The sequence below is a fragment of the Molothrus ater genome, chromosome 6, assembly GCF_012460135.2.
Source record: "Molothrus ater isolate BHLD 08-10-18 breed brown headed cowbird chromosome 6, BPBGC_Mater_1.1, whole genome shotgun sequence".
Lineage (NCBI taxonomy): Eukaryota > Metazoa > Chordata > Aves > Passeriformes > Icteridae > Molothrus > Molothrus ater.
In genome coordinates this window covers 23,069,076-23,213,254 of record NC_050483.2, presented here as the reverse complement: position 1 = coordinate 23,213,254, position 144,179 = coordinate 23,069,076, and the positions used below count along the sequence as shown (strand labels likewise).

The 144,179-nt window shown below is 36.6% G+C and overlaps 1 protein-coding gene across 8 annotated transcripts; it reads left to right on the top strand.

Annotated features, from left to right (window-relative positions):
• The first annotated feature begins 41,739 nt into the window (after positions 1-41,739).
• Positions 41,740-140,348, top strand: FUT8 (fucosyltransferase 8). 8 transcript variants are annotated; one of them, XM_036383846.2, is made up of 14 exons: positions 41,740-41,917; positions 63,025-63,101; positions 73,716-73,778; positions 84,179-84,273; positions 91,855-91,986; positions 93,315-93,735; positions 102,044-102,159; positions 102,297-102,465; positions 109,055-109,169; positions 115,210-115,447; positions 130,017-130,263; positions 131,406-131,582; positions 135,472-135,622; positions 139,376-140,348. In XM_036383846.2, the coding sequence occupies exons 6-14, from the start codon at positions 93,533-93,535 to the stop codon at positions 139,691-139,693; spliced, it is 1,734 nt and encodes a 577-aa protein (XP_036239739.1). In that variant the 5' UTR covers positions 41,740-41,917; positions 63,025-63,101; positions 73,716-73,778; positions 84,179-84,273; positions 91,855-91,986; positions 93,315-93,532; the 3' UTR covers positions 139,694-140,348. The 8 variants fall into 8 exon arrangements, with proteins under 8 accessions (XP_036239739.1, XP_036239744.1, XP_036239736.1 ...); XM_036383851.2 differs by having other exon boundaries at positions 73,712-73,778; positions 102,300-102,465; XM_036383843.2 differs by having other exon boundaries at positions 73,712-73,778.
• Positions 140,349-144,179: the final 3,831 nt, after the last annotated feature.

Here is a 144,179-nt window from a genome sequence, read left to right as displayed (position 1 = left end):
ATTTCAAATTATAACAGAAAGAATGTAGGTGGAAAACCAAATGGGCTTGGTAGGAATGGCTGAGAATACAGGCTGCATGTTCATTGCTTGTGGATTACCAAGCATCCTGAAGTCTTGTTCAGTCAGGTGTTTGTAATCTGGGAATGCTACCAACCTCCTGTGTCCTGGGCAGGTGATGACACCAGGCACAGTGCACAGAAATGCTGCATACACCATAAGCAGGGGAACTTTTGGTGCTGGCTGTGAGCAAAAGCAAAAGAAACATTTCTGCTCACAGAAGGTGCTGTATGGATGGAGATGTTTTAGACTGTAGTTTCTGGTTTAGGTGTTTTAGCTTGTTTTAGATTGCAGTTTCTAAGCCTCTATCCATAAGACCTCTTCCTGTTCCCAGTGTAATTGTGATAAAAACTCCACTGATTTCATTGCTATAGGAGCAAGGAATAATGCTTTCTGAGAACAAAAAGCATTAATTGTGAATTTCCACTCAAACCAATACAAGCAGATATTGTGTTTCATTCTGTTTACACAGCAGTCCAAACAATTTTGAGATGTGAATAAGCAACAACAAGCCTTGTAATTATTTTTTTCTGTCATTAATTTGGAATCTTGTTGGAGCACGGTAATCTAGTTGTGGAAGACCTGGGAGATACTGCAAAATTATTTACAGCCACAACAGACTACACTGGTTCTAGTTGGTGCCAGAGTCTGACATTGCCTGAATGTCCCTTGCTAAGGCCTCCTCAAGCCCCTTAATTCCTTACCTTTAGTAACAGCTCCAGATCCTATATCTGCATTCTGTCCTTGCATATCTGCTGCCCAAGAAATGTGTTTTAATCAAAGGCTCTTCTCAAAAAGAAAAAAAACCAAAAAAACAGTAATTTTTTCTTTCAAAGATAATTGCCTACATGTAGGCCATGAAATGTCACATTACCATACAAAAACCCTTTAAGAAAACACTGAGCCCTGTTGAAAGCACATTCTGTTAAGGAACTCAACTGTCTTCTGTGTTTAATAACATTTAAACCTTGTACCATGAATCTGAAAATATTTTAGCAGTGCCCAACTTGCAAGCCCTGTTTTGAGATGGAAACTGAGCACCTTTGGTCAAAGTGCTGTGACAGTGCTGGGTAAACAGATTTGGGGTACTGCCTGCAAATTCTGTGGTTTTATTGGAAAGACATCCCTTCCTACTGATTTCTCAGCATTCCTCTGTCTTTCTCAAAGGACTCTTCATGGAAATAAGCTAATCTTTTCAAATTCATTCATTCCTGCCACTGGGTGCTACCCGCTGCCAGGACCTTCCTGGTCACATAATTATTTCTGCAACTGCCAGCCGTGTGCTGCAGAGGATTATGCAGCAGGAGCAGATGAACTGCTAAATAAATCCTGTTTTCTTATAGATAGTATCAGAAAGGAAGGACAAACAGTAAAATAGGGAAATATCACAGAAAGAGACTTAGCTGCTCTTGAGCTCAGATACCTTTTGATGGTTTTGGGTTTGTGGCTGCAATGCTGTATATGCAGCTCAGAATTGGAATTAACTCCCCGAGCAGTAAATGAACATTCATTAGGGTTCCTTTGCAATAAAATGGAATCTCCTCATCCATTTTAAAACTGGATGAGTCAAAGAAAATAATCCCTTCTTTGGCAGAGAGATGGGCAGGTTGTTAATTAATAGGGCTTGTAATTTTTATGATTCTTTGACATTGTCCTTCAAACCCCTGCAAGTTTAATGGGCCTGTAGTCTTATTGCTTGGGAGTGTTAGAGAACACTTTTTCTGTGTATGTAGGAGGGAATACCCAGATATGAAAGCTTCATCAGCAAGTCTGTGAGTCTGTGAATGCTGCATTCTTGCTTTTGCTTCTGCCTCTGAGTTTTCAATCTGAGGTCAATATTTTTCAAGCCAGAAACTAATGTTGAGCACCTTATATTCAAATTTTGAGGATTCTACTTCATGGAAATGTGGCTATTTTTATGTAGAAGCCTTTCAGATAGATTTGATGTCCAACACTATGTACCTAGGTGTTGGCACAAGAAATTTTTTTCCACAGTCCACTCAGATTAATGATGGCATTACTTGAATGTTTGCCATTGTACATATTTAGGGTTGGAAAAATAACCTGCTACCGTGACTTGGGAACTGAAGGGCATTGGGAGCTTCCAGGCTTTAAAGGTTTCTTCTCTTGATGATGATTCTCCTTGAACAAATAAGCTCTCCAATAATAATACTACCCTGTGTGTTATGTGAGATCCCCTTTCATAAGCTTTTAAGGGTATGTACATACCCCTCCCCAGACTGTGAGGCAGAGATCCCCAGCTGATAACAATAACTCTACTAGCCCTAAAACTGGAAGAGATACAGGTTTGTTCTCTACCTAATCAAATGTGCTAAGATTTAAAAAAAAAGCAACGTACAAGGCTCCACAGTTCCAGAGAAACCTCTCTGGAAAGAAAAAAATTTTTTAGTCATACTTCTGCCAGAACTCTACCTTGTGGTGTGGATTGCCCCAGGAGTAGCTGTGGAAAGAAGATGGAAATTTGTCCAATCACATGTGCATCTGTGAATGAGAGGGGGTGGAGGTGAAGTCTCTTTGTCCATTGGGTGTACCTCAGCCAGGTATGTCTACACTGCCCTCAATCTAGTGGCATGTTCAGAGGTGCATCCTAGTTAGATTTGAACTGCCTCATTCTGCCATTGGTTTAGTGCAGCACAGAGCCCAGCATGAGCTCATTTTCTTCAGCTCCTTAGCTGGATTTCGCTCCCATTTCAACCTTCACTCTGTGAGATCAATATTGCACACTGTACCCAGTGTAGCTAATTTTAAACATGGACACATCTCTGTGCTGTACAGTAGTCAGTGGGATGGCTGTATACCCAGCATGGCAAGAACACCTTCCCCTTGTCACTCGTCATGCTCAAATCCCTCCACAAGAACAGGATCTTCCACAAACAGGAGGCAAACCTGAGCTCTGTTGTGGTTCATTAGGAACAACAAGCCCTGCTGTGCCCACATCCCATCTGATGTGTTGCTCTTGGATTCCTGTTGTTTCCTGTTTTATTTCCCCCCACTGCTTCCTGCCTCTTTGCTGTACCTGATGTGGTGAGCAGCTGAAGCCTCTGGGGCACAGGGTCAGTGCTGTGAGGTGTCCAGCGCGGTTTGGGGCACGATCAGATACTGTGCTTGAGCTAAGCCCTTCTTATGGTAAGAAGCTCTGCTGATTCCTGCTTGTTTGCTGTCAGGAGTGTGAAGGTTGATCTAGGTAAGAAATCTTTCCACTGGGAAATACTTTATTTCAAAAGTGAGTTACACCTGAAAATAAAGGCCAGATTTTCAGTCCCCAAGAAGACCCCTTTGAAGGTGAGGAGTGCCATGGATGTTTGCCCTCCACACCAGCCTCACAGCCAGTTCTTGTGCTGTCATTGCTTGAGTGAACACAATCGACTTATTTTCTGATTGCTGCCTTTGGCTTGAGGGATATGTTGAAGATAGTAGTGGGGGCAGCTAGGACCCAATGCAGTCCATCAGTCCCAGGTTAGAAGAAAGGTTTGAAAGGAATCTGTGGGCAGAATGCCCTGAAGCTTTTTGAACAGGAGCTGACCCCTGCTCTCTCCAGAGTTAAAAGCTAGAAAAGGCATTATCTCCCTTTGATTCCCTTGCCAAAGTAAAAGCTCATGCACCAGACAGAGTCTTTAATTTTAGATCCAGGTCCTATTTTGTGCAGAGCAGCACCTGCAGAGTCAATGTTTTGACTAAAATGGCAAAGACTCTCATTGTCTGTACTTGGCTATAAATGTATCCTCAGCTAGTGCTGTGTTACTTCCTAAATTACATTTTCCCATGATGGAATTTAAAGGACCCAGTGGGTTGATGTAATTGTTTAAAAATTATTCTGATGGGGGATAGCTTGTTGTTTTATATGTTTTAAAACATCAGGTTGAATGAAAACTGGCATCTGCTACCAATGAAACAAACCCACAATCCTCTTTTTCAGATCTCTTTCTTCCTAATAGAAGTCAGTGTATTCTTTGGTGTACAGCATTGAGTGAGGTACAGTGAGGTAGTTCCTAGTTGTTTTTCTTTCTTTGAACATAGACTGAGAGCTGAGATAAAGTATCTGACTAAGTTATACTGAAAGAGAAGGAAAATCCCTCTAAGTTGGTGGTAAAAGATGAAGATTGACTAAGACATTTTCCATAAAGGACTGGATTTGCTTTCAAAATGTTGTGCTAGTATCTCCTACAAACCAGATTCAGCAATGAATGGGAATATCAGCCTGAAGATAACAGTTCTTTCAGAAGTAGCATGTCTGTTACAGTGTTATCGGGAAGCTGCAAAAAGCTTGGATTTTTTTGTTACAGTAAACACTGGAGCTGGTTTTGCCAACATTTTAAATAATGGAAGTCTTTGTCTCAGTTTATCGGTGAAGATCATTCAGATGTATCTGAAGATGAATATAGATATCATCTCTCTTTGCATGATAGCACCAGCCATTTAAAGACTCAAAAAGATGATGGTGTGGAAAGCTATTATCAAAGAACTTCCCTCTTCTCTGCCTTTTTCCAGACTGGTGGACAGCAGGTGCACTAATACTTTACTTTGCAAGAATTAATGCTTTTAAATAATAAAGCAGATGGCAAAATTGACTGTGTTTATGAAGGGCAGTTTGCAAAGACTGCAGTTCCAAGTCTGTGATATCACACATATGTTTGAGAGGAGGATCTTTGGAGTATAGAGGAGGAGGAGTAGCCACATGTACCAGACATTAAGCATGGAAGCATTTTTTCCACAGCCCCAGTGGAAGCTGACAAGTTGGTTTCCAAGCTAGGAAGGGAGATCTAAATATTCTGTGTGAAAATAGTTTAATGCATTGGTAAAGCAGAATTCCCTTTCTCTCCTGTCTTGTCCTGTCTTGTCCTGTTCCCCAGCTGTTATGACAACTTAGTAGTAAAGGCCCATATCTAAATAGGGTAGGAAAAAAAATGACTAGAAACAAAAAAATAAATCTAGGGCTCACATACAAAATCTAAAGGAAACACCTGATGGAGAAAAAGGTTTCAGCTGAACAGATTTGCTAAGAATTGCTTTTTGCAGACAGCTTTCATTGAGGGGGAAAAAAAATCAAAGGGTTGAACATTTTTTCAAGCCATAAAATGGATTTAGAGAGCTATTTTCAGTCCCTGGATTTGTCTGTCAAACTTGATGATACCTGCACTACGGAAAAGAGCAAGAAGAGAGGTCACTGTGCCTCACAGAAGGTGTAAGCTGAAGGAGAGCTCAGGCTCCAGGGGAGAGTGTGGGCATGAAGCATATGCCAGTCTAGGGAGTTGTGGTTTGACATTGTGCTGAGACAGAGCAAAATACTCTGCTTCAGCTTCATGTACTGGGACCTAAGATTTCTCTCTTGGAACACTGAAACATTTAATATTTTCATATTTAAGGGAAAAAAAAGCAGAAATATCATTAGTTTGACAATTCTGAAAGTCCCAGTTACCCAAGAAAATGCCCCAAACCCCAGTATATTTGTAGAAAATGACCCAAAGAGAAAAGAATGCTTTGTCCAGCCTTTATTCCAGTAGGAGACTGTTATGTTACCTTGTGGATAAGAGAGGAACTGAAGGTCTTTCAGCTTCAGAAAGTGTTTCTACAACTTGGGAAAATACCTAGACTAATAGACAGATCTTAGAAAAGAATCTGGCAACTTTGCACCCTCTCTCCCACCCAAAAAAAGGAAAAAGGTAAAGAGGTAAAAAAAAAAGAATGCTGGTAATCAGATTTTGCCTGCATGGGATGAAATCTTCTAGACACTGACGAGCACCAGCATCCCAACCAAAACCCAGTGAGGTTGTTTTTCTGAGAACAAAGCTGCTTTCAGAGGGCTGTTGTTTCCATTAGAGAATATTGTGCTCTGGCAAAGAAATCTTCATGTGTTTAATGCATTCTGCTGTTTGTCAGTGAAAGTGCTTTATCACATGTTTGTCACCCGGCAGGATTCAGGCCCAGATCTCCTCTAAGTGACTAATGCTATCACCTTTCAGCCTGCCACTGACAAGCTCACAATCCCCTATTACTGTCAGCATTGTGGGCATGCTGAAGTATTAAAAGCTCTTTCTTGTTCCATCAAAGGAAGAATTAACCTTTTGATCTACTTTGCAGCATTCTGAACCTTGGGTTGTTTGTTTCATGTTAATGAAATTCAATCTTTGTGCAACAGCAGAGGCTTCTTAAGTCTTACAATTCTTCAACAGAGGCTGGGAATGGAAAACCTGATCTCACAAGTATGGTCTGAAATCTTGCTGTCAAGGTCATTCAGCCTTTTCTCAACAGAAAGGAATTGCAGGAAAAAAAAAGAATTTAAAATGTTTTCTGCTTTCTTTTTGACCATTTATTGGACAAAAGATATTTTTCGCCTTCATCTCTAATATTAGGTCTAATAACAGTCCTATAAACAGCCTCCTGTCAAAAAATTGTCTCAAAGCAGTGCTTTGAGAATGTCTTCTATTCTTAATTCTGCATCAGAGAAGAGCTGTGAAGACAGTGCTGAATTAATTATATTAGAAATTATTCTAGATATTTCTAAGACTTTGGTTCGTCTCTCTATATCCAGAACATGTGTAGAACAGCATTACTGGTAGCTTTTTTGAAGGATACTGATGGATGGTCCTTAGTCCAAGAGCTGAGGATGACACAGTGGAAGAGTGGTAATGACACTAGATTCTGTCATTGATCATTAAAATAGTAGAGCTGGGCAGGAAAGATGCTGGCACTGTCTGGCTACAGGGCACATTTGTTCAAAGCACAGTTTGCAGTGTTATGCCACGTCATACAACATATGAGGGAAGGAGGCTGCCTTGCTGTTTGCAGCAATTTTCCACAGCCATTTTTCTTGTTTGGATCCCTTGCATGGAAGACATGCAATTTCCATGACTCTGGAGCATGTTTTTCATTGCTTGTGCTCAGATGGGGAATGCACTACAACTGCAGAACAGTGATAACATAAACCTGTCTAATTCCTTTTATTTTGTTTTTGAGAGGGTGTAGGGTAGGCAACTTGCAGTTCATGCACTCGTAACTCCTTGTGCTTGTAATAAAACTATTTAAATGAATCTTTCACAAGATATGGCTCTGATAATGCCACAAGAATTTCTCAGCAGCTTTTTTGGAACTTCCTTTGACTGCCAGACCTGTGCAGAGAGGTGGTTTAGCGTGCATGTGTGTCAGAGGGGCAGAGCTTTTTCATGTGACTGTGGCTATCACCTGGTTCTATGCAGGCTGTGAGATCACCTTGCATCCTGATGTATCAGCACTTGCAGTGCAAGTTTAAGCACAAATACAGAGGCACAGCCCACAACAAAACCCTTTGAATAGATGCAAGACAAAAATAGGATTGGTTCTGTGTCTACATGAACAAGCAGCAAGATCCACTGTCTGCTTTACAATTAAAATGTAATGAATTGTACAAATACTACCCCTGTCATACTACCCCTTGTGTACCGACAGAAACTGAGGCCACAAAGAGAGAAAAAGCCTCGCTTGAGATAATACAGCAGTTCTTCAGCAGAGGCTGGGAATGGAAACTTGATCTCACAAATATAGTTTGGAGTCTTAATGTCAAGGTTATTTAGCCTTGTCTGTACAGAATGAAACTGCAAAACAGAGAACATAATCTATTTACCATTTTATTTTGAACTGTTTTTGGACGGAACTACAAATTTCTGTCTTATCATTAATACTGCTCCTTCATACTTGCTTTGAAACAAAAAATACTTCAAGACATGGAAGCTGTCTGAAATTGGTAAATGTTTTGTTATCTAGTCCCACACTGTATCATTATTCTTTTTTCCTTCTTGGTTTCTTTAGGAGTGAAAAGAGACATCTAAAAGCTGGCATAGATGCTTAATTTGTAGACTGTAAAAACAGGAGATGTTTGGAAAGGTACATCAATATTGATTGAAATTGTGTCATTCCCAGTGCAGGTACATTCTTGTGTAGAAGACTAAACTCTAAATTCCCTGTTTCACTGATGACAAGGTTTTGCAGTAATCCTAATAGCATGGCATTTAACCTGCAAGGACCAGAGCTGCAGTGCAAGGGTGCCTCCCTCACCTCTTTTAATTCCTCTTCAACCCTCTGCAAAGCAAATTTACAGGTATAAAGTCTGGATGTGGTAAAAACACCTTCTGCTCATGTCTACTCTTATTCCAATGACAGAAATTGGAGTCCTCTTTTTCCTGACATGAGTCTAGCTTTCTGACCAGGCTGTATTTGCTTCCTTATTTTCATCTATCATCTCCATTTCTTAAATAATTAAAGAGCTTTCACTGACTTGATCTGTACTTTAATGCTTTGAATGCATTTATGCAGCTGCAATTTTCGCCCTCAAGCATCAGGATAAATAAGGATGTTGTGCCTCTGAACTGTTCCACCCTTGTGGTAACAGTCCTAAAGTAATCTGAGTAGCCAAGATGCTGAAGGAAAGAAGTTGGTTTTGATCTGCCCCACTAAACTCATTTTCCTTTGCATCTCTTTGCAGATTAGTTGTTTGTCCTCTGTAAATTAAAGCACTTCTTTGAGTAGGGAAAAGTAACAGAGAAACCAAGAAAAGACTGTTTTTGTAAAAAATTTAAAACACTGTCTTCAAAATTAAGAATATTTATTTTATCCACTTGCAATAAAGCCATTTCCATTACAGTTACTGTGGTAGCCATTAGGACAGCTTTCTATGTGACTAAGAATACATAACTGCATATTGAGTGTAGCTGTCTTCTGTTTTTAAATTTTATGGATAGTTAACCTTTTCCAGTAGCTTTTACTACGGACCTGAATATTTGCTAGATGGAGGAGGTGAAAATGCTTTGGAAGGAAGGCGTATAGGCGATTAGAGAAGGAGAAATACCCAATTAAATGATTTTTTCTCCTTGGGATATTCTTTGCTTCTTTTCTTTTTACAAGATTGCACTATCTGTATCAAAGCTTCTCCATAAGCTTAGTTCTTCTGCTGTGTCATCTTTTCTCTAAAAGGTACATCACCCCTTTTGTCCAATTTTGAGAATTTTTGTGGCACTTCTCTCACAGAATATGTCAAGTCTTCCATTATTAGACACTGCACTGACCATTTTTTTTCCCAGTGATATATAATGGGAGCTGTTCCTTCGGTCTATGATTTTTAGATTGCTTTTTTTTTTTTTGCCTACAAAGAGCAGCAGCAAGAGTAGCTTCCTCATGCCCATCTTAAATCTTCTGAATGGACCGAATCCCAATGCACATGTCTATAAGTCCTGTTCAAGTTCTGTCTCTAACAATTTTTTATTGCTTTCAAGATGAATTTTCAAAATATTTTTACCATCTAGTATTCCCATATTGTATGTATGATGGAAAACCAGACTGTTTTGCATTTCATACAGACATCTGGGGCAATATTACGTATTTTGTGAGATAACAATAGGGAAATACACATTCTGTAAACTAGATTGTACTGATTCCTGCCTGACAGTAAGTTTTGGAGCAAGTATTTATCATGTGCATGATCTCATCTCAGTCTTCTGCTGTTATTTCATATTTACAGTCCAGACTAAATAACTTAATAGTTTTTATGCAGTTTGTCTTTTAAAACCAGCTATGAATCATATATTCTAGACATAATCTTGATCATGGAAACTTCAGCCTTTGCATTATACTTTCTAATGAAGCTAGCCTAGTTTGTCTCTTGTCCAGAAATATTACAAATAACATAAGCAAGCAGTGTGCATTTATATTGAATGGCCCTTTTTTTTCCCTAGCTTTTCCCCTTCCTTCTGGTAAGAAATCATCTATTTGCTACAGTTTATTTTAATGAAGATATGAAAGAATCTTTATTTTCCTTCTGATTAAGAGAAATTTCTAAGTTCTTTTTTTTCCTTTTTATTTTTTTCTTCTTTTTTTTTTTTTGACCTTTGCCTCTTATGTGACCAATTAGTAAATATAGTTTTAATTACCAGGTGATATTTCATGGGTCCCAGAGTTTCTGGGGGAAAATCTTGTAACTGCTATAATGAGAGTTAGTTTGCCATTTTATGATTGAGTCATAATTGCTTTCTAATGCCCCATCCTCCACAGGTTCTCATACACATGACCCTAACATGTTTTAAAAATGTTCTCAGTTATTGTGTTTTAATCTTGGGCATTGGAATCTCTTCTGAAATGTTTCTTTGTGCTTTTGGCTTTGTTTGCCTGTTTTGGTGAAAGAGGGGTAAGAAGTTCCTGAATTTTACCAGATAATTTCACCTGCTTGAACTACCACATAGGGCTCTAATTAATGTCTTAATTTATACACAATGATTTTTGTTTAGTTTTTCAACATTTTTCCCCTCCAGGATAAGGTAGATGATTTTTGTAGATAATTTTGATCCATTTGAAAATGAATCACAAAATAATTTCTCCAAAATATGACGCACTTACCATTGATAGCTAAAATGTTACAATTTTCTTCTTCATATCCTGGGTGTGCTATTCCATATGGAGAAATCCTCTTTTATATTTTTATATTTATATATACCAAAGAGCTCCTTTATTTATAAAGCCTTTTGGGTCCTGCTTCACCCTTGTAAATATTTCTGTGCACAATCCTCAATAGCAAAATTTTAAACTCTTTCATTTACATTCAAGAAGGAGGTCTATAAGACTCTGGATTAAGAAAAAATTTCCATATTTGGTTTAAGTTTTAAAATTGGCTCTTTGTGACAAGTTGATGATCAGCAAGCCTTCTGTCACCAGAGTGAAGTGTTCTTATAATCAGGGAGATGACTGTATCTCAAACATTATGCAGCATTTATGAGCACATCCATTTGTTCATGTCTCCTTCATTTTTAAGAATTTCATTGTCTTGCTGAGTTCACCAGGCTTTTTCCTTATATTAGAATCAGACATTTTTAAACCTGTTTCATGCTAGCTCTTGCAGCAAAACAAATTGTCTTGATTTTCTTGTTCACTAGAGCTTATTTTCTAAAATGCTCTAAAGTTGTAAACAGCCTTGCTCTTTAACTATACCATTTTTGTCTTTAAAGTGTAGTGTGGCTGGCTGGACACATTCATTGAAATCACTCAAATTTCTAACCTCTGTGACCCCCACTTACAGAGTCTGTCTTTGCCAAATAGATGAGCTGTCTGGGATTTTCATGATATCAGTGGTTTAGATGCCATTTGCATGTTTTTAATCTCTTGGAGAAAGTCTGCATCATTCTGCAGTCATCTTGCATTTTCAGGCAACTCATAGTGAGGTACTGGGAGGTTCTTGGAGAGCACTGCACCCCCAGCTAGAGAAAAAAATGGGACAAGACCAACCAAAGCCTTGAAAAATGCTAGTATATGTGAGGTTTAACTGAAGCCTACTGTTTATCTGTGAAATTACTGAGCTTTCTTGCATGCAGACAGATAATTTTTGAGAATCTTTATGTCTGGTGTAGTGGTGAAGCTTTATTTAAGTAGGATTTGTGAACGCTGACAGGGAAGAAAGGTGTTCATTGGTATCTGGTATTTTGGAGCAAATATCTGATTAATCACAATTGACAAGGACGATAAAAATCATCCAGAAGGCTGAAATTAAAATATTTAGTATTAATCAGTAATCACTGTCGTGATAATTGAGTGATTCTGCCTTCAAGTGACAGTTAAATGGACATGTGGCAAAAGCTACCCATGAGTTTCTTTGTATTGTCTTCTCTCTGCCTCTGTTGGATAGCTCACATGAATGGAGAATTTGCTTTCCTTAACTAAATATGATTGCAAATGAAAAGTGCAAGCTGCTTTGTTATGCAGCTGTGGGCTTGTCAGTCAGTTACTGTCAGATTTCTTTGGGAAGTTCAAACATGAAGCACATTAAGCTTTGAGTAAAGACCAAATTGGGGTAATCAGTTTGGGTAAATCAGAAGAGCTTATTTGACTTCAGCTAAAAATCTTGCTGTCTAGGTCTGATTCTCAGCGATACCCTTGTATTTACATATTTAAAGACCGGGAGTTGCAGAAACCTAACTTGTGATAGCAGCATTTTTTCCCTGTTAAATGCAAAGCAGCAGAGAATTAGGTCCCAGCTTCCAGTCAAATTTGGAAAAAGAGAACAGCAGTGGGAGATAGCTTTTAAATATATTACGAAGTAAAAAAACCCCAAAACTATAATACACTCCATTTATTTTTCATCACCTTCTTTGTATGTGTGAATAGTCACACTGAAGCACAGCTATATTTAATCCTTGTTTAAGTCAGCTCCTGTCAACATAAGCTGTAATTGAAGTCAGTACAACCTCACCCAGGAGCAGAAGCGATTGTAGCATGAATTCCATCAGCTCCCTGCCTCTCAGGGCACAAAAACAAGTGCTGCAGTGCCTGGCACCTGACCAGGGCCAGGGCTAGAGACACCAAGGAGGGCCTTCTTCAGCAGACTTTTGGTTCCTCAGACAATGCTGTCTCCCAGCAGGAAGTCAGGTTACAAAGCCAGCTCTCACTCTTGTGAGGGCAAATCCTGTGGATGACCGATGCACTGTTGACAGCAGGAGGTATGACTCACACTCTGGGTTTGGTTAACTGGAATACCAACAGGGTGATTCTGGAGGTGTGCTACTGTTGTTCCTACCACAGCAAAGACTTAAGTGTCAGGAACTGTCTACGTCTTAGTAATTCTTTCATCTTTTTACACTGGTAAGTGCAATAGAGATGTTATGAACTGAAAGTCAGTAATTCTTGACCCAAATAGTTAAGTGGTAAATTATGTAGGTATATATGCAATATATAGCAATGTAATAGATCCTCAATTCAATGTACAATTATTATGAGATATATAAAGAGTAATTGACTGTCTTAAATTTGTCCCTTTGTTTTTCATGTTCTCCTACGTGAAATAGCATGAAAATATGATTACCCAGTGAATGAGAAATTAACTGAAAGAAAATTTCATAAATCTGAGCAAGGTGTTTGAATTCTGCTGCATTTACACAGAGCCTCTCACATCCTGACTGATGTCATTAAGTGACATCATAGTGGAACATGACACAATGCTCTTTTAAATACCATCAAGTCCAAAACTAGTGGTACACTAGATGAGACTAAAACCTCAGGGCATCCAGTCATATTTTTTTTTCATAGACTTCTTATGGAAAAGATCCTTTCAGCTCTTTTTGTGATTCTCTTCCTAGTTTCCTTTTCTCATAGTGCGGATAATATGCACCATGAATTGGTGAAAATGCTATTTAATGTATTAACATGGTCCTGAGGATTCAGATTGGTGAATACTTTTGTGCTAATATTACTTTGCATCATCTTCCTCTTTTATCTTTCAGATTGGTGAGCTTGTCTCTTGCATGACTGTCCCAAAATGGTTAAGGGTCTGAGTGCCTCTGTGCCCTTGTGAAATCCTGCCATTGTTTCTCTAAAAGTCATTACATTAAATAGAAGCTGCAGTGATCTTTATGAAGGCAAGAAAACCTGCCCAAAAATGATAAAAGAGCAGGCACACACAGAGCCTTTGGGAATTCTGTTATTGAATGAATGAGTTCCTTGACCTCTTGGGATTACTTCAGTATATTTTTGCTTTAAACTGAGTTTTGGTTTAAACCATAAACTAGTTTTGTCAGCACAGTTACTCAAAATGTAGGAAAAAAAAATCAGAGACATAATCCAGTCAAAGAAACAGAGCCACTGAAAACCTTCACAGCAGTACACTTCTCTGTATGGGGAAGGATGCCAGTTTTCTTCAGCTGCTGCTAAGGCTGATGAGACTGGTTGCCTTCCCTGAAAACAGCCCAAGGCATAAAGCCACTGGGCTCCCCTACTCCTTGTTCATATGGATGTGCAGATAGACCAGGAGTCCACAGAATTGGGCATCTCTGGTCTTTCCTGTGAGACTGCTTTCAAGCCATGGACTCTGATCCATGGCTTCAGGCTTCTCAGGCTATCACAGAAAATGGCACAGCTTTCTGCTTCCATGCCTATGAATCTGGGACCACTGAGACCACTTGAAGGCCTCCAGGAGTACAGACATTGATTGCTGTATAGCCTAAAATCTTTATAAGCAACTCTGTGGATCAATAAATGACAATGTTTCAATTTGAATGTTATTTTGTAATGAAAATGCTGCCCTGCTGAAGGGATGGTCAGCTAGACTGGCCATGTGAGTTGTCTCAAGCTGGACACAGTCTCTCAGAGCTCAGACATACTGGAGCTTGTTTGCTTTCCTGGCATTCCATATTGACCAAGTGTTAAGGAGCAGAAGATAGACACAAGTAGGCAAGAGCAGGTCTCCTGAATCCCATCTTGTCTGCCATGTGCCTGACATCCAGACTCCTGTTTACTGTTTGGTCAGCTTGTGTGCACTTTTTAGAGAAGATATGAAGACAGCCTCTCTAGTCCAGCTGCAAGGGATACCAAATTCAGAACTCTCTTCCAAAGAGGATGCTTATATTTCAGACTTCTGTAATTTCAGGGTAATGTTTACCACCTAAGGTTAATTACTTCATGCCTCAGTTTACCTGCAGTAAAAGTCATCCACCTCTTGGATTGGTGCTAATGGATACTTCAAATGGTACAGAGCAGAGCTACTCTAGAAGCAAGGGCTGGGAGCTTCACATCTCCAGAGTAGTGTCTGTAGATAGTAGAGGCTCCCCAGCACCTGGATTTGAACTTGGCATGAGATAAGGGCTGCTACTGATCATTTGCCTTTAGGTGGCAAAAATGCTGTTGAGCTGGTGGCAACATGCCTGACCTAAGATTGGAACAGCTGATTTCACTGCAGCTCTAAAGCTGAATGAGGATTTCTCCTCTTCCATGCAGAATGGGACGCTTCATGTAAGGATATGTAAAGTAAAATTCCATAAGTATAGCACTGGCCAAAAAAATGTAATCAAAACAGCTTGGCAGTTAAATGTCTCAAATTTTTTTTTTTTGTGTGTGAACTTCCAAATTTCAGTAAATATTCCCCAGGAAAATGTAATAAAATGAAAACTGGTTTTGGAAAAATTAATTTCAGAATTTTGGTATTTCAATTTAGCATGGGATTTTTTTACTTTAATGTATTTGTTCCCTAAGTTTTAACTACTAATGAATGTTTAATGTTACTACTGCCATATTTGATGGTAAAAGAGCTGTGTTTACTTCAAAAATAATGAATTGAGTTTGCTATTTTGTAATGGTTGAGAAATGTTATCTGTTTGCTAGATCAGAGTATCTTCTGTTTGTATCATAATGAAACTATTACTATAAATAGACAGCACTTTGATCTAGAAAAAGTACTTGTTTCAACTTACTGTTGAGTAACAACTTATTGTTTGTTCAGATTTTTAAAATGAAGGAGTATCTGTGTTTCTTCAGGGAGCTCTTCCTGACTTCCATTAGAATTCCACTGTAAAATAAATATATTTTTCTAGCACAGCATAATGCCAATGACACAAAGGTCAGGGAGAATTTTACATGGGTACAAATGCATTTGTAGCTCCTTTCAGCACTCCCACAGGAAGCAGACAGGGAGATGGAACTCCAATGTCTTTTCCTGATCAGATGCATGTGACCAAAGCCCAGATGTCTTTAACTTTGACATCCTGCCTGCTGTTGCGGCAGAAGGGATGGGTTGAATGTGTGACTGGCCAGCTTCCCTGGGCCCCAAGGCAGGGTGGGGAGGGATGGGGATTGTTTCTGCTTATGAACGAGCACAACCTGGCTGACCATGGTGTTGGGTACAAACCTGCTTCTGGCCAGGGGTTGCCTACCTTGTTCCACTGGACTCTGAATGCACCCTTCTGTAAGATGGGAAAGGGAGCAAGGGGATTGAACAGGGTAGGAAGGAGAAAGCGAGGATGGATTTCTGAATTGCTTCACATGGAGGAAAAGGCAACTGTTTCTCTTGATTTGGTGAAGGAGAAGGTTCATTTCTGAAGCATGAAATGCAAACTGAGACTCTTGTATCATTCTGGGAAATGGAATAAATTGCTTGGAAGAAACTTAGCTTTAAAGAGGTTCTTGATTTTTGACGATAATGGCTATCAGAGAATGATTACAGGATTTTGTGTGGAGAGGACTATGAGACCCAACTAAGCAGAAAAATCACAGAAAGTGCTGATAGAAAAGATATGTGCAAGATTAAAAATAAACACTGATTTTTTCTGGATGATTTTTGCCAACTGCTGGAAGTAGCTCTTTATTCCTTCTGGAAAATATCTCACTGTGTTCTCAACTACTTCATTTTATTCCAGCAGGTTTGATTACTTAAGGGTATACATTTGTCTTGGTATATGATTATGCAATCCATTTTCTAGCGGCTAGAAACTGGAAGTAGTATCAAGGTCACACTTGGTAACCAAGGAAATAAGATGCCAAGGTGTGGTGGTTTGACAGGAAATATGTATTCTGGGATGCTGTGGTCAGGCCAATGGGTGCTCAGATTTTAATATTGGCACCTAATGTGGCCATTGGGACATTGGATCAGCCTCTGAGCACACGGGGTTAAAGCAGGGCTCTCCCCTGGGAGGCTCTCTTGGGTTCCGGTCAGGGAAAGGCTCAGAGCTCCCCTGCCCGGCTGCGGGCTGGGCGGGGCAGGGGCAGCCATGGGGCCGGGTGAGGGAGGCCCAGGGGCAGCCATGGGGCCGGGTGAGGTAGGCCCAGGGGCAGCCATGGGGCCGGGTGAGGTAGGCCCAGGGGCAGCCATGGGGCCGGGCGAGGTAGGCCGGGGCCCTGGACAGAAGGGAGGGGAAGGCCCCTGCAGGATGGAAGGGTGGAGGAGGAGCACTGAGAGGCATCGGGCAGCCACCGCCCTCCCCCAGGAGAGACAGAGAGAGAGCCTGTGCCTGTGCTTGTGCCACCTTGAAATTTAATAGTGACCGGCCGAGAAGGAGAAGGGGGGGGCGGCGAGAAAGTGCCCGGCAGGGCAGCCATGGGAGTTCTGGACAGACAGAGCCTCAGATTTTTTTTAACCCTTTTCTTGGATGATGGAAACCTTATGAATGCTAATCCTCCTGGAGCTGAATGAGAAGAGAGCTAGAGATGAGATAAGAGGAAATGGGTCACGAGAGAAATAGAGAAGAACTCAGGTGGAAGAGATGATGGAGTAGCTTTTGCTGGACTCTTTGTGTGTAGCCATGGACAGAGCCATGTTCCTTGTGATACAGAGACTGCATTCTAGGGGGAGGCAATGCCTCAGGACCAAGAGGGTTCGATGTGGGTACCCCTCAGCCCCAGGGGGTGAAGAATATGGGGGGGGACAGATGTCTCAAAGTTGAGACTGTGCCTTTTTGGAGTGGGACGAAGCATCCTTAAAAGACAACCCTAGAAGCAGCTCTGGTCCGTGTTCAGTGGTGAGAGCACTGGACATGAAAGGAAGAGGTCACCATTGGCACAAGAAGGACTCCTTCTCCTCTTGATGAACTGAGGATTGAGTATTCTGAAGGGTGGTGCCGGACCGAGAGTCGATGATTTGGGGGATGTATTGTATTGGGAATTTGGTGGGGAGGAGGAGGAGGAGAGGTATTTGTGAAGTTTTCATTTTCCTTGTGTGTTACTATTTTTTCCTTCCCCTTGTAGTTTATTTAATTTTTTTTTTCCTAAGTGGGAGCCTGCTTTGCTTATTCCCTGGTCACATCTCACAGCAGAAATCAGGGAGAGAGTATTCTCATGGAGGCACTGGCATTGTGTCAGTGTCAAACCATGCCACAAGATTTATAGAGATATCTTTCACCTGCAGAGTTATCTCATGCGATCAACATAAAATAACAATAATGACAAAGTCTGGAAGAACTTTGTACCATTGCTGTTGCAGGTTTGTGGCTGCATGGAAGATTTCAGCCTCAGCAGCCACCATCACCAGCATCTTCTCCACCATTACAGCACATCTTTCCTTTTGCTCAGACCAGCCTGAGCAAGGTGCTTTGGGAAGAACTGTGTGTGCTATTTGTAGGTAAAGGACTTGCACAGTCTGGTCTATTTATAGATAATACAGTTAATCTCATCTTGAAAACAAGGAGAAAAGTGATATAGACAGTGGCAGCTGTGACACTAATATATTATATTTAGCCATCACATCCTCTTCTAACCTGCTGTTTATTGAATGTCATGACTGCACACAATTAGTCACTGTTTTGTTGTGGCTGGTTGTCTCCTTCTGGTCTCCTCCATTCAGCTTTGCAGACTTGTTAATAGTTAACTTGTAGTTTTCTTCAGGGAGCTTAACCCAGTTTATTCCAATGCTCAAACCGTATTTAGCTGGGAGTTTTATATTGTTCCAGCTTCATTTCCCACACAGCTGTACGTGCTTCTTGCAGACAAAAGATCTGTACAGTCCTATTTATTTATTGATTACAAGATTCACACTGCTTGGGAGCAGGAAGAAAACAGCAGCCTGTGGCAGGTGGAACACTTTTTTCCAATTATAGTTGAGAAGTCTTTATCATTTGTCCAGTTATACCCATCAGAGCATTCTGGACTGACCTACCAGTATATCTTCCTTGGAAATTACCCCATCCAAGGCTGCGAACAAGATGGTCAAGACTGCATCCAGCATTGTGTGTTTCCTTGAACTAACCACTGGTTAATACCGATTTTTTTTTTGCTATATTAAACACTTCTCTCCTATACATTAGAAATCCAGAGCAACAGATTAAAATTGACCGTTAGACCTGTGAGAGAAAACAAATGTGGCTATATCAGCAAATGATCTCTTCCAGATGGCCATGATTCTACAGTTCCTTGCTCAGAAAGGGCTTGGTCATTATTTTTGTTTTGTCATAGACCAGAAACTTGCTATAAAATCCTTGTCCCAAAGCTCATCTATGTATAACACCAAACACATAAATAACATAGGGAAAATGTTTATATCTAGAAGGATGAGTCTATCTTATAAATACTTGAAATGTGAGACAGTAATGGTACTAGTAAAGATAACCTTACAGTTACATAGTACTCACAGTTGAGGGTTAAATATTTTTTCTATATTTTCCATTTTATACTTAACATCCTAAAGCCAGATAAAGAAGGTTATTTTTTCTTGTAATAGAAATATTTCTTTCTAAACTACAACATGCAACATGATAAGGTGACATTTTAGACTTGGTCTATGTCAGAATGATACTGAAAGAACAGTTAAGACAGCAGCAAGAAGAGATCATGTTAAAGGCAGCTAACTTCTTCCTGATAAGTAACAAGGAGAGTAGCTCCTGCCAGCTTGTCACTGCAAGAAACAAACCCTATGATCTTAACCAGTTTCCAATGTCTGTGTTTCAGCAGTGGCTGACAGAGAAGCAAATCTGCTTTTATCATCCTCGTGCAGGCTGCTGTAACGTCACTGTGGCTAACCTCGACTGTGTGAAGGACAGGACATTGCAGCAACCTCAGAGAACACGATAGAGAAAGTCAAGAAATGGGATGCCATAAATAGTGAGAGGGAGGAAAAATTAGCTGAAGAAACCTTTTGGAAGAAAAGTAACTCTTTAATTTTCTGTCTTCTTTCGTGTGTTTAGAAAGCTTGGGTTTTAGTGAAGCTGTATCCAAACAACAAAAAAATTCTCCTCCACGCTGTCCCCAAGAAAAGATCCACAGGCATCTTCTGGCTTATGTATACACTAAAATTGGGATTGCATCTCAGAGTATAGAAGTCTGTTTCCAATTTTCAGATGGTGAAATACAAGTGCAGTAAATCATAGGTTGAAATTTTTGAAACTTCTCTTGGGTTGAGGAACAAATATTTCCTCAGAAAACACCAATGATGAACATTTACAGTTTATTGACTCAGTTTGTATTTGTCTGTTCTGCACCTTTGCTGATCTGGAACAGCATCAGCTGAGGGTCTTTTCCACTTCACATGCACTGCATTTGAGAAGACTCAAGTCATGCCAGAAAGATTTTATGTCCATTATTAAATCAGTGATGTGTGTTGAAGAATGATGCACAAATTTCCAAGTGCAAAAACTTTTTAATGATTCACGATGACTCAGAAACCTATGATCCTGTAAATAGTAAATATATGTGGCAAACAAAGTAGACAAGTCTTAGAAATACAGATACATTTTATTTAGACTGGGAAAGACACCATTTTCTGATGTTTCCTGTGAGATGGATTTTTTGTTGAAAAGACAGTCTGCAAATACCAACACATGGGATTTCTGAAATGAAGTATGACCCCTGGCAGCTGCTGGCTGAAATTGGTGTGGTGCTCACTGGGCTCAATGCTGCCCACCTCCTGAATAGCAGCTGTGATTTTCATGATTGTGTTAATTTTGCTCAGTGCCTGCTCCCTTCCCAGATCTGGATTGCTGGGATGTGTCTGCCCTCTGGAAGCAGTTTCAGAGTTTCTAGGCCCCCAAGCCAGTTGGCTGCCTTGCTTGTAGGGGCTGGATGCCTGGCAGTCCCTTGGAAGCCCACTCCATGATTCAACAAAGATGCAGATTTCATCCCAGTGCTGATACCAGCCTGCTCTGATGAAGCCATATCTTGTTGGAGAGTTCACAACCATCTTTGACTGGTAAAAATTATTAATTAATACTCTCAGAGACACTGATACACAGTCACATCATTATCATTAGTTCCCTTGCTGTATAATTACCAGATATAATTCAATATTTCTCTCATGAACAAAGCATTTCCCAGTTATGCTCCACCTGCCCCTTTGGCAGTATCCACAGCACAGAGTACCTGAGCAGGCCTGCCAGCCCTTTCCAGCCTCATCCTCACGCCCTGGCACACAGTTGCAAGGCAGAAGTGATCTAATGCCCATTACCCAATTGTCTTCACACAGTTCATCCTTATGTCAGCCTATCATTTCCCCATCTCTGTCCTTAGCTGCTGGGCCTACTGCCTTCTGTCACTTCCGTAAGGTGGCTCTACTGTATTTTCCACTGCTGCATATACTCACTTTTCTTCTCATTATCTCCTCCAGTTTACTGAGCTCTCTTCTCCCTTCAAAGCTCTTATTCCATATTGCCTATCACTGGGGAGCCAGAGCTTCCTCTTCCCTTCCTACTTCAGAAGCAGTCAGACAGAGCCTTTTCACATCCCATCCCTTTCTCCTGCTTTTCAATAAATCAGTCTCTTCTGCCTTCTTCTCAGGTCTCTATTAAACACCGTCTTAATATGTTTTACCTCCTCTTTCACTATTTTTCCTGGAGCCATGACAAAGTCAGTTTTCTCTTTGTCTTGCCTCATTCATCTCCTTTCCACTCCATAACCCCAGCTCTTCTTCCACTGGGATTTGTTCCACCCAATTTGTCTTATTTCTTAAGGCTTATTTGATTCAGCTATGTGTGTGTTTATGTGAGCATCTAAATCTAATGACCCATTCTTTAACCCATTGGTAAGCTGAAACCTCAGCAATAACAGTGAAGATCTTAAAAGCTACCAACTTCCTGCAGTTTTCATGAAGATTGATGACTGGGTGAGGAAAAAAGATTTGCACTTGCCTTTTCTGCTGGAAAGGCTGCAGCATGTGCTCCCTGTTCCAGTGAATGTACAATTATTAATTATTTGTCAACATCAGGAAAAACTTCAGTCAGAGTTTGCATTTTCCTTGACAAAGGAAAGTGTAGTCATAAGCAACACATTTTTAAGAAATCAGACATCAGGAATTCTGTTGCTCATGGAGCTGCTCCTTTTTCACTCTTTAACTCAGTGTTTTATTATTTAACTTTGAAGTTTTACTTTTTTATTTCATATCTACTTTTATCTACTTTTATCTTGGCTTTATCAAAATGTTTCATACAAATTTTAAGTCACTCAGGTTTCTGGTTTGAACTCCGTTTGTGAATCCATTCTTTCTGCATCTTGACTTCTTCAAGGTATCCCTCTTCATGTCTCCTTTCACCTTTATGCATTGTCTTCTCCCTTAATGCTTCTATTTCTCTTGTTTTCTGTCTGAGGACTCTTCTCATGAATGTCAGTTCCTGAAGTTTTGTAGCTGCTGGTGACTGCCACCATCCCTGAGCACTTTCTTTATAGTCTTTGCCTCTGTAAGGAGAAAATTGCCTTTTAAATGCAGAACTAAAAAACAAAAAAAAATCCCAGGCATTGATTTATCTGGAAGAGAAGGGAAGAATATAGAACCTTTCTGAAACCTTGTAAATTAATTCATAGCCACAGTGAAAACTGATCTGCCCTCTTATCAGACTTGAAAAATTTTCATATAAATGTTCACAGTTCTGTCACATACAGAAGAAATCTTTCTCATATTATGCAGATCTGTTTCTGAGACATGTAAAGTTATTCTGCACTATAGTTCGTGCAATGAGAAGGCTGTATGGCTTTCAAGTCCTACAAGTCTTATTTTGCTTATTTTATTCTCAATGACCTCTCAATAGTATTTAAAAAAATAGTGGGAAATTAAGTTGGGACCTTCTGAACAGAAGAATTTCAACACTTGGTATGGAAATCTATTAAAAAACATTGAAACATGAAAACAAAAAGATCAGGATAAATTGTTCCTTCGTCCTGGAATACCATCTGAATTGTTTCATAAATACCAACAATGAGTTAAATTCAGCATTTCAGAGGTAAGATCCTAAATCATATACTTGAAGAGAGACTTTCTTACCGCCTGAAATAAAAATATAACTGATGCAAGAAATCAAGGATAGAAGTCTTTTATAATTGAATGACAGATAGAGAGAAGCGGCAGAGAATAGATGCTCTCTAGTGGGCCTGGTTATGAGGGATGCTCCTCATTTTCAGTCCAGGAGCACAGAGAGCAATCTCTCCAGCAGAGTTTTCAATCACTGTATTTCATAAATCCCAGAGACCACACACAACTGCCTGCATAGGAGTAAAATTAAGATCCTGTACTAAGTGAGAATTTGATTTTGCCCTGAGCAATTTCTGCAGAAAATTTTCTTAGTACTTCAGCCTGTGAAGTATTACAGGTCCAGCGTTACAACAGGTAGCTTCATTTCCACAACCAGTAAGAGCTCCTGAGTGACAGGAGCTTCAGCTCCCACTTTCACACCTAAATTGAGCAAAAGGAAATCAAGTAAATAGGAGCAAGGAAATTGTAGCTTACTTGTGTACGATCAGATCAGGCCAGACCATAGCTCTTACACTAACATGAGATAAATGGGCACATCATACTTGACAGGCAATAACCTCAGTTCTGACCAATAGGTGGAGAGTTTTGAAATATGTTTTTTAACCTGGATTTTAGTCTTTAAATCAGGCTACAAAAAGAAAGCTTCTCAAAATATTATTTAATATATGTGTCAAACCTATTGTGTGGAGAGCAGTTTATGGTTTAGATTTATAATAGCTGGTTGCCTTGTAATGCACTACCATTCGTGTAATTGCCATCAAATTTTAGTGTTTTGGTCAAATAGTTATTTGCTGTTAAGTCACAATCTGCTTCTTATGCACTGCTTGTAGGAACTATGAAATTATCTGTCTATGATAAAATAGCTTATGGAAGTGGGTAGCAGTTGAGGCTAATAGTAATGGTTATGTAATTGCAGTGAAATGTGGAGAGATTCTCCAGGTCACTATTTTTCTAGAGTCTGTGCAGACAAGTAGTTAAAAAGTGCCTACTTTAGTTACAGGAAACATTGACTGTACGAAACACGTAGGAGAAAGGTGAAGCAATTATGGGTACATATAAATATAGTTAAACAAAAATAAAAGTAGGCCCACATATTTCATCAATGAGAATCTTCTTCATATGAGCATTTCAAGTGGAATCTAGCAGACGTTGCAGACACACTGAATCAGGTGCAGGAAAAAAAGGGTAAATTGATTAATATCTCAATGGCACTGATTTTGTACCTCAGATATCCCAATGTTCATTCTTTGCTTTAGACTGTTTTAGTGAAAACAGTAAAGAAGCATACTCTCTTTATTGCCTTACGTTCTTAAGTCTTCTCAAAATCTCCCTTGCCCCTGGATTAAATGCCAAACCTTTCCTCACTTGATTTATTTTGCTTTTCTTCAGTTTTCTGTTTGTTGTTGATTTCAGTTTTCTGGCATTTCCTTTTAAATTTGTGGGATTTTATTCAATAAACTTTATCCAGGAAATTGAGTGAAATGCAGCCACTTTGGTGGAATATTTTCCCCAGATCTTCCGTAGCAGAGAATAAAAACAGTGTAAACCTCTGCCATTATCTCATTTAAATCTGTTTCTGCTTTCAGATTATAGCCTCACTAAATTAGCATTAGAGAAACAGACCTTTATGTTAAATTCATTGCAGGGTTGTGCCAGCAGGACTAGTTGCATTTTAGTGGTCCCTCATTGCCTGTTTGCACAAAATTATAGCAAAGCTTTGAATAGTAAATTAAAATGGAACACAACCTTTTTATGTTATACTTTGAGTAGTTAAAAGCTTAAGCTTCTGTAGAACCCCATTACTATTGCATAAAGCGTGTTTCCCATATTTAAAATTCTGATTAATTAAAAACACTTGCAATAATTAACATGCATGCTAGAGGAATCCAGAAATTATCTACACAAAATTGCTTGTGGTTGATTTTGGTGTACATACAAGAAAAGTTGATATACAAACTCTTTCCCTGGAATTCTGACTCCATGAAGTAACACTGTCTGGGTGTCTGGTTTTATGTTATTCCTTACAGTAGATTTTTCTCTTACAGGCAGCTCTGTATCTTTGAGCAGATTCTGCCTTGTGTGTATTTAATGTCCTCAGTTTGTGTCCCAGCAGTTTGTGAACAGTTCTCCTCTTGCTTACTACCTCTACCTTTTTTTGGCCAATGAGCCCTTCTTTGTCTTCTTCACATGGATTACTGTATTAATACAATATAAGACACTGTAGGAAATGTAATAATTAATAACTGATAACTATTGCAACAAACTGCAGTGCAACCAGGGTTGCTGAAAGATGTTGCCAAATGAGGTGTACTCAATGGCACCTAACAGTATTTAAGGCAGTATTTTGCCTTACCTCCCTGCCATATATTTCTTTCAAAACAAGGCTTCTCTGGGCCATAATCCTACAAAGATCCATAATAAGATGAAGTGTCTATACATAATTTAGGACTAAAAATTGCTAAAAGGATATCGTAAACACCCCAGTTTTATAGCACTGCATCCCAGTAAGCTCCTCTTTTATTTTACAGTCTGAGCAAGAACAAGAGTAAGCCAAGCCCATCTAAACAGTAAAGATATAGTGCTGGTTTTCATGGAGGCTTTTAACAAAATCTACTCTGAAAAAGAGATTTTACCTGATAGCTAACATGCAAATGCATACTGAATGAAATGTGACATTACTGAAATGGCTTTAATTCTTTCATAAATACAAATAAGATCCATATCAGCTTGTACCAGAGGATGGGCAAAATATTTAATCCACAGTTTGTTTTATTCTTGTTTGTGTCTAGGTTGTTTGGGAACATGTGGCCACTACATGTGGACCAGAGAGACCACTGAACCTGCTTCAGTATCATCACAACATCTTTTTGATTAATCTCCATTTTGAGATTTTGAGTTGATTTTGATGATACTTGTAAAAGATACTGGAGAGTCTGTGGGTGATCTGTTTATTCAGAGTGCATATGTGTCCAAGCACACACACTGAATGGAAATTATTCATGTCATAAAGCTGGCAGAAGACAGATACTGAGTCTGCAGCTCCCCTGAAAACTCTCCCAGAGTTGTAAAGGTGAGTTCACCTACCAAGACTGACTTTGTGGATCTGGTTTTTCTACCTATTCCTATGGCTGTGAATGCAGTGTGGTGCTGTTGGTAGATGTTCTTCTTCTCCCCTGGTTTACTAACCAACAAACCACTGTGCTTCTTCATGGATATGCACTTGTGTATGAACAATCTATGGAAAAGCTCAATGACTTTCAAAGACCTGTACTTTCTTCCAGTCAAACCCAGCATAGCCTCCCCCAGCTTTACAATTAATACCTGCAAGTGTATTTCAAAGAAAAATGTTTTTTCTGTATATGCAAAATTTCCTTAATAAAACAACCTCTGTGCAGTGCCTCATGTGGGCAACTACAATGTTTTCTGTAGGTGAAGGTGGAAAAACTTCAGGTGACTAAAGATGATTTTTAGACAATAGAGAGAAGGTTTTCAGCAGTTAGAGACCATGATACTTCTCACAGTGTCTGTCGCTTATTTATAACTTTGTGTAAGTCTAAGTTGTCAGATATAAAATACTGTGACATTAATTTTTTCCTGCATGTGGAAATAGACTATAATAATTATTGCAAGCTGGCTGAGATGCTGTGGATTTATCTCCTGCTTTATTGTGCACTGATTACTTCTTGTGGACAAGCCCATTAGTCTCTGTTAGAGCGTTAATGGTTTCCCCAGACCACTCTGCAGCAGGACTTGTGATGATGGAGTCACCTCACTTTACAAGTAAAGCAATTTGAACAAAAATCAAATTTGAATCAAAGCTTTCATAATTGTTTAGGAAGCTGTTTCCTAATTATTTATCCCTCTTTGCTCCTTCTCCTGTTAGTACATGAAGACGATTTTATACCACACCACCATGTAAGTTTTTTGTCATTGTTTGAATAATTGCATGACTCAGTCAAGAAAAAACATAACCAATATAAATTCTATGTAGTGACACCTTTGAATACCAACAGTTATGTATTCTGTATATCATATAATGTATTATTAATTCTTTGAGGTTACACAGGAATCAATTAGCCAGAGTGTGAGGATGTCAGACTACTAGGCTACGTATTTGCTGGTATTTCAAATTTGCACTTGTTGGTAATTTATTTGATTAAAAATTAGCATATCCAGATTTTGCCATGCTGTGATTATGAGGGCTGATTTAGGAGCAAATTGTAGAACAGGCTTATTTGGTAGTGTGCTGCTCTAGAACAGGAAGAGATGGTTAAGCTTACTATTAGATGGGGTCAAGGAGATAAGGCTTCATTTACTCTGAAACGCATCACTGATGTTTTCACCCAAGAACCTGACTCATCTAAGAACCTGTACTGGGTGTTCTGGGTCAGATAAGAGGCCCAGCTAGCCCAGTGACCCATGCCCAGCACTGGCCATACAGAGAGGCCCAGGAAAGAAGCACAAGGCAGGCAGGAATGACCTTTCTCCTAACACATTCCTGCACTCCAGCTGTTTCCAGCCATCTTTCCTTGGGCTGAATTTTTGGCAGTCTTAAGTAACCCTTAGAAGACCTCTCTTTGTGCCCCTGTGAGCTTTACTATCTGCAATTGTGACAAGATGTTGCACAGGTCCACCACCTGTCACATGAAAAATTACCTTTCTTGTTTGCTTTGAACCTGGCTGCTGCTAGCCTCTTCTCTAGATGATCAGTAAGGTCCCCTCCAATCCAATCCAGTCCAATCCAATCCAATCCAATCCAATCCAATCCAATCCAGTCCAATCCATTCTTTTCCAGACCTGGGAGCCCTAACTAATTTAAATCATGCTCTAAATGAAAATATTTCCTTTTACCTTTCAGCATTACTGCTAGATTAGACCTTTCTGCCCTTTCATAGTAGAAATTGTTTGGTAGCTTTTAGAACAGCTGACTCCACAGCTTCTATTGCATGGAAATATTTAACTTCTGTATAATTCTGTGTACATGTATGTCTGATCCTGGAATGGTGCAAATCTGTAAATTTGCTGTTTTCAAAGCAGCTCTGTTTAGACCAAATGAAGCTGTTACTGGGGATTTGCCTTTCTGTTTATTGATGATGATATAAATTTAATAAACGTTTGAAGATTTTTATAACTTTTGTAGCCAACCTTAAAGAAAATCAATAACCTGAATATTCAATATAATCTCTGTACAGAATCAAAGGATAAAGACAAGTGTGTAAAACAAAGTAGAGCTGTGTTTTGTCCTTTTTGGACTTGGGCCTACCTGCCAATTGATTTTGGTCTGATATTACTGATCTGGTAATTCTGGTGAGAATTTGGATTATGGAAACAGGAGTGCCTTATGTAATTTATTCCATGGGTAGTATGAGAACACAGCATATTTCAGTCAGTGAATATTTCAGTGCACATCTGATAACAGTGATTGGCATGGATGAGTAGCCTCTATAAATTAAAAGTCCTTTACATTGTGTATATTTGGAAGAAATGTTCAGTAGCATTCAAATTAAATGTGAACTGTAATGAAACAAAGGAAGATCATAAAATAAAGCAAAGTGAAACTGACTAAATGCTTTATTCAAGAAATCTGTGGAAGAAACAGGAAATGGTGTAGGCACAGCCCGCCTTTTTAATTACCATGTTAAAAATCAACATGCAAATTGTTTATGCAGAAGCCAAAACCAAACCAAGCAAACTACCTCAGAGCTGGGCAACATTCCACCCGCAGAAGATTTGTTACATCATGCCTTAAAACTGCCAGCAAGTGCTTTGGGGAATATTAGCACTGCAATGTTGCAACAGTCCAAGCACCACCCAAGGAACTGGCACACAGAGTGCACAGCTGGGCTATGCTTTGTAGGTCTGGTCACAGTTCTATTGCTGGAATTCAGTGCATAAATATTAACTTTGAGCCACACATGTGCCCCTTTTCAATAGTTTGAACAGTCATCTGAGACAATAATGCAATAAAGATCTTGTTTGCAATTTCTGAACGAGATAACATTTAACAGGAAGCAAGTCAGATAACTGACTTCTGCATTCAAACTTGGCACGTGACAAACTGTATTTCACATTTAAGATATAAAACAACTCTGTCATTCCTTGTTGCCTTTTGAGCCAAATTTTGTGCCTTTATGAGAATGGATTTTAGCTTCTTTTTGGCTTAGAAAACTTTGGGTAGAGGGTGACAGCCTGAAGAGTTTATTGTCATATCATAGTTTCCATTCCTTCAGAGAAAGAGATGTCCAGTTTTAACCAGCTGATTTTGCTAAGGCAATGAAACTAAAGGTTGACCAGAGATATAGACTCTCACACTTAACTAATTAAATGCCTTTTATTACTGAACAGATGATAGAGACATATGCTGTGGCAGACAGGTTATTTGGTTATTTAGCTAGCTGCAGATCTTTCTTTGGCACTGCTCTATTAGTCTCAGCTTACAGGGAACCTTAAGCAGTGTCTTCAGAAGACACAGGGACTGCTGAGAGGCTACGGCAAGTCACAGCAGAGGCAGGGCCCTGAATGCTAAATGACGTTTTAGCAACCAAATCCTCTGAAACTGTCAGGATAAATAAGACTCTAACACTGTCTTTTTAGTGTCAGTGAGTAAGGCATTACTTTATTCCTAGCCTGGAGGCGTGTGTGTGGCCAACAAAATTCAGGCCTCTACACAAATGCAGATACAAAACTCATTCACACATTTTTAGCAAACAAAGAAATTAATGTTCATTGTTTCTAAATTACTTTTAATAATTGTCTTTAATTAATCAGTATCATGTTTTCTATCAGTTATTGTTTTCTCACTTCTCATGCTAATGAGTTTATATTTTTCAGTCTTTTTAGTATTTTTTTCCAGGTAGAGACTTTTCAACACTCATATACTGAGTCTTTATTAGCTTCTTCTCTATCTTCTGGTTTCTGCAAAAGTCTTTGTAGTCCATAAATTCTGTGCTTCTTGTATCCAATTTCAACAATACATCACTCTCTACCAGGCCTTGTTCATTGAAGCATATCAAGGTTAGCTTAGCAAAACTTAGTTTCATTAATTTTCCCAAGCTCTATTCCCACACTAGCTGCTTATGACAACTTTGCTAAATGCTGGCTAAGAGTAATTTAAGAATAGCATACTATTTGTAATATATATATAGGTAACAATTAAACAATTAATTTAGAAGTTAATTAAAACCACTAACTAAAATTATTAAGAAGTTCTATTGTTTCCAACACTTTCAGAATAATTTCACTACTTCTATTTCATAGTGCCAGCTTGGGACATTAGTGCCTATGCTGCTGTCTCAGTTACTTACACGATCAGCTGATTTATCAAACAATAAGAGTTTCTACCAGTTTCCCTAAATTATGCATGGCACAGGATGTAAACCTTTTCCAAACTGCTTGTCACTCACACCCCTCAGTGTGGATTCCAGGCCATATCTTCCTCTTGATGTTAAGGAAAAGGACCAATTCCTTATGAAATTACTGCCAAAACCATACCATTAGCAGGAATTAAGCTGGTTAGCCTCCTGCAATGAACTGCCTTCTGTGCTACATGATCGTCTAATTTCTGAAGCCTTATTTAAAAATGCACACAGTGTGCCAGGTGGAAAAGCTGCACGGAGCTTGACACTATTCACACTTACATGAACACAGGAATTATATTGTTCTGTGTACACATTTCTGACATTTTTCTTTAGAAAACTGGTAGCCATGGAGCGTTCCCTAGGTATGCATATAGCACCATTTTGGGAAGTGTGGCCTTATATTCTCTTTTGGCTTCTAAACTGACTCTGTGGTACCTGAGGTCCATTACGCAAAGGCATCTATGTAACAAGGAGTATTTTCAATTCCTCACCCTGCAAGATCTCAGAGCATTTTCCAAAACAATATACATGTGTCATTTACTGAGCACTGTATGGGGCTTATTACGGCTCAGTTAATATTTCACCTGTTCAATAAAACCTACATTCAGAGCCTACACAGGGTGTGTGTCTGTTAGAGTTCAAGAGTTGAAGAAAGGTGGCAATACCAAAGAATATAAAATTTGAACCAATAGGACTGTTAACAACCAAATAATCCCCCAGGAACAGGGTGTGTGATGAAATCTTATGATAAAAAAGCAGCTTGCCTGCATTCACTCAAGGTTTGAACTTTAAAACAAAACACTCCAATGCAATTAACCTCCCCAAGATACCAATAAAAGAACATCTTTGTCATGCCAACAGAGAAATAAAACTTTCCAATAAATTCTGATGAAAATCCAGTGTCCAGTACTATTTAAAAAGTAACTGTAGCATCGATATTTGATACATCCCATTGCTGTCCTGTGAGAGCCACCTTCTATCTGGTGATTTCAGATCTCTTTGGCACATGTTGGCTCGCTGCCTTTGAGAGAGTTGTTATCTCACCATTCTTCAGATAAGAGCAGGAAAAGTAATGACGAATAGAGCTATAAAATGATCAAAGTTCACACAAAAAATCAACAGCAGAGCTGACAGGAGAAACATCTTCATTCCAGTTCATCTACTGTAACCACATTTGTCTACATTTGCAAGGTATATCTAACAGTGGGTTTATCCTGGCAGGTTTTTGTATACAAAATGTGTCAGGTTTTGTGTGGCTGCCCTGCCAAAGGCATGGGTTAACAGTTATAGTGGGTACATGGGTTAGAGTGGTATATGGCTTATAGTGTACCTGTGCTACACAACATGCTACACGCACTCCAGCGCACCAGTTCCACACCTGTCCATCAGAGTGATGGAGTAGAGTTTTACCATTTACTTGGCACAAAATTTCAAAAGTAGACAAAAACCAAATTTAAAATCTGGACAGAATAAGTTGGAGACTGGACAAAATTGGAAAGTTGAGATTGGAAAAAATAAGATTTCGACAGGAAATCCAGATCAGTTTTACAGTGCTGGTGAAGCTCATAGGTACTTCAGCCCAAGGAAGCAGTTGGTCTTGGTGAAAGGCAGATTGCACGAATTGCATGATTATCCAGCAAAACTAGCAAAAGCCACTTCACATATTTCTCTTTCTTCAGAAGGAGACTACCCACACTCAGAGGAACACAATAGCATGAAAGTTTCTCTTCAATAGGGACCAATAATAATTTCTGGCAATAGCAGCTAGTTTGTTCATGCCAGTGGATATTTTGAAACATTTCAAACTATTGCAGCAGAGATTTAAAATGTTCTTTTACATGTGCATATTCTGATTCAGAATATTTAGAAACTTGTTAACAAGAACAGCTGTACTGTTTTGCTATGTGAAATGGTCAAAGGTTTTGTACATATTTTTACAGCTATATTGATGATGAGAGCGAGGTATGGCTGACTGCCACACAGAACTCAAAGAAGTCATTGGCAGATGAAACATGACCTGCATCATTTGTTTAGGTGGGAACAGAAGCTGCTTTGCTTACCCTGGATATGTAAAATATAATGTCAGTCAGATGGGCACACACATTTCTTTCCATGAGCTGCTGCTGGTTACCCTCTGGGACTCTGCCTTTAGAAAGTACTCCTAAGTTGCTTATGCATCCAAATCCTTTTTGGGTTTTGACTGACTAACATATTTGCAGTGGCTGGGAATACATGTACAGGTACTTCACAACAATACAATTTATTATTTAATTCTCTAATTGCATTATTTTAGCTATGTAAAGTTTTGTCTTACTCAAGTGTGAAATAGAAAATAAAAAACAATCTTATAATTATTACTACAGGTTTGAAGACTTTCTGGATTGTGGCTATCCTTTCTGGCATTGCTGTAGAGGAACCCTGGAATGATTGAACCCTGCTATATAAATTTTTCTGCTCCAAGATCTGTGCTGCCATTAAAGTGTTTTTGTCTTCAGTGTTTAAGCTGTATTTAGATATATCAGTTTTTACCAGTTCTCTCTCATGGCACTCCTATTTCTCTTATCAAATATGAACTTGGCTGTAGGATCAAGAGGAAATAGAAACCTTAAAAGGAAATAATAATTTGTATTAAATCATGTTTGTAAAAGATTATGTAAACTTTCCACCCTTGATGTCTCCAATGACAGAGGAGCTAAGCTTTCTTCAACTCTTCCCTGGAGGCAACTCTTTGAGTTCAGACCAATAGCAAGCCTTATTTGAACACAATATAAATGTAGACCATGTTGGCTTTATAAGATTGCTTTGCTGCACTACCCATCAAAGAGGGTGGAGTAAAATGCTGCAACTTATCAGTTGTTTTGTGGCCACCCTGCAAAGATACATTCAGTTAGGCGGAATTAGGAAAGAATTTTGGTTACCTCTGTTAAGATAAGACTAGATAGATTAAATATGTGTTCCTAGCTCAGTCTATCTACCATCTACAGCATACTGGGAAAGGGAAGAGCACAAAAACAGGCTCACCCATTTTGAGTCCTTATGAGGTAGGAATCTGTACTTATGTACTGCAGACTTTTGAGCATAATTCCCAAATTAGTTGGGACATAATTCCCAAACCACTTCTGTCTTGATTCCCTGTGCAAATTAAAGTTTTGTGCTACCAGTTTAGATAAAATACATTTTAAACTCACACATGCACCATATTCGTATCCAAATCTTACCTCAGAATTGGAAAAAGCTTGCAAACAGTAGATTGCTCATGATTAGTGCCAATAAACACTGCTACAGTAGCCAAACACATATTTGCTTAGAGAGAAAGAGTGAGTCTTTTAATCCTCTTTCAGCATTGGCCAGATCAGTAACTGCCTTTGGTAGTAACCAGGTCCTAACCTGGCCTTGCTCTGCTGCATTCTGTTTTGCTAAAAGGCGTTGCAACAGCTCAGCGCTCAGCTTAATCTGGCACAACTGAGGAGAGAAGGCTGCCTTAGGCAATGCTTACATACTTAATCTAAGAACTATCAGACTTTACAAGAAGTGTACCTGTATATTACTGGAATTGAACTCCCCCCCCCCCCGCTGCTGGTTGTTAGAGATGCTCTGAAGTAACTGCTTGAATGTTAATTCAAGAAGGTGAAAGGTTAGCAAGGAAAACAATTCTTCATATCATGCAATATGTTTTTCAAAATTACTTGAGAAACCTTAATCATTTGGCTTTTCTAACTATATTGAATAATTTTCCTTCCTTAAGGTTAGAAGTAAATTGATTATCAAAAGAATCCGGATAAAATTACAAAATGAGATAGCCAGTTCTAAAGCCTGGTAACAGTGCAGTGCCTCTGAGCATTACTGACAAAAACTTTGTTTCTCTCCAATAGCTGACAGATTTGTGATTTCAATGGGACAGTAAGGGAGCTGCCACCAAGTGGGAATGCTGGATGTTAGAAGCAGAACCTTAAACAACCTTGGCATTTGGTGGAGAAACAACACAGATGGGCATACCAGAGTAGCTTGCTCACAACAGCCCTTCATTCCCTACAGCCTTTCATTCCCAGCAAAGAGCCTGGTATGTTTTTAACCATCTGGAGGCTGGGGTTTTTTTTGATTGTTTTTGTGGTGTTTTTTTTTTTTTTTTTTTTTTCTCCCAGGGTTAATACAGTTTAATAAATTAGAAATAAAGTCTTGAGTACATCCATCACTGCAGCAAGACCCACTTCCAGAGCCGCAAGTAGATGTTTTGCTTCAACTGTAAAAGAGCTGGTGGAAGTGAAGGCTTTATTTCTTTTCTGTTTTTGTTTTTCTTTTTTTTTTTAATGAGATACAAAGCCATAATTAATTGTTAGTCACAATCTTTACTTTGTGTCAATGCTGCTACAAACAGGAATGCAACTCTAGTGAAGGCCCTGCATATAACTGTTAAATTTCCAGGTGGGGTACAGTATCTGGCTTATCTGGCGCTTGCTAGGAGGTAGATCCTTTTTGTTAATCTACTTGCTAATGGAAGGAAAAACTGGTCGTTCAAGTTACATGTGGGACATGTGACATGAGAATGGGCTGATAAGTAAATTGCACCCAGAAATTGATTTGGTTGCTTATTAGCTGTTTTTCCATTTGTGCCAAATACTGATAGACGCAATAACAATGAAATGCCCTTGGGAAATTTAAGAACTATTTCAATTGCAGCTACTAATGTAATAATAAATTTACATATATTAGTCAAAAAGAAAACAAAATAATTGAGTCTAATGAAAGCTTAATTGAATAAAATATGTTGGTCTTGCCTGGTTTTAGTTTACAGAAGTATTTCTGTCCAGAATGCAGCAGCATTCCATGTGACATGCCAGGCCAGTGCAGCAGACTGTCCTTCTCCAGCAGATCTGATCTTTTATTGGCTGCTCATTCTTTGAAAGTGTGTGCATAAACCTCTTGCAAAGGCCTTGCTGAGAAATAGGACAGCTGGGGTTATTATTTGAAAAGCCGATAGTACTCTCTTTGTAAGCCACAGATAAAATGTTTCACATTTCTATTTCAGGCTGTAAACCAGACCGGGCTGTTCTTGAGCGTAAGTTTACCTTCACAGGAAATCCATTGTTTGGAAAGCTAATGGAATCACCACACCCTGTGAGCACACAGATAAGGCTCTCAGATAAGTTCTTGTTCTCCATGAATACCTAGAAATTATCTGATAATGCTATTGTTAAATTGCAATATTGAAAATCTTACAAGAAATGATACATTTATTTACACAAATCTGTTGGGGTTGGGAACTTGATCTGAGAAAGGAAGCAAATAAGCAAGTGGGAATTTTCATGTCCAATGCAAAGATAAATCATCAATCTGGAATAAATCACTAAGCGAGTTAGCAAAAACCTAAATCCAAGGGCTAAGATCTTAAAGCAAGAGAGCTGGACCTGTTGTCATAAAAACATTGGCAACCCAGTAGCTTTATTTATTCCCCTCTGGATGTATACAAACCAAAAATTACTCTGAAGAAACATTCTTGCAGAGTCAAGCATTCAAAAAAATGTAGCACTTTCCCCTTCCCTCTTGTGGCAGAAATAGGAGCTGAGTAAAGATAGGAAATTTTAATGTGAAAATGTATGGGTGATAAACAAGTGCATTTTCTCCCTTGATGGAAAGAAGTCCAGAAGAGAGAATTAATACAGCTGTAAAGTACTATGAAAATAGTGTAGACACCAGCACTCTTTTGAATGTCTTGCATTCAATTATTATAAAATAAATCTGAGCAAGGAAACCTTGAAATGTTGAGGCAATTAGCATCTTAGCAACACCACAATGACATATTTAGAAGTTTGTAATTACTACTCAGCTCTAGAAATGCTGCTTCTTCTAGTATTTTACAGTAGAAAAAGTGATGAGTTTGTCTGTCTGTAAGGATACCCTAGCTACTCCAGGCGTAAGAAATGCATGGAGATGATGTGAAACATGAGAGAGAGGACTTCCTTCTTTTTGCCTCCATATACAGTGAGACCAGAAACTCTGTTTCAGATTAGGTCCCATTAAAAGAGCAGGACATATCCATTAGCATATTTGGAAAATTTGATATGAAAATCTAGTTGCAAAACTCAATTTGTTTATATGGCAGTTATGAGGGTGTGAAACATCTGATTTTTAAAGTCATATCCTCCTCCTTGCTCCTTATAGGAGTAGTCTGGCTAAATACACATAGATTCTTAAAGGAAAAACTAAAGGCACATTTTTTTTACCTGCATAATCCTGACAAATTTGAAACAGTCACTCTGAAACTTAAGGCACTTGAGAAAAAAGGGACAGAGCTTTAAAAATGCTGGTCTAAGCAGCTGAGAGTTTATGAAAACAAGTATTTCTGCTGTCAGCAACTGAAATGAGATCTTAAAGTGGGAAGTGCTGGGCCAACTTCAGGTGTTAGTGTCTACATTGCAGCTCATCCAGTTTGTAATGCAAGTTACATTGTTGGATTTTAATCCTGAAGTAGCTTTTACTGTGCATAGTTTTGGATAATCCAAATCACAAGTTTTGGATAATCTGTATTTTACTTACTCATCTGCAGGGACAAATGACTGTGTTTACACAGCTGTACTACTTGAGGCTCAGTTTAAAGAAAGAATGTACACATGGAGAAGATCCTTTTGCCTTTGCATTTACATTTCTGTCTTTCCAATATAACACAAGAATGGTCTCTATTCTGCTGAGGTGTAGAGACTACTGCTGTTAGTGAAGCTGTCCCTGCTTCATTTCCTCAGAAGAGATACCACTGTGCAGCTGTATTTTCCACATAATCATAGGCATCTCTGATATTTAATGAACATTCACAAGATGATTTTTTGATTACACAACTTATCCAGCATATTTTAATTGTCTTTGCCCTTTGTTCCTTTTGACCTTTAAGCCTTTGCTTGAAATAAAACCAGTAAATAGACAGAAACAAACTGCTGATTTGTAGTCAAATCAGACTACAATTCAGGAGAAGAACTGTAAATGTGGAAGTGTCAAGAAAAAGTAAGTTTGTCCTGATTCATATAAACACTTTTTTCAAATGCTTTGGGCACAGATAAACAGTCCTTGTGCAATGTTTGTTATGGTTTCACCTGCTTCAAGCTGGAAACTGAAAGTGTTTTGGTTAATGGGACAGAAAGTTTCTTGAGTTGCTCTGCAGCTGCAAGTACTTCTGTATGTTATGATGAAGCACTATCTCACATCTTTTAACAGCAAAGCATCTCAGTAATTCAGATTTTTTTTTGTTTGTTTGTTTTGTTGTTTTTTTTTCTTCCACAGAGGAGGAACCATTGCTTTGTAGTACACTTACAGTGACTGGCTGTACCTGCTGGCATTTCCTGGAAAAGCAGAAATAAATTTTCATTATATCCTTTAATAGACACAGATATAAGTCTTAGTAAAAATGTTTTAAAATTTTCTTACAACACTACTAACTTGGGAGGGGTGTTTCAAGTATTTGAAATTCTTTTCTATGTGAAGCTGAGACAAGTACAAGATCTGATTTCAAGTGGAAAAAGCAGGAAAAATTCTGAGGGCTACAACAGAAATATTTGATGGATCCTTTAAAATGTTCTTTAGAATTTAAGAAATTTGGATTTATATTAAATGATTAGTAATAGTCTTAGAATTTTTTTAAAGTTTTATGTAACATTGGCAGTTTATGTAATCTCATTCCTATTGTGTCTTGAACTACCTTTAACCCTTGTGACATATTTTCTGTAATTCTTATGTTACAGTTGCATTTCTGCAGTTTCCTGAGTGGTGCAGTGTATGGGTACTCATAGCATGTTGACTTCTACATGGAGGAAAAATTAACTGATTTAGATTTTTGGGGTTTTTTTCCCAACTCATCCTCCTCAGTATATAAAATCTTTATTTAAGAGGGACAAAGGCATAACACCATTCCACTCCAATTGCATTTTTTTTTCAAACATAATTTCTACATTTCTTTCTTGAATATACTGGTTCTTGAGCTGATCCTACCCATGTCTTCTTCCTACTTCAAATGACAAAACAAAGCTTGGATAAATGATGCTAGAAGCTGTATTATTCTTTATAGCAAGCAAAGAGAAAAATATCTGTAACACTCTCCTGTTCTGATCTTAATTTTAGTGATCCTTGAGTATTACCATTTTACAGTGGTCTGCAACAGGTAATATAGAATAGTTGGTATGAAATGAAGCCAATCTGCAGCACCAGGCTGCATATGGGAGGATTCCGATAAGTGTGTGGTTTAACTCTGGTGTCACCTGAAGAATTGGATGTCTTTATAATGAAGTATTTCCAAGGTACAGTTATACTGCAATAAATAAAAAGTGTCCACAAAACCTAAAGTAATCAAAGCCCCTAACTGATGCTTAATAAAAAAAAAAAATTAATCTGAGAAGTACTTTTTTTAACATCCCTTCCAGCTCTGGTGATTCTTTCTTTTAAGTTTACTTTTACTACTGCGATAGCTAAAAACTGAATGTGCTTCTAGTCATTTAATATAAAGGGATAAGGATTTAAGGTACTTTTTGGAGGAGTTGTTGTTATCCATTAAGAGTGCTTTATGGCTCTGGGGTTCAGAGATAATGAAGAATAAGAGACAACTTGTTAACACTGCACAGAGAAATAGAAAGTTCACAAAAGTAGAATTTTGCTTCTAGGGAGGTTTAAATGTGGACTACAGTATGTGTTCATGTGTTTGGGGGAAAAAGCCAAAATACCTTTACATTCCATTTTAACTCACATTGCTAATCAGAGGAACTTCTGAGACAGGTGGCAGGATGTCTCATCAAAGTGAAACTAGAGTTGCCCTGCTGAGATTCCACCTGCTATGTAAAAGTCCTACCACCTTCTTGCCAAGTGGAAAGAATTAGCTGACTCCAGTAGATTTTGGGTCTGTATCAGGTAAAAGTGATTCATTAGGCTGTGAGACTGAGTGCTAGAAACTGTACACTCCACAATCCGAACTAGAATCCACCTTAAAATTGTTTAAGAAAATTAATTTCCTAACCACGGTGGTGAAAAATTGTCCCATATTCTAGTGTAAATTTCCCTTCCCAAGCATTTCAGAGCACTAACAAACTAAGGCTCTGCCCCTTGGTCATGGGATGAAGAAGTTGTTGGAGTCACAAGAGGCATTCTACACCTAAAAATGAGCTTTTTGTGGTGAAAATGAAATTAGCTGCTGGCCTTTCAGTATAATTTGGGAAATGTACTTCAAATTGTATGTACCTGCTGCATTTAGCATTTGTAAAAAGTTAGTGCTCTGTAACAGCACTCCCCTCACTAGCTTTTCATCTCTCCCCCTAGTAATTTAATTTTCTTTCTCCCATTATGTCATGGCTTAGCACAGCTCAGGTCACAAATTGCTCAAAATAAAAATAAGGCTGATAGCAGTAGGTGTTATAACATGGTTAGAATTGCAATATAAATAAAAATAACTCCTAACTGTACAAGTCATGTGCAGATTGATCACATTTTACCCACTGGTATCTCCAGTGGATGCTGGGCATGGTACTGTGTAATTTTCTTCGATTTAAGATCATAAACCTGTAGCAGAGAATATCATGGGCTTGAAAGCAAGTAAACCAGCAGTAGTTTCCTCATTGTATTAAACAATTATTTGAAATGAACTTAATTTCACATCACAGTAAGTACAACTGAAATCAGCACGAGTGTATCAATGAAAGAGCCCATCTATTTTGGCCTGATTTTTGTCCAGTTTGCAAACATTGTATCTAAGAACTGTCTGCATTGAAAGTACCCTAATATTTTGTGGGTTAATAATCAGATTTATGTCCATAAAATAGTATTTTCCTACCAGACAGAAAAGACCCACCACAACATCTCCACTTTTCAGAAGTCTCCTGAACAATTTTACTGTCTTTTAGAATCCTTCTCTAGGTGGCATCCTCCAAGCAAAGGCAACATGCAGTTAAATATATCATTTGGAAAGCCATGCCTTGGTTTCTGGATCATCAGCTTCGAGTCACAGAATGATTTGTGTTGGAAAGGGGCCTTTAAAGGCCATCTAGTCCAAACCCCCTGCAATAAGCAGGGACATCTTCAGCCAGATCAGATTGCTCAAAGACCCGTTCAACCTGACACATTGCATATTTCCAGGCATGGGGGCTTCCTTCCCTTCCCTTCCCTGCACTGCACACACTTTTGGCCCATTTGCATATACCTAGACTTTTAAAATGTTTTTGATTTATGGAACTGGATTTTGGAATATAAATCCTTAACTAAATTTGTAGGCAATATAATTGTTAGTAGATATAACAACTGTTGCAGTCACAGGAGCTAGCAACTGCACTCAGTGCTTGACAACCATCAGCAATCTGCTTATCGTCTCAATTTCTCAACTAATCTCTATTATTGTCAGTTAGGAATCAAAACCTTAGGGAAAAAAGATATATTAATTATTTCTGCATTTCCAGATCGCTCTGGAAGGTTGCTATGGGCACAGAATATTGTAACTCTTCTTGGCATCCCCCTAGACAATGCTGGTGGTGGTTGTGCCCCAAGCGCCATGTTAGCACGCAGCTGATCCAGAACGTATGAAGTCAAGAGAGAAAAAAGCAACAGACACTGGCAGAATGTCTCACACCTTACAAGCTCATTTGTGAATGTTTACGACTTCTGGGGAAAAAAACCCCAACAAAACAAAACCCAACAAAACCAAAAACCAACAAGAGGGCTAGTGAAATAAACCAGGGAAGACAAGTGTGAAGGAATACAGGACAGAACACCAATATGCAGGACAGCTCTTCTAAGCTCTGGGAGGGGCGCAAAAAGGATGTGATAGTTACAAAGTATCCATCCTTACCAGCTCTGGCTTTAACCGAAATCACAGTATCTTCGAACATACTCCTATTACAATTTCTACTTCACATGCTCCCTTCCCATCTCCGCCATTTCGTCTCCCAAGCACACTGAAACATTACCAGTGCACGTTGCAAACTTATAATATGTACATAGCTTCCCTAGATGAATCTTTAGGATACTATAGCTAAAATTCCGCATCCATCCGAGTTCACTCGTTTAAGTGCACTTTTGGGAAAGTTCTGTAAGCCACAAAGGCGGAACAGTCAAGGATGCTTGGACAAGAGTGGGCCTCTCTCTAGTCCTGCTGTCACCCAGCAGACACAGAGCACTCCTTTTTCTCTCATAATAGAAAATTTCGTGAGATTTCTGTCTTTTCTAGGGATCTTTGCATTAAAACCACTAAGTCTGTTCCCGGGCAGGATGCGCTGGCGCTGCGGGCGGGACCAGCCTGTTGCGGACAGCACCTGGGGCTGCGGGCGGCCCTGCCCGCGGGTCGGCATCACTGCCGGGGACAGAGCCGCGCGGGGCAGGGACGCCTTCCCGGAGGGATCAAGCGGCACTTCAGGGGTGCCCTGGAACGCCGCCCCCGCGCCCGGTCTCCGCCGCGCTCCCTCGCGGGAGGCAGGAGCGCCGCGGCGGCGCTCAGCGGGCGCTGCTGCTCCGCGCTCACGCCCATCGCCGGGGTAAACGGGGCCGCTCCCGCGGGCTCTCGCCGCCGGCCGCCCCGCGGTCCCCCGCGCGGCGGGGACAGCCCCGCGCAGCGATGCGGGGACGCTGCCGAGCCCGTCCCGCCCGTCCCGGCCGCTCCCGGGGCGGGGGCGCGCGGGAGGAGGCGGCGGGGCGGGGGCAGCGGCGGCGCTGGAAGGTCCGGGGCGCGCATGCGCGCTCCGTCGCTCCGTGACGGGGGCGCTCCCGCGGCACCGGGGCCCGGCTCGCGCTCCCATAGGCTGCTTCCCCCGGCAGGCGCGCGCCCGCGGCGCGGCTCTTCCTACCGCGCTCGCGGGGGCGCGCGCTGCCCGGGCCGTGCGCCGCTGTCACGGCTCCCGCGCGCCGCTCCCCGCCCTCGGCGCGCGCCCTGCCCGCGCCCCGCGCCCCATCCCCGCCGGCTCCGCTCCGCCGCCGACGGGTTCCTGCTTCCGTCTGCTCCCGCCGCTCCCCGCCCGCCAGCTCCGCCGCCCCCCCGCCCGGCACCCGTGGCAGCGGCAGCGCGGGCTCCGCCGGCGGCGCCGGCACTCTGGTAAGGGGATGCGGGGGCTGAGCGGCAGCCGCGGCGGCAGGGAAGCGGGTACCGAGGCGAGACCGGGCTGCTCCGGCGAGCGCTCCCCATCTCTCCCCCGGGCCTGGCGCCGCCGCTTTTGCGACTCGGGCGCTGCTCAGCAACCACTGTCGCCGCCGCCGGGGTGGTGATGGCGGGGAGGGGGCCGGTCCCTGCCGTGTGCCGGGGTCCCCGTAGGCTCCCTCACCTGAGGGTCGCTGCTGGGGCCTGAGGCCGCCGGAGAGCGCGGCGGAGGAAGGGGAGGCCGGGGCTCGTCGAGCGGCCGGGGCATCACCGTGAGCGGCGGGGCCGGGCCGGGCCCGGGAGGGAGATGCGTGCGAGCCCCGGGCGCGGCGCGGACAGCGGGGTTCCCGCAGCGCGGAGCGCGGCTGCCGCCGTCCCGTGCGCCGCGGCCGCAGGGCGCGGGGGGCGGCCTCCAACTTTCCTTGTCCCGGGAACTGCGGCCGCCCGAGGGGACGCCTGCTTTTGGCAGGGAGGAATAAACGGTGAGCGTGGGCTGTGAGGACGGACCTCACGCTTTGGGGCCGCCTGGTTCCTCGAGGAAGTGCTTGCCTGACACGGGTACAGAGCCTTCGGTTGTTGCCTGGGGCTTTTCCCACGGCGACCTTTCCTGTATTTCGGCACAATTGGTTTTGGTCGTGGATCCTGTTACTGGTAAGGCTCTGGCGATTTAGCCTTAGGCGAGTTAGTGCTTGATTATGCTCAGGTCTTTCACACGTGTGTGCAAGTAGTGCGCGCAGTGTGTTCTTGATGCACTGCAAAGACCAGGCTGTGACCCTCTGCTTTCAGAAGCTCCTGGTTGAGGGTACAAGAGGCAGAAACTATAGTGCTGTGGTGCGGAGTGTACCAAGAAGCCTAAGGGCAAAGGCATGAGCTGTAAAATTGCTTGTTGAAGACTGTAACTTCCTCGGGGCAGTACCTGCTGTCCTTGCGCCCTCAACGCACACATGATGCACATGCTGTGTGTACATGGATGTGGCGAACAACCCTGTGCTCAGAACAGTCGTGTACTTTATCTGCGATCTTCTATTAGCACTTGGCACCTCTTGTTCTGTGTGTGTGTGTTTGTACACTGAAACATACACATCAGCTGAAAATTGTATGTTTCAGTATACATGTCTACATACACACACACATACTCTTTCTGTCCCCAAGTACAGGATCTTAATGTCTAGGCCTGAAAGTTACTGGTGTAAATACTTCAGAAAGAGTGAGTGTGAAAAGGTTTCTTGATTTTGTAGTATTAATCTTATTTATTTTTCCAAGTAATTTTCCCCTGCAAGTCATCAAAAACTTCAGAGAAGTCTGAACTGCAAAAGCAAATAAGTGGCCAACTTGCCTGTGCTGCTGGTGCTTGGGGTGCTTTTACAGATGACTGTTACAATTCCTTTCATTATTAAAGAAAACTGGTTATGGGGAGTTGGTGACTCTGCTTTGATGTATTTCCAGTAGCATCTGTTTCTCCGGTTATTGCAGGTATGCTTACTGCCAGATTTTTAGTGATGCTTGTTAGGGTTTTATATGAATATTTACCTTAAGCAGGCACACTAGCATATTGCAAAGTTTGCATATTTTCCCAACTACATGTAATAAGACAGCCTTTTTCAAAGTTGGAAGTACAATTAATTACCCATATTTTCTGAGCAAAAAGTTCAACAATGAGAGAAGGGCAGGAATCAACTTGGAGTGTTTAATCAGGCAAATTCACTCTTTCAGTGATGTAGCTGCCAGGACATTTGACAACAAGAAGGTCAGTTGGGAGTTGTAGCTTTCTTTTCCTTTTAGCCCATTGTCTTCATTTGTTTAAAATTTTGGTGGTTTAGTTAGCTGAACAACTGAAAGTACAGTAGTTCTAGGAAATACAAGAAAAAATATGCTAGCTATACATGCTGGAGTAGAAATAGAGCTACTTCACCTTAAGTGAATTGGTAAAGGCTGCACCAAACCACATAGGGGCATCCCTTTGGTTTGACATCTGTGGTTTATGATCACTTTATTGCAACTTCAAATAGAGACTTGATTGTATAATTGAATGCTTATATATTACAAATATTGCACACCATTCATATTGTAGAAATTGTTTTTTTGATCCATTTCTGTCTTTGTGTGGCTGTATGGAATAGGTGCTTTATCTGTCAGATCTTTTCTAAACCAAATTATTTTCCCAGGCTTGGAATGTATGCAGTTAAAAATAATAAATGATAATTTTATTTATAGTTTATCAAATCAGTCTGTTCATTGTCATTTCAATGGATAAAGAAGAAGAAGGTTTGGATTTGAGTATTTATATCTTGTTGCAGTCAAAATTAAAGTAAAAAGTCATGACTATAATCTTAGACTGGTCTGGAGGGGGAGCTAGTGTCAAAGCAAAACTGAATTAAATCTTGTTGTCTGGTCTTAGAATATGCTTCTAATACATTAAGGAAAACAAATATAGATGATGCATGCTATGTATGATTGCATTAATATGCATCTCTTGTATGATGAAAATAATCTGAAAGTGAAGTGATGTGTGATTTTTTTCTGGGAAATAGAGTATGTATTTTGCTGTTGTGCAACAAAAACTGTATCCAAAGAACTTTGAAGTTGCAAGATTAAGCTCTTACACATCATGAAATGGCAGAATCAGAGATTCTTGTAAGAAATGTAATGTGGCCTATAAATGTAGGGTTAAATTTTACGTTTTTCCCTACAATGTTGCTTTCAGTTTATAGCGTAGAATGGCATAGATGGTGTTCAGTGTGCCATACTGAATCCTTTTTCTTGGTATCAAATAATGTGTGGCCTGAATATTTTTTTATGTGCTGTTCATATTGTACTTTCTTAATTTCCTCTTTTGCTGTTTCATTACCTTCAGTCTCTAGTGCCTGCATGTTTCACTAGTAATATTTTCACATAAGTCTCCTGAGATATATTATGTATTCCTTTGTGTTGAATATCCAATTTAGGAACTTTATGATATGATTTTTCAAAATAATCTATCAGTGTTTTAATGATTTATGTATTCTAAGATGTTTTCCCATAAAGGTCTAATTTACTAACAATAATCTGGCTTTTTTTTACTTGTTTTTAATAAACCCCTCAACAGGGATCCATGAATGCACATCTAGGAAAGACCTCATTGCTTGATTTGTAGTATGGCGTGTGTTGATTTAGACTGCAGGGATAAATACTTAGCTCTGTTGCAGTGTTAACCCCAAGGTACTAAGTCCATTATTTTGATGAAGAGTGGATTGCTCATTAAAAGTTTGTCGGGGGGTTTTGATATATTTTTTTCTTTTAAAGATGATTTGTGTGCAAGAAAGAAGAAAAAAAAAATCCAGGACAGTATTAATTCCCTCACTTTTTCTACAATACCTGTCTTATTAACAACACACTTGCCAACATTTGCAGTGCATATGGCAAGGTCCTTATATAATATAATCTTGTTGTTTATTGTTTTTCTAACACGTTGTTCAGTAACACAGCAGGAGGACCTTGAGCACAAGGGCACAGAGAACAAGATCAAATAACCTTTAATTTTTGTGATGTGACTATATATATTTTTTTAACCGATGGGTAGGTTTTTGATAGTCAGCTGTTTAAAACTCCATGAAATTCTTTGCACATAACCAAAATGTTCGACATTCTAGATTTAAAAAAAAAGTCAGCAAACCTGATAGACAGGAGGAAACCCTCTGTCCTGTGGGATTGCACATATGACTAATACGCCTGTAAGTCTCTAAAAATGCTGAAATTTGTCTATTTTGCCGTGCAACTTGTGCCACTTGAGCTAGCTGGGAATGTGATACTAGTAATTTGTTATTCAGCTGTACTCCAAATGATGTTGTCTATGTATGGTTTTCTGAGATTTTGAAGTGTTTGAAAGTATAGATGAAATTCTGGAGTCTTGGGCTCTATTCCAGGCTCTGGGAGTGAATATATTCTGTTGGATGCTGATTTTTCTGCTTATTCCTTGTGTGATATCCCTGTCCCAATCTTCTTTGCCCTATCCTGAAATTTTTATCACAATTCTATTTTCCCCATGTAAACAGTTTGTTTCTTGCTAAAGGGCTTCTTATCTGGCATCCAGTACTATCCAGTGTGCATAGAGGTTCTAACTAATAAGTTATTTATCTGAGTTTCTTTCACTGTTTGAATCCTTTCACAGTCCTGTCTGCTGTCTCAGGTTTCTGTCCACTATCCTCAGTTTCACATCCAGTTTTCTGTCATAAAAAGGATCTCTCCTCTCTGTGTTGTGCATTTCCACTGGCTCCTGTAGTTCTGTATTCTGTAGTTTTCCCCCTTCAAATTTTTGCTTCATTCTTCCTGGCTTCCCTCATCTGAATTTGTTTTTTTCTTTTCATGCCTGTCTTCCCAGCCGTCTCAGACTTGGTCTGTATCTCAAACTCAAGATTGTGTTCATTGTGTCAACTGTATCAGCTTTTTTCCACATTGCAGTTCTTTCTTTAGTCAAATTTTATTGGTTCCTCTCTTTTCCTTTTGTTTACATGGATAGTTTATGTTTTCATACTTGTTGGATCCAGCAGGGGTATCACTGAGAATAAATTTAGATGCCAGTGATCCATCCTGATAGTCAGGAAAGCAAGCAGGCCTATCAAGACTTTGTGGGGAACTCATGTCTGAGCTACAGTACAAAAATGGGATATACCAACAGGGGCAGCTGGGACAGGCTACAAAGGAAAAATTTAGAAAAATTGTCCTGGTATGTAGGGATGACATCAAGAGAGCCAATGCTCACCTAGAGATGATGCTTAGGAGGGAGATCAAGGGCAGCAAGAAGAGTTTTGGGGAACGGAACAGTCCAACTTAACAGAACATTCTAGTACTTGAGTAGTGAAAAGCTGGACAAGTAAAATCCAAGCTTCTTTTGGAATGTGATGTGTCACAGTGACAGTGGATCCAGATAAGGCTGGGGTACCCTGATCCTTCTGTTCCTTAGTGAGCATCACCAGCAAGGTCTCCCAGGCCTTGTGCTTATCAGGAGAGCAGCTGCCAGCAGTGGCTGAGGATTCAGCTGGGGATTATTGAGATGACTCAAATCCTACTAGTGCATGGGGCCTAAAGGACTGTGCCAGTGAAGGTTGATAGAGCTGGCCAGTGTCACAGCAAGGTCCTTCCCTAGCATCTCTGAAGCATCTTGGATACCAGGCAACCCTCTCAATGGCTGAACAAATGCATATGTTGCACCCTCCAGAAAAGGCCAAAATACAGCCCAAAGAGCTACAAACTGAGTAGCTTTCTTTTTGTCCCTGGGAAAATAGGGACATGGGTTTTCTTGGAACACATTTCTGGTCACAAGAAGGAAGTGAATGGGAGCAATAAACATGGATTTGTCAAAGGTAAATCATGCATGACAAGGCAGATTGCCTTCTATGGTAAGCTGACTGAATATTTGGAAGAGGTAAGAACAGTGGATTTAATTTTCCTGGACTTCAGCAAGATTTTCAACTCAATCTCCACTGATATTCTTGTATCCAGATTTGGACAGAACAGATTGCTGGAGAACTAGGAGATACAAAAAAGACTGGTTGGATAGATTCAGAAAGAAGTGCTTAGTGTGTCATATAGGGAGGTTGGTAACAAGAGGGGTACTGCAGGGGTTTGTGCTGAATAGTGACAAAGTGTGCTCTTGTGCTTGCAGATGACACCAAACTGGGGGGAGATAGTTGTGCTTGATGATGGGGCTGCTATTCAGGGGGGACTTTGTCGCTGTGAACACAAGGCCCATCTGGAGCTTTATTCAAGAACAGCTGCAGAGTCCTACACTGGTGAAACAGGAGCACCTTGCAGTGATACAGGCTGGGGACTGACAGGCTGGAAAGCAGCTCTGTTGGAGAAACCTGGGGTCTTGGCAGACAGCACTCTGCCCATGGATCAGCAGCAGCATGCCCCTGCAGAATCACGGAGGGGTTCCCAGCTACCAATGTAAAGCACTGAGGGCTACTATGGAAAAGGGAAAAAAAAAATGAACTCTATCTCAGTCACACCCTATACAAAAGGACATAAAAGATCGTCCAATTCCAACCCCCCACCACGGGCAGGGACACCTTCCACTAGACCAGGTTGCTCAGAGCCCCATCCAGCCTGGCTTTGTACACTTCCAGGGATGGGGTATCCACAACCTTGCTGGGCAATCTGGTCCAGAGTTCCACCATTTTCACAGTAAAAAATTTCTTCCTAGTGTCTTATCTAAACTTTCCCTCTTTCAGCTGAAGGCGATTCCGCCTTGCCCTATCACTGCATGCCCTTGTCAGAAGTGTCTCTCCAGCTGTCATGTAGACCCCCTTTAGGTACTGGAAAGTGCTCTAAGGTTTCACAGGAGCCTTCTCTCCTTTTCCTCTCCTTTTTCCTCTCATTCTCCACAAGCCTGGCTCTCTCAGCCTAAAAAAATGAAGGGCAGCAACATCCTGGATTCTATGAGAAGGAATATAGCCAGCAGATGGAGGGAAGTGGTTATTGCTCTCTACTTGGTGCTCATGAGACTGCATCTAGAGTGCTGTGCCCTGTTTTGGGACTCTCAATACAGGAAAGACATTGATAAGTAAAAGTGAAATTGGTGGAGGACTACGAAGATGATTAGGGAACTGGAACACTCATCCTGTGAGGAGAGGCTGAGAGAGATGGGTTTTTTCAGCTGGAGAAACAGATGATCTCAGTGGGATCAAAAAACAACATACTGGGTTTTTTTTGAGGACATCACCAAGAAGATGGAGTCAGGCTCTTTTACTGAGATTTGTGGGGTGAGGACATGAGATGGTGTTCATCAATTGAAACACAGAAGGTTCAGGCTTGATTTAAAGAAAAACTCTTTCCATGGGGAATATTGAAGCTGTGTAGGAGGTTGCCCTGAGAAGCTGTGTAGCTTCTGTCTTAGAGGTTTTCAGGACCCAAATAGGAAAGCTGAGCAACCCATTCTTATATCTGACTTCGAGTAGGAGATTGGACTGAGGGACATGTGAAGGTCCCTTCTAAGCTATGTTATCCTGTGGATCTTTAGTTCCCAGAAGTGTTACAGGAATGGAATAAGTACAGACAGAATATGTAGGTGGCTCAGCTGCAACATATCAAAACAAAATCAGTAACATTACAGTGAGCTTGACAAAAGCATCACTTGTATGTCAGGGAAAGCATTTCACTGACTCTTAGAAAGATGCATGTAGAGCTTAAAGCATATGAGTGATTAAACCTTTTGAAGAAAACCTTTTGTAATGAGGCAAAAGTGTATTTTTATGTAGCTTTCCTTGGAAGGAGGAAAAATATGTTTTGCATACCATGTAAACTTTGAACCAGCTTAGGCATGGACACCTGGAACAGAATGGGTCATCTTGAAAAGCTTTTGGCAACTTAAACTAAAAAATTATTCTTTTATAAGGAAGTATCTGTCAGCCTTAAAAATTGGTGATCTCTCTTGGTGGTTTGTCATGATATGTATGTATATTCATATTATGTAGCTCATAATGCATCATTTCAAGGTGATGATTTTCTGACAGCCTGTTAAATCAGATGCAATCAATTCTGATTTCCACCCCCCTTCCCTTACCCCCCCAAATATTGTATACTAGATCCCTCAGATGATTATTTTTTATTCCTGCTCTTTTCTCCCTCCCTTGCCACATTTTCAGGGTGAGGAATAAATAAAGGAAGAGAAGTAGTCCTAAGATGCAAAGAGCCCAGTAACTGTTTTGGAAGACTTTTGGCTAAAAGTCTTCAAATCAGAAGACTTGCCTGTTGCAGAGAATTACTATGAAATAACAGGCTGGGTGTACATGTATAGTTAAAATTTATTTTTCTTTTTTGTTATCTGAGTATGAGATGTTATATGAGGAATGATCTTTTTCAGAGGTTTTTGCCTCTTCATTGGTATTTGCTAACCTGTCCTCTTTACATATCTTCCCTAAAACAAATGGTGATTTCTGTAGCAAAGCGTAGTTTCCATGAATCAATGATTGTATTTAGTTCCTTCAAATATTAGATATTTATAAGCATAATGTGCATAATTTATTTTCAGAATATATCACTTTGTGAAAATAAATACTTCATCTGTTGGTCATTCTAAAGCTTGATGAAGTTTGTGCTTTTACAATTGCTTTGTGGTAGCAATACTCTGAATGTAAATGCTTTTTAGGAGAGTGCTTTCATTATATGTTTGCTTCATAATCTTACAGTATGATGAATAATTTTCTGTAATGTTAGAGAATTTCTTTTGTGAGGCAGTTAATAGCAATAAATATCACCATGACATTATTAATTCTGTATGCCACAGATTCTTTAGAAGCTTGTGGAACATTGCTGTGAATATCTTATGGACATCAATTTTGACTTGCTGTGAATTAAACTCTTTCTTCAAAGCATTGCTCTTACAAAAGGTTTTGTAAAAGAGCAGTAGGAATTCTCTTCCAATAACCTCCCAATGTTCATCTTTAGTTTGTTATATTACTTTTGTTGTACTTCACCATAGTTTGTTTGCACAGTCACACAGTAACTTTTCAAAGGTTGTAGGGGTACTGATATATTTGTTAAGCTTTTTGGAATTTATTTTTTGAAGGTTTTTTTTAATTGATGTAAAAATATTAAAGTATTTATCCAATATGCTATTTATTGAAGAGTTTCTAAAACATGTCATAAAAATATTTGTTTAAATTATTAATGTATTCAATTACAAAAATTTCTTCTTAAAACCCTTTGCCTCTAAGGAAAAATCCTGTTGACCAAGTTCAGAATGTGAGCTTTCAGACTGCCTGGAACCTTTAGCTCTGTGCCTCTATTTATGATGATAAAATGTGTAGTACACCTGATATGCTGTACTTAGCTGATATTTTTTTCTCCTTTTGGGTGCTTGCTAAACAACTTTGTTTGTTTGACAATCAGTGCTCACACAGCAATAGCAAAAACTGTTCCCCCTCAAGGATACAGTGATCTAATGTGGCTGTAATGTGTTGATGAATACTCTCTTCCCCCACCCCCTTTTTGATTTTCTCCCAGCCCTAGTTGTATAAAATGATTCATGGCAGGGCACCTATGTCTTTGGTTTCTCTCAGCTGTCTAGGCAAGCATTTGTTTCTTATTTAGGGCAAGATTTGAATATACAGGAGAAAAACTTAAACAGAAATGTTTTCCTTACTTTTGAGAGTTTCACTAGGACACCTTTGTGGTATTGTGCCATGTCTCAGTATTTTTTTGAAGGTTAGATAGCCTCTGCCCTTCCCTTTTCTGTAGTCTGGGGTTTAGAATGACTTGTTCACAGTTTACAGTCTTCTCAATGCATGTCTTCACATTTCTCTTCAATAACTAAATCTGTTTCACAGTTATCTTGGGATTTGTTTTTTAACAGTACAGCATCTGACTTTTTGATGTGTCTATTGCTTGGGGTGTTTTTAAGTTATTGCAGCTAGGACAGCATGAATTACACCTTCTTCCTCACGTGGCCCACTGGAGGCATTCAGTGGCATTGAAAGATGTTCTCCTTGAGTTATTCTTCATTGCTGATGCCTACTCAGCAGTCTGGATTTTGGATTGAACTGCTAGACATTCTCTTTGCAATGGTTTTTAGCTTTTAACATCAATGAGGTGGTGTTGGACTAGGTATCAATACTCTGAAGTTTGCTCTGCCAGGCTGTAAAGATGGATGGCAATTTTGGTGATATGGCAGCTTACATTACACCCTATGACAATTTTTTCAAATTCTGCAGATATATGCTTTGTGTACTTCCTAAGGAGCAGGGGATGTCCCCTAGCAGGTTGTTAATGTTTTTTTTCTGATGTAACTATTTTTTCAGTGGCAGCAGGATCCTTGTAATGCATGTGAGAAAGCCCTTTTATCCTTCTTCACTTAATTACAGCAGATAGTGCTCTTACAGATGAGGAATTCAATATAAGTAGAGCACAGAAATGTTTGTCTCTCAAGGAGCCAGGCATACATATGAGATACGGAGAGATCAGCATAATTTAAAATGCTTGTTTGATTTTCCTGTACAACATACTGCAGAATCATGCATAGGTAATGTTAATAATTCTGCAGATTCTGTGTCTACAGAAGAGCTGAGAGAACATGGTCTGTGCTCAGTTGCTTGTTCTTAAGACCCTTCTGTATGTGTGCACAAAGTCACTCAAAGTTTATCCTTAGGCTGAACACATCTAGGTGCTTCAAGCTGTTGGAACAAGAATAGGAAATATCCCAAGGACTGAAATCTGGCACAGGGTCATAAAACCATGTGTTGAGATGTAACAGGGTATGCTGGCATCTCTTCACCAGAGATGTTTTGATGCTACACTTTCTGAAGAATGAGTTTGAAATACTGTTTTACAGAGCATTGATTTTTTCTTCCAAATCCACTGTGTCTTGACGTCCTGCAGCAGATAAGATCCTGCTGTCCTGGCTTTGAAGAGACAGTCACAGTTTTGTGACCAACTTATTTTCAGTTCAGACTTCCAAGACTGTGCCTTTTGTGGCACATGTTCTTATGTAGATTGTGAGTACATTTACTATTTCAACTGTATTGGTCTCAGGCTTGCAGTTTAGGTGCTGTGGCTATTTGGGGTGGGCTTGCTCATTCTTCACAAGAATGGAAGGGGAACTGACATGTTTGTATGCTGGCTGAGTGGATTGGTTAACTGCATGCATGTCTCCAGTGTTGGTTTGTTCACAGTCACAGGTTTCACCTGTGGTTAAAATCCCCTTTTATCCAACTTTAATGTCAAGTGGACATCATTAGAAAAAGATTAAATCTAAGTCCTTTTGAGCTGCAGTTTTTGCTGATGTGACATTGATTCCCCCCCTCCCTCCCCCCCACCTGATCTTTGAGTGGTACTTTTATATTTGTTAACTTTGGGGATGTCTTTTGTAGTACCTTGGCCTGTCTGATTCCAGGTTTTCTCTTGCTTACCTAACATCCTGCTTTCTGCAGTGGAGAGCCCTTTTCTTAGAGGAGAGATTTGGAAGAGGAGCATAAAGTGGACTGTGGTACAGATTTTCAGGTGTTTTCAAGTCATGCCATGCTGATTAAGGCATTGGTATGATATCCTGAATGTCATGGAGTCATAGAAGGGTTTGTGTAGGAACAGACCTTAAAGATCATTCAGCTCCACCCCCCCTGCCATGGGCAGGGATACCTTTCACTAGACTCCCTTCAGGTACTGGAAGGCAGCATTTAGGTTACCCTGAAGCCTTCTCTTTTTCAGGCTGAACAATCACAATTCTGTCAGTCTTTCCTCATAGGAGAGGTGTTTTGCTATAGATTGTTTAGAAAATGAAATGGCTAATCTTGGGCTTTAGATTTTATAGACTTCGAGACTAACTTTTTTATAGACTAACTTTTTATGCTTTCAAAAATCTGAGCTAGTAAATGGAGGTAATATTTTAGTGTCCCATCAGAAATGTTAACCAGGGTATCAATTACATGGTTATATTTAGAAATAAGTGGAAAAATAGTAAGCATATTTCACAGTGCTATTTTGAAGGTGCATGCAGATTCTGAATGGCTTTCACGCTGAGTCAGGCCTTTTGAATTTCTTCATGTTTATATAGCAAGTACAAATACAGAAACTGTTTTTCACAGTTCCTAAATTTTCATTTAAGTATATTTCTTTGTGACACTGATGTGAAATGATACAATATGGTCATACTGTGTTAGACAGCAAAGGTGCAACTTCGGTGTTCCTGAAAATCGTTTCTTGCAGAGAAGTTTGTAAATAGTGGGTAAAACTCACTGGCAACTGTAAGTCAAATATATTTAGCCAGGTTTTTGTTTCTTAAAGGGGTTTACTGTAATCTGACTTCTAAGACAGTAAAAACCTGCTTGTGTACCTAATGTTCTCTGTGCCATTTGTTATGCAAGACCTTGAAGTCATAAGCAAATAGGAAATCTTTAGATTGCTAACCTTTGTTAGTGGCTTTTCTCTTGAAGTCTTCTACAGTAGTACTTAACTTCTTACTGTCCCTGGCAGAAGCAACCACAATGAAACTGATTATTTATCTGGTTTAAGCATACCTTATCAAAAAAGGTTATAGTTTTAACTGTTCTTTTTGAAATCATTAGTACTGGGAAATGGAAGCATTTGGAGTGCTCCTTTGGACAGTTATTTTCTTGGTTTTTGCTTGAAAATATTTTATTAATATGGTGTTTATTAACTGCCATCACCTGGTGTTGAATTGTATCTAGAGCTCAGGGCTCTATTATGGCTTTTTTTTATTCTTATGTTAGGTCAAATGTGATTGTAGGTAAAAAAATGCTGTGAACTGTGGATTTCCATCTGAGAATTCTTCAGCTGTGCTTGGATATGCTGTGTGAAGACTTACTGTTATTTTGAAGGTAGATAGTCCCAGATGTGCAGTTAGTATGTACTAACATAAAAAAATTGAGTGTGACAGTATATAAGAATAAACAATGGTAAACCAAAATGGAATATTGTCATTTGAACTGATTTCTAATGACACTTGTACTATTACAGGTGTCTGTCTCCTCTTAATTGCACTAATTACATATGTGTAATTGGTGACAGCACATATAGTATGTGTTAGTAAAGTTATTTAGAAGGCAGAGTCAGTACTTGAGGGTGCATTTTGAGCTTCAACAATTTTGTCTCTCATCTGTCTTTTATCTTGTACTTTCTCAGCTTTAGACTATTTCCTGATGGAAATGTATGAAATGTAGTGACAAGTTTGTCCTTCTTTATCCAGCAGGCTCTCTAATGAGTTCACTGATGGACAGCACTGATGTCAAACTGTGTCTCTGTAAAACTAAATGTACAGTGAAAGCTGCTACAAATTTTGCTTGGATATCAGGCTTAAGATTACATATAGGTTTTTGTAATGTTGTCTCAATGTATTTTACTTCATGTTCCCCAGAGTTCATCCATATACTCCCTTTTCTTTTCCTACTGTCCTGTTACTGGGATCAGGATTTAGCAGAAACCCCATTTTCATAATTCTGTATCTCTTGGTGTTTGAGTATTGCCTTGTTTTCTTGGCTTGGTGTCTGCCAGCATCCCTTGACTGATGGGAAAGGGTGATCTATGGTTAAATGAAGCAGCTGTTCAAAGGGAAACAGAAGTGATGCTCGGGACAATTTATAAAGTTCTTTGCTGTTTGAAAACTGGGTTATATGTATAGTGTAGATTAAACTTATCCATATTATATGCATATAGATGGAGGTATATACAAAAATATATAATTATACCAGATTATGCTGGTTAGATAGGGTGGCTTTTACCACAGGCATTGGGTATTGTAAGGAAACCTAACTTACTACCAATGTATTCTTGCTTTGGGTATGAATGAAGCACTTTTTTGTGGAGCCTTTAACCCACAGTAAATTTGTTCCTGTGTCTGTCTGCTCTCCTTCATACCTTATAAACTGAAAGAGAAAAAAAGATGAAATTCAACTTGGTTGAAAATCAACATGTAAGTTTTTTGCTTTTTATCCCTAAGTAGGAAGGATGTATGTATAATTTGCTAAATATTTTCTTCATAAATTAAGCATGAGAGGAGTGAGAAAGTTATACAAGATTGGCTAGTTGATAGTAAAAGTGGGAGATAGGGAAATAACAACCACTTCAGGAGGAACATTGAAGTGTACGTTTGAAGGAATAGGCTCTTAATATCACACTGCTTTACTCTGTTTGTGGTGAAGCCTGCTCAAGGAAAAGATGTCAAAAATTTTTCAAATACCAGCAACTTAAAAGACCTGAAATCTCTCTGAAATGAAATGTACTCTAGTATTAGTACGTTTTTTACCCCTAACATTTAAGTTCTGTAAAACTTGGTGTGTAGTATCAAGGAATATATTCAAAGGCATTTTCTGCTGCACTGAATGATATAAATTACATGGGTTTTCTGTATAATATTAATACTGATGGAATTATATTTAATACAGATTTTCAGCTTTCTTCATTATCAGGCACTTTCTTCATTAACAGACATTGCAGAAAGGTCTTTCAGATTTTATTATTGAAAATCCCTGACCACTTCTTTGATCTTAATTCCAAGGATCTTAAATTTGATAGTTTTCTTGACTTTGCTTGAAGATTTGTTTGAAGATCTACCTTTGATTAACCTGTCTGACAAACATGAACATTTACCATGTCTGATAAACATGAAGCTGCACTGCTCTCAAGGGAAGCAGTGTTGTTTGTTCCTTTTTTTCTCAGCTTCCTGGTTGCTGAATGCTGCTTGCATCTGTTCTTAGCCTTCCCACGGAGGAGCAGTGGCAGCAGAACAGAATTGATACTATCTTTGAAATCTGCACAGCTGCTGGTATGGGTCTGAGTCACAGCAGTGAGGTTGACCACAATCTTGTTAATGCACTGCTACTTGACCAGTCAGTTAATAAAAGCAGAATCACTCAAGCTGATTGATGATAGACTTTGAAATAAAGTGCTATGATTTTTATATGGTTCTTGTTTGAAAAGCTTTAAAGGAAAGATGAAATTATGGATGAATTCTTAGTAAAATTTCCATAGCAAAATCAAACCATGTGCTCACTGTGGGTAGGTTTGAAGAACTTACCCTTTTCTTTCTTCATTTTTTTCTACCTTCTGAAAAAGGTGAGGCATCTAAGGCACAATAGAAGATGTGGTTTCTTTCTTTTAATTTACTAAATGAGTTGTTTCAATTCATATGTAGAGGATTTTTAATAATTCTGTTGGTATTTCTCTTGTGTGATCACATCTCTTTCAATATAAATTATCTCTGACATTAAAAGACTTGAGTAATGGTATTTGTAGGGGTAGCTGGTATTTGCAGTGTAAGGTGTACACTTTTTTAATTTTTAAAAAACTTTACCTGCTTTATGTCAGAACTTTGATAGTGTGAATTAAATTCCACAGTTTAAAATGATCCTGCCAAATTAATAGCAAGATTCTCTAGCTTTTTGATGTAAATAGGAACTAGAAACAAATAAGACCTTTTTTTTAATTGGCTTACAGCCATGTTCCTTTGTGTTGTGTTTTCAATATCACAGTTGTTTTTCAGTGAAATATATGGTACTGTCTTTATTCTGTGAAGCTTGCTGATTTTTTTTTTCCTGTGACTGTCAAACATTGTCTTTTAGTAGGATGAACTTTGTCTTTTGAACTAATTACTGCAACTGGTAACAAATAAACATGAGGCTGTACTGAATGAACAAATTTCCTCCCTCAAATTCAAAGCCTTTTTAAAAAAAATATTTGTTTCTTGACCTGATTTTAAATGAATGGGTTTTGCCAACATTTCAGCTTGTAGACTGTTATTTCTTCTATATGTTGACTGTATTCTCACTTAACAGCATTCTTAATTGGGTTTTCCTGACATCTTTTTTTCCAGTATTTTCATTCATTAGCCAGTGTCTACAGAGTGTTCTTTCTATGTGATTTTCTTTCCTTTAAACTTACTCGTTCTTTTGGTTGAATTTCTAAAGATAGTTACTACTTCCTCCTCTTTTTTTTAATGTACTTTTCCAGACTTTATCTGCACTTAATTTTAGTTTCCTTAAGCTGGTTTAATTTCAAATCCCTTTTGACTGCATCATCACTAATAAAGTGGACCATTGTCTGTTACTGAGGACAGCTGGCACAGATTGAGATTTGTCCTTTCTGTTAATCTTTCAGCCTTAAAACAGGTAGCTGTGTGCGCAGTGCTTTGGAAGTTTTCCCAGCCATGTGATAACCCTCAGATTGTTCCCAGAGGTTGGGAGAGTGCAGTTGGCCTTTATCAAAAGTATTTCGGGACTTGTTCTGACCTGATGATTTGCATTTCAGTGTCTGGGAAAATTTTAGTCATTAATATATTGATGTAACCTTTCAGGTTAACTTTTGTAAATGCAATTGTTAAGCCAGTTACTAACTAGGGGTTAACTCAGTTTTATCTGTGATCTGCTTCCTAAGAGGTCTACTCTGTGAATCATTAATATTAAATCTGATGCTTTGAATAATTCTGCTAGCTGTCTAGAAGAAAAACCAAATTATATCCAACAACCAAAAAAAAAGGAAATAAACAATCTCAACAGTCTATCCAACTCCCTCATCCACTTAAATTTTCTGGTTTTGTAATTTGTAGGAGGTCTACATTTTCCTGCTCATTGTAACTTTCCCATTCTGATGTTATGTGGAGTGTTTGGCTTCTTTTGCATTCTGTATTTCAGAGCAGACTAATCTGAAGATATTCAAGAGAAGACTTCCTGCCCCACCCTATATATCTGTCCTCCCTGAGCCAAGTATGCCTTCTGACAGGATGGAGTATCTCACGAGATGTCTTGTGTCAGTTGAGTTATATTTTTGTTTACTTTCCAAGATTTCCAGCTACCCTTTTTTTAATTCCCATAGTTCTTGTGTTAGCTTGCTAGAAGCAGAAGTTTACAAAGAAGCTCTGGAGTTATTCTACTGTTTGCCACCTTCTCCTCCCTGTGACCCTTTAGCTACCCACGCTTGCCACTCATTCCTTTGGAGCTATGATCTAGGTTGCCATTTGTAAGTCTGGTTATTTTATTAAAGAGGACAGTCTTTGCCTTTAATTTGCTCACTGGTGATTTGAATGACAGCAGAGTTTTAGCCTGCCAGGCTGGGAAGCACAGATGGCACTTCACATGGCTGAGAAAAAGTGGAACTCTGGGGAAAAGAAGCATATGTTTTCCTGGATTTGAGAGAACTAAAAGAGGTCCAGTGCTTGAAATGTTTTTCCAAATTTTCCCCAAATTTGCATCATATGTGCAATAGTGTAATGCATTAGCAATGTTACTCTAGCATACAGGAAATTCTGTAAAGTGAAAAATGTAGACCTGCAGACGCTGAGCAATAGTGATGTGTCTTCTAGGTGTAATGGGATGTGTCAGCTAGGGCCATGTAAATAAAAGGGAGAAATGAGTCAAGTGGTTGGGCCATTGTGTCTTGAAGGAGAAGAGCAGGAAAGAACTTGAGAACTGTGCAATAATCGGTTTATTACCTTCTGAGTCACCTGCCTCCTGGCAAGTGGATAGGTTAAAAATGTGTTTATATTTGAGATGTTATTTTGTAATTCACTTCTTCATTTGGCCCTTTAATACGTCCATGAAAGAAGTCGGGGATTGTGCACTGTTTTGTGTACTGCATCAGTTTTGTAGAGTGGTCTGAGTTTGTGCCTTGAGAAGCCATTATGTGTCAAAATTTCAATATCACGAAGAACCTTTGTACCTTAAAGCAGTTATTTTTTTATTTTCTTCTCTAAAGGATAAGCACTTAATGATACTAAGTTTTGTTCCTAATTGTTATTTATGCTGTTAAAAATGGTGTACTCTTAGAACAAGGTCAAAGTGGCAAAGTACTTTGTTACAAAGAAAAACAAGTGTGGGGAGATCTTTGTCTTTTATACTTATTTTGATGAATATTGAGGAATAATGCTCCCAGATCTGGCTTGACTGAAAGTGGAATTTCATTGACCAACTACTATGTCCTTCTCAAACCAGTGGTAATGAAAGCTTGTTTGAAGGGGAACCTCCTATACCAAATTGAACTGCAGAAAGAATCCTGTGCACTTCTCTGCAAAACAGATGATTCCTGGGAGCTGCTTCTCTGGCAGTAGAAGTTTGATGATTTGACTTTGTACCTTGCATATGCCTGCTTTTTTTCACTCTTAGCAGTAAGGAATCTGAAGGAAAAAAAAGCAACAAAACCAAACCCCAAACTATTATGTAATGTATATAGAAAACCCTATATGATTTTTTTAAATATATACATTAAAAGAATAGCTTTCCTTCTGTCTCCATGGGATGTTTTTCTTTCCATATTTGTTTAAGGAAATTTGACTTCTTCATTAGAGACATACATTATCTCTTAAAACTGGAAGAATCATGTTCTGAGCCTCACTTGGGCTTACAGAAGGAATAATTTTCCATTTCTTTTTCTTTACCAGTTTACTGATTTAGTTTGTTTGTTGGAAGTGGTTTTGTGGTGTTTCAATGTTTTAAGTTGTTTAAAATAGATTCTTTGCATGCAATGTTCTCCCTACCATAGGTTCAGTCACTTCTCTTGAAACTTGAAACTCTAGAGCTGGCAGTGGAAAATGCGGGTGACTTTACTAAAAAGCTGGTCTGTGTGCTTCAGAGATTGCTTGTACTAGAGAAGGTAGGATTATCATGCTTAGGAGTAGCTTTGTGTGTTTGGAGTAATAGAAAATGTTGAATAAATAAAATATAGGTTGCAAATTCACGTACTTGAGCACTGGTGAGAACTCTGGATAGACCCAGACTGGTCACCAGAGGCAGATTGCTGTTGTATGACCCAGCTCCTGATCTACCTCCTTCTCAGATGATGTGGCTTGGTGAGAGTAACATGGTTCTAAACCACACCAGCTGCTTTCTAGCTTTGAAAAACAGATTGTTAGGACCAGCCAATAAAGCATTCGTTGATTTACATTTAGATTGGCATTAGCTCTGATCACAGTCACACTCAGAAAAGAGCAAGTCATTTGGATAAGAACTGGTTGGGCTGAACTTGCCTTCTTAAAGAGAAAGAAAGCATTTGGCAAGTAGCACCTGCGAAGAAATAACAATCGTCTTTATTGCGTGTGAGAGCATATATGGGAGAGAAACATCTGAAAATAAATATATCTGAGGCATAAATTTATGAGCAAATCTTGTTTGAAAATCAGAGGATGAGGTTTAGTCCCAGAAATGGGGAGAAAGAAACTCAGTGGCTCAAGATGATCTTTATATATTTATCTAAGGATACTGTGTAAGATGATGAGGTTGATCCTGGACTCAGAGAGTAGAGCAGATAAGGAAGTATATGATTGTTATTTGTCATAAAATTTTCAGTTTTCAGTTCAAATTCTGTTCCTCAGATCTTCCACTGGTATCCTGTCCATATCCGAAGGGAATGTTTATTGTTTTTATTTTTTTTCTATTCTTAGTGCATAGTTTATCTTCTTCTGAAGCAGAGACAATTTGCATTCTCTAAAGGTGGGATTTTGACTGACGTGTCTGGTTCATCCTGTGGCATTGGGAAAGTAGTCCTGGCCTGGCATATGGGTCCAGTGTCTGTGTTCAGAATTAAATCAGTTTGCCCCAGTCAAATGGAGAAAGGATGGGAAAAGTGTTTCCTTTTTTCTTCCTCCTTGCTGCAACCTTCTGTATTCCTAAGTGATATAGGTATTTTCATGTTACGCTTCTGTAGTCACTAAAGCATGGCATCCTTGAACTCTACGACCTTGCTTTTGTTCTTTCAAATCTTGTGTCTTTTTGAAATGCAACTTAAATTACATGAAAAGTGTTGATGAAATGTTTTGGACTTGGTTTTGGTTGCAATGCAGGAGACTGGATTGAACACTGCAGATGTTATTGAATTCTTTATAAGGAAATATATATTTTTTAATAAATACATGAATTAAAAAAAAAAAAAAAGAGAAAAATGGTAATGACTAGTCTTTGTACATCCAGCAATTCAAAGTCAGAACTGGGCATAACTAAAACTTTCTATCTGTAAGTTCACTTCATGACCTTTATATCCAAAAAGATCTGTGTAAGAGAGCAAATTTATCTGGAAGGAACAACTGTCTAATTAGTGATGTTTGTAAATACTCTTGAGGTGGTTGAAACAGAAATGCAAAGATTTTTTAAAATACTTTTCAGTTTTTACATTATGAACAGAATTCAAATCTCAGGGATTTTTACAGCAATACTGGGCTGTAAAATTGTAAACTTTTTGGTAGTTTTGAATGTTTCAGAGTAGACAGGCTGTTTTAAGATAATCACAATTTATGCAAAGTGACTGCATTCTTTTTATGGAACTGTGGGAAAAAACCCAAAGAGCTTTATTTCTGTCCTATTAGTAATGTAGGCCATGGGGATTTGTCCAGCCTGGTAAGACTGGAAGGCCTTTTGGTACTGCTTGCAATTCTGCTGCTTACAAATAAATCAACTTGTAAATTTAATAATGGTTCTTTTCGTTACGTGAAATGTAAATGTTTCCACTTCATGTTTACCATGAGCCAATCTCTCTAAATCTATTTTTCCATATGTATGGCTCACATAATGTACTACCTTCTCCTTGTTAATGAGGCTGGAAATATGAACTTGTAAGAAAATACATCATAATGCTTCATACAAAAGTAAGAATAAGCATCATTCTAGACTATGCTCTACTGTGTTCCATGTAGGGCTACCTCTTGCAGCATGTGGACTGAATTTTCTTCTGCTTGGCTTCTTAAGTCACCTTCAGCTGAAAGTTTCACCTCTCAATTTTTGTGAAGCAGGCAGTGTAGCTGATTTGATGGGTGCTACAATACAAGAATGAATTTTTTTTTCTGATTTTGCTTTTTATACATGGAGCAACTGGGTTGTATTTTTTGGTTTCTGAGATACTTTATCACATCAAAAGCCATAACCTTTTCATTGTGTGCCTTAGCCAAGTATACCCGGACTATCAACCTCAAATAGAAGTGAAAATAGGCTATCTTCCTGTTTCCCTCAGGCTTTCCATTTTTGGAAGTTCATGGGCTCTGACTTTGTAGGTGCTGATTACTTTAAATAATTTATTACATGAATAGGAAAACACAGAATCCAGATTTGTTTTTTATCACTGTTGCTGCTTTTGAGAGCTTTAGAGTTGCCAATTCACCTTTAACAGTACAGCTGCTGAAGCTTCTCTTTGAAATAGAAATCACTTAATTTTCATTCAAAAATAAGAGTAATTTGGCAGAATTGTAATTATCGTAAAAGTCAGTTATCTGAAGCATTTTATTTTTTTTTTGCCTTTGTTCCTGTTCCTGGTACTATTGTTGCTTTAATTGGTTTCCTGTTTCTTTTTTTTTTCCTTTCATTCCTTGCCTTGAAGTCAGGTTCACAAATAAGCTTTTTCAACAACCAATTTCTTGCTGTTTAAAATAGTTTTTTCTTCACTGAAGGAGTTGTCAAGCAGCTGTAACAGGCTGCCCAGGGAAGTTGTTGACCTCCATCCCTGGGTGAGTTTAAAGGATATGTAAATGTGGCTCTTAAGGACATGGTTTAGTGGTAGACTTGGTAGTGGTAGGTTTATGGCTGGACTTGATGATCTTCAAGGTCTTTTCTAAACTAAATGATTCTGTGATAAAAACTGATGAGCTTTTCCTCTTCTACTTTCAGAGACTTGCCTATGCTTCAAAATGAAAGTGAGGAAGAAGAATCCCTGAAAGTATTAATTTGAACAATAATTATTGCTTGTAAGTAAGTACTTCTCATTCTTTGTGATGTTGCCTTCACAATTGAAAACTGCTCTGTTGATAAGTGTTTGTCAGCTGAGAAGAGGAAACTGGAAAAGAGACGTCAGGTCCTTTACTTTTCAGTGATCACTGACAGAATGGGTCAGTCAGATACCTGTTTCACCTTTTGTTTCTCCATACACCTATTTCTCTCCCTTCTCCTCTTTGCCTCTCATCTCTAAAAAGAGAAATTCTTTGGTAGGTTCATTATGTATCCTCTGTCTTATGTACTAAATCCTGTATTTCTCTGGCAGTATTTCTGGGCCCCTTCCATCTGTATTGCAGATATTACAGGTATTTTTCAGAGGTAAGCTGGTCTTCTGCAGAAGCTGTGCACAGGCCCTACTCCATGAAGTTTTTCAAGAGTTATAAGCAACTAAGCTGTTGTGGGTGGAAAGTATTGTGTGCTCTGGGATATCTCAGATCCAGTGCTTCAGATTCTTATGGTTTTGAAGGTGTGGGCAAGTACCATAATAGTCATGTTTGAGGACACATTATTTTTATTGAAATATAAGTTAGCAGAAAGGTAACTCTCTTCATTTTGAGAAGAATGCTTAAAGAATGAAGTGACCTTCACTGAAACATGAATCCAGGTGTGAACTTGGAAACCAAGAATATTATGACATTATTCTTTCTTTGATGTAACTGTAGAAAAGACTGTTATGATCAGTATTCTTAACTATGATAAGAAAGTTGTGAAAATTTCTTAAACTTCCACAATTGAACAAATAAGACTAAGAGTTCAAGCAAATTCGTAGCAGATTTGATGCTTTTACAGTTCACTCAACTTCACTAGTGCTTGTCAAGCTGGCGACATCTAAAGTGCTCTCAATTATTTTGAATTATTTTATGCACTTTTAGCATTAGAAGTATTGTGGTATTGTAGGAGTTTAATGTATAGTTTATTAAAAAAAAAAAAAAAAAAGAAAAAAAGTGGGATTTCAAATAATGTTCTAGGGACCTTCTGACCAGGCCAGAAGAAAGAATATGGTGATAGCTTTCCAAGTGTCCAGGTGGTGTGTCCAGGGTTAGCTGTTGTGACTGTTTCCTGTTGGTGAGAGGACTTGTTTCTATTTCCTGAACCCAGCTTTCTTCTCTGTCTGACTCCTACTGAAACGAGTTACCTGATTTATCTCACAAATCCAGAGGAAAGGTTTTGTTTCTTGTCTTTTAGGATAGATCAGCTCAGATGATTGTTCAAAGAAGTTCCAAAGTGCAGAAGAAGCAGAGAGACTCTGCAGGCAGGAGTAAGTGTGGCCATGTAGCAGTGTAACCTCGCCCTTCAGGCAGCTGCCAGTCCATGGATTTGCCCAGCAGTTTGTGGTAATGCTCTCTTGGAGTTGTTAGGCTGGGAATACATGGTTTGACTTTGGAGAAAACAGGCTTCTGTGGATGTTTCAGACTAGAAGTGGCTGATCTTGCCAGATCCCTCCCAGCCATTGCAGAGTGGTTTATTGATATGGAGTAGAAACAATGATTCAGATGGAAAAAAATCTTAGCAGGGAACTAGGAAATCTGTACAGTCTTTCCCCCACCTCAGCCTCCAACTCTCTAGCCCCATGTGTAGTATCTGTGTGCTCCAGGCTCTGAAAATAAATGAAAGGTAGGAGAACTTTCATGACTTCTGAAAACCTCACTTGTAGTCAGAATTGGCTGGTCCCTTGTACATGATGTTATGTAATAGAACAATGTGTATCTTGATTTGAAGTTTTGTAAATTAAAATCTATTTCCTTGTGAGAGCCTGCTTGCAGGCATGCATGCATGCATATGTAATTACTTTTGTACTTCCTGTTGTTCTGTGTTCACACTAACTTGCTTTGTCCGGAAGCTGTGGTGATGGTTTGGCTGTCTTTAGCAGAGATGCGTTCCTTTCTTTAGCAAGAAAGAGGCACAGTGCTTGAGAACTGCGTGAAACCTCTTCTTGCCTTTTCTGTTTAGTTTGTGTGGGAGGGTAATTAAAAGGATTTGAGCAGTTCTATAAACTGCAGTGCCTGGAGCTATAGTTAAGCCAGTGGTTTGGTATATGCATTGCTCAACTGCTGAGGAAGCTTGAGCAGTGGAGGAAAGCTGATTTGGGCTCAGTGTCTAGGTGAGATCTAGGGAGTGATGGTGGTTGAGACAAGTAATTGAGCACTACAGTGAGGTGATATCTTCCCCTACTTGGATTGCATAGTTGGTTATCCAATCCATGGATCGTGTTGGATTCCTGCTTCCAGTCAGATTTTTTAATAAGCTACATTTGGAATTATGTTCTGCTATCACAGTATGGCTTGAGGAAACTGTATGATCATCCATATACTTATTTGATATTTTTTCCTGATGCTTTTCAGATATAAAAATGTTTCCATGGTAGCCTTTCCTTTTTTTTCCCCAAATCATATTTCACACTTAGTCTAATCCATTCCATCTATGAACTGCTGTTTTGTAGTTGGTTGAGAAATAAAGATAAAATCAACATTTTTTATTGCATTCTAAAACACTTTCTTATCTGTTCTCGGATATTCTGTAAGTTAGATTAATCTGCGATAGGCCTTTCAAGACGAACTAATCTCTGGAAAAGGCCTGTATACCTTGAGCTTTATTTATTGTAAGGGCACCTAAAATCTCAGATACATATTCTCTGTTTCTACATATCTAAATAGATCAGTGTATCATTCCTGATGGAAAATACCTTTTCAGGAGGGTATGTTGCTGATTTAACCCTGCCATTTTATTAGAACTGTCCCTCTGTGGTTCTGAAGTATCTTTGATCTTACTTGCTACTTTCCCTCTTGCCTGAGGATCAGCAAAGTCTGTTTCTTGTTCTAACATTTGCCTTCAGTGTGCTCTTCTATTCTGGTAGTCTTTTAGCTTGGATTCTTCTTTGAAAAATTGCTTCCTGCTCCTCTGTCTCTCTGAACTATATTCTTTATTAAAAGTGTGTTCTAGATAAGTAATTTCTGATATAGAGGCACAAACAACAGTCTTTTACGTTTTTCTTTTCAAGAAAAGAGGATGCTAATGGATCCATTGACACACATGTTTGCTACAGTGAAAAATATGATACCAGGCTGAGACACTGCAGAGAGGTTGGAAGATTGGAGGAGAATTTAACATGAAGCAAGAACTTAGAATGAGCAGAGAAAAATGGGATTCAAGCCATTAAGGGCAAATTTAAAATCCTGATTTTAGATTAAAGAAAAAGAAAACAGGGGTGTGGAGGCCCTGGAGGGGCTTCTTCTAAGTTACACCCCATTAGCTCCTTCCCCTGTTTCTATGCCTGAACATAGGTGCTCCTGAGGCTCTCCCTCCTTTTCCCTGATTGGGCCTTACCTTGATGCTGCCTGGAGACCAAGGTCAGCCGGGAGGCCCCGGGGGGAGAGAGCGGGACCTTGGGGGGGAGTGGGTGTCAGAGAGAACATCTCACAGTGCGGCTGAATTGAACATCTGTGGATATTATGTAAAAGCCTTTTTTGGCTTCTTTACCCTGGACTTTACTAGCAGCAATTCAAGCTGCAACACAGGGGAGTCCACAGGGAGGATAAGGAATGGCTGAGAGTTCTGAAGAAAGAAATTGAGGGTTAAGAGCTACCTTAAATCAAGAGTATTGTGCACAAAAAATAGTTCTAAGAATGTAACATCACACCAGGATAAATAAATGTAAAACAAAAAAATAAAAGCGCTGTCATTCAGCACTGTAAAACTGATGTGGATCTCTCTGCACAACCTAGAGTAGAAATGGAGTCGGCTAGGTCATTGTGTCCAGTTTGGAACCATGCACTTAATGCATGCCAAGAAATCAGAATTATCTTGCTGAATTGGAGAATCCAGAAGAAAATAGTATTGAAAGTATAATGTTTCATCCAAGACCTGTGAGGAGAGGTTGAAATAATAAGAGGCTAATTAAGGAGTAAAATTTTTTTCCCCCTTATTATCGATCTCTTTTTGTGAATGAAGCATAGGGAGAACAACTTTTTGCAAAGGATGCTGAGAAGGAGCATAGGATCTCTTTCTGCATATTGCAGTGTTTCTTATTTTGTTTTTTTTTTTTTTTAGCTTAAATACTTCTTTCAATGGACCAAGTAACATTTTATCTTGAATGCATCTGAGTTTAAACTTAAATAGTCCAAATCTAAAACATTAACTGAATATTTGAAAAAAACTTGACATGATAACCTGGTGGATATTATTTGGCTCTAATTAGTACTATTTTACAGTGCCTGAAAAGCCAAATTTCAAATACCACTGGTAGTCTGTACCTTTTAAAATGTCTAGGATTAGTCTGTTATTTGAAACTAAACTTTTGTAATGACAAATTCATTAAGGGGACAAGATCAGAGGAACTAGCCAGACAAGAAGTTTCCTGCTTCACAAGTTCTTTCAGTTAAATAGGTGAGGATGTACATCACAGGGTTTTTAAAATTAGGTTTATAGTATGAAATACAGAGAGATAGAGTATGTGGGATAAAGGTATCTGTGAGTTATGAATTTTTATTTAGTATTATAATTTTTAGATGAAATGGTAAGAGGGGGTGATAGTCTTGCACACTTTTTGCTGCTGAGTGAAAGAAATTGTACTTGCCACAGGGAGAAAAACAAGATGTGGATAAGTGTCAAGGTCACACCTACAGTATAGAAATATTCTGCTGTTCTTTTGGCTTTGCTCTTTTTTAAAATTATGTAATTATGCTACACTGATAATTCAGCAGTTCTTTATAGTTTGGATTATATTAAATGGTGCCTAATAAACACATCTGAAATTGGCTGATCCTGTTAGCATAAGAAAATCTTCATTTAATTGTTTTTGCACTTCAGTCTTGGTGGGGTTTTTTGTTATTTCTTTTTTTCTTAAACAAATGTTGAAATTAGCCAAGTCTAAGGGGAATGAGAAAAATTAGATGTTTGCCAGTATGTGGAAAAAAATCTAATCAAGACAGAGGTTAATTGTAGGGTGATTCACTTGAAACCGATCCTAATGATACTGCCTTAATCAGATTGATTTTGCCTAAGTATATTTGTCGTAACTCATGTTAACTGTATTAAAATTGGTTAATGAATCCAAAAACCTGTCAGTAAGGAGGGAACTTTCAAACTCTAAGGAAGGCTCCCTCATTGCTACATGGCAGGAGGTTCTTGGTCATTGGCTTTAGCTCTTGGGAAGAATACATTGCTCCTAATAAATGTCTAAATTTGATAGAAAGAGATCACTAACTGTTAAATTGCTTGGCAAGTTGAACTGGAAAGTATTTGGATAGAGCCAAATGTGTGATCTCAGGTCTAGAGACCAATATTGTAGATTGCACTTACGGATTAGAGACAATGGTTTTGAGTAACATAAGCAGTAAAAGGGGTGTAGGGGAGGTGATATTAACTGCTGTATACAATAGAATGGGCTGTGGTGAGTGTATAATGGCTAGTTTGGGGTTCCTAAGATTAGTCAGAAATAGTCTTAAGAGGTTTAGAAGAGAGCTGTAAAAATGCAGGTTCTGGGAAAGTATATCTCATTTTAGAGATTTAAGAAGCTTGTTCTGTTAAAGTGTTACTCAAGCAGTTTTGAAGATTTGAACTTTAAGCCTAAATGAAAAGGCATTGGTGAGAGCTGAAAACAGACATTTTGTAACTAAGTAGTCGAGCAATTTATCTGGGAATCATTTGTTCTCATTTTCACTTTTAATGTGTTTAAACCTCATGGATGGTTTTAGTAGAAACATGTGCCTTTTCTTGGAGAACATGTATGGTCCTGATGCAAGAAATAGGAGAAAGTGTGTGATCATCGGATCACAAAGCAAAGATGGTAGTCATGATGCATTCGAGTGCAGCAAGACAGTACAGCAGAATATCTACATTAGATGGAAAGAAAGCAAGGATTGCCATTGAGCTTGCAGATGGAGCTGAGACCTCATGTTGTGGCTCAGGAAACTAAGGTATTAGAGACTGTCACGGAGCAATCCCAGTCCAATTCCCAGTGCTGTATTCCCCTCTGGGGGCAGGCTATTAATATAACCTCGCCCAGGTCAGCATGTTACTGGTAACACTTTTGTCACAAATACTATGTAAAACACAATGTATCACAGTAACACGAATACAAATCTGTGAAATCCATCCTTGTCTCAAGGCATTACCAGCTCCTTTTCTGCCAGCCAAATGCATTTTCAGGCATTGTATTGCATCTTCTTATGCAGTAGTTGTATTACTCCTTTCTTCTTTCTAAATGGTGTATAGATTTTTCACCTGTTGAGCTAATGGTAGAATCCTTCTGAGTGAATGTTGGCTTTGCAACTCTTCCACTGAACATGCTTTCCACTTTCCAGGAAATATGCTAATGTTTGCACAAAGTTCTTTTTTTAAAGGGCTGCTTTTTGCACCTTCCTTCCCAACCATATTAATATTAGTGGTATTCTTTTTTTTTTTTTAACCATGGAAAAGTACTCCTTTCCCCTCTACACTTAACATGGGCTTAGGAAGGCAGAACTACTGTATATATCTCTTCTCTTGATTCATCACAGTGTAGAAATTCCTTTGTGTTAAAATGTGCTTTTTCCTGCATGTGTACAGTTGCAGTGCTGGGCAAAGGTCATGTTTTTAGTGTCTCTAAATGTATGAGAATAGCTATTTACTTTATATTTCCCTTCAAGCAGATAGTCATCTGGAACTGCAGGCTCATGGAGGGCAATCTTTCCATTTCGCGCTGTTGTCGTATGACTTTGATTATGTCATCAGCATTATGTGCAGTTGTGTTTGGCATGAACCTAGTCTGAAGGGTGCAAGGAGATTGCTGATTGTCCTGTAACGGTAAGAGTGAGTGAACTTACAACTCAGTGCTTTTCTCACAGACCTGAAAGCACCACTCAGCACTGCGCAGGTGGTCAGTGAACACGTGCAGCATTTGATGGTTTTGTGTACCATCTCTGTCATGCATCCTTTCTTCTTGATTATCTTCATTTCAATGTGTTTTGGTAGTTGCTGAAGTCAAAAAAAAGAGGAAAAATTATGTAGGCTATTGTTACATGTTCATAACATTCCTCTGAGAAGAATTCATGTATCTTCTGGAGAGTGGCTGAATGAAAACTGGCGTGATGAGCCACATGTATTTCATAAAGGGGACACTAAAAAGCCACTAATGAAGTTGTGGGAAGTGGACTCTTGAGTCCTCATAATTTTCTGAATGCTGTGATTAGCATCCCACAGAGCATTGTAAAACAGTTCATTAATCATAGTCAGTGACAAAGAAGGCTCTGGAATGTCAGCTGTATTGTGCACCTTTCTGTGGTTACAAGATCTTGTGAACAGGGGCCAGAATATTTACAAAAACAAGTATACGTGTGCTGTGATAGGCCACTCTTAGCAGCAGTATGAAAGTCTATTCCAGTATACTTTCAGGAATAAAGAATAAATGGAGTAAAACTTTTTCTAGTGTAGCAGTACTATTAGAATGGGTTCTTAAGTTATTTTGCTGAAAAAATATTTTATGGTCTTTGTATTTTTCTGCTACTTAACCATTTCTATTTTAAATGAATGTTCAGATTAAAAATGCTTGCACTAATTTTGTCCCAGTGGTTCCATTCAAACAATTTTTCTAGTTGTTTTCAGTTTGCTGATCTACATGTTTTCTTATTATTTTATAACGTTTTATCCTAGTGTACCAGATATTCCAGGAAACTAATTAACATATACCTGGAATCTCTGTTTTTCATTAATAATTGTTGCTGTTAACTAACATGTATTTCTTAAAATGTGTTCTGATGTAAAATGATCTGTATGATGAATCTGAGTTACTAAGCTCCATTGGATGGGAAAAATTAATGCAGATATTTTGGAAGTTATTTTGCAAAACCTGAAAATTGAACATTCATTCTAGATCAGTACTACATTGTTTATTTGAAATGGTATATTTCTGAAAACTGTTCTAAAGCATACACTTGAAGTCAAAAGTCACTACATCAGAAGTGTTTCACTGATCCCTTGATTTTTCAGCTAGCAGTTTGTTAGTTTTGGCTCTTTAGTCCAATAGGAATATTCCAGAGAGTGTTGTTAGGATGTGCCCAGTGAAAAATAATCTCAGAGTTTGGGAGAATTTTACAGCAGCATATATTTGAGTGGGCTTAATGTTTTGGTGTCTCACTAGAACAGGGAGGAGGATAGCTTGAAGCAAGGTCAAGAAAATGGATAACTTGAACTCTGTTCAGAAAATCAGTGGCATGTAGTTCATGCATTCTAAAGGCTTCAGAGGGTATTTTAACATAAGCTTTCCACCTCTTGTTCAGCTTTTTTTCTTCCCCATGCCTTTTTGGAGCTCTGATCTTTCTGTCTTGAACTCTGCAAATCTCTTAAATTTAGCAGAACTTGAGGGTTTTTCCATTTGTCTTCTATTGCTTATTGCCTGCTTTTCATTTATTCCTTTGCATCAACTTTTTCATAATTGAGTAACTGTAACTGTTGTAAACATGTCATCTAGACATGGAGTGGGTTGCAGAGAGAATGGGATCTTTTCCTAGTGCATGCCAAATAGAATGAGTAGGTGTTGTGTGCTTTCCTAAAAATATATGGATTTTCTCAAGACCTCTGTGTACTGAGACTCAAATCTCTTTTGTAAAGAAGCATCAGAAAAATTAATTGATAGCTTGATACAGAAAGTAATCAGAACTTTGATGCAATTCAGTACTCCTGTGCATGTATGTGCTCTTTCCATGTAGTTGCTCACTAAGTCATGGCCAACTACTTCCGTTGCTGTCTTGTATTTCAACAGTATTTTAAACTCTGCCATTTCTTTAGACATGTTAGGAGCATATATCCATATGCACACAGAAAATAATTTTTAAATTTTTTTTATCTTTTTAGCAGTCATAGTATGAAGATTTTTTTTTCTGTTTTCTGTTTTGCTCATATCTAGAGTACTTTTTCTAAAATGTAATTTATTCTGTACTCTGCTTAAGGATGTAACTTTTTTTGGTCTAATTCCTGGCCTGTTACGATGAGTAATCAAGTGTTTCTTTCATCTAGTAAGATTGTTGTGTTTATGAATTGATTATCTTTCTTCAGCTGCTAAATTTCTCAATTCTGTTTCTCAGAGTGTTCAGTGTTCTTCAAGGCAAGAAGGATTTTACCTTTTTTTTCCTCTGTTCCTCTGGCCCAGTCTATGCAGTCAAATTGTGAGGAGGATTCTAGACTTTTTTGCCATGTGAGCAAGTTTTTATCTTTCTCCACCTGTCATTTAATTAGACAAGATTAAGGAATGAAGTATAAAAATGCATTTTTCCTAAGCAAACAAGGAAGACAAATTATTTCATAACAATCTAATAACCAGATAATTAATAAAATGTTGTGAGTTTTTTTTAATCTCAAATATATTGTTTTTGGAATGATTTGGATGAGCTGGTTGAAAAGTGTTTGTGGGGACATAATGTTTTTCTTTGTTTATTGTCAGAATTGATTCCCATTCCCCCATTTTCTTGTTGATAAGTCTCCACAAACATTTTAAAATAATGACTCTCATTTCTAGAAAGCTCAGAACTGTAAGTTAAGAATGTTGTGGTGGTGTGTGATTATAATGATATATCCATTTCCATTCTTTTTATTGGTATCCTAACATTCAATGTGTTTGATCTATAATCTTTTTGGTCGAGCAGAGAAAATCTGAGAGGATGGGGCAGGAGAGAAGAGTCAGCTCAACACTTAAAACATTAAAATGCTCCAAACCAACAAACAATCAAACTAACAAAAAAAAAACCAAAACAAAACAACAACAACAAAAAACACCAAAAAAACCCACCAAAAAAAAAGAGAAAAAAATAAAAAAAAACCCCAAACATCGAAAAGAAACCTTAGCCAAACTGTTCCAAAAGTCTTTATTGCATGTGAGAAATCTTTCTCAACAGCACTGCAAAATGGCCCATATTACTCCCTGTAAATGTGACTCCTTCATAGGTTACACCTTCATCTTAGTTGGCTGTACTCTGTACTGGGATCAGGTCCTTTCAATTGCATCTGTAGAACTGACTTCCTCGTGTAACTGTTGCTTATGTTGGTCTCGATGCCAGGAAACTGGAACGTGCTGTACTTAATGGAACCTCATTATACAAGAATTCCGAAGATGGTCTTTGAGTTAAAAGACCTCTAAGTTTAACTCCTATTAAACACAACCATGAAGAGGGTTATTGGATGTGTGTTCAAGTATGGTATGTTGAAGAAGAGCCAATGCAGAGGTGACCTGATCAATAAACTGTAATTAAATTGCCTGTTTTTGGCAAGGCTCTTCAACAATTGCTTTTAGAAAAATGAAATTTTGGGGAGAAAAGAGAAACAGGTTTTTTTGTGAATTTGTAGCCCCATAATGGAATAGAAGAAAACCCCAGAATATATGGTTATTTTTCATAATGGTAACAGTGTAATGCAAGGTTTCATCTTATCCTGCTCCAGGGCCTGTGCTGGGTCATGTGTACTTCATCATAAGAATAAATTGTCTGAAAAATAGAATCTCTTGAGCTTTTCTGGATAGAACCTACATAGGAAAGTTTAGCATTATATTTATGACCAAATCTTGGCACAAGGTTTTCATTTTAATTATTTTTGTGTGTGTGTTTCTCTAATATAGATAGGGGGTGAAAGAAGCTGGAAGTGAGTACATATTGAGATTTGGGAAGAGCTCTTCCTGTGGTCAGGTAATGAATAAAAAATTCTGAATGTTACTAAATGAACCTGTGCATGTAGCATTCCATGAAGATATATGATATGTGTTACATGGTACAGTATGTCTAGTAATGGATCCATTTAAAGCAAATCAAGGTTGTCTGTTTTTTTTTTAAATACCAGTGTTGAATTCTTGATCACCTTTTGAAAGTCTTAGACTTTCATCTACCATCATTGCTGTAAAAGACAAGGTATACTGCTAGTATATTTAAAATACATATTCCATTGCATGCTGTTTTAAAAAGCTTAACTTCTTTTGTATGGCTGAAATGAATAAAGATCTTTAAGCTCACTCTGGATCCAAATTATTTATTTATCTCTGGAACCAGCTGTGAAAATCACAGTGAGATAAACACAGTGTATGATATTACTCTTCCATCAGTTGTTGCATAGAGAGTTTTTCCTAGGGAAGTCTTATGAAATTAATTAATAAATATTTAGACTATTTATAAGTGATGTTGTATAGAAGTAGGAAGTAGTGCTTCTTTTTATATGTCATTAGGGAGCCTTTCTGTAATGTTACATGTTTCTGGGAAATAATGAGTAAATATTTACAACCATAAATTACATGCTTTCCACTCTGTTGTTTTTCAAAAGAAAACAAGAATATTTTGCTACATATCTTGTATTTGAAAATTAGCTAATTTAGGCTAATAAACACATCCTGGGCTAGTGCAGTAATAGGATGTGAAATTTTTCAATAAATGTCTGGTTACTCTTGACTGTCTTTCCCTCAATATTGTTGTCTTTAATATTGATTTGAAATATATTTAGTAAGTAGATAGCAAAATTCATCTCACTGTCATATTCTGGTAGCTCTTTTTTAAAGTTTCATTTATTTGAGAAAGCTTACATCAGTTTTAACCTCCCGATATAAGGAAACTGATGTCCATCACCACTGTGCTTCAGAAAAGTGATGGTTATGTTGTGAAGCAGAATGTCTTGCAACCAGAGCTGTAAATATTTTAAACTGCTAAAGAATTCTACTGACCATAGCAAAAGACTTATCATTCACTTGTGTTGAACAAACACTTTGGTAGTGAAAGGCAAGATAGCAATGCCAGTAGTAATTAGTGATGCTGCTCTAGGTGAAAATAAAAAGCACAGCATTCTTGTTTAACCTTGGTTTTATAATTTATTGAAGGAATTTATCACCTTGTTTTGTTCTGAAGTTAAAAAGGAGAAATGTTATCCCAAAATTTTTGCACCTCTTCTGAAAGAACTTCAATGTGAACATTCCTTCAGCCATAGAAGCTGTTTAACTTCATCAAGGAAAAGACTAAGGTTTTACTCCAAATAAATGTAGTGGCAGCTACTAACAGTCTTGAAGTCATTTATGGGGAATTAATCAACACCTGAAAAGGTGGCTGAACAGACCATAAAATTTATTTTCAGAGGAACCATATTAGTATTACGTTTCAAGTTGGTGCCTTTATGAAAAATCTGAAAACAGCCACATGTATGTGGTCCAAGATCATTTAGGTTTATATCAAATTTGAATTAACTGTGAGCAGAGGAGACAGAATTAGAATTGCATCTGAGATATTGTAATGATATTTTGATTCTCATGTCTTTGCCAACAAGTCGATGTTTGCAAGTTATAGAGGGTTGAGAAAAAGAAAATTGTATAATAAAGGTTGTATTGCAGATTTTAAATCTGTAAAATACAGATTGAATTTTACAGATTGTAAAGTGCAGTCAGAATTTTGGTGGCCGTTTGATTCCGTCTCTTTGAAAGAACATGTATATGCAGCAGGTAAAAACTGCTGGAGGGCTGGTATATCTGAGAAGGTCAATCGAGCATAAGGAGTCTGTTCTGAAGTAGGAATTCCAGGTGCCAGTTATGTTGGTAGTATTGTGTAGTGATGGATGGAATGCAGGGAGAAAATCAGTTACCACTTTATCAGCGTTATTTGTCCAATTTTCAGTTCATGTTTCCCTATATACTACACTTCTGGGGTATCTAAATAGCAAACATAAAGAATTTTTAGAATTTAAAACCTATAGTTGCCTGAACTTTGAAAACAAATTTTACTATCATCTAAATGTACTTTTTCCCCTGCTCTGACGTGAAATGTAATGCTTTATGATTACGTATATATTAAATGAAGTCTCTGGGTTTTGATGTTTTGGCAATCTAATTCTTTTCCTCTGTTTAATGTGGTTAGAAAATGGGTGAGGCACTATTGTGCTGAGAATGCAGTGTTGGTGTTTGTGGGCTTTCCCCCCTCCGATGAGTGTATTTAGTAAATAGTTAATTTATTTGACATCAGTTACAGAAATGCATGTAAATAGAAAAAGGAAAAATGAATAGCTTTCCTCTGAACTGATGATTGGATCTGAAAAGATTAGCAATAATTCAGACCAGTTTTCAGAAAATGAAAACGTTTGAAATCACATAGGTAGTATGGGTTTGTGTTTTGTTTCTGAGAATTCTCTGCATTGATTGCAGCTGACACTTCGGATGTGTATGGATGCTTCTATGAATGCTGGTTGCAGGATCAGGATCTAAGTTAGGGGTGCAAAGCAGGAACAGTAAGTCCTTTGAATACAGAAGGACTTAATTATACCAGCAGCAGCACGTGACACCCTGTGAGCACTTTTGTTTATTACACGGTTCTGAAAAGTGCAGTCTACCTGTCTTTTAAGTGAGGTGAGGTTCCTAAATTTAAACATGAACACAAAATGTTCATGTGCATGGATTTCATTAGGATATAAAAGTCACATACAATTACAAGATTTCTTCAATCTTCTTTTCCTAATAGACTGCTTTTTGGAGCCTTTAACTGTGTTCGTCCTAATAATGCTTTGTTAGTTTGTAGGAGAACATAGTAATCACTGCATTTACAAAACTTATTATTGGGATTTTTTAATAAATTTGTTATAGGGGATGGAAAGCTCTATGATTAGAACAAAGTTACAGACAGAATGTGATAAGCTTGTTTCTTCTAAGCTGCAATACTGATCGTTTTATAAACTACAGGTAAAATGTTATGTTTCATGTTTTAGTTTACCATCCAAGTATCTTTCATAACTGTTTTCTTTTTGTAGAAATGCTTGTGCTGAATCATCTTTCTTCATTTTCACGACTGGTCACACATTGTGACTTCTTTCTTTCTATGTTTTACTGCTGCTTTTCATAAAAAGAAGAGTATGAGAGAAAGCAATATTAAAAGTAAAATTTATTTTCTCTATAATATATTTAATCTGTATTAACATTGACATTGGTAAGGTTTAGTTTTGAAAAAGTTTTCCCTAAATACTCCAGCAGTATGAGTTTGTTGTATATCTGCAGAATGCAGCTCTTGCTACCTACTTCCAAATGCTTACACATGCCCTGTACCATTCCAGCCAACTCCCAAATAATTGCTTTTGAAATTCTGTCAGTAAAAATATTCTCCCTAACTCTGGTGCTTCAGCAGATCAAGTTTAAGATATTAGATGTCTTGAAGACTCTTAAGAACAGTATCAGAACTCTATCAGAAAGGGCTGAGTTCTGTTTATTTACTGTATTTTGTTGCAGTTTTCTTCACTTTTTTCCTTCACTTACTGAATAGATTTTCAACTGTGACCACGCCTACATAAGATCCAGGCAGAAAAAGTCATATTTAAAATGAATGTGATTTGAGCTTTTGTCTGCGAAGGATCCCTGTCCTACTCAAATGTCAGTAGCAGTTATCTGTAGAAGTGGAGCAAGCAGCCATGACCCTTCTAGCTTGTTTTCTGAGCTTCCAGGACTTGGGTTGTTCTAAGACAGATGCAGTATAGTATCCATGCTTGGATTTTTGTAGAAAGAATATCTAAGTCTTCTTTCTTCAATATATCAAGTTCTTTAAACTCAAAACATTTTAATTATGGTGACTTTCACAATCTAGTAGTGCCTTTTTAAAATCCTAATGTTTTACATCAACCAGGTCTCCCTAATTCCATGATAATTTAATTTACAAAACTTAGTCACCTTCTGAGGCATGACATCCCTCAGAAAAACAATGTTCTTTATTTCCCAGTATCTGGTGTTAATTGATGTGCCTATTGTTTCTGATGAGTATTGTAGTTTCCTAGCTGCAAGAATTCTTCTGTCATCTTCTTTGTGAATAAAGATTTCAATGTAGTCATCAATTTAAGTTCCTTCTAGTAACTGCAAATGCATTTATTTCATTTAACTTTTCCTGCGGTGGTCCTGTATTTAATGTGCTGTAATATTCATCTCAAGCATAATTTGCACTTATGACATCTGTGTCAAGTCTTTCAGTTCCACCGTGCTTTAAAAATATTTGATATAGTTTGTATGCATGTAAGAATTGGCTTCTCAAAACTTCTGTAGGTTTTCAATTTAGTATCTTCTAATTAAGCTTCATCATGACCTCTCTGCTTGGTTATGTGTGTCATAGGAAGCAAAAACTTGTTCATTGATATTTTACAAAGCAGCTTAAATTGTACTCCAAAGACTTCTTTTCTGCTGCTTCTAATGGTTGTGGACTTGAAGTCACCAGCTCCTTCCCACCATTTTCTAAAAGACCATCTAGTTTTCTTATAGAATTCTGTCTTTATTCTCAGCAGTCACTTCACCACAGAGCATTCAGTAGTGTTAAACAGCTAGTTATCTTATACAGGTGATATTTTATACCTTATTGTGTAACCTGCCTTCTATCCTTTAGAATCCCTGCTAGTCTCCACATAAGAAGGATGTCAGGATCATCTATTTATGGGACCATTTATTTTGTCAAAGTTTTCTTGAGGCCCCCTTGTCTTGGGACCCCAGAGTGCTCAAAGTATTAAAAAATTTGTTTGTTGTACTTATGTGTAGATGCAGCACTTTAGGACATTGTTTGATGGTGGCCTTGGCAATGCTGGGTTAATGGTTGGACTGCATGATCGAAGAGGTCTTTTCCAACCCAAAAACTTTTATGATTGTATGAGTCTACTTGTCTGTCTAGAATATTCTGATTTTAGCAAAACTAACTTCAAAAGCCACTGTTTCACTTAAGTTCCTCATTTACCTACCTCTATGTAGATAATCATGTGTACAATGCAGCATAATGGGGTAGCCCCTGCCTTCTAATCTACTGCTGCCGTTTGTTATAATCTTCATTTGCAATTTTCAAGTGGGGGAGCAGATTGATTTTCTTGTTTCCTTGTTGCTTTTTTGATTTTGTGAGTAACTAAGGGCTAGAGATGTAGATCCTTTATGCCCCTATTCCTTGTGGAACAGAACTCTAAATGCCATCCGGACTCTCCTTTAAAATCCTAGAAATTCCATCTGAGACTCAATTTGCTAAGGCAGGGTTGCTTGCTTTAAAAAGAATACAAAGATTTATAAACCAAAAGCCTACTATCTGTATTTGGGCCTTAGACAGACTTGAGTACAAAAGAGTCTGTGTGTGAGTGTGTGAGACTGGCAGGAGGTAGCTCAGAACCATGGAGAGCTCTTTTAAATTCCAGTATGGACGATAATGGACATCCTTGATTTTTTCTTGTTATTGTTGCTAAAATTAGCCTGAGCTATTCAGGAGTGAAGGAAGCTGAAGGGCTAGAAAAAGCCTGCACTGAGAGTAGGAACAAGACCGTAATACCTGCTATAAAAGAGTAGGTGGAAAAAGCCTAACTTGCAAGTTAAGGAATTGTGAGATACTGCTGTAAAGCTGCTAAACACAGGAGCTGCTGGCTATGATGTTCACATCCTTATTATAATGTGTTCACCACAAAGGAAAATACTGCTTTTCTCACAAATAATGAGTTTATGCACAATTATTCTATGAAGGAAATGCCTTTTTGTGTGCCTGTGTAGGAAACAGTAAGAATAACACAATTTTAGGTTTTTCCTACAAGTGCTTGACTTCCAGATTGATTCAAATGGTGATTTAAAATCCTGCATTTTGTTAGTCATTATCAGTCTGAAATACTTGAATGGGATTTCACTAGAATTCCTTTGAGAAGATATGCAAATTTAACTTTTAAGTCTTTTGTTACTGTAAAGTATTAATATTGCTTTAAGAATTACAGACTTTATATGGAAAATTAATTTAAAATCTTTTTTTTAGAATGTTTACCTTATTAAAAAAAGTATTCTTTGGTAAAAAAACTTCAAGCTTGCTTTAATTGCTGTAGAAAAAGTTACATATATCTGGGCACAGAGACACAAAAATCCCATCTTAAAAATAAAAGAAAATAGCTCACTCATTAAAGCTGATAGTTGCTAAACACTTGCCATGGTTTGACAGGAAATTTATGCATTAGGGAGAGTTGTTATAACGTAAAATGGGAATTCTGATTAACAGTGTAAACCTAAAGTATTAAGTTTAAAAGGACATAAAAGGAGCTAAGCAAGAAGCCAATACTTTCAAAGGTGTTTTAAACACAGCAAGTTTTAGACTCATCTGTCATTTTTCCTTAATAATGTGTCACGCCAGTTTTGAGAGGAAAAGGCATTGGCAGCATTATGTGAGGTTTGGACTTGCAGCTTCATAGTTCTATTTTATTCTTAGCTTTCCTATTGTACAAAGTGCTTTGAGTTTTTCACTTCTTTCACTTTTAAATAAATGAATAGATCTTAGATCAGTGGTACACTTGAGCTATGGGGATGGTGAGGATCACACGCAGAAAGCAATTAAATTTTGGTGGCATGGAGCACTACAAAAGCTGTAAACCAGTGTAAATTAGACAGCGTGAACCTATATGCTAATACAAGTAAATGGCTACTTGAATTAGCTTGTTAGGTGCCTTTTTTGGGGCTTTTTTATGTGTAAAGTTCTGTATCCCAAGTAAAAGGAAACTGGAGTGCCAAGGGAAATTTTTGCAGGCTAAGATTCGTATATTTTGCCGCAGTGGAATTGAAGTTAAGGCAGATACTTTTTTATCATATGGCAATATTACTATTTGCAATCCCCAGTAAAATTTGTCTTGCTCTAATAAAAATACTGCATAAAACATGGTTCAGTTTGAACTAGAAAATTATAATAAAAAAGCAAGTCTAATTATTTAGTTAATGATCCCATTTGACATTCTTTCCCTGATGTGGCCCACTCAAAACTGTATTCCAGCATTTCTATCAAATCACCCAGACCCCAAGCCTGCCATGTATAAGAAGAAAGTCTTTTAGCTCAGTTCTGTGACTGTTTTTTTTTTTTTCTCCCCAGCATCTGAATGCCATATAGCCTTCACTATGCTTTGATTTTGCAAAACCTCCTGGTTGCAAATATCACTTCAGTTTTCTTATGGCTGCCAAGTGTCATGCATTTTTGCATAACTATTACAAACTCGGCAGCTCTCTCATCTACCTGTTTTTCATCTTGATTTATAAACATCCAGCTGAGTTGTGAACAGACTGATGTTAAGTTTCCTGGTTATTAGATTTTTGCATGTTGCTTTGATGGCAGCCAAAAGAGAAAAGATCTTACCTCTGATCTTGCTTCTGATGTCTGCAGCCATTAAGGAATGACACGGGGAAGGAAGTGGAAAAGAAAGGAAAGTTTAGTGGAGCGCTGCAGCAGAAACAAGAATGGAAAAGTCAAATATTACCTTAAGGTTGTTTCTTTTCTCCCTCTCTGTTCCTTTCCCAAGACATCCAGATTATTCTACTGCTAGGGCACTGCACTTTCCCCAAGAAGAGGCGGCTGTGCTTTGGTCCCAGATGAGCACTGAAGCAGGAGGCAAATATTCTATTAAGTCTGTTAAGAAAGGGATGCACCATTTCTGTTTGTTAACTCTCAAATGACTAATGCAGGGCAGAAAGCCTGATTCTGTTCAGCTTCTTGATTCAACTACTGTACATTTTTGAATGCATTTTTGGTGCTTTAATTAAAAGGGAATAAGCAATTGGGAGTCCTTTACTTAATGAAATCATGTATTTCAGTGGCTGTTTCCTGTATCTGTTTTGCACTTATTTGTTTAGGAACTACTTTCTCCTACCTCATCAGCCAAATTTATCCAGGTGGAACTCCTGATTCCCAGAGTTTGTTATGTGTTTATTCACAAGTGTGAAAAACAATTCAATGTCACAAATTCTTTCTTTTTATAACACATAAACTATGTCCTTCTAAGTTCCATAGTCTGATCTTTTACTTCATTGCTTCCAAAGATTCTCTTCCTGGTTTTTTTTTTTTTTTGGAATGAGGCTTCTGCAAGGATTATCAGTAGATTGTTAATTTATTACTGTGGAGGAAGGTCATGCTTGATGTTAGAGGTTTGAAATTTTATTATTCATCAATGGCTTTTATTAGAATAGGGTTCTATGGAGTCAACACAGTAAGTAAACAAGAGAAAATAAACCTTTACTATCATGTGATTGTCCTGTTCATTTTTTGAGGTAATTTTTATTTTACAAAGACATTTCATTAGTTCAGATTAAACGAAGGTAACTTCTCACTTCACTGTGTTTCTGGTTAATGTATTATCCTAGTAGTTAAAAAGGACTGTAAAAGTGAAGACTGTTTTATCCATTGCTTATTAAAATGAATCCATATATGTAATTTCCTTGGAGGAGTGCATTGTTTCTGTAATTGACTCTTTTATCATTCTAAAAGAAGAATCACCAATAAGTTTTTGTCTGTTTGACAGAAAATCTTGTATATATTTGTCAAGTACTCTGCTCTTTTTCTTTCAAGGTACAATTCCCTCTTTTGTTCCAAATAACATTGATTTAAAAAAAAGAAGAGAAATTACTGTATCTTTTTTAAGCTTTCAAATGTAATATGCTACAAGAACTATGAGCACTTATATTTATTACTGTATCTAATATGAAGGAGTGCTTATTATTTTCAAACTGTAATTTGTTACTACTGATGTACTGTTGACTCTTTTATCTAGTTTAGAAAAGTAATTACTTCTGATTAGATTCTTAACCCCTGATAAACTCTTTCAAGGTCAATGCTCTATGTATAGCTTTAGGTTAAAAGCCCCCAAGGGCTGTGGGAATGGACTCCTCCAAGCCACTGCTGTTGTGATAACTGAACCTTTAGGTGTTCATGTAGCATAATTTTGAGGAATATTTGGTCTCTGATACTAAAAGTACCTAAATTGGTGGTTTGATAGTTTGCTTTTTATCTCTAACCAAAAGCTATGTAGTTGAAGTAGGATTAGTACTTAACTCCATTGTGTTTTTTGTTATGGTGTGTGTGTGCTTTGGAGTTTTTTTCTTCCAGTAGAAATAAATTTAGTAACTACAGGGGCATAGGACCCTGAATTTGCCATAATTTTTATGTGGTTCACCTTAGGCGTTCTCCATGTAATTAGCTCTTCAAAGGAAACCAAATGTTTTTTAATTGAAAAAGTGCTCAGTTTTATTAGAGTAACAGTTAGGATAATTAACACTTTAAGTTTTGCAAACTCAGTGAATAGGGAAGAAAGAAGAAAAGGGAAAAAAATGTTTACAAGGTTTTCTCTGCCCACATTATCATTGTGAGTGTACTGTTGCTTCTACTTGCTCACAGTTAATTCAGTGCCTTTAAGCCTTGAACTGCATGAAGAAAGCTTATGTTTCTTTGGAAGATAGCAGGAATTTCCTTGAAATTTTGGAAGTTGTATTCTTTTGCTATGGAATACTTTTAAAGAGCTGTTCAACTTATTTGTATTTTGTTTTCTCCAAATTTCCAGATCTGTGATTTTTCCAGTGGTTATTCTAGTGAATTTTAAAATTTTGATTGAAAGAAAATTCTTTCCTTAACATATTCATAATTTTTATAAATGATAAAAATACATAAATTATAAAAGATATGAGAGAATATATTAATATTCTTCTATTAATTTTATTAAAATTAAGGTTAAATATTCTATCTTGGATTTTATTTTTAATTTTTTTCCATTTCAAAGTTTTGCCTGATATTTTGAACAGGGAGTAATGCTTAGAGAGGGGTAAACAATTATTTGACAAAACTGCTAAGTGGCTGAACTGCTTTAATTGATTATGCAGATTTATATCTCTCATTCAACATGTACAACATCTTTCAGCTGCAAATTTGATGGTATCTGTAAATATTAATGAATCAACTTCAAACATAATTTTGAAGTTTGCAAATATTGACAAGGGAAATTGGGGCCTGGTGAGACTGACTTGTAAAATGTACTCATAAAATCAATACAGAGCCTAAAATATTCTTTGATTTAATTCTTTGGTTACTAGATCACATTGTATCTTAATCTAGATATAATGAAAGATGGTAGTTAAAAATGTTCTGATTGAGTGATTGATCTTTGTGGATCAGTTGTGGATTGATCTTTGTGGATCTTTGTGATTAGCTAAATAACAAGCAGAAAATGTGGTATTTTAAAAGCAAGCATTAGATTCTTTCTCACTCTTATGATAAAGAGTAAATCAAAAGGAAGTTGTTCTTACAGAATGTGAAATTGAAGGGACTTCTTTTTTTCTTTCAAACAGTTACTAATCTCACTGACTGCTGGAATAGTGGAATTACACGTTAACCTCCAAGCTCCATGATGCAGTTGTGTTTCCTTCCTTCTGTTGTGGACAGGGTAAGCCATTCTTCATTTGTGTCACAAAATTAGGATTTTTTAAAATGTACTGCTGTTTATGTGACTGATAAAATACATTGTATATTTGCATGTTATGCCTTTTAGATTAATATTTTTTACACACCAAAGTTTGTAAAAGTTATTTTATTTCATGGAATCACATCATAGCTGGCTTTAGGAAGTTTCTTTGGGGATCTTCTAGCCCAACTGCAGTGATCAAGGTAGGGTTGAATGGAGTTCATTGCCTGGGTCTTTGCCTAGCCTCCCAGGATGGAGACTTCACTGACACTTTTTGCTGCACTTTCACCAGTGTGACCATTTGATGTACTAAATACAAAGAATTTAATCCAATGTGACATGTTGTATAGAATAAGCTATCATGGGAACTTTTAATAATGAACTGTTTTTTTGGTCATGAAAAATGAATAACTAGAAATTGTCCTGCAGATTTATTTTTCTAGATATTTTGAATTAATCTTTTCTACTTTTTCAAAAAATTTGCATCAAACATTTGTATTTATCATAGCCACTTTTTTTTTTTTTTTTTTTTTTTGAGGAATCATTTCCATTAACATCTGATTGATTTATTGATGTGAAACTTCCTAAGTATGTGGGTTTTGGTTTTGTGGGCTTTTTTTGTTTGTTTTGGCTTCATTTTGTTTTGGTTTTGTTTCTGTTTTTTTTTTTTAATGGTGAATATTTAGACTTGCAAAGGATAAAAATCCAGAAATTACCTGAGTAATTTGTACCATTTTGAACAGCAAGAAGGTAAGGTAAAGGAATATAATAAAATAGAAAGTAATATTAGAAATTATTTTGGGTTGAAAGAGCAAAGACCAAGACCTTTTTCAGTGCTTCAAAGATTATTATTCTTGATAACAACTCAGGTATTTGTGGTAGTTAGGGATCACTGATGGAGGAGGAGGAGGCTTATAGGAAATAATTGCATACATTCCTTAATTACTTTCCTACATGATTCTGATTGAGCTTAGACTTGTGAGGGAAATTGCACTTATTATTCTCCCAGCTTCAGTTTTTCTGCTACGCACCACCTTAAGAACTAGAAAAAAGCCGTAGCCACGTTGGTTTGGTGATCTCTGTTTTGTCTTTTTAGGAAATTTATTAATGCTGCTCTGGTTGCAAATGAAGCAACTCTTGAACTGTTGACTATCTCTTACTTTGTATTCTACATGTTCTCATCCTGTTGATTTATTTTGGTTGCATCAGTAAATATTGACTTCCTAAAAGAAGAATAAATGTCACAAGATTACTAATTGGTTGTTCTGAATATTTGTCTATTTATTCCTTTGCCTTCCATTCTGAAGGTGTTTTCATTTCAAACTTTTGCAAAGCTGTTAACAGGTATAAAATACCTGTTAAATTGAAAATAGTTTCTGTGCTGCTCAGCTGAGCAGAATACCAGAATCTTCCCCTACATTCCCCTGCTTTGAATGTTTTGTCTGTATTATAATATGTATTGTGCTAAAGCTTTTAAATGAATCTTCAGATGACTCATCTCAAGTTGATAATCTTGCATTTAGACTTGAGGTTTTAATTCCTCAGGTCCTATTAATTTAGCTTCTTCTTAGTCTCTGTAAGTCTGAAAAATCATCAAGCTTCTACATTCTGTGACAGAACCTCTTCAGTGAAATTTCAGGAAGGATAAATCACATTGTGTCTTTCTCCAAAGCTTGTTCTGATTGGTTAAGATTTTGTTTTCTAACCAAATGAGTGGCCCTGCAGCTTTGACACAGTTAAGGAAGTCCCTCAGTACCATCTCTCTTCTCAAATGTTTAATTTGAGAATAATCTGCAGATTATATCAGACGCATAGATGTATTTATTCATGTACAAATGTAAGGGACTATATGAAGAGAATATTATGCAAATGGCTCAGGGCAATCTGTACAGATATAAAATTAGACTTTTACAGAGAGAAACTCTAGTAAAGAGGGAGTTGTGCATGTATGAGTAAATAGTGAGCGAGTCTGTCTACTAATGGCCTATGATGTATGTGAATAGAAGTTAAGAAAAAAGAAGTAAATTTCTACAATAATTAAGTATGTATATGGAATACTATGAATTTTATATCCTTGTTCCAGAAAAAGAGGAAGTGGATAGTTTTTATGGGGAGAAAATTATAACTAAACAGTGAACTTGACAAGGAAACTAAATGAACTTCATTTTGGATACTTCTAGAACACAAGCATTAATACATGCTCTGTCAATGGGTTTCTGTTCTCTGGTTGAAGAAAACAATAGATATAATTTGTATGTTAATAAAGGTAATTAAAAAGTTATAGATGAATGAAATGCTTTCCAAATTGTTTCCAGTCACGATTCTAAAAATGTTTGCGACTAAATGGGAAAAGGTCTCTTGGGATTGATATATATGAATGCTAGAATTAGAAATAATTACCAGTCCTGGCTTGATCACAGTAGTGTGCAAAGCATGGAGAAAAATTTCAAAGAAATGATGGTTAACAAAGTAGAGGTAGATATAAATGGGAAATTAGATAAATGCTGCATACAATTGTTATCAAATATTTTTTGATCTGTATTATTTCGGTTTTACTTACTGTTTCAATGGGGTCAATTTCGCAATGAAACACAGTTGGGGAGATAATGTGTATGTATCCCTTTCAGCATTTCTTGGCACATAGAAAGTTCTATATTGAGTGAGAGAAATTGTGGATGAAAATAGAATCATTTGTTGGAAAAGGAAGTAGCTGAAGGGATGAAGTGACAGGGACTTGTGCTGCAAGGAAGAGTATCAACCTGGAGGGGAAACCCTGTTAATGCAATTGATTATATGTGTTATTCATCTTGGATATTTTCAGTAGTGACAATGTCACAAAAATATAATAGTTTATAATGAAATATAGGTCACAAAATAGAGGAGGGTTCTGATGGGGTCAGAAAAATGTACAAGCGTTTTTTATGTGGTATACTGCAGTGGTAGAATGGGATAAAGTGTAATAACATAAAAAAGGATGAAAAATAACAATTTCTCTATCTAAAATAGGAGCTTATAACTTTGAAGAGAGAGAGATGCAAAAAGGTTTGAATGTATTATGTCCTTGTAAAATGGTTGCTGACTGCCAGAGCAAAGCAGCCATGAAAAGAGAAATCCTGTTTTGGGATACATCACATGAGGCAGGTCCAAGAGAGAAAAGCAAGTATTTGGTTCATATGAGACACCAGCAATGCCTTATGTTACATGCAGAATTTTGATTCAATTACTGTGTAAGTCTTCATAAAGAATGCATTGCATACATTGTGATTAATATTTGTAAGGTTTGCTTATTTTTATCAAACACTACAGCAGGATTTACTTGTTACTTTTGTCCTTTGATCCTTAGTTTTATTTTAATATCCTAAAAGGATTATTTCCTTAGGCTCTAATCCTTTGTCAGAGGCTGTGCCATCACATTATTCTTAAATAGGAACTGGAATCAGAAAGTTGGTTTTAATTTTCATTTTTATGAGAGTACAACAGGCTAACATTACTTAGAGTAGAATACTTTCACAAGAAGGTAGTTTTAGTTAGTGAAATCTTAAAAATATGAAATCTTAATATCTTTTAAGTTAACTTTTAAGAGAAACTAACAATGGTCTGAGGATTCAGTGTAAGTTCTAAGTCTGCTGTAACATGCTTTTTAAGTGTCTCACAGTTAATGGTAAGTCATTGTGATGGCTCTTAGAGTGGAATGAATTTCATGTTTTGTACATTGTACAATTTTAGATGATGTACATGCCTTAAATATAGTCCCGTATATGTTAGCTAAAGTGATGTGTGTGTTTTACTTTTTGAGTAATTTTCTCCCTTTCAGCTTACATAAGGTACACTTTTTTCCTAGGCCAGTAGGTGGTTGAGCCAAAAGTAGACTTGCTTAGTTTGCTTTGAATTTAATCTAAAATAACTTGAAACTGTACATTGCCAAGAAAAATCATAATGCTATTCTAGGGCTGTAATTCTGTAGGAAGCAGAAAAGCACAAGGAGAAAATACACACTATGTCACTGAATTTACTATTGAAAGCATGTTTGGAATAGTGCATTAAAAAGAGCCTTATTTAAGCTATTGAAGAATTTGAAATTATATAGTATTGAGCTATTAAAGTTTTTAATTCTTAAGTACCTTTTAAAGCTTTAAAATAACTTGAAGGCTTTGTGGGAGCAAGATGAAGAAAGATAGTATATATTTTTTTTGATTATTCTTTTTTTTGATTAATCATTTTTGCTATAGCAAAATATTTTTGCTATAGCAAAATAACTTCGACATGGATACACATTATTTCTCATTAAGATATTGGTGCTACGCTTCAGTCACTTTTTTAGTTATCATTTAAATCAAGTCTCTTTAGTGTTTCATTTAGTTGTTTTCACTTAGTCATTCAGTGCATTCCATTGTCGCAATGTTGTTTTTTAACCAAATTTTTGCTGTTAATTTGGCAACAATACTTTTTCACATTCTTACAATCAACTGTGGCTTACATGTGCACAATTTGATTTCCCAATTAAGGCTTGAAGCAGACCCTTATTTTAGGTAAATATTCTGTCTCTTCTTCGTGGAGTCTAAATAAGTTTGTGACACTAACCACATTTTCTGTGCTATGCACTTAACAATAAATAAATTTTAACTTGAATTCCTTTCTCACAATGTTATTTTTCATTCAATTGATGCATTGAACATTATGTATTCCCAATGATTTATGGTAGCCACTACTTACCAGACCTATTTTATTTCATAGCTAATGCTGCAAATTTTGTAGTGACTTTTTATAATAAACCTACAAGATTAAATTAAACCTGAAAAATAGCTTACTGTACGTGATGCTTTCAACTCAGCATTTGCTTTTAATGTTATTACATTCTTATTCTACAAAACTTTTTCCTGATATTGGTTTGATGTCTTTAGTAGCTGAAGTAACAAATCAATTTATAAGGAGTGATAGAGAACTTCTACATTTAAAACCAAAAAGCATTCATTTTAATCAACATCACTGTGCTGTTTATTTCTCATTATGTTGAGAAAATTTTATAGATATCTGTAGTCTTTTCATCTTCTCTCTTAGGGAGCCAGGAGACCTTTTAAATTTGTATATGGAAGACTTTGTACTGTTAATGTCGTACCAAATTGCTTTATTTCATGGCAGCTAAAAGTTGTGTCTTTACAAGCATACATTGAGGAATGACTGAAGGTTACCAAGTTCACTGTGGCATCTGCAGTCCCACATTGATACTGGCATTAAAGCTGCTTTGATTTACTGTACTGATGGAAGCTGCTGCTCCTACTGAGCTTTGCCTTGCCTAGCACCTGTGACTGGGATTTCCGTGGTTGCTAGCTGGGCTCTTATAAGTGGGACATGATTTACCTGAGGGATCAGGTTGAAAAACCCTCTTAACTGTGTGTAGTGATGAAATTTGTTAAGAAAATTAGCTGGAAAGATTGCTCTAGAGCTGCTGGGAAGAATAGAGGAACACATTCTTTTTCATTCCATATATCCAGGGTAAGCCTTTTGAAAGAGATATTTTTTTTTACATATTTTAGAGAGTAACATTGTAAGAATGTAGTTGACTGTTCTCAGGATACCCTAGAAAGGAAACAAGAACTAATCTAAAATTGAAGGAAAAAATTAACTAATTACCAATATACTATGTAATGTATTTATGCCCTGGAAAATGTAAGTTTATGGGTAACTCTAATCAAATGTAAGACAAGAAATCATGCTAAATCTCAGGGGATAACTAACTACTAAATTAAAATTCATGGCTTTTTCTGGTAAAATAAAATGAACATAATATGCTTAGATAACGGACCTTCATTATATAATTCTAACATAAATTTATAACACTGATAATTGCTGTTTAGGTATTTTTCTGTCTCCTCCTTAATAAAATACATTTATTGCTACTGCTCTGCCCCACCTTTTAGGTGTGATGGACTCTTATTTAGATGTTCAGTGTCAGATGGTGTTGATAACCATGTTATGATCCATGACAGGTTTGAATTTCTGCATTTGTGGGCTGCTGCTGTGGGGTTTTTTTCTAACTCAAGGCTCATACTTTCAGTCTTGGCAGTCTTGAACTTAGTTTACAGTATGAAACCTCATAAACAGCTGTAGAAAATTAAACAAGTATAAATATTGACATTACCTCTTGACTTTCTGTCAGGCAGATAGCTGTGGCATACGTCTGCATGTCTCAGAAACCTGAGACAAGCTATAAAAAATGAACAGTTTTAAAAATGTGATGATTCCTCCTTTGTTTTGATTTATATACAGATCTTTGTGTGAACTTTGAAATAATGAATCACAGAATGACAGGTTGGAAGGAACCTTAAAGATCATCTAGTTCCAACTGCCCTGCCATGAGCAGGGATGCCACTAGGTCAGGTTGCTCAAAGTTCCATCCAGCCTGGCTTTGAACTCTTCTAGAGAGGGCATGTCCAGGGATACTGGATATCTCCTCCCTGGAATGTCAAATACGTTGACATTTTGCATTTCCAGAACAGTGTGAAATAAAAGAATTTGTGTGAAAGCCATGTTACAGTACAAAGTTGATAGTTAGGTGCTGTTGGAACTCATGTATAATTAGATACACCACATTTGAGATATAGGCTTTTTAATGTTTTTTTCAGAATGTTCTTCCTATTCATTCAGCTAGTTTAGCATCTGTACTTTATATTTAACTCTACTGTGACCTAACTTATGAAAAGAACAGTGAAATCTTCAGAGATTGAGAGAAATCTGATAAAACCTGATAAAATCTGATAAAGTGAGGACTTTGTTGCAATTAGCCCAGTGCTGAACTGATATTCATAGAATTACCAATCACAGCTAAAGCCCATTCATAATGGGCCTCAAAGGTCATTTATACACAACTCTGCACACTGATGAACTGATTTTTTCCCCATTTTTCCTCATTAAACATCTTGATGACCTCCAGATCATTGCTATCAGATTTTTTCACCTCATGTTTCACCTTGTTTTCCAAAAATTTATGAATATGTCTAGCTGTATGGAGTCTGCTGTGGGTGCAGAGAGGTTCCTGCTTACTCTTTCCACTTAAACTGATTGTCTGGTCTTACTGTACATTTCTTCTCTTCTAATAGGGTGGGCACTCACATGAGGATCTTTCTTCTTCCATTCAGCTTAGGTTTTTTGGAACAATTTGGGAATCTTCTTGAATGCTATTTGAAAATTCACATTGACCAAATAAATTATGTAACAATTAGAACTAGTTCTGTCTTGCCTGTGTGTTTATTTACATCTTCAAAGGAACTTTAATAAATTTATGGGGCACAATTTGTCTTTCTAAAAGTAATGTTAGTACTTTTATACTTCGATTACTTTCATCCTTATGTCTGCAGATTTATTTCATCTTATTATTTCTGCCAGTTTGGCTGACACAAATATATTATTTTCCTGGTCTGTAATTACAGGGCTCCATGCTGTAGACCTTGGAAATAATTCAGTTTAGTTTTTAAATTTTCCATTCCTTTGCTACAAAGTCATTATGAGTAAGAGGTTGCACACCTCTGTTAATAATTAAACTATTGCATTCTTTAACTTCTTTAGAACTGTTGGAAGAATACCGTCTGTTCCTGATGACTTGTTATATCAATTTTGTGGATTTTTGATTGTCTGATCTACTAACACTGTTGTTTGAGACAGACCAACGCCGCCTCTGGTAAAGAAGATATCTGATTTGTGAGTCTGCTTAAACTTATATTTTATAAAAACCAGATTAGAAAAAAAGTCAATATTTTGCTTGCAAAGTGCTCTGTAAACAATTCTGTCCCATCTTACCAGTCATTACTGGATGTTTTTTTTGCCTCTTTTAAACATATACAAACTACCCCTCTTCTCAAGATAACTTGAGAAATTTTTCAGCATTTTCAGTGCTGTTGAAAACACTGAGCATTTTCAAGGTTAGAGTTATTGTATCTGGAAATGTGTGCTCCAGGCATATTTTCATAACTGGATAAGTTTGGAAGTTATTGCAATTTAGGAAGATTTTGCTCTAGACTTTAAATAAGTGAGAACAGAATAAAATAACTAAATGAAATTAAAAGAAGTTAAGGTGAAAGAAGGATCAAACAGAAAAGAATAACTTCGGAGAAGGTAGATGTGGATGGTATCTCAGAGGGAATACCGTGGATTTAGAGATTTGAGAATTCAAAAAATGGGTTACTTTGAAAATTGAGTCAGAATGGCATATATGTGCCCTTAGAAAAAGGTAGGAATGTTACATTGCTGAGAAAGAGGAGGAAAGGGGAGAAGTACTTAAAGAAGACTCTGGACATGCTGTCAGTTAAAATTCGATCTAGATAGATGAAGAAATTTGTTCCCTAGTAGAATATTTTGCCAAGTAGAAAATGAGTTGAGGTGATTTGGCATTCTTTTAAATGGCATGGGGTTTTTTTTCGTGAGAGAAGGTATTATCTTTGAAGCATTTTTTGCTTTTTTTATAGTTTTAATCATAACAACTTGTCAAAATATGTTTGATAGTTTTGAAACAGCAGAGAAGTGTTTCTAAAGTCATGCCCTGATTTTTAAATACTTGCAAATAACAAAATATTCTGTTAAAATGGCTATAACTCATTTGTTAGAGTGGCAGTCATGATAAAAATAGAGAAGACAGTTAATAAAAGTGAAAAAAATGAAGATGTATTTGTAATTAAATAAAATCTATTTGTTGATAGTAAAGGAAAATTTTAAGTTTACCAGGGTGACTTTTAAGCAATTTTAATGTCTGAAATGACACATGAAATGGTAAATATTTCTGTTATAAAAAACAGCATTTCTTCTGGCTGTTTCAAAGCCAGGATTAATTGCACAGTCTTTCATTCGTGAATTCAGCATAATGTTCTCTGGAAAGTTAAAAGCTTTTTTCTTTGTCTCTGTGACAGAAAGTACTAGCATTGTCAATTGTCATTCATGAATGTTAATGAAAATACATTTAGCTCAATTGCAGTCTACCGTATTTTTACATATCAGAATTATAATTTCAGATTTATTTTCATTTTTTCCTGCAGAATATAAATGAAGAATGATGCAATATTAATGCTTTCTATGTACAGCCTTATAAGAATCTTCTTTAAGGTGTTGCAGTAAGACAAACACTGAAAATAGTTTTTCTCTGGTACAATGTGTTGAAGCAGAGGAGCTGGAATTGTCCACCTTTGTACAAGCTAAGAAAATGTTTGCTATTTTGTGAGTGGAAGCAGCTCTGGAGTGAATTGAACTTCTGAAAATGCGGCCATGGACTGGTTCCTGGCGTTGGATTATGCTCATCCTCTTTGCTTGGGGAACTTTGCTGTTCTATATTGGAGGGCACCTGGTACGAGATAGCGAGCACCCAGATCACTCCAGCCGGGAGCTGTCCAAGATCCTCGCTAAGCTGGAACGGTTAAAGCAGCAAAATGAAGACTTAAGGCGCATGGCAGAATCTCTCAGGTAGGATCTCAAAGTAAATAAAACTGCTCAGAAAATGTTTGAAATACGAAATAGCAGAATTTAAATTGTAAGGGTTGTTTGTGGGAATTTTTGCAAGATTGTATTTCACGTTTAAAAGTATATATTAATGTTTTAATCTGTGCTCTAAGTAGATGAAAATATATTGCAAAACTTCTAAATAAATAATGTACATTTAGTTCTGGTCTAATGTAATCATTACTTAAGAGTCATTTAATGGTGTGGAAGTGTTACTGTCACAATAACAGAGTTCTGTAGGTGATTCAGCCCTCAATGCCAACTTCAAATAAGTGCAATTATTATGACATTCATACAAATTAGAACATCTAGTTCTTTATACTTCTGCACGCAGTAATTGGAAGAGCTCATTTTAAAATTGCTGAAAACATTTGTACAGCTTGTTGAAGATAAATGCTGACTTGCTGAAGATGATCTGCAATAGATTGCTGCATTATACAAATCCTTTTATCTAAGTTTTCTTCCTTGCGTTGCTGCTAAACTTGTAGAAACACTTGTAAAAAAGTAGGATCATCTCCTTTTTTACAATTACACTGAAATATTGAAAATATTGAAAATATAAGAGTCATTGAAATACCTTCAAATTACACAGTGGCTAGAAGACAGTAAATGATTTTACTGGTGGCAGGGTACTGTTTGCTGCTCAAGAAGGAGGCAGTAGAGGCAGGACATGCTAAGTAGAGGCTAAACTATATTTTAGGCAGTCATGATTTTTCTAAATGCCTTTCAATATTTTACTAACCTTTAGTGAAATATCTATATTCAGATAAATATTACATTTTTGGCGGGCAAGGTTTAAGTGATAGCTTATGCTGTTGATAATTTCCCATTCTTTATAAAAAGAAAAGCCTCAGTTTATACCTACTTTAAACATGCTACAGTATTTCCACATTCCTTCTCTATGATTCCATTAATGGTGTCAGGATGCTGGAATTGAATGCAAAGCTGTGTTGACTGGACTCCGTTCAGCTTTTTTGGAAATATGTTCTTTAGCAATATTCTGAGAGTGTATTTCCTCAGAGTGTTTCTATATCATAACCACAGGAGGATCTGAAATTCTGGCATGACAAAGCCTAAATGACTTTAAATACCAGTAGAACAGCGACTCATGTCCAGGTTCAGTTGTCAGTGCTCTCCAGGAGTGAGCCAGCTTGAGACGGGAAGACCTTCAGGCATAGCTTTTTTCTGGAAGTAATGCGAGTTTGCTGAAGTACTGGACTTTGAGGGAAATGATGCATGACAATATAGGGCCTTTGCATTATTTTTGCTGTGCCAAATCCTTGGTACTGTTTACGTAGAAACATCACAAATAGGTTTTAGAAATATCCTGGTCAACCTGTGTTATTAAAGTATTATAATACAATGTGGTACAGAATTTCAGTATTTCATTTCTTTGTTTGCCAGACAGAATAAGCTGTGTTGAAAATAGCTGTTAGCTTTAAAACTGTCCCATTTATAGTTTTGTTGCACTGTGTCTGTTTAAAACAAGGCATTAACCAGCAGTCCATGGATTGAGTATCTGTGTCCTGGAAGAGATCACTGCTGCTGTGAGCATACATTATAGGAAGAAAATACCTCTTAAATTCAAAAATCCAATTAGACAGAAAAGATTACTTTTGCTCCAGTTTACATCTTAAAGACATAATTTATTTTAGGCTTTATTGATCAAAGACAGAAAGACTGGAACTATGATTTGAATATGATTTAATTGCTAGAATATTTTGTTTTGTACTGAAAACTTTAATTACTGATAGTGTCAGTTAAATCTGAGTGGTAAAACAGCACTCTCTACATCAATAGAGCTCATAACAGGCATGAGGTAAAAACTTGATTTTGCTGCCCTTTTCCACTAAGATTTTGTATCTAGAGAACAAAACAGCACATAAAGAATTTTGTGTGGTTAAAACAGAGAATATATTATAGTATGCAACAGGGCTAAGATCATTCCTGAAATTAGGAATATTCCAAATCAGAACTTAAAGTTACTTGTGGAGGAGTTTATACAAAATGAGAGTGCCTACCTGTAAAATTGGAACAATGGACAAACATCTGATTAACAATACTAGTTAACTATACTAGTGAAAGTATTTTGGCACTATTAGATAAAATGTTTGCCTGGCAAAAAGTTCCAAGTTAACAGAATTTACCTTAGTGGGCAAGAAGTTTTGTAAATGTTAGAAAATTATCCTAATGAATAGTTGTGCTATTAATAATAGCTATTTAGGGCAGGCAGGAGGGCAGAAGGCAGGTGTGGTTACAAGAATCAGTAATTTAGTAAAAGTGTAAGTTGTTTTTTAATTTCCATTTTGAAGTTAGAGAAAATTGATATTTCATCTTTAATTGTTAATTAAAATGGTAAAATGCATTTCAGTACATTTCAATTGCCTGGACTTTCCCATTATAATGGGTTCCTGAGACTCCTCAGACTTCCTTATCACCTGATAAAAATCTTCTCAGATGGTTGAAAACAGGAGCTGGACTGTGCTTGTTTGCATCTCTTAATGAATGCCAACCATGCAATGACAAGAAGTGATCTTTCCACCCTGAGATTTGAATCTTCCTTTGCTGCTGATTTATGTGGCAGCCCCTCATCCCCAAAGATGACAACAAAAAGAAAACCAAAAATCTACCCTATGAAACACACCTTATGTGCATGCACAGCCAACCATTCAAAACTTGACAAAGATCATATCTGTGAAAAGGCTTTATAAAATCATGCTTAATCCTTTTCTCCTCTGTGATACTTAAATAATATCTGATTTTGTAATTTTCTCCTGATTGCTTCTTTTCACACAAGATGTGTAAGGAATAGAATTAGGGTTTTAGGGCAGGGGTAGGTACTTGTTTGGGTTATTCTGGTTCCTATCCGCTGCAACTGTTTGTATGTTTGATTTCAAAAAATACGTTCTTATGAATTTATGATTTTAAAAATACTTCTTATTTATTATCCATATTGGTTAAGAGTAGTTCATATTTTTGCAAGGAATTTTGGTGAGCATATTTTTTAATACTTATTTTCTAAGATGTACCTTTGCAAAAATGCAAGTTGGAACAGTCACATCTTTTTGTAAATGGCCTGAAATAAAAAATATTCCTTTAGGAACTGAGTACACTTTTGTGGTGCAATTCTGATTACTTGAAATTGCATCAGGTACCACATAGTATTATGTTGTATTTAAAAAGCCTTAGGTGAGAAGTTACTGTACTTTTTTTTTGCCAATATGATGCTTTGTAAAAACCTTGCTTGTGGGCTAGAAAGAAGCACAGATGTATGTTAATGTTGCAGAAGATAAATGGAATTAAAGGTATTTTGTAGTGTCTGAGTTTTAAAAATTATGTGCATGAATATTGTGGCATGGTGAGTTTGGAGAGTTACCATAGTCTGTATATGATTATAAACAATATTGTGTGAGCAGATCTGAGTTGATTTGAGAAGCATTCTAGATTTCATTGGTGTAAAATAGCAATAAATCTGAGTTTTTATAGGTTGTTTTTTCACTATTCTGTATCCAGTAGCCCTGGAAGAGCCCTTTCAAGGACACTTATTACAGATGTAGTAGGTGTGACTGCAAAACTGGAAATCTTTACTACAATTTTTGTAGTTGTTTAAAGGAAACTTGAGAGAGAGTAATAATCAAATAAAAGTATTACATAATGTTGTTTCCTCAAACCAGTACTTTTACCTAAAAGTTTTGCTTTCTATTAGGATTATGATATGACTTCCAAAGACTGTCCCTGTTGCATATGGATGATACAAGGTTTTTAGGAATAGGAGAGCTTAAAATTACAACTTTTGTAATGTCCCATTTTCTTGGATGGAAACTGTGAAGCTGTGTATGCCTTCATCCTTGTCCTAGGCTTTCTTTATTTTTGCAATACATGAATGCTTCGTAATATTCATGTGCTTCTTTATGTATTACTGGGTGGTAGTCAAGTTTTTAGATTTTAGGGTATTTTGATGGAAGATAAACCTGGCAGTTTAGGAACCAGTAATTTTGGAGTTCTCCTCAGGGGAATAGAAAATCTTGTTAAATGGATTCATACTGTGTTCATGTTATGAATACATCACATTTGGACTATATTTGCTTCCTAGACTCTTTTAAATATTGCATTCTGTAGAACCTGAAATTCTTTTAATAAATATGATAGCCTGTTTCTTACTCTGAATTAGGAGTGTGTGTTATAAAGAAGAACAGAGGTGGAAAAGGGTCAAAATGTCATCAAACACATAAAACCAAACACCTACATATTATTCTTACATTTCTTAGTGTAGCTTCAGAAAGAAGGGATCGGATTTAATTTTGAAAGAGCACTAGAGTTGCTTTAATGTAGCTGGTGCTGAGGCTGGTAGAGAATCCAAACTCACGATCAATTAATCCTAAACAACTGTATTAAAGTAGTTCTGTCAATTACTCTGGGCAATTTTTTAGGTCCTTTAAACCTGTAGAAAACATTAAACGGGCTGGGATAGAAGAATGGTTTTGGGTTGATAAAAATTTAAATACTAAAGTACAGTTTCCTACTACATGCATTTAAAATATCTCAAGTTTGAAGCTGAGGATATTGCACAGTGTGGGAAGAATGACGATAATTGAACTAAATGGTGGCCACCTCTGCTCTTTTTACTGGTTTTTTGTGCAATTCTGAGTTAAGGGAAGCAAGGCGTGCAGTGGATATAAATCAGTGCTGATCAGGTCTATGCTGATCTAAATTGATAAGGGATGTTGCTCTTTATTTGCAGATAACATTGACTCTTTCTTTCAGTTTTATTTACTGAGGAGGTTTTATCTAAGGAGGATGAAGTGACAGCCTGTGTTCTTTTTGTTTGTGTGTGCTAGTGGTCATTAATTATTGAACATGATTTTCTTCTTGGGAAGAGAAAAAAGTGAGAGGGGAAAAGGCAATCATAATGTGGCTTTAGGTGGTTACAATCCTAGTTCCTTACAAAGAACTTGGATATAAATGAAAGAATGAGAAAGTATTTGAGTATGAACTAGTGAAATCTTACATTTTTCCTTTTGCTGATAAATTAGTGTAACCTTTTAGATATCTTGGAAATAGGAAAAGGTTAGAATGGTTTTTATAATTTATGGATTTTTAAAAAGTATTTTTACAATTATTTTACACAGTATGGCAGTTCTTCTGGCTAAATTGAATGTCACTATGATTAATTTTTAAGGGGTTCTTTTTGCCTTCAGAGATCCAGACTAGAGATCCATTGCTTTGTCATTGCCCCTTTGTCATTGCACCTGAAGGTGATGAGAAAGTGGCCTCAGTCATATGGATTATGTACACAGAATTATTTTTTTAAAATCTGGATTGTTAGCAAAGGACAAAGCAGAAACAGTTTATCTCTACAACTTTTTGATGTTTAGAGTTATCCAGTAATATCTTTATTTGATTAATTGATTATGGGAAAGATAATTTATATTTGCTATCAGATGGTAGGAAGTAGCATGCAAACATCACACCTTATAACTATAGAGAATTGAAATAAGCTTTGTTTATTAGCTTGATTGACCATTTAAGTGGCTTATAATGATGTTTATTTTGGATTCATAACTTAATGACAGTTTTACCATAGTAATAAGTGAAGGATACTCTGATGCTTACTGATGTGGGTTTTTTTATTACTGCTTAGAATCATCCTAGTTTAGATGAACTTACTAACTCACTTCTCACATTTTAAGGAGTAAAATAGTTGTCAGGACTTCAGTAAGAATTCTTTTTCCCATAAGAATTCTGTTTTTCAACAGGCATTCTTATTCATGAGTACGCATAATTACTAGGATATTCTGCACTAGAAGTTACCTGCATGGATGCCATGAGACTAGACAAGGAATTTAATTCAAACATTTTTCCCTCAAATGTTATATCCAGCTCAGCTGAAGTACTTGTAGAGGGTAATAACTGCCAAGCTGTGCTGGTTGCAGAGAAGAATCTTTTCCCTAATTTTGAGACTGGATGAAAGTGAGGAAGACAGCAATTCCCAGTCTGATGAGGTAACAGATGTAGAGACACAACTGAAAAAAGAATAAGCTATCTTTGTTTAATCCTTAAAAGATGTGATTTTTGGAAGTCTAAGCAACTAGCTTAGAGAATATCCCCCCCTCCCACCTCTTTTATCTAACAGTCTAGGTATAATAAAAAATTTTATTGCAGTGTGCCAAAGCAGGATGAATGTTAAATGGCAAAATGGTACTTTTCTTTTTAAGATCTTAATTATATCAAATGCTCAACATTACTGTGCTTCTTTCATATCATCCACAACCATCCTTCTGTAGGATTCTCTAATTGCTACTTTACAGACTTTCCTTATGCTAAGAGGATGTGTGCACTGTCTCAAGACTTCTTATGGTAATGATTTTCTATCCTTTCACCCTATTGTTCCTCACAGACTCTACCTTTAGGGTATGTGACTTGTACGGGATAAACTGTTCCATTTTTGTCTCATAATTTTGTGGTTAGTTGTTCTTTCACAACTCAAATTGTGGTACCAAGCTGGCAGATCACAAACACATTTCCATCTGGTGGTTTTAAATTAGTGTAAGAATGTAAATGTTTTTCAATATACTTTTTAAAGGCTTGTTTGTATCGTCTTGTACATGGCAATCCAATACTCGATCTCAGTAGGATATAACACCATACATTTGTTGTAGAAACAAATTTACAAATTGATTGTTGAAACAGATTATATTTAGGGAGTGCACATGCTTAAGATTAGGATATTTTGCACAGTTCTGACATGCTTGTTCCATCATTGCATGAAAAAAGCAGATGTACAAGCAGTTAATGATAATTCCTTTTTGTTTACCATGGTAGTTTTAGAACACAAATATTTTTTTCAGTAATTTAATTATCCCTAGTAGGATAGGGATAGGATAGCTTTAGTGGGAAGCTTTAAGACTGCAGAGTTTTTTACTGAATTTCTGTCAGGCTATGTAGCTGCTTCTTCCTCCATCTCTCTGACTCCCTTCTGAAAAAACATGCTTGAATGCTGTGCTTCATGTGATGCACTTTTCTGATGCTCACATTAGGTATTCTCTTCACCTGTTCCAGGGAAAATGAACTTTTCATCAGTCCCTGAAATTTTATTGGAATTTAGTTATCCAGACCTGAGAGACATTAAAGAAATAATATCTCAGTAGAATATTTAGAATGCTTGAATTTCTTTTTTACAGGGAAGGTGCCCCGTCAAACCACTGTTTTCTCTATGCCAGAGGCATCTTTTGTCTGTCAAGGACTCTTCCTGTGTATGGTGCTGTGAAACTCTGTGTGTTTGTGTGTGGAGAGAGTATCTGTTTCTTTTTATGCTCATATTCCTTTATGAAAGAAGAATCATCTTCATATTTTGCAAGAATTCTGTATTCTTTGCAGTTCTAAAGACTTCTCATTGTGTATCTTTTTCTTTCTGGCGTCAGCTCTTACATTATAAAATGTGGAATGATTTTTAACCAGAAGGGTAATTTCTCTTGAAATGAAAAGGGTTTTTAATTTCCCTGCATTAAATTTGAGGCAAGAAGAAGTTAGCATCTAATTTTTAAATGTTAATAATTTTGCTTTATTAATATGTGGATTCAAGTTGAGATGATGAACAAGCTTCAGTAAGGGCCTCAGGGCTGATTTATGGCTCGTAGATTTCAGGATATGTGTTTCCATACTTCTCCTGTGCTCACATATCAGAAATTTAACAAATGGATGTTGCAATTGCTGATGGGTTTTTAGGTGATCTGCACTTCAGAATACTAGAGTTGTCATAAAAAAATCATGATAGTGGTACATTTAAGATAGTTGGATCTTTTTCTGAGTCCAGGCAATACATGGAAATCATCCTGTGTGGATGTATAGGAAGACTTAACTGGAGATCAAGTGTTGGAGCCCTGGTTCTCCTAGAAGATATGGCCAGGGCTCAAGAGCAGAATGGATTTGTTTGTGTGCCAGTCAGGTTAACAGTTAAACTGCCACAGATATTATTTTCACAAGCAGAGCCTTGGATTGTTCTTTTATTGGTGAGTGAAGTCTTGTAAACAGCACAGTTTAGGATCAGGACCTTGCAGCTGTGTTGTGCACTGTTTTTCTCCTATGGGATTGGACTTCTAAAATCTTTATGTTAATATGTTTAATTTCTCTGGTTTTAAGGAAATCTGATGAAGGTTTGTCAGTAAAACAGTATGAAATAAAAAATGAGTGGAGAGCTGAATTGTTAATGCAAATAATTTATCAAATAATTATATTTATAAATTATGCAATTTCTTTATTTTCTGTATCCTAGGATACCAGATGGTCCCATTGATCAGGGACCAGCTGCAGGAAAGGTACATGCTTTAGAGGAGCAACTTCTAAAGGCCAAAGAACAGATAGAAAACTATAAGAAGCGGACAGGAGATGGTTGGTAGATAATTTTTCTTTTAATTCTAAAACAAGTTTTGATGTTTTGCTATTTCATATCACAGATGTATTGGGTTCTTAACAAATAATTCAGCTACAATTACTGATGCTTTTATGCATTTTTTTTTTTTTTAAAGTAGGCGGCCTTGGAAAAGACCATGAAATACTGAGAAGGAGGATTGAAAATGGGGCTAAGGAACTTTGGTTTTTCCTCCAGAGTGAACTGAAGAAGTTAAAAAATCTAGAAGGAAGTGAACTGCAAACACGCATTGATGAATTTCTGTCTGATTTGGGTCATCAGGAAAGGTACTTTCATTAGTTGGTTCTGACCTTTAATTTAACTGTCATTATATTGTTCAAAGATGTGTGGCAATTATATTTTTCATTGTTGTCAATCATCAGGCCTCCTTATTGTTGGAGTACCTTTTGTATTTTATTAAAATATTCTGCACGAGTTTTGTTTGTGCTGAACAAAATTAGTCCAAGAACTGTTAAAAATTCAGTGACATCTGTCTTTAAGCATATTATAACTGTTCCCAACAGGATTGCAATGACAGTTTGTGTCTCATCAGTAAAGGGTTATACAAAAATAGCTGAATTAACTAAATACACTACCTTAAATCATTGCCCTGAAAAAAGCTGTGATCTCTGTGTATGAACATCTGTAATAAAGCAAGAGCCTTTGAAAGTAATAACATAGTAAAGGGAAAAAATCATAAGAATTTTCAATTCCTTAGAAATAATGCAGACACTATTTAAAACATAAAGACAATATGAATTTGGTTATTAATATGGGCAAATAGTATAGTCCATTAAATTTTGTAATTTAATATTCCACAATTCCAAAATCCATTTTGTCACAGATTGATTGAGTTGAAAGTGAGAAGGGACTATTCAATTATTGAGAGTTATTATTTATATAGAAGACATGATTAAATTTCATCCAATTAGTTCTCTGCCAAGTGCAGTTTTATATATTTGACTGAAATAAAAGTAGTGCTTGGCTGAAGTGGAATTTTCCAAAAGACTTGAGGTCTTCACTTGAACAGTGAATTGGCAGAGAAGTGTCACTTCCCTGGGCAGTTTCAATAGTTTTCTCCTCTCAGAAATATTTTTTTCCACATAACTTATTTCCATCTGGGTTTCTTGAACTTTAGGTCATGGATTCTTATGTACCTTTTAAACTATCTCTGCTAAAAACTGGAGCAAGTAGTCTAATACCAGACTTTCTGACATTTGTCATGGTAACAGAATCACTTACGTGCATGTTATTGCTCTGTTTATAAAGCCGGGATGAGGCAGTCACCACAGTGAAACTTTGAATAATGATGTGTGTGCTTGGTGCCAGAAGGTTCTTACGTTGCTGCCTTCCAGGATGAGTTCTTTCCCTTAGTCCTTTCCATTGTACACCAATGCTTATAAATTCATTAAGTCTTAATTTTCCAGTTTCTCCATTTCTGACACCCTTACAATTCACATGTCACTGTACTTCAGGATGAGGTGAAACCCGTTTGAGAGGTGCATAAACTCCTTCGCATGGAGTTATAAAACTGCCCTGTAGACCGGTGAGGTCCTCAAAGAAGACTTAAGTAATTTAAGCTAAAATCAAACAGCCATAAACTAGTCTTTATTAAACTGAATCTAGACAATCTGTTTGTAGTGTAGAAATTAAAAGGAATTGCATTAGAAAAAAACAGATAAAAAAATGTTTCTACGATATTCAGCCTGTGTTCCTGGTGCATTTGCAGTGTTGCCTTCAAGCAGTAGAATTATCTTGTGTTGCAGAATGCACAATTTGGTTGCCTTTAGTCCTGAGGAAGTTTTTTCCTGCACCTTTGTGGTCGAGCTGTCTCCTTCTTTCCCTTTAATCTTTCAGTCTCGTGTGAATTGCAGGAAGATTCCCGTTTTGTGTGCACATCCTTTGGCATGTGATGCACTGCTGCCTCTGGGGTCTTCTTTGCCCTTACAATGCACAGTACCTCCCCAGGGAAGGAGCAGTCTCATCTTCCCTCCACACTGTCCATCTGCTCGCTTCTCTGAAAGGAACAGAACATAAGTTCGGAATGAGCAAATCAGATGTTTGTCATTCACTTTGAGAAGCACGGGTATTTGCTTTGTTTTTTTTTTTTTTGGTCTGTTTTGGGGTTTTGTTTGTTTGGTTTTTTTTGTTCTTTTATGTTGCAGTGTGATGCCATTTCCTGTTTCACCTATCCCAACCCCCCAGGTGTGCCAACCTCTCCTTTCCCCTCCCCCTTTGCCCTCCTGCTAAGAGCTGTCCATCAATCTTAACATTCCAGCAGGGTCGTGGTGTGGTTGGCAGAAGCTCAAAAGATGCCCCTCAGGTCCGGGCTCATTGGCCTGTCCAAGTGTCTGTATCCTTTGAGCCTTCCCCTCCTCACACCTGGTTGGGCCCTCACCTGTCCCTTCCCGTCCCCCTGTCCCTGGGCTTAAAAGGAGATGGGACCATGCAGGTCGGGGTTTTACTGGGAGCTGTTACCAGATTCAGAGGTCTACCATCCTGGAATAGAACTCTGGATTAAAACTCTATGATAAAATCCTCTCCTTTCTCTCTTCACTTTTGTTTTTTACTTGTCTGTTTGTTTGTTGGTTTGGTTTGGTCTTTTAAGTACATGTGCACTTCTTGAATTTTTTTAAAGGAATCAACCTGTTGAATTCCTTTAAAAAAAGGAATGTTGTCAAATTGTTGAATGTTGTCAAATGCTTTTTTGTTTACAGTGCTGTCTTAAAAAAGTTATATTTTAGATAAATGGAACACTGCAAGTGCAGCTGGTATTACTTTTATACATATACATGCACATAAATATACATAAATATATCTCAGAAATTTTAATATATATTATAATCTACTGTTTGGATTAGAAAGATTAGTGTTTATTATAAGTACTTAAGGGAGTTTTTCATGCTGTCCTTATGTGGGAAAACAAAGAGGTGGGTGTCAAATGATGAGGTACCTATGTAAGGAGAGAGGCTCATGCTTATTTTGTTTTGTTGGTGAGGAAAGTCTTCTGGGTCATAGATTAAGACTTGATTTTTAAGAGATGATAAGCTTTAGTTTCTCTGGTTCTGGACAAGTATTAGAGTTCTTTGTTAATTTTGGTGATGTTAAGCAAATTGTTTACTACTCTCATGATAGTGCTTCTTGTTGGATGCTTTAATCACTGTTGGCTATGCCCTAGGAGCTGTGTGGATTTTCTCCAAGGCAGTGCTGGTCTCACCTAAGGATTTGTCAAGTATTTCAGTACTGATTCTGTTTGAGAAACAGTGTTGCCCAACACAAGATTTTCCTTGAGAATTACATAATTGTATTCTCATAGTTGCTTTAGGAAAGAGGGCTGTTGAGAGTAAATTCATCTAAACATTGGAAAGACTATTTGATATTGAGTTATTAAAACGGAGCAAATTAATCCTCTAGTTGTCATGGTTGTTTCCTGTGTTGAGAAATGTTGTTTGCAAGGTGGCTGTTACTGAGTTAGTTCTCTTCCTTCTCCCAGGGAGTAGCTGTCATCAGGGATTTTGTGGTAACTGACCAACATTTGATGCACAGTATTCGGAGAAATTTTCACATTATTTCCTTTGAGTTACATATTTTCCTTTGAGTTTTTATTTGTTGATGTAAAATTTTAGGAGATTTAATTTTTTTCATATGACTGGAATAAATGTCTAGACTGATTGCTAAAAACGCCCACCCTTCCCCCTTTATTTTGGCAATCAAATACAGATGAAACACAGACAGATTTTTTCCTCCATTCTGCTTTCCAGGAAAAAAATACTTCTAAGTGCAGCTCCAAGATTTATTTTATGATATGAAGCAAAAACAGCACCAAGTTGATGTTGTTGGTTAGTAGCCCAGAGCAAGTTTGATGCAGTAGATATCTGCAGTGCCACTGTGTGAAGTTTCCTGCCATTTCAGCACCTGCAGTAGCCTCTAATAACCCTGTGCAGGCTCATCCTTTGTCTGCACTGAGCTATCTTGGGCTCATGGATCACCTCTCCCTGTGCTTTTAACTCTCAGCATGGAGCACGACCCGGTTCTTTGGTATTTGCGTCTCTTCTAAGTCTGTATTAATAAGTTATCACAGTGATCTGTCACACTCAAAAAACCCTAGCAGATGTAGCTAGAAAATGCACATTTCTGAGCAGTAACAATCAAAGAAAAAAGCACTCTGTGACTGTGTCTCAAAATAGCACTACTTTCTAATCATTTCTCTGTGATAACACCTGTGAATTTTTCACTTCCTGGTTTACTTCAGGGTTTTATAATTTTTTTTTAAAGAAGATTATGGATACTGTCTGAAAACTCTTTCATGAATTTGTAACATTTCCTGCAAATCATTTGATACTTTTTATGGTTTCTACTGAGCAAAGCTGCCTTTACTTAATGTGGTGAGTCACTGAGGCTGTGTAAGGACACTCTCACCCATTTCTCTTACCTCAAAAATTATCAAAGTAATTATAATTCATCCATAAGGCTGATTATTAAAACTAAGCTACTGCCTTTTCTTTGTCGTGGTCACCATAGCCAATAATATAAAAAATAAAATTTGGGCAACACTTTTTTCTGTAGAAATAGGAAAAATTACTTAAGAGCTGACAGAATTTTTATTGTTGTTTTTTAATTGGTAAACTTTGTATTTTCGGTTATTTTTCCAATATTTAATGGAAATATATTTCTATAAAATATAGGGAGAGTACACTGGTTACTTGCATCACAGGTAGTGAAATGACTTGTTTAAGGCTAATGAAAGAGCATTTGAAAAAGGTTTAAAATGTGGCTATGTGGTTGCATGGCTGCTTTTAATGAAAGAGGATTTAAAATAAAAATAATGTTTGAACCTTGAAACCTTGACTTTGTATTTTTTCTTTAAACACCCAACTTGGTTACCTTCTGATTGGGAGGAAAAACATATTTAAACTCCTGAGAAAATGCACTGGTTTCCATTTCTAGTATGCCTACTAGCCTATTTGTTTTCTGTAAATAGGGAAACTGTCTTAAGAGCAAACCCTTTATGTGTCCAGTTATCTGTATATAATGCATTGTATTAGAGCTAATCTGTGACTGTGGTCACAAGGGTTTTCAGGATGAAGAAGAGACGAGAATGTTGACTCCATGATCAGAAGGCTTGATTTATTATTTTATGATATATGTTACATTAAGACTATACTAAAAAGCAATAGAAAAGAAAAGTTTCTTCAGCAGCTAGCTAAGCTAAGAATAGAAAAGAATGAATAACAAAAATCTGTGTCTCAGACAGAGCAAGAACTAGCTCTGCCATGAGTAGTCAAGAAATCTAAACACTTACAAGAGACCAATCACCTGTTGCATTCCACAGTAGCAGATAACCATTGTTTACTTTAGTTGCTGAACTACAGCTTGTCACAAGGAAAAATCCTAAGAAAGGATTTTTCATGAAAGATGTCTGCGACACTAATCCATTGTTAGTTCTGTTCTAATTCTCTTTGAACTGTGTGTGCATGCTACTGTATTATGTGTCTTTAATAGTTACTGATTTAAAACTAGTTACCTGGTGATGCTTTAAATTAATTTTTATGCAAAGCCACAATGGGGTGTTTTAAGCTCAATTACCTTTTAAAAGAAAATCGACTTTATATAGTTTCAGATTACAATGTAGATAAGGTTCCTCCAGTTGATTGACAGAAGGTGAGGATTACGGCTGCTGAATAATTTGGGTAAAATGTTTAATACAATAATAGTGGATGCTATAGTCAGTGTCTCTGTTACCTTGTGTAGAAGCATGAGGATAAAGACCAGAATGAATGTTTGAGAATAAAATTACAGATCCATAAATCCAGTTATTAAATTAGCAAGAAAAGTTTTTCTGATAACTCTGCTGATAAATCAAATTAGGGCAGCTCTAGCTTTATCTCAATGTTTACTCTCTCAATATTGGGTCATTGAAGTAGTTTTCCTAGTAGGGATATGCAGCCTCTCAATTATGGACATGGGGTAGCCTTGGCTAATTGGATTTGTGCTTCCAGTGCTAACAAGTGCTGCCAACAGCCTGACAAGACCACTTCAAATGTTGTTAGGAAATGTATTTTTCCGACCTTCACACTGTTTTTTGGTCACCTCCCAAATTTCTCTGCCTTTGTTCTGTTGCTTCTCTTTCTAGTGCTCAAACTTTTGGTTTATCAAGAATTTCAGGCAATAAAAGCAGCATCTGAAGTTCAGATGAAAGTAATAAGAAAAGTGGTTCAAACTTATAACTTTAGCATTGTTATGGAGAAGTGTTTAGCAATATTAAATATTCTCAATCTATGAAACCAACTCTGAAATTAATGCTTCTGAGTTGGGCCATCTTTTACTTTTAGAATAACCATTAACATTTCTAGAAACACTTTGAATAGTTTGTCTCTAGTTTTCTATTTCTTCCCAAAAGCCACAGAGATTTATTTTTTTTTTCAGGGTGGTACTGTTTGGACAAAATCAGTAATTTTGACTTACCTGCAAATTTTAACAAATGCCGTATATCATTTTTATTTTTGTGATGATGAGTTTTTTATTCTCTTATTTGGCCAATGAAATGTTATAGCCCTAAGAAGAGAATCTCTAATGTATTAGATAATCTCAGTTTAGTATTTCATAATTCTTCAAAGTTCATGTTTTGTAGTATGGACTTGCATGGCCATGAGTCTGTTTAGAATTTCTAATTTTTAATTGCTGATGGGTGTGGAACATTTGTTAGATGAAGGATGCAGTCAGTCTGTCTTGGCTGCTGTTTGAATTGTGCAGAAGGAGGTGGCATGAAGAAACTGATTTTGAAGCTGCAATTGAAATACCTCTTTAATTTGTCTTTGATTTCACTTAATGCTCCAAATTATTAATGTTAAGATTCTTTTCTGCTGTTGTTTATAGGTCAATAATGACCGACTTGTACTACCTCAGTCAAACAGATGGAGCTGGAGATTGGCGAGAAAAAGAGGCCAAAGATCTAACAGATTTGGTACAGAGAAGAATAACTTATTTACAGGTAAGAGTATAGAGCTTTTGAATCAAGGAAAACATTTTTTTCTTCTTACAAATGTAGTGCTTAGCTAAAACCTTGTAGTATAATTACATCACAGTTTAAAAATGAATGTTGGTATGTGAACGAATTATGTGGAAAATAAATTATTACATTTGTTTCAAACATTATTTTATATGTATAGGGCAGGTAATATTCTAAGGAAATCATTGGGGTTTGTATTTTTGTTGTTGGTTATTTTGGTTTATTTGTTTCTTTGTGGGTGTTTTTTTTGGATCCACGGGTTTTACTGGGCTGTACTTACCTATTTGAATTCTTCACTTTATTGTAAAAAATAATTGTCTGGTTGATTTTTTTTAAATTTTATTCTTTAGAGTATCAAACCACATTAATTTGTTTGCATAGTTTTAAAAATTTAAAAGTCCTTGTATAAAACTTCTGAACTAGCAGTGCATTTTTAAAAACATAGGGAAGCAAAATTGAAGTGCTTCTATAGTGTATTGTCTAGTCCTAGATTGTTTCAACAGATGTTTGAGACTTCTCTAGATGCTCGTTTTTTTGAGTTGATAAGGACTTCTTAATATATGTGCTTGTGTGTGTGTGAATAAAATCTAAATAAAACGTGATCTGAAGGTGTTGGGACTTTTTTCATGACTGAATGCATGCAGCTATTTATGTAGTGATCAAAAAGATATTTAATTTAGTCTGTTTTATTTGTACTTGGTTTATTTTTTATGGCATGTGTGGAGCTGTTTTGTATGGACACTCCTAATGCCCAATCTTTTCTCTTGTGTAAATAGCTGAATTTGTTTCTCAGATTTTCATTATTTCACAGTTCAGCTGTTAGAACCTTCTCTTCTGCGACCAAGCTATGTATTTGTTGCTTATTAAATAAAAAAAGACACCCTTCTGAGGAAAAAAACATCTCTAAATTGTGCAGGAGTCATCACTTTTATTGTCCTTCTTCAACTCCTTTCTGAGAACTGTTCCTTATTTTTTCATTTTGATACCACTATTTGGCAGTAGTATACCATAACTACTTTTCATGCTGATAAATGTAGCCTTTCTCTACCTTTTCCTTGTCTTCCACTTTCCATTTGTTGTCCTGTTTAGTAATATAACTGTGCTAGTCATCAAAAAGAGCACAAAATTATTTGTTTAACAAATATGCACCAACGTAAAGCAGTCAAATGGTTTGAAATTACACACATTTATATACCTTTATTAATGATAAAGCTGTATTAAAAATAAAATAAAATGAAAAAATTTAACAACCCTTGTTCCTCAAGTCGATGCAAAAAAAAATATATGGGCCATATTTGTAATTGTTTTTTAGTTAAATATGAAAGTACTGCATAGCTTTTTTCTGGTACATGTTGAACATTGACAGCTGCATTATTTTGGGACATCTCCCTGGGAAGTAATTTAGCTGAATGATTGTGAGTAGTGATGACTGCTACTTCATTTGGATGACATTACCATAAATTTGATTTAATGAGGCTACATGTAACTAGTCTCCTATAGTTGGAGCAACATTTTAAAAGCTAGGACTTTATATTTAAGGAAAAGGCCTTATTTTCAGAGATGTTTTTTATCAAACAGGTGTAGAAAATGTGCAAGAGAAGTCAGATAAGAGCACCTGTGGTGCTGTAATCAAGTGAATAAATAATTATGAAGGCAGAAGTTTTCTGTCCCTTCTCTTTTGTGCCTATTTTTGTTCTGTTTATTTTAGGAAGTTTGTGATTCAGCATGCAGTCTCACAATAGCAGAATATTTTTGCCTCTGATTTAAAAAGAATCCAAAACTTTTTGTTCAGCTTTGAAGGTTAAAAATGCAATCAGGTGAGAAAGGTTACTAAGTACTCAACAACACATCAATTCTATTAGTCATAGTTTGCCATATTCAAGTCATATTCTGCTATACTATTTAGTTGGGGCTTTGTATGTATGCAAAGAGCAGAAAGTTGGTCACAAGACTTTTTTCTGAGCTTTCTGGACTTTGCAGTATTTTTGTGGTTCAATGCGTCACTTAGATTTTTCTGTCTTAAAGTGTATTAAATCCTCTCCTTCACATTAAAATTACTGATTCATATTTTTAATAAAAGTCCTCATACTAAAATGACAAAAGCAATAAAAAATGTTTTGGGCACTTTGCATACATGCAAGGGGATGCACCCTATAGAACTGTAATCAATCAAATCATAAGTATATTATATGTTTTTAGTATAATAACCACCTAAGGAAGTGTGGTTACTGCTGATATCTGTGTGAGGTTTTCTCTAGGATTGAGGAACACATTGTGTTAAAGTCCATGTGCATGCTGGGATGTTTCACTCAAGCTGAAACTTCTGTGTCACAGAAGGGTAGGTGCAAACTAGAGGAATTTATATTAGAGGAAGGTTTGAGATATCTGGCTCTCAAATCAAATACCTACTATTTCTGACTAGGGAGAGAAGAATGTTTTCTTCCCGCAGCTGAAAGAAACTTCTGGGGGTTTGTTTGGATTTTTTGTTTCTTTGCGTGGAATTTTTCTGCCTCCAAATTCTTGAGGGGAGCTGTTATGAAAAGGAAGGATTACAAATGACATCACAAAATAAGGGGAATAGAAGATGGTATTAATTACATTTGTGATAACTAGGATGAGAAACACCAATTCTTGACATTTCTCTAAAAAATGGGATTTTCCAAAGATTTTGAGTGGGACTTTCTTCTCCAGCAGACTGTGTAGCATCAAAGAATAAAACATCTGTTGAAAATATAAAAAAAGAACAACTTTGTTAATGAGCATCCTACTGTGTTTATGAGGTTACTCAGTAAATGGTAGCAGAATGCTTGCCCACTCCACTCTAATCTGTCGTGATTCATTGGATTAAGTACATTTCTCTGAACTGTGTTCAGTTCTCTGAACTGTAAATTCATTAACAACACAGCGGTTTCTCATGCAGTAAAATGTATGTTAAGGAGTGGTGTTTACTTTTGCCAGTTTGTCATGTGTTTTGATGGCTGACTACACACTTGAAAGCACTGGAGGATGGTGAGGCATTGAGGCAGCACTTGGGACATTATTCCCACCTGAGCCTGCTTTCTGTGAATAGGCCAACCAAGAGCCCTGGAGGAGGAGTACAGTGGAAACCCTGAATTTTGTGAGAGCAACAGTATATGCCCATGTTCTTTGTGATGGAAGACCATTAAATCCATCTTGCCATTTGAAAAATCTACTTTTATTTTAGATGGTATTCTCTTTCATAGAAATAGGTAATTCTCACCATTTTGCTTTTCTGAAAATTTGTTAATTTTTTCAGTTGCATTGTTCATAGAAGTTATTCTGAGGAAGATAAAAGGTGTAAACTCTGGAATGGCTTGATGATCTAATCTTCTATATATTGAAGTATGTTTTGTATAATTGGTCAGGTGTAGGTTTTTTGTTTGTGATTTTATGTAGGTTTGTTTAATTTTTGTTTGGATTTTTTTTGTATTTCTTTTTACTGCAGTTTTATGGCTGTTACCTTACAGGACTTGACATTCATGGAGGTCCCTTTCATCCCTCTCTTGATTATATAGATCATTAAATTGGAGATAGGAGTGTGATCAGCAGTGTCATTATGGTTGAGAACAGAATGTACTACCCACTCAAATCAGGGATTTATAATCCTTTTCTGTGACTTTGTGGCAGGAGGAAAAATCTTTTGCCAGTCTTCGTTGGTTTTGAAATTGTTATTCTTTATCAGCTCAATACTGGTTGCTTTGGTTGGCAGTTGTGGTTATGAACACCCAAACTATTCTGATGCTTGAAATGTAACTTTTCTTCCTTATCAACGGGTAATATTTTCACCTTTTTCTGGAAACCAGTTGAAACTGCACTATATCCAAGTATCTCTACTCTCCTTTTCTTTTAAAATTCTCAATAGACAATTGAAGCTCAGATAGTGCTTTGTCTTTTTGCTACTTGAATATAGCAATTCGAAAAAACACCACAGTCATAAAGAAATTAGTTAAATAGCTTCCTTAAGTCACAAACTGATACTAATATATATAGTTTTTAGTTAAGGCTACAAACAATGATAAATCCCAAGTAAGTGCATTATGTTAACATTGATAAGCAGTCACACTATCAAATTACATTCCATTGTGTGATTACTACTTGATTTCCATAATATTGTTCAAAAGCTATTATATGAAGCATGCCTTTACATGAAAGAAAGTCAGAAGGGCATACCTTGACAATATTTCAAATATGCCATTGATTAAATGCTTTCATTTTAGAGGACACAAGCATTTGGAGGTAATGACAAGTGTAGAAAGCTTATCTAAGGTCATTTTCTAAAAATTCGCAGACATTATTCCTTTCAAAAAGAATAATGTTGTAGCTTTACCCAAGCTGGTAACAAATACCCCCCAGACACTCCCTCCTCTTCCTGGTAGGACAGGGAGGAGAATCAATGGGGAAAAAAACCCAAACAAACAAAAAAACCCACCCTCAAAAAAACCCCATTGTGTATTGAGATAAGAACAGTTTAATAACTGAAACCAAGCAAAATATGATAATATTAATGACAATAGTAATAATAAAAATATAATACTGCTGATAATCATGATATGAGAAGGTATTTTTTCATGGAGTTCTTTCTATTTGAAATTCTACAGAATACTAGAAAGGCCCTCTTTCTCTTCTGGAAGACTGTGGGAAATGCATTTGTTATAATTTCAAAAGATACCTGTTGGATTTAGTCTCAAGTTTTCCATTAAATTTGTGATGACAAAAGTCCTGGTCTCAGTAATAAAAATCTTGAACAAAAAATTTATTTTATTTATTGTTTTCATACCTACTTAGGCTTTGAATCGGGTGTATTTAAAAAGAAAAAAATAAAATGCTGATGGTATAGCACATGTTTTAGAGTTTTGGATTTGTTTTGGTACCTCCACCCCTCCCCATCTGAATTGTCATCCCCTCCTTTACATAACTGAATGCACAAATTTTTATTTTAAATTTTTTTAGGACTCAGAATATTCAGATTATCTTTTAGATCACTTGAAGGAGGGATTTCAGTTCTCCGGACATGGATCACTGTTTTTTGAAGATTGGATTTGACTGTTGCTAATTTACAGAAAATTTTATTTTAAGTTTAGATGTGAGAGAAACAGAATTTATATTGATGCTCAAATATCAGTATTCTTGTACCTTATATGAAATGTTAATCCTTGAGATTTTGTAGAAGACCTTTCTGGAATTTAGAGCTATGTCTAGAGCCATGCAAGTATGAATACAAAAAAAGTACTATCTTTTATGTAAAGAAAAACTTCTGTTGATTATGGTGTTGTGTTGTCCATATACCTAAAAATTCCACATGCCTGAAAATATTTATTAGTTTGTACCTTTAAACGTAGCATTCAAATAATGTAGGCATTTGCCTGCTATCTTACGCTTTTTTGGTTTGTGGAAGTGAAATACGTTATTTTATGGAAAGTGTATGCAGATTAAAATTCTGTCCTTTATCATTCTGCTTGGGAATGTGTTTTACATTCTACATTTGCTATGTGGTCAGCTAGCCTGGGAAGTAGTCCCTTAATAAGCATTTGTTTTATTCTGTACCATTTGTTTTTATTCTGTATGTTGTAGACAGGTGGAAATTTTCTTTTATTGGGTGACATGCATGCTTTTTGAAAGAGAACTAACAAACTTGAAAAAATGCCAAAGGAAAAAGCATTCTAACACTGAGAATCATGTTGATGAAATGTGAACTCGGAGTCCAAATGTTGACTTTTTCTGACAGATTTACAAATGAGAAAGTAATTTAAAATCTTGAATGTATTCTATTTTATATTAGGATAGTGAAGTATGTTCAATAACTGTTCATGCTCGCAGTGAAGAATTCACATAAAATTTTCATGGAGCTGAAGCTTAGTCATCCATCCAAGCTTAGTCTCCAGTCAGAGATGTGTTATAGCAGGGCGGCTTCTGTGATTTATGACATTTGCCAGTTTTTCAGAAAAATGCAAGCCTTTGGTGTAGCTTCTCTTCAGCTCCACTTTTTCACCCATCCTTACAGAACCCGAAGGATTGCAGCAAAGCTAAGAAACTCGTGTGTAACATCAACAAAGGCTGTGGCTATGGCTGCCAGCTTCACCACGTGGTGTATTGCTTCATGATCGCGTATGGCACGCAGCGCACGCTGATCCTGGAGTCGCAGAACTGGCGCTACGCCACGGGCGGCTGGGAGACCGTGTTCCGGCCCGTCAGCGAGACCTGCACCGACAGGGCGGGTGCCACCACGGGCCACTGGTCAGGTAAGGCTGGGCCACCCACGGCGCTTCTCCTGCTTCTGTGCACCTTCGTTCCCATAGAATTCATCTGTTGTCTCCTTGGTGTTGTGTGGAGCATGATAACTGTGCCTGCAGCTGGGTATGTAAGCACCTTCTGCATCTTATTTGCCCACTGTATTTAAAAACAAATTCCTTCATAAGATAGCTCTGCATTGGTAGAGTCTTTATAATACAAAAGTTTAGTATTTGAGACTTAAATTACAATTTTTCACCAGGGTGCTACTGTGTTCTCTGCTAGATATTCTAATTTTCATGGGAGGAGAGTATTAAATAGAGGGTGTTGTTAATAAACTTTTTAAGAAATAAGGAATGTTTCCAATATTAAGCAATTGAAATAGAAAAGAAATGGTGTCCAATAGTCACACCCCAACAAAATAAACAAATAGTTGAAATAACTCCTAATGCAAGCTGAACAGATCCAAAATTCGTGCTATAAAAATAATGGCAATGTTAAATATGAATTTTTATTTGTATATCAGCAAGTCGTTCCTTTCTTATATCATGCTGAACAATTGGCCTAGAGTTAGTAGATGGACACTGATGTTTGGAGGATCAGGTAGCTTTGTTTGTGTCAAAGTAAACAGTGTTTGTTTTAAATGACATATTTCTTCATGTGATTGGTAGTCAAAACATATCAACATCTTCAGTCTTTTCACTAGGACACTGCATACCCAGTGCATATGGAATCTTATAGTAACTATTAAAATTTTACAGGTCTGAAATTAACTTAATCAGATTTACAAAATCTGGTTTACACGTTGCATGTAAACTTGTGTGTTTACTCATTGAAACAGCATTTGCACATTGAAATAGCATCTGTTCTTCAGAGCTTCAAGATGCTACAAAATTAGCCTTGAGAATTCTAGTTAGCTTTTGTGAATGAGATTTTTTTTTTTTGCAAAATATGTTTCTTAGGAATGGTTGGATGTTTTATAAAAACAACTATAAATGGACAACAGATATTGAGAACTCCAGATTAAGTTTTATTTGTGTTTGGATAAGTTAGTAAGTGAGACTACAGTCTGGACATGGTTCTCAGTGGACTCCTATATGTGACTCCAGAATTTAGATGCAGGCAGTTTTGTGAACAACTTCAGAGCCCAGTAAGCTGGAAAACAGTTCACTCATGCACACATGGCTTCAAAAGGTTATATATTTTAATGAAAATCTATTTAAATAGATGATGGTTTCCTGCAATATAGGCTTTTGCTGATGAAAATACAAATAATGCTTTATTTTAGGTTCCTACAGTTTGGGTACTTTCTTTTTTTTTTTTTTTTTTTTTTTTTACTTTTCAATTAGTTTCTAGATCTGAATGAAATAAATTGAAGGCTGAGCACATGAAATACCCTGATGCAATCAATTATTTTTTAAATAATGAATGCCACTAATTTGAGTTTTGGTATTCTAGAGCTAGAGGGTTATGAAAGACAATCTTTCTGTAGTTGGTATGTTGGCCAGCCACAAATGCTATAAACTGTGTTAAATTCTCATCTTGTGCAGTGGCTTGGTCAGTGAGGATGGATGATTCTGACAAGGGATCTCTTTACTAGCCTCAGCCTGGCTTCAGTGGGAGTCATAATTACTGCTAAATTAATTTTAGAGACAGTGTATCTTGCTGAAGATTTCTGTGAGCTTTTTATGTCTCCCTAAATCTATATAGATTTTTATTTACTTATATATCTGTTTATTTATTGCCTGTTTTTTCAGGGACAAATAAGTCTGAAATTCTTAACTCTAGTTAGGAGCAGTTGGTTTGCAAAACCATGCGTTTAATTTTTTTTCTCTACAAATTCTGAAAAATCAGCGTGAGATTTTCTATAAGTTCAAAATAAATGTATTAAAATGCATTGACATTTATAAATTTTCATTTTTCATAAACAAAACATTTCTCCTATGTAGTGTAGGGATTTTTAAATTTTTTAAAATTATGTTTCAAAACTTCATACTAATGAATAATTTTAGCAAGTGTTCAATGTAAATTATGGAAATAGGCCAACAAGTCAGAAAAATATATCCTCTAAGAGTTATGCTTTCATGTAATTTGTAGACTTGGATAGATAATAATATAGTAAAATGTGCCTCATGACAAAATTGTTTAAATTTGTTTATCTATTAATTCCTCCTGATTGACATTTTTTAGTTTTATTTGCAACACAAAATTTTGCAGTTTCTGAGCTTTATCTTCAGTGAAACAATTTAGAATGCAATACCTTCTCCAAGAATTAAGAAGCTTATATAAGCTGAGAATGCATATAGTTCTGGAATTTTCTTTGTCCAGTCCTCTCCTAACTGGGTATAAAAGCTAAGCTTGTTTTTGGGATTTGGGAAGTAGAGTGACTTTTAATGAGCAAGCTGATATTTGCCCAATAGCAGAAGATTAGTAAGACGTGTTCTCATCACTGAAGAATTAAGGGTCAGCTCAGCCCATGTCACATCTTGGAGGAGTTGTTCTTTGTGTTTGATGTGGTAGTTCTGGAATCAAGTTCAGCTTTTCTGGCTTAAACATATTAAATGATTGAGAATGCTATTGCAGATTTCTGTAAATGCAACACTGTGGCATAAGTTTTCCTTGTCCTTTGTTTCACTCATACTGTCATTCTAGAGAAAAAATCTTGAGAGATGGTTGTCTTCTTAGTTCTAAAATTGTTATCTTGCCTGTAATTGCACCTTGCCTGTAATTTGTTTTTCCTTTGAAAGCTATGGTCAAACTATATATATAATAATATATATATAGTTTTATAAATAATTTAAGGAGGAAATTTTATAAGAAGCGTGAATGATTTACTAGTAATAAGAGCCAAAATGTAGAGAACTTCTGAAGACATATTTATCATGAAATTTTTGATTGATTTTCTTTAAATTAATTAGTTGCCAGGTCATAATGTTATTATCATTGCTGTGTGCTAAAACGGAGCCTCTTCTTACCATTTTTTCCTTGCTGATTTATGATGTTATGGTGGCATTCCCCAGTAATAAATTGAAAGAGGTCTACAAAATAACTAGACCAAAAAATCATAAATGAAAAAGAAAACGGATTAATAGGAAGGACAGATTAATGTACTGTTAGAAGTCATATTTGCATGTCAAGCTGGAGAATGAAGGGATGTAGAGGTAAAGAAGCCATCTACTTGCTTTAAATAACAGTATGTGCTCCTTCCCATAAGGCCTAAAAACCAGAAAGATCAAAGATAACTTGAAAAAGGAAACCTGAAACAAAGTTTCCTGCAGTTATCCTTGAATATTGATTTTGCTGCCTCTAACTATGGTTTGATGAATTAATGCTTTTGAGGAAGGGATACCCAGAGGGGAGAAAATGGCAGAGCTCTTCATTTGTTGGTAGTGCCAGCTTTTAAGTATTAATTAAACTACAATCTTAAAATATAAATTAACTAATATGTTTATATGTATAATTCAAGAATGAGGATACTGTGGGTACACAAAATGAATGTTTAATTTATTAAAGTCTATCTGGCAACAGCAATCAAAAGGACTAAATAAAAATTGCAAAATCAAACCATAAAAAGTTGTACAGAATTAATTGCAATAAATTAAGAAGTTTCACTCCATGAACCTAGATATTCCCGGACAGTAGTTTTTAACTGGAAATCAGCTGAATATTTAGTATTGGCCTAAAAAAACCCACTTTAACTTGCATACAATTGTATGAATTATGTTTTGCCCCCACATCTCACTCTTATTTATAAACATTTGCTGAAAGAATGGATTAATTTCTAGTTCTAATTCTTAACATTGTGTTTATAGAGTGGCTTTCATTAGTTACATTTTAATTCAAACAAGTTCCATTTCTATGAAGCAAGCTGGAGAATGGTGATTTGAGAGAACAGAGTGGAACAGCAACCTCTCTGAATTTTCCCTTTTTTCAATTGTGTTAATCTTGAAATCAAGCTACTGATGCTGTGTAGATTTTTTGTCTTCAAGGTGCCTTGTAAGATACTCTGTGTAAAGACATTTGTCTGAGTAAACACAGAATATATTTAGGAAGTGGTAACTTTTAAAAGGACCTTGGAATTCTAATGAAGTAGGTCTGAGCTTTCACAGCAATGCAGTAGCCTAAAAGAGCTAAGTGTGATCCTTGTTCATGTCTAAGTGGAGGGTTATGGAATAATGGCAAGAAGCTATTTTCACTGTGCAGAGCAAAGAGGGGCTGCAGGACACTGTCTACTTCTGTTATCTGGCCTTCAAAATGAATATTGATAAATATGAAAGGATTCTGAGAAAGACCTACACTGATTCAAGGACAAAAAAATCTGCTTTACAGTTGGAGATTAAAAACCAGTTCTAAAATAAAGCAAGTTTTAAAAGCTGGTCCTGCCACATTTTATAGGTGTTTCTATATGCGAAATATTTCTACTTTTAGACAAAGATGTGGCTGGATTATTTTGATTAGAGATGAGGTCTGCTTTTAACAATGACTCACTGCTGCTGTTGACCCCTATTATGGCGACGGGTCCAGAAACAGAAAAGCAAAAAAAAAAAGGCACAATCTGACATTGGAATTACAGAAGATGAAGTCTTTTCTTGTAACTAGCTTTATTTCTTTTGGGGATTTTCAACCAGAAGAATATTTGCCTTTTTGTGTTTTGGAGTGGCTATGGGTTTTTTTTAATTTGTTTGTTTTGTAGTAATACTTTTAGTATTGTCTTAAAACTTGTGTCATGAAGTTCACTTGTGCAGTCCCAAATCTGCCATACTAAACTAAATTACTTTGTATTTTAAGGAGGTTGTAATAAAATACATCTGTGTGTTCTTTCACGCTATAATCAATTAAGCCATTTACGTGGCCTAAACGTACCACTGATTCTCATCTAATTATATGAGGAATTACATCAGATCTAATCCATTCTTGGTAAAAGAATGGTGTTCTTGGAAGTTGTTTTGCATGTCAGTGGCATCTTTCAACAGGATGGGAGATAAATGGGAAATAATTTAATTTAAATACAGCTATTGTCCAGTAAATTTTCTGACAACAGAAGTAAGAATGTCTGTATTTCTTTAAAGGTTGATGTATATAATCATGCTATCTGTCAAAAAATGTTAAAGAAGCAAAAACATTGGGCTTGTATACAGTGAGTTGTCTTTGTCGTTGCTAATTTAGGTGGAGATTTGATGTCTGCATAAAATGCAGTTGAGTGTTTGATAATAGTTCCTTGCATGGGCAGGACTATAAACAGATTAGGAAACATGTTCCATGAGAATTCTTTAACTGCATTGAAATGAAGGAAGGTAACCTAAATGTGCCCTCACTGAAGAAAATTACTTTCCAAAAAGCAGGGGCTTCTTTCCCTACATTTCTTGATAAGGGGAAGCTGAAGACTTAGAAATCCAAAGAGTGCATGGAGGTGGGGAAAAGGATTCTTGGCTTTGTTCTGTTCAGTGGTAGGAATAATCGATCATGTATTTGATCACAGATCTTATGCTATTTGCATGAAATACTACACTTTGAAGCATGACTTTCCCTTTTTCCTAACAGGTTGATGTTGCCCCCCCACAATGTAGTAGCCAAACTAGTACCTAGAGGTTAATGGTTAATTGCAAACTTTCCTCGTGAGCATTAAATCATGGACGAAAAATTACAGATTGGTAAACAAAATGTCCATTACAAACTGGAAGAAATGTTTTTGCTTAATTGTCACCCTTCTAAGGATTGTTTAATAAGCAAAAGAGCTACAAATTGGCTTAATATTAGAGTTTATTTGATTTTTATTTTGAAAAGCTTTTTTCAAAAATTTTTTACTTGAAAAGTTGTACTCCAGCATGCACAGTAGGGAAGAATAGTGTGTTTTGTACTCAAATGAAAAATATCAGGGTTTTTTTAATATATGAAGAGATGGCATGAGGTAAACTAAGTATGTTAGGTCTCAAACAAACTGCAAAGTTTGAAATGTGAATCTGAGTTCTTTGTTTGGCTGCAAAAATTTCAATCCAAACTGAAGCATTGTTAGGTTTTTGGGGAATTAGAACCTGCATTGAAGTTTTGAACAACTTTTTAATGTATTACACTGGTCATTACAACGTTCTAGTTAAGTAATATTACCTATTTTAAAGTAATCTTTAAACAAGGGTAGCCTGAGCTGGCAGGTGTGGAGTTGAATTCAAGTCATCGAAACCCTTCCTACATCTTGAAAATGACTACTGTCTTTTCCAGGTGGGAGACATCCCAGAGCACTGTCAGTGCTATGGGTTATGGCTCTGGTGCTTGGGAATATATCAATTATTTTGGTGGCCATTTTTCCTCTTCATGCAGCTACTCTTAGTTCTTTACAGTAGCACAAGGCCTGGGCATTTCATTCGTTTCAGTGTAACTTCACCAAGTCCTAAAAGGTTTTTGTCTTTTTACATTTGAGTAATGAATTAAAAGAGAACCTTAAAATATCAGCTAATTCTCAAGATATATCTCTTGTCTAGATTTAGAATGTCATATTGAAAAGCTGCTTATAGGCAAATGGCTCTGAATAAAGTTCTTCCACCATGTGAAACAACTGAAAGTTAAAGTAAGACTTTTAAGGCAGAAATACTTTCTTGCATTTTTTATGTTTATTTCTCAATCTTTGGGCCTTCAGCCAACTGATTTATTTCTAGTGTTGTGAACAGATAAGAAATTTTAAAAGCTGCCTTTTATTGCACTGATCTAGCCATTTTTGAAGACCCACATTAATTTTAACATTTGATTTAATTTAGCATTTCAAATGAAACAATACTACTTACTTTAGTACCACATTTTTGGCACTGCATGTCTATGAATATGATTGTGCTAATTGTAGAGAAATCTTTGGAAGATGTTTCCCTTTAGCTGGTATTACATAAATCCTGAATACAAACCTGAACAAAACAGGTGGGTTTTTTTTGCAAGTAGCCTTAACTAAACTAGTGCTTTTAAGTTTCCTATAATGTGAAAATTAACAATAGTTTGTTACTGTAATAATTATGGAGCAAGCATCTCTATTTCTGTGTGATTTTTCTTGATTTTTTTCTTAATGCTTCCCTTACATTTTCCCCTATGACTGAAGATCAAAAAAAATTCCTTTTCCATTATTGCAGGCTTACACCCTTGATTTTCTCCTTTCGTGTTGGTACACCATAGGAAGTAGAATGCATCCTTTTTTCTTTCAGATGCATTGTTAAGGTGACGTGTGCTTCACTGCTATGAATCTCAAACAACATGGAAGGTTTATTCTCTCCTGTTTTAGTTATGGGTAACTAAAGTGTCCTTTTGTCTACAAATACCTTGAGAGCTGTGTTCCATCTGGGCTTGCATATGGAGGTACTTCTACTAATTCATTGAAAGAGGAGTCCTCCAAGTGTTCAAATTAGAACAATACAAGATTAGGAGTTATAAACCAGTATCTCAAAGAGACAGTAAATGTCTTGTCTAAACTGGGAGTGCTTCTCCATTAGATGCCTGGACAGGCAGCTACAAATATTAAACTCCATTGTCATGACCTGTTGGAAGCTTCTAGGGCATGAAATATGAAGTACTATCTGCATGTTGTCTTGTTTTTTACATGCTTATACATGCCTGTTACAGGCTTGAGTGTATGTCCAGTCAGCATATGCAGGCAAGAGATAAGTCCCTGAAGCTGTTGAAGGATTATTGTAAAAATAAGCTATTTTCTATTCCAGAAAAGATAACCTAATATTCAAAGCAAGTATTTGGAACTATTTTCAAATATATAATAATTAACATTACACTGAAATAGAGAATAAGCTTCAGTTCAATTGTTTGAAACCAAATGCGATACTGGTTTTTCATTAATATAGTTGTAATGGTCTTTTTTATGTGTTCCTGAGTTATTTCAACTATCCTAATGTAAATATGATCTTACTTTTAAAACATCAATTCTGTTTACTTGAATTACTAGACTTGGGTAACATGGAAAAACCCCTTTGCATTTATAGAAGTGTATTTGCCTTTGCAAATACATTTCATGATATTTTCTAGTAGCCAGGGAATTGGAGCTCCTCTTTAGCAGGTACCCCTTTCATATCAGCTCTTTAGATGAAATGGGGCATTGTTCAAAAGCAGTTTGAATATATAAAGATAAAAGGAAAAATAAATTGCTAGTAAGCTTCTTGATTTCTACCTAGTTTGATGGTCTTCTGACTGCTCTGTGAAGTCCATTTGTGCAATCTCTTCATCTGTTTCCGGATCTCTTTCCAGCTGACATGCTGGGTATCTAAATAATTGAGGATGGGAAAAATCTTTACTTTTTAATGCTCTCTCAAAGTGATGTGACAGTTGCCAACATAAAGCTTCTGGTAAGCGATGAGAAGTTTTCAGTAGAGTGAAACAGAAATATAGGTCTTTATAAGGCAGCTCACCCGAACTGCTAGAGAGGGAACAAGAGGCTCTAAAGGCCTCACTGCTTTTGTTTTTTAAGAGAGAGCTATTGCAAATGCAGAAATTGTTGCGCTCAGTTGAGACCTCCATCAGGTCAAAAGGGAAAGCATTCACTGGAATCTCATCACTTGTTAGGACAGTAAGAGCACTGTTAATCTTTGTGCTGTGGTTTTGATTATGGGTAGGATTATCAAAGAACCAGAATAACATGGGAAAATAAATGTTATTGCAATACTGTCACTTGTGTTACAAAGATATGTTGGTAGTTCAGTAGCTCTGGGAGTTACAGTTTTTGCAGGAGCAGAAAAGACTATCATTAAAGTTCTACTTTTCAGGAGGGAGATGATAAAATAATATCTTTACAGATTTATTTTAGACAAGTTTCTTGTGAGAGCAAAAGTCTTGTCCTCATGCTTTACCTTTCTATCTGCTCTTCTTAAACCTAACTTCGTTTAAGTCCTGAATGTTGGATGAATTTTGGCCAAATTTGACTAAAATAAATAGGTCTTGTTAAAAGTCCTCAAAATAGGTAGATTGTGTGTGTGTAAAGAGCAACTGAAGTCAACATTCAGGCCTGTGAGGAAGTGAGAGGCAGTGACTGATCACAGATGCCACTTTTCAACATGCAAACGGTACCCAGAGAGGTAAGAGATGTGAGAGCAAGTGAGGGTAGTTGCAAGAGTTGTGCAGGAGAGGAGAGGAAAGAATGCAGGAAAAAAGCCTTGGAAGTGCTGGATTGAGAAAAGTAATAGAAGGCATGTTGGCATGTTTGAAAAGATTTTGGTTTATTCACTCCTGAAGGTATCAAGATTCAGCCCCTTGGGATGACAAATGGGACAACACTATCCATATGGCATGTGAAACCTGGGAAAAAGAAGGACTATATTCAGTTTCTTTAAATCAGAATTGCACCAAATTTATTCAACACCTGTCTGCCTTAAATGGCTTGATTACATAAAGGATGATTAAAAACTTAGTAAGTGGAACACTAGTGAGAAATAGTTCAGAAAACCAAGTTCAAAAATTCTGTATTAAAATTGTACAAAGTTAAAGCTTAGAGAAAAAAACCCATTTAGATATATGAGTTGTATTTTACATTGACTAGTTTAAAAGAAAAATATGATTTTTACCTCATGGCTGTCGCAGACATCTTTTTATGAAAATCCTTTCTTAGGATTTTTTCTTCCTGAGAAGCTGAGAGGCTCCAGGAACAAAATGTAAACAATGGTTATCTGCTGCTGTGGAATGCAACAGGTGGATCTGTGATTGGCCCATCTTGGATGTTTATAATTAATGGCCAATCCCAGCCCAGTTAGCTTGGACTCTCGGTCTGAGACACAAACCTTTATTATTCATTCCATTCTATTCTTAGCTTAGCTAGCCTTCTGAGATGAAACTTTTCCTTCTATTCTTTTTAGTATAGTCTTAATGTAATATATATCATAAAATAATAAATCAAGCTTTCTGAACATCTTGTCTCTTCCCTCACCTGAAAAGCCCTGTGAACACCGTCACACATGGCAATTACATTTTATAGTTCAACTATGGCATAAAGATATTGTGAGGTAACTTTGTATTCATGAAGAGCATAACATGACATAACTTTGCATAGTTTTCATTTTTTACTATGTCTGAAAAGAAAAGCACTGAAGTATCAGCATAAGCCCTGAACCTGCTGTCTTTTGCAATACATAACAGGAACCAGCAGGACATTGAGGAGCCTTGAGAGAGTTCAGCACAGTCCTCTCACCGTGCCCTGTGCTAGTCAAACAGCTTTCCCAGCACTCTGACATCTCCTGCAGTTGAATTTAGAGTTGTTCACTTGGGTAAGGTTCCAAATTGGCAGTCAGTCTTTGTGCTGTAGAGCTTAGTTAAGTGGATCTGTGATAAGTCTATGCAAGTTAATATCAGCTTAATTAAGTATATTATAGAAACAGAAAAGCAGGGAAGCTATTCCATTTTTACATCAGTTTATTCAGTTGTGTTGCTAGCAAGACAAACTGAAATTAAATTGAAATTCTCAGTTACAAGAAAGGAATGTCCTTAGCATGGCGTTCTTTGGCATACTTCTAAGGACTTCTTGAAAAAATTAAAATTAGCTGATGAATTTTGAAATATCAGGAGAGTGAATGATCAAACAGGTTTTCAGTTAACATTAACTAATAGTAGTGATTGCATGGTAAAATGTCATCTTCCTTTCAGGTAAGAAATTAATAAACACCCAATGAAAATGCCCATCCAAGTGCAGGTATGAGCCAGTGTTCAGATGGCAGAAAGTAAGCTTACCTAAAATGACAAAATTCCAAAGATCTTTTTGAGTCAAATCAACATTTTTCAGGCTTCCAAAAGAAGTTGATAAGAAAGATACAAACAGCAAATTTTTTTAAATAGGCTTTAAATTAGAGTAAGTTTGAGAAGTAGACAGACGGTAAGGTTATGCCAAATCACAAAAATTATATAAGTCCTGAGGGGTATAAAGTGATTAGGGCACATTGGGATACTGCAATGAAGCAAAGTTATGCTTTTTATAACACACAGAGCTCATTGCAGTGCTTAAAAAGTATTCAGTGTGTCTTGTGAAAATTGAAACTATGTTACTGATGTATTAGTGATGAACATATCCAAAAACTGGTAATAAATAAGAGCTAGATGGTACAACTGGCATCGGTCATCTGAATTAAAATAATTTTCAGTCCAGGACCTTCCTCCTGAGTACATTGTTATGGTAAGAGTGTGTGTTTTCAATATTGCAGTATTTTATGACTCTTGGAAAAACACTCAATCTTTGGTTGCTCAGTGAAGTAAAATCCAAAACAGGATTAAGTTGCAGAACTCTGGAAGACAATTATTTAGATTATTCCAAACTGAAAAATAGCACCTGGAGTCATATGAAAGTTAAGCTGTAAATAGAATTATAGTGAAAAATTTTGACAACTGTAAAAGTAAATAAATCACATCAGAAGTAACTTGAAGTTTTGCTGACATGTAAGTTATGTATAACTACTCTAGAGGTATCTCACTACCTAAATAATTCTATGATTCTGTATCAAATATCAAAATTGTACCACCACTGAGCAGGGAATTGGACCTGATTGACATGATGATGCTGTGATTTAAATTTCCAACATGAGAAAAATATGCAAACACTAGTATGGATTATTACCTTTTATGGCTTGTCTGTTACTTAACAAAATACATCTGTGAAGTAGAAAAAACTCAAACATTTTACAAATTAGAGAAAATGTAGCTAACAACTGAAGTGTGGATTAAAAATTAATTCTGTATTTTTAACTTGGTTTCATTATCTTCAGTTGAAAATTTGTATGAATCAGTGATGTGACTTATAGTTTTCTAATATATCTGCTTGTCTGTTAATCTGAGTTTTGGTTATCTCCTGAATCATTGATTTTGATTGCAGCTTATTTCTGAGTAGAATGAAACAATATCCTGCTGCCCAAAAAAGGATAACAGTTTTTTAAACTATGCCTGTTGAAAATAGGACAAGCTCATTGCCTATTAGGAATCTTTTCACAAATACTGAAAAAAAAAAGTGATCAGTAGGGTAAGAATGCTGTCTTTTGCCTGTATGGCTGTTGCAAGGCTGTTTACTCCTTCAGGGTTACTAAGGAGTTACTCTACACTGGTTTGGTTCAGTGCAAAAGCAAACAGTTGCTGTCAGTTTTCCTTTCACTGCATCTACTATCTCATACTTTTAAAAGTGAATGAAGACTGATAGGGAGTTTTTCCTTCATTAAGATATGATAATACAGCTAATACAGTCTAGAGAGTTGCCATAAGGTTTTCTGGAATTGTACACATAGCTACACATATACATCAGCAGATGGTGATTGTATGTAAGAAATTAACATGCTACAACATAATTGAAATAGCCATGACCAAATTTATGATTTGAGTAAAATTTTTTTTTTTAATTTTTTTAAAGACAACGCTCAACCTAGTAGTGTCAACAACAATCAAATTGTTTTTCCTTAATGAAATACATTTGCAACTTCGTTACTATTCAAACAACATATCATGTAGAGTTGAAAGATGAAATCTGATTCTTTTGCACAATCTTTTTGGATATTCTGTGATTTTGGTATACTTCAATATAGTTTGCTATATATGCTGAGAGTTTTCCTAGTTCTTTCTGGCCAATCTCATTTTCTCCAAAACCTTAAGACAACCTATGGAAATTTTTAGAAGCATGCTCATCCTTTAAATAGGATGGAACAATGTATTGAGTGCTTTTCAGGGTAGGAATGTCAAATAGTGGGTCAGATTGCTCAATCAGCTTTATCAATAGCAAAACTTTACAAATGAATGTTTACAGACCAACACATTTATTCAGTCACAGAACAAAGTTTTAAAGCTTGTCAGTGATGCTGTACTTAATAAAAATCTACCTTTTATATGCAAATTTGCATTACCTGCTTTTTTCCCCATAAAAGGTTTGCAGCAAATTTCTTTCTCTAACTTAAGATTGAAGTCTTTTCTTTCTTCTCTTGGATAAGACTGCTATTGTTTTATTTGCCATCCTGTTTCTTCTCCCATTCTCAGCTGAGGGGAAAAAGGTAATGGAACCTCAAGCACTCTTTCCTACCATTCCCAAGCTAAACATTTATTGTCTAGACTTTTGCCTGATACTTCACATTTGCACCACATTTAGCACTTCCCTGGCTTCATGCTCCTTTTCTTTATTGCAGCTTTCTGAAGACATACTAATAAAGTATTATCCATCATATTATAAGAAGTTTTAAATGCTCAATATTTTTGCTGAATTTATGAACTTTTATTAAATATTTTCCTGTGAGTGTGATTTAATAGATGGTAAAAAAATGAACTGGCTTCTTGAATTAAAAAGAATCATCCATACCTGTAATATAGGAAATTCTTCTAAAGAATCCCTTAGAGTGATGGTATACAGTGGTAAAATACTTACATATTGAGACATCTTAGAAGATAGATCTCCAAATGTGGTAAAAATGAATTGGAAATAAACCTGAGCATAACAAACATTCCTTATTTAAATAACTATCTCAGAGAGTTACTGCAGAATTTTGACTAGTCTTGCAAAAGTGTTGTAACCTTTTGAATCTTTAATTGTTCTTAAACTCATTATTCCTTCCTTGAATTGATTTTTTTTCAGCATTAAGATTTATTTGGTCATCAAAAGTTATATGAGTTTGACTTGCTTGTATTTAAAGCAGTTTTTTTTTTCCTGGTTGGTGAGCACTAAAGGGAGAACTAACCATCTTTGCCAGTAAATACTACAGACAATGGAAACATTATTTTGGAGGAAATGGGCATACTAGAAATATTAGCTAAAATGTTCAGTGCTTTAAAAATTTAATGTTTTTTTTTTATGTTGCCATGTATTATAATTTTTTTCAGTATATGAACGTAGCTTTGAATTACCAGTTATGTAGACAGTTGTGTTTGTGTAATTTTTAAATCCCATCTAAACCATCTGTATGTTCTACTGTAGTTAATACTTTAAATATAACAAATTCTTACCTGTAGGTACATCACATGCTTATACAGTGCTTGTGTTTTCCATGGTCTATTTAATTTACTAGTTTAGTTTAAGTTCTTGAGGACAGGAATTGTCTTTCTCCTCTTCTAACAACAGAATAGCTAATTCAGTGGTTATAATGATATCTGAAATTTACTGGGAGGAGTCACTGAACAAAAATATTTACTGAATAAAAGGGGGTCAAAATAGCAGCAGAGCTCTATTTATTTTTTTAACTATTTCCTATGCCTTAAAATGTTTAATTTTTAAAGAAGTAACTGAATTTTAGACATTTTAGATAACCAGATAAGCCTTTGCACACAGTAATGGTATAGTTGCATATAAGAAGGTATCAATATATAAGCAGGAATACATTTTATATTTTATTAACTACCAGCTGCTAAGAATTCAAGAACTTTCAGTTTTGTTCTATTTGAGGTCATTGTTAGATCCAGCTTGTATATAAATCTCATTTAAAATTATGATTTTTATTAGATTTGTTAGTGCTGTTTTTGAAAAAGTAGAGCAAGGTTTAGGTAGTCTTTTTGAAATTGAAGATACAGGTGAATTGATATGTTTGGGATATTATTTGCCAGTGGTAAAGCTTATGAATAAAGTAAAGTACTTGACTCATCATAGTATATATTTTAAAACAGGTGAGACTAATGATAAGGATGTTCAGGTGGTGGAACTTCCCATTGTTGACAGCTTACACCCACGGCCACCCTATTTGCCCTTGGCTGTCCCTGAAGACTTGGCTGATAGACTAATTCGTGTACATGGGGATCCTGCAGTGTGGTGGGTCTCACAGTTTGTGAAATACTTGATTCGTCCACAGCCTTGGCTAGAAAAGGAAATAGAGGAAGCCACAAGGAAACTTGGTTTCAAACATCCAGTGATCGGGTGGGTATTTAGTTTTCTTTTTAACTGTCTGTCCTTTAATATGTGTATGTAGTGATTCTTGTTCAGGAAAAAATTGTTTTATGATGATAATCAGAGTCTCTAAGTATTTTGTGGGGAGAGAATGTGATTTCTAGATAAAGCTCTTATTTTTTAACTGTGCATAATACAAGTTGATTACAAGTACTTCTTCAGCACACTTGTCTACCTGCCGTTGGACAGATATGTAAAAGGCAGCTCAACAGAAGGTTTTTTAACAGATGTCCTTCCACATCTGGTAATACAGAATTTCATTAGTGTAATTGCCTTACAGCTTGTATTCCAGGCACTTTATTGTCTATGTCTTCTTTCCAGTGCCTGTAGCTTTTACATTGAGAGAAAAAAGGCTAAGCCTATAATTTACATGCCACGACTAATTTTATCACTGGCTACATATGAACATGTTATGTGCCATTCCCTTCCTGCTGGTGTTTTTACAGTTGTTGTTTCCCAGCTATAATGATGAATTGGAAAGGCCTGCGTGGGGAGATATGGAGAGAAGGAAGAAAAGCAGTAAAAAGCAGCTTGTGGGAGAAAGGCTTTTCCATCATGTAGTCTGAAAAATGCTGCTGCTGTGCTGGAGTCCTCTTCCTTTGCCAGAATTTCCTTCAATCCTTAAACTTTCTTTATCTAGGAGTACACAGTAGGTTATCCAAATGTTAGTTGGCTTTTGACCTTGAGCCAGTGGGCACCTCACTGCTGCTGTGTCTGGAGACGTTTCAAGGAGGTCAAAAAAATGCATTTGTAACTACCTTAATTCAGACTATGCATTATACGAGGCAAATACTCCTATTTTCCTTTTCACCTGTATGATCAGGCATTATCTATCTTCAGTAGATAACTTAACCTTGTGCTTGAAAGGAATGCCACCTTATATGCTATAATTCAATGTCTTTCATTCCTTTCTTTCAGTTACCCTTTGCCTTCCTTGTCAGATTATTATATTGCTTTTGAGAGCAGACTGACTTCATATTGTCAGTGTGTCATGATGGACATGGATGAGTTTTAATCCCTCGTTATTTTATGTATACATTCAATCTAAAATTTCATTTGCTGAAGTATGTATAGTGTTTATAAATGTAATTCCTAGATTTTCCCTTTTCCAGTGTCCACGTCCGAAGGACAGACAAGGTGGGGACTGAGGCAGCGTTTCACCCCATTGAAGAGTACATGGTGCACGTGGAAGAGCGCTTTGAGCTTCTTGCTCGCAGGATGCACGTGGATAAAAAAAGAGTGTATTTGGCTACAGATGACCCTTCCTTGTTGCAAGAGGCAAAATCCAAGTAAGATGAATTATGTTTATATTACAGTTCCTTCCTTCCTCTTCCGGTTAGCTTTACAGTTTCTGACTATTGTGCACCACAAGTTTTAGTATAATATTTTTTAGTCCTTTATTCAGTTAAGACTACATTTAATTTTCCAGTGATTTTGATTTTTCTCTCAGATATGCTTTTTTGGGTTTTTTTTCTCCCAAGTATGCTTTTCAAAGCTTAATCTTAAAAATCTGGAAGAGTTGAACAAGATACCTGTGACTATGTAAAAACAAATCAATGCTGTAGAACGGAGTTAAATAAAAATAATATATACATAAACAATAGAAAATATAAATAATAAACACACAGCATTTATTACTGAACATACATATTAAAAAGAAACTAATTAGAAATATTGTAAAACCTGGTTAATATATCAAGAAGTATATAAAACCTGTCCAAAAAATGTGAGCATTTGCCAGAGGAATTTTTTTAAGTGGGTTGAAAAGCTTATGGTGCAGCTCTTCCCTCTTTCAGAAGGACTTCTGTAGTGATAACATAGAAGACTTGCATCTACATGTTGAATAATTTTGTCCTTAAATATAGGGATTCTCAACTTCTTACAGTGTATTTGTCCCTTTTTTTTTTGTCCCTCTATCCTCTTCTAGCTCTCTAGAACATGGATACGCAGTAAACTTTCATTTACTCCTAGATGACCTGTATTTCCTTGTAAATTAATACTTCTAATTAATTGATTAATACTTTCTAAAATCAAAGCAACTCAGTAGTGGCAAATTTTTGAACTGTTCTGTTCCTGGTGACATTCTTGGAAAAATATGTAAGATAACATACTATATAATAGATTTTCTTTGGCATATGCAAGGCAAGCAGAAAATGTTATTTTGTAGTAGAATAATTTTCTACGGCATTGAAAACCTATTTCAACTGTGCTGTTTCTGTTTTTCTTTCATATTTATAAAAGGCTGCTGTTTAAAATGATGGTGTTTTGTGAAAACTAAATGAACATACTCAACTCGAGATGATGGCAACCTAATCCTTTTTTGTATGTGTAAAGGCAAGAATAATAGTAGAAACAATTATAGCATTTAAAGTGCAAATCTAAACAATGAAAAGACAGGTAATATGAAGTTGAGGTTATAATATTTAATTCATTATATTGTCTTAAATAACTTTAAGAACTATTTGTAACATAACAGAATTCAATATTGATGTAACAATCTTAGTTATGCATTTTTCTTTATTTTTGTTTAATTTTCAAACCTTAGCATTCTTTGTGAATAGTAATGAGATGCTCTACCTGTGTAAACATATAATCTCAAGGTTTTAATAGCAAAAAAAACTAATTGTAACCTATTCATTAAAACAATACTGAATTTTATTAAGAATTGCAGCTCAAGTCCATTTCAAATCACTATTTAATTTGGATGGTACAGTTCATTCATATAGCATTAATTTTATGGTTTTTTCCTAAAAGGCATAGAATCTGTAAGTATTGAAGAATTTTTTATGTGTTGCTGCTGGGTTTTCAGGTCACAGCTTACACTAAAACATAATTTCCTACGTTGCTTGCACCCTACTGTTGCTTGCAGCTTCAGATGCCTTGAGTAGAAGGCATTTGAAACTTCCTGTGATTTCACAGAAGGCAGGGTGCAATTTGATGTTTGGGCATTTAATAGCATCTGAAGGCAGGTTAAGGTCATGTTTTGGCAGCAAAGAAGCTTTTCTTTCTCTTCTTGTGAAATCAACTATAAATTGGTTTACGCTTCTGACAAAAATGTTCTAGTCACATTGAACTACCAAGCTTTGATAGAAACAGCTGTCACATTGCAGTAGCTTATGTTGCATTCATTATTTTGTGCAATAATATCAGTAAGTCCTAGGTACTGTATCTCTCTACAAGAGAGTGACTGGCTGTCAAACAGCGTTGGCATTTAAGTAAAGAAAATTTAGCCAACATTCACATGAATAGGCATGTTGTTTCTAGCAAGAGAAGTATTTAAACTAATCATAGTCATAAAACCAGAAATGTTTTGACTTAAGTTTCAGAAACTTCCCTTGCAGACAGATGTCTACCAACTGCAAGTACATTAGTAAAGATAGTGCAGTCACTACCACCAGTTTGTAGAGTGTTTGTGTTCTATTTCCAAAAGAAGGAAAGAGGTGATATATTTTCAGAATTAGGATCATGTAGAACAATTTTAGTAGAGAGTAGCAGGGTTGAGAGTTCAACAACTGTAATGATCAGGGGATTAAAGCATTTGACAGCTTCTGGTAAGCAGAGGTCATGGTATTTATCTTGGATAAGTGATGTGTTAGGGATGGTGTAAATTGCTTTTTCTTTGGCTGATTTAATCGTTTTCACATGCAAATTTTTGAATGTCTAGTACATGTATTTTTAGTCCATAATACTCTTACAGTATCTTCACTCCTTAAGGTATTCAAAATAATACAGATTATATATACATAAATTCTTAATTAGACCATATTTAATATATTTCTGGTTTGTATATGAACCTATTTAGGTATTGTTCTTTAGTACATGAGCACAAAAATTCAACAAATGGCATGCTTCCTTCCAGAATGTTTTCCTGTAAAACATCGTCTGTATTTTCTTTTTTCTCCTTTTTTTACTATTTATTTACTTCCACAATAGCAGGTTAATATCTTTTCTCCCTTTCTACTATGTGCAGTTTGGCTTACCCTCCCCACCCCCCAAGTCATAGTATGACTGATATACAGAATTCAGCAGTGCTTCAAAGTACTAGAACTTAATGAACAGCTCATGTATTTTCCAACTTTTTTTAGAGCAAGACCTGAGAAAACACATTATTTCTTACTCAATCTGCTTACACATGTACTCACAATGTTCTTTCAGAGGGAAGAAAATTTTCAGTGCCTGTTCTGGACACATCCACAGGCCTAGCAGTTGAGAACAGGAGCCTGGGACTCACCTTGATTTGCACCTGCAGTGATAAGCTGTAGTTACACAACGAGTTGATCAGCTTCTGAAACCAATGGAAACTCGAAACAGTCCTATAACTGTGCTTGATTTGTACCCTTCTCTGAGGCTGTAAAGTGCAGGGAGGAAAGATTTTTAACTCTCTCTCTCTCTCTCTCTTCCCCACCTTCTTTTGATTTCTCGTCTTCCTGTTCCCGTAAGAGTGGAAAAAAATAAAAAGGATTTTTAAAAATTTTTAAGTCATTGTTACATGAGAAAATATTTTATTTTAATATGATATAAACTAAGGTTTCATATTTCAAAAAAAAAAACTTTTTTACTTATAGTAGTACTGATGTTTTTTGTAATAAGTCAAGAAAAGTGTATTGCTGTGGAATTTTACATCTATTTCCTTATGACCAGTGAATTGCAAAATTTGTTCTCCACGTGGCCTTAAGAACTGTGAAAGACTTTTTTATTATTTTCATTAGTTTACATGCATTTATTTGATATGTCCCTTACACAGGTGACTGGTTTTTTTTTGCACATTGTCCCAATCAGTATCTAATAAGATGGTAGTAAGTGTAGCCTAGTAAAGTCAGAATTCCATATCCTGTTTGGCAGTAGAGAAAACTTAGTGGTCTGAGTATATTTCATCTAAAATCAGAATCATTTGCAGAATGTGGTATATACTTCCTACTGTGTCTTTCACTTCTACTTTGTTATGTATCTGACAGATGTACAGGATGTTTTTATTTAATTATTTTTTCTTGATAAAGAGAGGGCATGCTTGGAGGCAGCAGTGACATTCTAGAGGGTTCAGCAAAATTGTAATTAATTTCCTGTAAAGCAGAGACTCACCTAAAATGAGTTAACAACCCTATCTTGCAGCAGAGGTAATGCTTCTTAAAAAAAAATAAACAGAACAATTCTATTAACTGTGTATTGTATTTTTCACAGGTATCCAAATTATGAATTTATCAGTGATAACTCCATATCCTGGTCAGCTGGACTCCATAACCGATACACTGAAAACTCCCTAAGAGGAGTCATTCTGGATATTCACTTCTTGTCTCAGGCAGACTTCCTGGTCTGTACGTTTTCATCCCAGGTAATGTGCAATGCAGACACAGTGTTGATTATATGTACCAGTTCTAAATCTTAGTTTTCTTCATGCTTCTCTTTATAAAAAATTGTTTTAAGATGAAAAGCACAGCAAAAAGTTACCAAGCTAATGTAGCAAATGTGCTGATCCACCTAATTCACATATGGTAAGACATGATTTCTATCAGATTGAATGTTTTTTACTTGCTGCTGTTGTTATTCTCTTAGGTGACAGAATGACACATGATTGTACTGTTAGATGTAAGTGGATGCTAAACTCAAAAGTTAAAATTCACTTAAAAACTAAATGTTTTCCACAGCCTCAAATGTAAATTTTCTGCTGCACTGTAATGACAAATAGAAACAAGCACATATTAATATATGGTCAATACAGTGATATATTGACCTTGACAGGCACAATTCTTAATACAATTGCTGTAGCAAGAAGACAGCAACACTACAAAAAGTATAGAAAAACCTCTTATCCTTCAATCATACTTGTGCATACACTTTATTTACCATTCACAACATTCTGTAGGAGAGAATGACATTTTATAGCATATTTAGAAGGTTATTAATACAGGCTGTTTCAGACCAAGGACCTGAGTAAAATCCAAAGTAAAAATTCTCACTAAGAAGAGCTGTGAGGAGCCATCCAGTTTAATAATAATGTTTGATTTAGCTGAAGCACATCCACTGAATGCATATCACAGAGAAAGAAACAAAAGCTACAGCTGCATGTCTTAAGTGCCACACATGCATTGGTGTAGAGACAGTTCATAGTCTGAAGGAAGAATTATGTAGTCTTGAATTATGTAGTCTTGGATAAAGACATAGTGAAAAATCTGTAACAGTTTCTGCTATTGTTACATTCAGATAGCTGTGTTAAAAGTGATAAATGTTTGCTTTAAATAAAACTCTGGGTGTAAACATAGTTTAAATATAGCTGCAAATGGCTTGGCCAGAATATATTGTAATTGAATTTTAAGTGTTAAAGAATATGTGTTTAAAATACATGAACACACTTAAGGTGATACAGGTTGATCAAGACCTTTGGAGGGAACCTGACAAAACCCTCTTTGAGGTACATGGTGCCTTTGAGCACAGCTCTCATTCTCTTTCACCATGCATTTGACAGTAGACTTGTTTATTGGATAATATATTTGGTCTTCTAGAGTTGTAGAAAATTCTACTGAAGAATAGGAGATCCAATATTAGGGTGTTACTGTCAATAGCTGGACTATGAATTTGGTCCAGTAATTAATTTATTCTAGGCAATTTATTGTGCTGTAATAATTCAAACTCCTCAAAAATAATTTAATACAGTTTTTCTGGACATGCAACATTGTGGATCTCTACAGAATCTTCATATATTGGGCTTTTCTAAGGTCTGTTGCAAGGTTTTCCCACTATTCATAAAGTTTTCTTTTAAGGGGTTTTAAATTTGATTCTCTTATCTCTAACATTTGAATTGCTATCCCTGTCCTTTCATCAATTAAATAAACTATTTGATATTTACTTTGGCATTGAAGGTAAGCAAAATAAGTCAGTTAATGACCATCTTTTGTCCAATAAGTGTGAAGAAAAAATAAAGTTAAAAATGTATTCTTATTTATTTCTATTGTGGTTTTGGACTTTCTCATTAATCAATTCTATGCTGACTTTGTTTTATAATTTTCCAAAAAGACTCTAAACTTCTTAACAGAGGTATTAAGAGAAAATTATGCTATATGTGAATAGAATCAGGAATTCCCCTGTATTAGTTAGGAATTAATTAACAAAAATAATTAACTAAAAGAACATTGGTAGAAATTGAAGAATAGGTATTTCTTTAAAATACTGTTGTTAAAGAATTGGTCCTATCATGTAATGGAGAGTCAAGGGAAACAACCTACCTTGGCACTACATTCAGCAACGTCACATTAATTGAATAGATTATTTTAATTTTATAGGAAAACCACATGGGAGTTACACAAATCATAACACAGTAGAATTAAGATTACACATTCGAACAAAGATTTTTTTTGTCTCTTCATTCTTCATTTAGTGTTCATGAAGTCATAGCTCCCTCTGACTGATATAACTTCATTTTCTTCCAGAATTTATTAGTCTTTGTTTTTTTCATTGTACAGGTAAGTATACAGGCTGCAGAACATGGGATCTGGGAATAAAAAATGGGAGGCTGGTTTCAGCTATATTTCTGCATGTGGATGTTTTGCCTGCTGTCCTCACAGTTTACAGTTTAGTCACCCAGGTTTGGTGCTACAAAGAAAACAATTGCTGAGTGAAGGCACTGGATGTTTTGTGTCAGATATGCACAAAACACTTGCTTAAAGCATTTCTACTGAAAAGATTTAAAATCATTATAGTGTGTATTATGTATGTCTCTTCCTGGGGTACACACACATGCAGAGAACAAAACAAATACACTCTCACAGAAGCTATAAAATAAATAGCCTTTTGCAAATATATGGGTAATCAAAGTTGTTTTTATATTGTGGTGTGTAACAGGTACTTTGAAATAATTAACTTCAGCCTGATCTTCTGAAAGGTACTTGTGAAAAGTTTTTTTAAAGTTCAGATGCAGAGGGATAAAAGGAAATCTATTACATTTTTAAAGAAAATGCCTCTCTCAAAGGAGCTAAGAAAGTACAAATATGTCTCATATGAGTGATCAAAGTTCTATTCACTGTATCTTCAAAGGGAGAAAATAAAAGTAAAATCAAGCTTTACTATATTAACATAGACTGAAAATTATGAAAAAGCTGAAATGCTTCTTTTTATTGGAGAAATCTGCTGTATTGTTAATCAGCCTTTATCAAACTTACATGAAATTAGAGAAGGATACAGTAATGGAGGTCAGAAACCAGAAAACCCACAGCAGCCAAGTCAGACACCTGACAGAGAGGAGCCTTCTAGCCAGCTGTTGAAAAACTTTTTTTAATGTAGTGGTATACTTGTGTGTTTCTGGCAACTCTGAGAAATACAATATAATTCTGATGTGGGAACATGTGTTCTGTCTGAAGAAAATTCCCTTCATAAAATGGGGTACAATGACAAGTAAAAATGCATCTTCCCACCGACATAATAATTGTCTTCATGGAATTAATTTCATTTATTTGTCTTCTAAGTTGCCAGCAATTCTATCACTGTTCTAATATAAACAGCATTTTAAAGCCTTGGGCTTGTGGAACTGTTTGGTTGTGAAAATTTGAACTTCCTTTAGAAAAGTAAATGCAAGGCTTCATTATTGCAGGATAAATTTAAATGTAAATTCTAAAGGTTCAAAGGGAAGTAAAATGCAATTTTTAGTGGTTATAGTAGAAAAAGAAAAGTTGCTTTTACATTTGATTGGCTAAAGATCATTAATTTTAAAAAGCAGAGTTGCTAGTGTTCATAGAGATGTTTTCATTTTAAACTGAAGAGTAGATGATACTAATTATTTATCTATCTATTTATTTATTTATTTGTTTGTTTGCTTACCAAATCTGATCACCAGAGGCCTAATTAAGGTTCTGCAAAATTTCATGCTTTTTAGTAGCAAATATGCAGGGATTCTGTGGAGTTTTTTTGGTTTGGTTTCGTTTGTTTATTTTTGGGGGGCTGTTTTTGTTGGTTGGTTGATTAGTTGTTGGTTTTTTTTAACCCAGACATTCCAGACCCTGATATTCTTGGGAAATATTACTATACATTAGTTGTTGATTTCTGTGATATATTTCAGTCTCACACAATATTAATGACTTCTGTTTTTATTTCTAAGGTTTGTCGAGTTGCCTATGAAATTATGCAGACATTGCATCCAGATGCTTCGGCATATTTCCATTCTTTGGATGATATCTACTACTTTGGGGGACAGAATGCTCACAACCAGATTGCTATTTATGCTCATCATCCACGAACTGCTGATGAAATTCCTATGGAACCTGGAGATATAATTGGAGTAGCTGGAAACCACTGGGATGGTTACTCAAAAGGCATCAATAGAAAATTAGGAAGAACAGGCCTGTACCCATCCTATAAAGTTAAGGAGAAAATTGAGACAGTCAAGTATCCAACATACCCAGAGGCTGACAAGTAGATTAAAAGGAAGACGTTCAGCAGTTATTATAAAAAACTCAGTTTTGATTGGTTCAAACCAGTCAACAACGCACTAACTTTTGGTTTCTATGGGATTTGAATTTGCATTTTATCATGCGGTTAAAATCAAAGCCTTTGCAATGAAACTGGACAAGAAGCTGAGAACAAGTGGATGGGCTATTGTCTGAACTTACTCTTAAACATTTTTGTTACATGCACTCTCACACATGCACACACAAACCCACGTACAGCAGGAAAACTGTTGTTTTATACTTCTTGTCTCTTTTCAGGAGTTGTCCCGGTCATTAGTCTTACGTGAGCTTTGGGCTCTTTTCTCCGCCATTAATTGACAATAATGTTCAGACTTATAACACTGCCACATTGTGTAATTTGAGTGACATGAACATATTTTGTATGTGCAAAATTTGAAACATGGTGCCTATATTTGAAAAGTTTGTGACCTTTTTAGAAGAGCCATGCCTGTTTCACAATGGGCAAGAGTCCACTTTCATCTGGTGTTACCGTGACCACTGAACTTGCTTCAAACAAGAGATTCAGATTTCAGACTAGATTTCTTTACAAGTTTGGGGGTTTTTTTAGCATTCCATTGATTACTTCTCATCATTAATAAAATAAAGGTTACATTCAACAATCAAGTAGTCACTGTCTCTTAGGAGCTTTTGTAAACAATGCCATGAACAGATTCTTTAGTACTGGTAATTTCTGGACATTGCCTTTGATTGAAAAAACCAACAACACAAAATACACAAAAGAAGGAAAAGGTATCCGGAGTTTCATTGAATTTTAAAACACTTGTGTAGTACAGCAGTTGCATAGGGCACAGCGCTGCTCAGCTTTGTGGACAGTCAGTAACAGCAGGATTATTCCAGTGGCTAAATTGCTTACATTTACCCTCTGACACTATTTTCTTACCTTTTCTGTTTCTCTTCTGAAAATAATTCAGGGTTTAGGGTATTATGGATGGCCACTTAGAATTTTGGCATTGAATATAATTACTTTTAAGTAAAATACTTCAGGTTATCCCATTTATAGAACCTGTCAGTCTGGACTACTTAAAAAAAATCTAACAGCTTACCCAAAAATAGTAGGTTACAAGGAAATATACAAGGATGAAGTTTTATGCATGTCGTAAGATTATTAGTACTTCTTAGTATTTTGAAATCTCATGCCAGTCAGCTCTCATTAAGAAAAGAGATAATTTATAAAATAATCTTACCAACAAATTCATAGATTCGATGGTTGTATATATAGATACATATAATATGTAAGATGACAAGAGATTGTTTCCAAATAAAAAGAATATTTAATGGCATTTTATGGCTTCTAGTGCAATCCAGTTTGGATTACTGGAGAGCAGAAAATGTTTACTGTTCAAAGGCTGAGGAAAGGCCATATGAGTAAAGGTTAAAACAGCATGGCTAGTTGACCTTAGCAAAGCAAAAATATGCTTAATTATATTTATGAATAGACCAAGGACAGTGTTTACATAGCGAATGGGTGCACTTGACCATGAATAAATTTTAGGCTGAAAACTAAAAGGAAATCTCTGGAAATGTTCCATTCAGCAGCAGGCTTCCAATTGAAATAGTGCTGAGATGGAACTGGATTGGTATGTGAAGGAATTACAAAGTAGTACTTTCTGACATTGCTTTCAGGACCAATCCTGTAGATCCCCTCCAGTAATATGTCCCTCAACTGAAAAATTATTTTGCATCTTGAAAAAGGACAACAAAATCAAAGTTGAAATCTCTGAGGGAAAAAAATATACATTTACCATAGTGTTGAATAGACATATCAGTGAAAATGAGCTTAGATACCAAATGAGATATAAAGACTGATTGAAATATAATGGAAAGTTAGTAGAGCAGCCAAAACTGCTAAAGATGAATTTTTGCAACAAAAGATGCCTAGAGTCAACTGGCATTTCTGTATTTTGGAGCTGGTAAGGAAACAGCTTTATGTAAGTTTCCTGTCTAAGTGATACTGTAAAATTTTCCACTAATTCAGGCAAATGCTTATTTCAGAGGTACAAAAGTAGGATAAATAATTTTTTTTTAACTTTTTTTGAGTTGTACATATAAAGCTACTGCTACTTTCTTTTCAACTTGAAAAAATAGAAACCCATTTCTAGAACATTTCTTCCTCAGCAATTAGATCAATGCTTTTTTTTTTTTTTGAAAAACTAGTTTAGTTGTTTTTCCACAAATACTACATTAGCTAATTGGTATAGATTTATAGATTTTGAAAATGTTTTATTTTTTAAGCTATTTGCTTACAGCTTCAGAGCCCATCATTTCTAGCTCATTTCTTAGAGTGTGATTCAGAAATAGTATTCATAAATAAATTAACACTAAAGTTTTCCTGTAGTTAGGTAACTCAGTTAAAAATACAATTAAATAAGATAAATAACAGAATATCCAAGATCAGCCCAAAGGTAAAAGCAGGTGTGGTAATGAGAGAACTGAAAACACTGATGTTGTAGAAGCTGTACCTATATAATGTGGCAATTTCTCAGCAGACTGTATCTGACAAAACATTGGCAAGGTACACATACCTCCTTACATATTCTTAGTACCTAATGAATTATTAGGTCATCATCTTTGAGAAAATGATCATGAAGTTGTACAAAATTACAGCATTACTGTTAATAATTCAAAAATGTACTAATGTAGATGCTATGATCTTATTCCCCAGGGTCATATGATCCTCTAGTGCTCAAAGTGCAGTACTTCTCAGAGGAAGAAATCTAGCAATACCCTGCTTGCTGGATGCATGTTTCTAGAGATTTGTTTCCTTTAAGACTACCAATTAGTTATATTTTGGAATCCTGGGACATTGGTACATTAAAACTGATTTTGTTTTATATTAAACAAAATGAATATTTGAGACTTTATTCTCGCTGTACAGTGGGGTCCAGGTAATATAGAAGGATCGATGGGTATGTGGAAAAGAGACCCCCCAGATTTTTATTGTAGCTCACAGAAAAGTGAAATAATAGGAAATAAAATTTTGTTTTGAATACCTGGGAGAAAGCTGAATCTTTTGAAGGCTATGAACTCATTAAGTTACTAGCCAGAATGCTTGCGAGGAAGCAAGAATACATTGTTTCTTCTGTTTACCTTGTAGCCCTGCAGCAATCTAGTCTTTAATTTTTGCCGCATACCAAACCACCTTCTCTGATACCCATAAAACAACAAGCCTTCATACCCCCTTAAACAACTGCTGTTTAATTTAATTTTTTGTCTTTAGGAAACTTTGGTGCATGTGTGTGTATGCATGTTGCATACATAAAACCCAATATGAGCAGCACTCTGGCATTCTTCGCTATTTTACGTTATCACTGTCACATTCTCGGTAAATGCTTGCCAGGTAAATGTCGTCTTTGGAAACTTCATATTCTACATGCTGGTTAGAAGCTAAGAAATTTATTTTGAGTGATTCAGTTAACTGGTCTTCTGTGATATTGCTGTACCACTGACCTCAGTTCCTGATTTTCAGGCCAGCCCACGGTTAGATGGGTGAGATTTACAGGCTTTCTCTGCCAATATCCTGCCCATGTGAACTGCTGAGTATTATGGATTTGTTCAAAAAGGATGATGTTTTATTTCAAAGTTTTTACGTATTTTTAAATGTTTACCTTGTTTACCTTCAGATAAGTCTTTTGTTTAACCCTTCTATCACTGAATTTTAAGAAAACTTTAGGGAAACCAGATTCTTCTCCTTTACCAATTTTCTGAAAGGAGATCTGGTGATACCTTTTTTTACAGAGAGATATTCGCAATGCAGATGTTTCCTTCATAATGGGTTTTATGTTTCTTTGGTTTCCAATTATAAAATAAGGGTCTTCTGAGCTAGGGACATAATAGAAAATAAGTGGATAATATTCATGATAAATTCTTGATACTGAGGGAGGGATATTTTTCTTCATGCCAGTGGAATAGCACCTACCATTTAGAACATTTTCATAACAGTGAATTGAACTTGGTTTTTCCAGATCATTAGTTTCTTCACAATGTAATCTCTGATGTGACTGAGGAACCCAGATAAAAATAATTTGCTTAGTTTGGGAAATGGGAAGGAGAGAGAGTGTAATAAGACATGATATTGTGCTTTTAATATAAGTTGCTACATCATCTTATAAAGCCACAAATAAACATTTCTGTACTGGGTTAAGCACCTCTGCTAGTGAAATCATACATAGAATTTGCAATCCTCCTTTTGATTTTGCCTAATACCAGTCTGAGTTGTGTATAAACATCATGGTCATACTCTGATTATTGGTTGTTATTATACTACAGTTTCATTCCTGTTTTGGTGGCGTGGGAGCAGGTTGTCAAAGGGCTCAAAAGGTTGTTTGGTTTTCTTATTGTATGGCATTAAAATTACATTTAAAGCTCACTTAAATTCTACTTCCCTAAGGCACCCCCTAGAATTGTAATTATAGTCTCCAGACTTTTGTCAAGGTT

Bases quoted from the DNA above. Each gene is read 5' to 3' on its own strand.
- FUT8 (XM_036383845.2), top strand. From the start codon at position 93,533: ATGCGGCCATGGACTGGTTCCTGGCGTTGGATTATGCTCATCCTCTTT. The intron at 93,736-102,043 runs GTAGGATCTCAA...TCTGTATCCTAG, and splicing joins CGCATGGCAGAATCTCTCAG to GATACCAGATGGTCCCATTG. The intron at 115,448-130,016 runs GTAAGGCTGGGC...ATTTTAAAACAG, and splicing joins CACCACGGGCCACTGGTCAG to GTGAGACTAATGATAAGGAT.